Below are 144,179 nucleotides of genomic sequence, written 5' to 3' on the forward strand. Positions count from 1 at the left end.
TTTTCAAAAATAGAAGGCCTATGAGCTTGTAGATCTGCTATTTTTCAATAGCTAAAGCTTAACATAATGCTTGAAACACCAAAAGGGGTTCCCGCCCAGAATGGGTTAAAGTGGTTCCCAGGGAACCCGGGCCCTCCTCTCTGCATGCTTCCCAGAGATCTGTCATAAACAACAACCATGTTTACTGCATGGCCGAGGTTCAATAAGCTCCAAGAAACTACCGAAAGCAAGGAGGGCTGCATGGGGGGGAGAAAACATACCCCACCAAGGTCACACCTCTCTTCCTCTGCAGGCTGAACAGATCAGAAGTATATAGAGAGTGATTACTAAGGTATCTCACAGGCAGCAAGGCGGTGAGACAACACACACAGACACGTACAACTAAAGACACGTTGATTACCAGGAACCACATAATATCTAGTTATACGGAGCATTCCTGCCAACAAGCCAAGCGCATTCAGCATTCCATATAACCCGTTCAAACCGGGAAAGTCATTTTAGAGTTTAATGAAAATATATATAGGCCTATATTCTTTTAAAGCTAACATTTGTAACTCAAATCTGGGTGTGGGTCTGGGTGGTCCCTGGAACAACATATTTTGAGATGAGCGGCCGGTGGGCAAAATGCATAATTTTTGGAAGTCCTTGACATGAAAACGTTTGTTTGAGCATCACCGCATCACTAGCCTCGGAAACCCAGACGTTTTTATTTCCAGGGAGAAAAAAAAAGTCTGGGTCCGAGTCCACTTCAATTCGGCATAGAGCAGCGCAAACATCGCTCACTCTCTGCTGATTTCTGATCGTCTGCACCTTTGTTAAATTGACACACAAACGCACACATGTACACACACACACTCCTCTCTCTCTCTCTGTCGCTCTAGTAATTAGTCTCATGTCGCGCAGTTGCGCATAGTTTCTCCCGGCGGATCCTGCCGGGAGCTGCCTATGCCATAAAAAGCATAGGTGAGTTCCAGGCTACCGCATCACAGACATATAGAAAACGGTTCAGGATTTAGAAGACTTTTTTTTTTTTTTAACCTGCCTCTCTAGGTCTTAATGAGATAATGGAGGCATGTGGAAGCATTGATAAGATAACTGAGGGCATGAAGGACTGCCATCCATCCTCCTCCATGAATGAATGAATGAATGAATGAATGAATGGGTATTGTTGGCACCGGGCTGAGCCATTTTAATTGGCTGCTGTGCTGCACTCCTTTAGCTACAGCTGGAATTCCAGCCACTTCCGTGAGGAGGAAAAACCCTCCCATCGCCCATTAAGGTGCTGGAGAGAGCAGTGTTGTTTTTGGCAGCACATTTCTATTTTAGTTTTAGTCATAATATGGTCTCTTGAAACGTTTTCATTCAGTTTTAGTCACATTTTAGTCACCTGGAATGTTTTAGTGTTTAGTCTAGTTTTAGTCGACTAAATATCATAAGATTGTTGTCGACTACAGGTGATTTAGTTGACTAAAATGTATTTTGGCGGGCCTTGATGCCGTCATAATGGCTGATTTTACACTTGCTGGAAATAGCAGATCTACAAGCTCACAACGCGTCGCAGCGCAACCAAGTGTACAATGACTTATACTGGATCTCTTGTCCACTAGTCCCTTCCTAACATTTTTGTCTAGTTTGTATTTGTTGACAAAAATCGACAGTATATTTAGTCATAGTTTTAGTCTTAGTTTTCATTTAGTTTCCATTTAGTTTTCGTCGGTGAAAAAAGGTAGTCGACGAACATTTTTCGTCATAGTTTTAGTCAACGTTTTAGTCAACGTTTTAGGGGTTAGAGTGTCCACCCTGAAACTGGGAGGTCGGGGGTTCGATTTTTTACAGTTCATACCAAAGACTGTAAAAAATGGGACCCAATGCCTCCCTACTTGACACTCAGCATCAAAGGGTTGGATTGTGGGGGGTCAAATCAACTAATCAAATGATTCCCGAGCGCGGCGCGGCTGCAGCTCACCGCTCCTTGGCTGCGGCTCACCACTCCAAGAGATGGGAGAACACATTTCACTAACGGTAAAGTGTGTGACAAATCGTATACGACTTTGACCCTCCCATCGCCCATTAGGTGCTAGAGTGGTTCTCAACCTGTGGGCCAGGACCCACTGGTGGGCTGCATGCGAGGGTATATCGCAAGTGCCCCCCCCAGCATATGGATGCTGGGGTTTAAGTGGTTAAAGTCCTATAGTCGAAGTATAATAATTATTTTCAATCTGTCCTAATGATGGAAACATGCATAAGTACCTAAATGTAAGTACCTAAATACCTAAATGTACCTAAATATGTAAATGTTTAACATTTACATATTTTATTCACGATCAATATGACATATAAGGAGCTATAAAGTAACAATGTAATTCAGCTGTACCATGGTGTACAGTATAGAGCGTTGCAGTCCCGCCCCCTACCAGGGCCCAGGAAATTATTCCCTGTTCATTTTCCTCATAGACATTTCAAAAAGTATTTATTTAAAGAGTCGTACAAAGCCAACTCGAGTCGTGAGAAATCATGACAACAAACACAATTTTTCGGGCCGAACAAATAATTAGAAAGAAGAAGAAGAAAACTGCACTTTTTTCTTCTTTGTAATTATTTGTTTGGCCCGAAATGTTGTGTTTGTTGTCAAGATTTGTCACAACTCGAGTTGGCTTTGTCCGCGGTGTAAACGTCTTTAAATAAATACTTTTCGAAAAGCCTATATGGAGAAAATGAACGGGGAATTCACTGCGACGCTCTATATGATGAAGTTATTTACAGGGCCCACCCGAGCCAAAAAATGTTTGGGAACCACTTCTCTCCCCGAGAGAGGAGGAGAGACGATGCCAGTGGCTTGGAGCGCATCCCACTGATGACTGTAAGAGAGGAGGAGAGACGATGCCAGTGGCTTGGAGCGCGTCCCACTGATGACTGTAAGAGAGGAGGAGAGACGATGCCAGTGGCTTGGAGCGCGTCCCACTGATGACTGTAAGAGAGGAGGAGAGACGATGCCAGTGGCTTGGAGCGCGTCCCACTGATGACTGTAAGAGAGGAGGAGAGACGATGCCAGTGGCTTGGAGCGCGTCCCACTGATGACTGTAAGAGAGGAGGAGAGACGATGCCAGTGGCTTGGAGCGCGTCCCACTGATGACTGTAAGAGAGGAGGAGAGACGATGCCAGTGGCTTGGAGCGCGTCCCACTGATGACTGTAAGAGAGGAGGAGAGACGATGCCAGTGGCTTGGAGCGCGTCCCACTGATGACTGTAAGAGAGGAGGAGAGACGATGCCAGTGGCTTGGAGCGCGTCCCACTGATGACTGTAAGAGAGGAGGAGAGACGATGCCAGTGGCTTGGAGCGCGTCCCACTGATGACTGTAAGAGAGGAGGAGAGACGATGCCAGTGGCTTGGAGCGCGTCCCACTGATGACTGTAAGAGAGGAGGAGAGACGATGCCAGTGGCTTGGAGCGCGTCCCACTGATGACTGTAAGAGAGGAGGAGAGACGATGCCAGTGGCTTGGAGCGCGTCCCACTGATGACTGTAAGAGAGGAGGAGAGACGATGCCAGTGGCTTGGAGCGCGTCCCACTGATGACTGTAAGAGAGGAGGAGAGACGATGCCAGTGGCTTGGAGCGCGTCCCACTGATGACTGTAAGAGAGGAGGAGAGACGATGCCAGTGGCTTGGAGCGCGTCCCTCTGATGACTGTAAGAGAGGAGGAGAGACGATGCCAGTGGCTTGGAGCGCGTCCCACTGATGACTGTAAGAGAGGAGGAGAGACGATGCCAGTGGCTTGGAGCGCGTCCCACTGATGACTGTAAGAGAGGAGGAGAGACGATGCCAGTGGCTTGGAGCGCGTCCCACTGATGACTGTAAGAGAGGAGGAGAGACGATGCCAGTGGCTTGGAGCGCGTCCCACTGATGACTGTAAGAGAGGAGGAGAGACGATGCCAGTGGCTTGGAGCGCGTCCCTCTGATGACTGTAAGAGAGGAGGAGAGACGATGCCAGTGGCTTGGAGCGCGTCCCACTGATGACTGTAAGAGAGGAGGAGAGACGATGCCAGTGGCTTGGAGCGCGTCCCCCTGATGACTGTAAGAGAGGAGGAGAGACGATGCCAGTGGCTTGGAGCGCGTCCCACTGATGACTGTAAGAGAGGAGGAGAGACGATGCCAGTGGCTTGGAGCGCATCCCACTGATGACTGTAAGAGAGGAGGAGAGACGATGCCAGTGGCTTGGAGCGCATCCCACTGATGACTGTAAGAGAGGAGGAGAGACGATGCCAGTGGCTTGGAGCGCGTCCCACTGATGACTGTAAGAGAGGAGGAGAGACGATGCCAGTGGCTTGGAGCGCGTCCCACTGATGACTGTAAGGAGAAGTGTTCAATCAAAGGAATGTGATCTGTTTTGGAAAGAGAGAACGTGTTGAAAGCTTGGAATGATTACATACACACGATCACCATAACAGGTGTCATAACCCAGACTTGATGTGGTTAAGTGATGCATGGGCTCGAATGGCTTTTTAACTCATTCTGGACGGGGGAACCCCCTTTTGGTGTTTTATAAGCATTATTTTATACTTTAGCTATTGAAAAATAGCAGATCTACAAGCTCATAGCGCGGCACCGAGTGCCGCGCTATGAGCTTGTAGGTCTGCTATTTTTGAAAAATCGTGAAAATGTATACGTGGCTCAAATCTGGAATATATCCTTTCAGAGCGAACGTTTTTTTTTTAACTCAAATCTTTGCTTCTGGGAGATCCCTGGAACTACCTATTTTCAGATGGGGGTCCACAGCCAAATACAGATAATCCTGGGGAAAGAAATGAAAAAGGTTGAGCGCCACTGACATAGAAACATCAGAAAGCTGTCATGATAGAGAGACATTTTGTAGAATCGTCCTCAGGTCTAAATGAGTTAAAAGCAAGGTTATTTGCATTTGTTTAGAATAACGGCGTGGAACGTGCAAACAATGGGAACATTATTCCAGTGATGGATTTGTTTTGGCTCATACAGTGTTATACGGTTATGATTTCAATATTTTTCCTATCTTTGTGTAAACTGTGTTAACCGTACGAGCTTTCGGTTCTTGAGAAGTGAACGCAACATTTTTTTTGTATTATTATTGTGGTTTGGGTGTCCTCTAACAGGGATGGGTCGTATAAGTAAAGACAACACGTTCAAATTCCTTCACTCATTCTTCCGTTTATCCGTTCATTAACACATTTTGGGCGGGAACCCCTTTTGGTGTTAGCATTATGTTATGCTTTAGCTATTGAAAAATAGACCTACAAGCGCGCCACCGAGTGGCGCGCTACGAGCTTGTAGGTCTGCTATTTTTGAAAATCGAAGAACGACTGACATAGAAACATAGCTTTTTCAGAAAACTGTCAGGATGTAGAAGACATTTTTAGAATCTGATCTCAGGTCAGGATGGGTTAATTCACAGTCAATGTCACTCAAAGTGCAACGTGTAAACTCCATGACCGAGTATGGGAGACTTCAATTGTTTGTCACTCCAACTGTTCATTAAATGATTGCCTCTGGAATGCGGAATGCGACCAAAACAAATTTTGGGGCTGAATTACTCTTTGAGCCCTCTGGATGAAGGCACTGTAAAATGCAACGTTTGAGGTTTGCCCCCGTATCGTAATATTAATGAAAGACAAACGGATGCTTATCCAACAGAGACAAGAAGCGTTCCACTCCTCCTCACACAAAGCTGCGGACAGAGAGGGAGCACGCACGCACGCACGCACGCACGCACGCACGCACGCACGCACGCACGCACGCTATGGGGCTCCGTTAGTGCCACGTAAGCACACCCCGTGTCCTGTAATCGTGTAATTTTTTTTTGGTGTTGCACAGAACCGCATAGACGTGTAGTGTAGTTTCCCATTGACTCACAATGGGAACACGTGCACGCGCGCGTTCACGCGTAACAGTGCAACCACTGCATCTTGACCTACAGGGTAACACGTCTACGTGTAGATTCATGCGTCTGTAGCAAAGGCACACGTCAACGCACGCATGATTTATTTGGTCACGCGACTAGGCGAGGCGCGGAGAGATGAGTGGGTGCTGTGCCACCTTGGTGCGCGCTGCGTGGAACGCCTCACCTACCCGTGTGACATAACTGAGCTCTGTACAAAACGCGTCATGTGCCCCTTTGACATAACTGCAGCTCTGCACATAACGCATCGTGTGCCCTTGTGACGTAACTCTGCCCTGCACAGAACGCCTCATATGCACGTGTAAGTCTTAAAATAAAAAAATAAAAATATTTGTTTTAATTAATTCAGTTACCTCTCCTGATATGTGATTCAATTTATGAAGTGGCTTTCTGCAATTACGCACAGCAGGTGCATGCGCTGTCCCTCTCCAAGTCTCCATTCTTGAATCCTGTCCTTTGCAATCAATATTGCATTGATTGCAATAAAATTTAATTCCAAGTCATCAGTAACATATAGGCTGTATTAATTTCTGTCAAATAATCTTTTATTTCAAGGCAATTATAAACTGTACAGTATGATTCCAACATCGGGTCTGGTTGATCACCGCGCCATGCACTCTTCTCGTCTTTTTCCTGAGGTTCGAGGCGATTTTTATATTAGCTAATACTCAGTCAGATCATAACCAAAAATAAAAATAAAAAGAACGCCAGAATCCGTGAAATCTAAGCTTTGTATGTTTATCTGGCCCATGGCTGGATTCTTTCATTATTTCCTGATATGAATGAATTACGCAAGGAATTACGCAATCACGGCGCGGTCGGTGCCAAAAACTCGGCGGTCGTGGGTGTCTTCTAACACTTAGAGCTCTCTCAAATCAAATCAATTTGAAGTTCTTTGGAACCTTAGCTTTTGTTTCGTGTACAGCTCATCACTGTATATTCTATCAATATCCATTGATAAAAGCAAATAAGCAACAGCGGCTTTTAAGCAGAGTGCATGGTGCATGGCATCACCGTACGTGGCTTTGATCTGACACGAATTTGCTTCATTTAGCGTCATTGCAAATATATTATCATCAGTAACATGTAGGCCTAGCCCTAGGCTATAGTATTTTCTCTTAAATAATCTTCTATTTCAAGGCAATAAACAGCTGTACAGTATATGGTGTCAAATCAATGGTGCCGCTCTGGTTTTCCAACGGGTCCAATTGTGCCCATGTTTTCAAATGCCTTTATGCTCCCCAAATGCGCCAAGCTCCCTTCCAACAACAATAAACATATGCGTTTATGCCATAGAGGTATTACTTCTGTGTTACTGACTGCAGAGCGCAACAATTATGCTTCTCTCTCAAAAAGGAGAGGGGAAAAACAGGAAAAAAAAGTAGCGACACCACATCTCACCTGCTCGCCTAGATAACGAGTTCACACATTTTGATACAATTCAAAGTGTTATAGAATCTGTCTCCCATTGGTGTGTTTTTCATATGCGTTTTACAATGTTAATGTAATAGATAATAAGCTTTAATCTCATTTAGATTGACCTGGTTAAATACGGGGTTTAATTCATCCCAAGAGCAAATCATGGGAATAAATAGATGTCATTGTTATGCGTTATTATAGATTGGCTTCTATGGATGGGACAGGTTTTAATTTCGACGCCTGTAGTCATTATGAGTTTTATTATTGGATCAGCACTGCGCTTCTCAGACAATGGACAGACAATGAACTGCTGTGCAAGTCTAACCCTAGGCCGGTGTCCACCATGGAAACAGCCCTTGCAAAATGTTCATGTGTAGCCTATAGGCCTATTAGATGTTTAGTCCGTGGTCCGCTGCCGGCCTGCCACTTATCTGACACGCACTTGTGTCTCTCTCTCTCTCTCTCTCTCTCTCTCTCTCTCTCTCTCTCTAAGTGCCTATTCATTCAATGATGATTGATGGGTTGTGATGAAGTCATGGTTCCCCGAAAAATATAATACTATCATGTCTCTCTGTTTTTCTGTCTCGAGATAGACAGACAGACAGTCTGACAGCCTGCAGCTAGGGGGCGACAGAGAGACAGAGTCATACTGGGAGCCTGCAACTAGGGGGCGACAGGGAGACAGAGAGACAGAGTCATACTGGGAGGCTGCAGCTAGGGGGCGACAGAGAGACAGAGTCATACTGGGAGCCTGCAGCTAGGGGGCGACAGAGAGACAGAGTCATACTGGGAGGCTGCAGCTAGGGGGCGACAGAGAGACAGAGTCATACTGGGAGCCTGCAGCTAGGGGGCGACAGAGAGACAGAGTCATACTGGGAGCCTGCAGCTAGGGGGCGACAGAGAGACAGAGTCATACTGGGAGCCTGCAGCTAGGGGGCGACAGAGAGACAGAGTCATACTGGGAGCCTGCAGCTAGGGGGCGACAGAGAGACAGAGAGACAGAGTCATACTGGGAGCCTGCAGCTAGGGGGCGACAGAGAGACAGAGTCATACTGGGAGCCTGCAGCTAGGGGGCGACAGAGAGACAGAGTCATACTGGGAGCCTGCAGCTAGGGGGCGACAGAGAGACAGAGTCCTACTGGGAGCCTGCAGCTAGGGGGCGACAGAGAGACAGAGTCATACTGGGAGCCTGCAGCTAGGGGGCGACAGAGAGACAGAGTCATACTGGGAGCCTGCAGCTAGGGGGCGACAGAGAGACAGAGTCATACTGGGAGCCTGCAGCTAGGGGGCGACAGAGAGACAGAGTCATACTGGGAGCCTGCAGCTAGGGGGCGACAGAGAGACAGAGAGAGTCATACTGGGAGCCTGCAGCTAGGGGGCGACAGAGAGACAGAGTCATACTGGGAGCCTGCAGCTAGGGGGCGACAGAGAGACAGAGTCATACTGGGAGCCTGCAGCTAGGGGGCGACAGAGAGACAGAGTCATACTGGGAGCCTGCAGCTAGGGGGCGACAGAGAGACAGAGAGACAGAGTCATACTGGGAGGCTGCAGCTAGGGGGCGACAGAGAGACAGAGTCATACTGGGAGCCTGCAGCTAGGGGGCGACAGAGATATACGGTCATGGGTAACGGTCATGTTATGGTTCCCAGGATCAACGCGCACCTTGACCTCTTTCGATACACTTGGGACAACCATCCTTTATCTTCTGAGAGGAACAAGTCTCCTGAACAGCTGTGGATTTCAGGTCTTTTGATGCAACATGGATCCCTTCCACTTGAGGTAACTTTTCATGTCTCAAGACAATAAAGTTGTGTGTTTTGAAACTATAAGGACCATGTTTGTTGGAATTAGCACAAAAAGCAATTGCCAATCTTAATAAAGTATTGGCTATAACAAAAAAGACGTATTTTCAGATGTTGAGCAGTGTTGGCCTAACACCATCATACTGGGCCAGGTGTGCATGTTGGTATGCTTGGGTTGTTTTCAAAACAAGACAAAATAAAAATTCTAACATTTATAAACTGATATCGTTTCAGGATGCGGAAAATGAAGATTTCGGGACTGATGACGGACCAGGTGGTTCAACTGATACATTGGATCAAGTCACTGTCCCTGAACCGGAATTGACATTGAAGGCTGCCATAGAGGCAAGGCTGAGAGAGAATGTCGATCCAACTCAGCCAAGCTCATGTTTCGGATGCGACTTGTATGTAAAGGCAAAAATAGAAGTGCAGTCAATTATTGGACATTTGCATTAGTGTAAACAGGGAGAGGCAGGACATTCACTTTATTTTCTGCCCATTTTCAGATTACAAGTACAGACCGTTAGCGTTATCATTAGAACAGGCTCTATGCACAACACTCAAGTTCCCAGGCCCCACTTTTAAAACTAATTATCTCTAGCCAATCTCAGAGCAATCATCCCTCCAGCCTATGGGATGCAGTCTATTCTAATAAACCAACTTTTTCTTGTCATATAATGACAGTTGGCCATTGGCAGCCACATCTCTCCAACCCTTGATTCCAGTCAGGCCTGGCCGATCTATTTAAATGGCACAACCCGACCTCTATGGGGATAACAGGAAAACCTGAACATCACTGACTGATGAAGTTACACCATTGAAGTTGTAGTACAACCAGCCGAGTGTCCACTCCCTGTATCCCTTGTCTCAAATTAAAAGCCCTCCAGCGTTTGATACACGTTCCAGCTATGTTCTGACCTAGTATTTTGTTGCTGTCAGGCAGATATCTTTTATCTCCATATTTCAACTCTATAGTTGTTGTTTTTTCATTAATGAATACCCTACTTCGTCATACTACAACACTGTCACACAAAAGTAGCAAGAATAACCAAGCTCAAAGTGTCCAAATGTGACACGTTCTCAGCTTGTAGCTTGTATTAGTTTTGGACATAATCGTCTCTGTCGGATGGAATATGTCCAAAATTTTAACTTTTCAGGAAATAGCAAAAGCAGCAGATCTACAAGCTCAAAACGTGTCGCTTCGTGTCGCGTTTCGAGCTTGTGGATCTGCTGCTTTTGATGCAAGTAAGGACATTCATTTACGAAAAAACACAAAAAGTTAGAATATGGAGATAAGAGCAGGGCAGGAATCTGCATTTACACAAAGACCTGAGGCCCATTCTAATTTCTTATGACACAATGAAGGAGCCTCTGCGAGCTCAAATCTGTGAAGTCTTTCCTTTTTTTCTTTTTTAACGTATTGCAAGCTTTCGTTCGTAGACCTTCATCAGGCAGTGTATAACTTATCAAACTTTGTCATGTCAAGGACCCCCAAATTCCCCAACACACAGCTTTGACAAGCATGAGGAGAATAAAAAAAGAATGATTCTTGAATCTTGGCTAGCTTTGTCATATTTCTTGTATAAGCATAAAAGTATTTTGGGGAAGACTTTGGGTCTCTATGTACTTTTCTTTTGTACTCAATGGAATGAGCTAATTTTGTAGTTCTCAAACGCATTTGGTTATTCATATGGGTGGGTAAATTTCTTAATAACTATTACAGAGAAAAATAAACAAGCCAGATGCATTTTAGTAATTGTCAGTATGATTACAATGTCAGTCAATACCACATGTTTGTTGGTTCCTCCTAATATAAAATATACATTACATGACTGATTACATGCAGCACTGATTATGGTATGGGGTCCAGTCCTCCTGGGCATTGAACCAGTTACTAACTTTATGCCTAAGCACACAATTCTAATGTCCACATTTCAGTGGTTCTAGTCTAAATTCATGACTGGACTTTTATGTACTGGAAAGGTCAGAAACTTGGGTGTTTTTTGGCACTCTGTAGGTGTACAAATTGAAAATTGTTCCTGCATATGTTCTGGGTATGGAGATGTGCATACCCTCCATCAGGGGTGCCCAAAAGGTGGATCATCTACTAGTTGATCACCAAGGGTTTTCAGGTAGACTACATGACATGCCTCTAAAAAAAAAACATGATTGGAATAGAATATGGCACTTGACATCAAGAAGGGCCTGTCAGCTCCCTTCATGGCTTCTAAAATTTGCAAACCTCCAATGCAAGACTTTGTTCAAGATTTAGTAGCATTATAAAGAACCCCAACAGCCACCACTTCCTCACAGAACTTGTATTTACCTATTTACCCTTAGTCAAAAAACATACTGCCTAGTGTAAAAAACGTTTTATAATAGTGTTATAAAAGTGTTTTCAAATATTTTTGAGAAAGTATATCTCTAAAGCACTTAACTAAAGTACTTGGTAACAACACTTCTGAGTTGTAGTGTTTATATTTTTGCTTGGCCACAACGGCCTGGTTATAAAAGCATTTTAACAGAAAACTGAATGGCCTGGTCTGCACTCTACAAAATATGCTGTCGATGAATAGAGAGAATCTCTCTATTGGTGTCAACAAACATGTATTAAATGTACTAATAGTTCATGATATGGCTTAGAATGCTATGAAGTTAATCAACAGGTGATGTTGAAACGAGGCCAACAGTGCCACCTGCTGACATTTCCGAGCACAAATATTCAATTCATTGGTGAGACAGTGTAATGTTATTTTACAGGAATACAGCAATTAAGTTCTGGAATCGCATCTGCTCATAGGAATATGGAGAAATAAAGTAAATATAACACAACTGCTCTGGGATTTGATCTATAGGTTCAACATGAGTCTTTTAGTCAGCTAATTAAATATGCTATTTCTCAGGGTGTCAAAAATGACAAGAGTTGATCAAACGAGTTGAAAATAATTCATTCCCCTAATCAAATTACACAAAGGGAACTTTCAGACCGAAATTGAAATTAAGCAGATTCGTATAAAAATAATAACAATGAAACTGTCAAAAATCATTCCCTTACCCAGATTCGAATGTGTATACATGGTGAGCTAAGCAACTGTCAAGGTAAAGGAAATCCGTCTGTTTTTAAACAATTGATGTATTGACACTTTTTTGAATAAATAAATAAATAAATAAATAGAAAGGCAAAAGCAAAACTGCTTCTGCAGCCATGTAATTCTTCTCAAAGAGAAAGAGAATGCCCCTCCCCTCTTTGGGGAAATTCTGCAATGATATGCCATTGCATTTACACAGTTATCCAGCTAGATCTAACATATACTGTCTTGGATTGGTAGGCTATAAGAGAGACCAGTTATGTTGCAGCACTTGCAGGGGCTTTTTTGAGAGTTTTCCAACCCCAGAAAACAGCAGATCTACGGGGCCTCTCGTAGGCCCCTTTCCGCCGCGGACCCCCGCGGACCCCCACCTGGGCACCGCGAGACCCCCGGGAACGCGTCCGGGACGGCGGCCCGGTTCGAACGAGATTCCCCCCGTGCGAAACGGCCCGGGGACGGCCGAGATGCCCCGCGGACCCCCCGCGGACCCCCTCCTGGGCACGAGACCGACGGGAGCGTGTCGGGGACGGCGGCCCGGTTCGAACGAGATTCCCCCCATGCGAAACGGCCCAGGGACGGCCGAGATGCCCCGCGGACCCCCCGCGGACCCCCTCCTGGGCACGAGACCGACGGGAGCGCGTCCGGGACGGCGGCCCGGTTCGAACGAGATTCCCCCCGTGCAAAACGGCCCAGGGACGGCCGAGATGCCCCGCGGACCCCCCGCGGACCCCCTCCTGGGCACGAGACCGACGGGAGTGCGTCCGGGACGGCGGCCCGGTTCGAACGAGATTCCCCCCGTGTGAAACGGCCCGGGGACGGCCGAGATGCCCCGCGGACCCCCCGCGGACCCCCTCCTGGGCACGAGACCGACGGGAGCGCGTCGGGGACGGCGGCCCGGTTCGAACGAGATTCCCCCCGTGCGAAACGGCCCAGGGACGGCCGAGATGCCCCGCGGACCCCCCGCGGACCCCCTCCTGGGCACGAGACCGACGGGAGCGCGTCCGGGACGGCGGCCCGGTTCGAACGAGATTCCCCCCGTGCGAAACGGCCCGGGGACGGCCGAGATGCCCCGCGGACCCCCCGCGGACCCCCTCCTGGGCACGAGACCGACGGGAGCGCGTCGGGGACGGCGGCCCGGTTCGAACGAGATTCCCCCCGTGCGAAACGGCCCAGGGACGGCCGAGATGCCCCGCGGACCCCCCGCGGACCCCCTCCTGGGCACGAGACCGACGGGAGCGCGTCCGGGACGGCGGCCCGGTTCGAACGAGATTCCCCCCGTGCGAAACGGCCCAGGGACGGCCGAGATGCCCCGCGGACCCCCTCCTGGGCACGAGACCGACGGGAGCGCGTCCGGGACGGCGGCCCGGTTCGAACGAGATTCCCCCCGTGCGAAACGGCCCAGGGACGGCCGAGATGCCCCGCGGACCCCCCGCGGACCCCCTCCTGGGCACGAGACCGACGGGAGCGCGTCCGGGACGGCGGCCCGGTTCGAACGAGATTCCCCCCGTGCGAAACGGCCCAGGGACGGCCGAGATGCCCCGCGGACCCCCCGCGGACCCCCTCCGCGGACCCCCGGCGGACCCCCGGCCCTAGCTTACGCGTAAATGTACACGACGCGTTGCAGCGCGTAACGCGTGCTTACGTGTGAATGTACGTGACAGGTTGTAGCGCATGTAGCTTACGCGTAAATGTACACGACGCGTTGCAACGTAAGAAAAAATCATGTGGTCACAGGAGGCGTCATGCGCCCCTCGTGGCACTAACGGAGCCCCATACGCACGCACGCACGCACACACACACACACACACACACACACACACACACACACACACACACACACACACACACACACACACACACACACACACACACACACACACACACACACACACACACACACAGTCCACCAGAGAACAAGGTTGTAGGCATGCAGTGTTGCGGTCATTTCCCCTGGGATCTGTACACATGCCAACATAACAAGAAGTCCTTGGGGCACGCTTTCCCACACTCCCCGATGATGTTTCCCACACAGAAAAATCCTCTGTGTTAATTTTAACTCCAAGACCTATATACTGTAGTGTACAGTATAATGCAAGTGGAGCCAAATAATATATAGACCCTTAATTCGGTTCCATTTGCACGCTCTCCGAGTTACACATCGATATCGTCTCTGTCGGGAGGAAACCTCATGTGTCAAATTGGCTACTGTTACTTGTCAGATTCAAAAGCATCGAAGCACCACTGCTACTTTTGATGCCTTTACGTGATGCTGTGGCATGCTCTAGTAGGCATTAACCCATTTTGACCTGAGATCAGATTCTAAAAATGTCTTCTACATCCTGACTGATTTAAAAAAAATAGCAGACCTACAAGCTCATAGCGTGCCACCGAGTGGCGCGCTATGAGCTTGTAGATCTGCTATTTTTCAATAGCTAAAGCATAACATAATGCTAACACCAAAAGGGGTTCCCGCCCAAAATGGGTTAATTTATGAAAAAAAAAAAAAAACAGAACAAAAAGTAATAATATGCATGGAGTTAGGAGGTTTCTGCCCTACAGCAGTGGTTCCCAAAGTCCCTCAGGGGTCCTTGAGGGAGTTCCAGGGGGTCCCCAGCTAAATGATAGCTAGGAACCAAATGGATCCTTATGGGACCGTAACTCTGAGAGTGTACACACATGGAACCAAATGGACCCGTTATAGGTTCCATTTGGTTCCATTTGTACACTCTCAGTCTCAGAGTTAAATTAACTTTTATTTGACAATACACATTGGGGTCCCAGAGATAGAAATGCCATTAAATGGGGGACCGTAGCCTAATTCGTGTCAAACCTAGGGGTCCTTGAAATTTAACGGGTTGTGATTTTGTTTAAAGGAGCATTCCGTGATTTGGGTGATTTGGAAAAATACCCGGTCCACCCGGTAACAAGATGTGCACATGCACACGCTCTAGTGTGCAAGTACAACAGACCAACAGCATGTGCACCAAGGCCCGCCCCACTCGATCATGATTGGAGGAAGGCTCCTCTCATCCTGATTGGATGAAGGCTTTGCCACCCAAAGCCCAAACCGAAACTAGGGTTTTTTGACCCCAGGGGCTCACTGGGGACAGGGAGGAACTCCTTATATGGTCAGCACACTTTATAGTAGGGAGGATTATCCAAAAAATAAGAAAAAATAAGTGATATTATCCCTCCCTGGCATAATAATATCTCTTCAAATGGGGGTCCGTGGGGCCACTGCTATACAGCAACCGTCTGCCCTATGTGAAAATAAAAATCACACCGGTGTGAAGTGAGGGGCTCTCTTATCATCTTACGACATCAATTACAACATAATGTTTGTGTAGGCAACGGTTGCTAATGTTTGTTCTAGTCCTCGACACAAACATTGCATTTCTCTTTATTGTCTATGGTGTTTTCTTAAACAAGCATGGTTGAAAAACAAACATCAAAGCTGTATATAGGAGGGGCTGGCGTCCCTCAAAGAAGTTGCCTGTGATTGGTTAGCTGATTTTCTCGTTTACACATGACGTACATTTTGACCTAATTTCTCTGTTAATTATTGTCAATGGCAAAATCTTGAGACGTGTGGGGACCAAAGCTGTGTATAGAAGTGGCTAGCGCCCCTTAAAAATGTACAACAGGGTAAAGTGTTGATTTTGACAGCTAATTTTGATGTAGTTATAGTCAGTCTTTTGAATAAAGTAAACGCCATTGACAATGAAGAGCTAGGTTTAATGTTTGTCTTTAGTTCAATGTTTGTTTTAAAAACGTCATTGACAATGTAGGGAACATTTACGTCATCTTGTCCCTAACACAAACATTAAATGCCATTAACAAAGGGAATGTAATGTTTGTTTTGTCACCGGTTGTTTTACATCACCATTACATCACCTAATCAACATGAGTTAGACTTTAATATATTAGCGCCCCTCACTTCACACGGGTGTGATTATGTAACACATCACAGGCGTAGAGGCGAGGTGAATGTCTGGATTGTTTCTCCACAGCCACAGAACAGAAGTTTAAACGAAGGGAATTTGGGACAATCAGACGCTGGCCGACCTGCCGTGCCAGAGCGGTAAATACAACCAAACGCGGCTTCAGCCAAAGCCAAAATTGCCTTGTTTTGGGATCATTTGCTATAGTTACTTTCTAAACCCCAGAGGGTGTTATTGTGTGCTCATCTGGGGAGAAAAGAGAAAAAAAAGAAAGAGGGAGGCAGCCGTATACTTTGCACATAATATTGCCAGAGCTCCAATTTGAGCATTTTTGTCTTTTTTTTCAAATGGCGAACAAATGGCTCGTTTCTCGCAGTGTGATGGATGATCCTCAATTCATCATTTCTTTCGTGTTTGTTTTCACGGGCAAAAAACAAGAAAAAAAAAGAAAAGAAAGGCGCAGAACGAACAGATTCCAAGACAAATTCGGCCCCATTATTCTTTATCTTATTGCGGTGAATTTCTTTTTTATTTTACATTTCAAAATAATACGCCCAGAAAATAAAAAATGAAGGCAGGCAAGGCAACGAATCTGTCATGAACCGTGTGTGTGTGGACACGTTGTTGTTCATTACAGGAAAACAGGGGTACAGCAATGGAAACAATGGGGGGGTGCATGGACACAGGTGCTCCCGGCCTGGTGTCAATTTGTCAAACTCGGGCCTGAGGAGCAGCAAGCAGTAACCAAAGCTTCAGACTGTCAAGAGAGGTGTAGCACGCTTAGAAAGGAACCAGCTGGGACAGACAGGGTTCTGATTGCTGGAGGAAGGGGGATCCAGCTATATATGCACGTGACATCATCATCATCATACCCGGAAGTTATGTTGGAATGCCTATACTGTGTGGCTAAAAAATACTTTCTGCCCTTGACAGATCTGATTGACGGTCCATACATCCACACAGAAAAGTCCTATCTGAATGACAGCCCATACATCCACACAGAAAAGTCCTATCTGATTGACAGCCCATACATCCACACAGAAAAGTCCTATCTGATTGACAGCCCATACATCCACACAGAAAAGTCCTATCTGATTGACAGCCCATACATCCAAACAGAAAAGTCCTATCTGATTGACAGCCCATACATCCACACAGAAAAGTCCTATCTGATTGACAGCCCATACATCCAAACAGAAAAGTCCTATCTGATTGACAGCCCATATCCACACAGAAAAGTCCTATCTGATTGACAGCCCATACATCCACACAGAAAGGTCCTATCTGATTGACAGCCTATACATCCACACAGAAAAGTCCTATCTGATTGACAGCCCATACATCCAAGTCCTATCTGATTGACAGCCCATACATCCAAGTCCTATCTGATTGACAGCCCATATATCCAAACAGAAAAGTCCTATCTGATTGACAGCCCATATATCCAAACAGAAAAGTCCTATCTGATTGACAGCCCATATATCCAAACAGAAAAGTCCTATCTGATTGACAGCCCATACATCCAAACAAGAAAAGTCCTATCTGATTGACATAACAGCCCATACATCCAAACAGAAAAGTCCTATTTCACTTTATGCATGTGCATTTCCCTCTGAGAAATGTATGCCAAGAAAAATAAATTGACGCCAAAGTATATCACCGATATCCAGTGGAATGGATAGCTCATATAGTTTCTGTCCAAGACTGTTACTTTTCACTAGTCAAATGCAAAAGCATCAAAAGTAGCAGATGTGCAAGCTCGCAAACGTGTGGGGTGCTTGCAGATCTGCTGAGTTAAAAAAAACACACACACACACACACAAAAAAACACAAAAAGCTAGTATGGATTTAGGCCGTTTCTGCGCAACATAAAAAGCTTTTTTTTCTTCGAACACTTCAAACCAACCTTGCAGCTGCGTATAGGCATGATGGGCCATTGGAAAAAGCCCATGGCTGCTGCCTGCCTGCATGCATTCAGCAGCATGGAGGCAGCCAGCCAGGCCAGGCCAGGCCAGGCCAGCTCTAATGCACAGCCAGCCGTGTGTAATTCTTAGGGTTCCTAACGCGTTTCCATTTCACCTTAAATCAAATTAGCCCATATTATGTGCTATTTATAGGCTCCCTGCACTGTGTGAGCTCACACCACCTCCATCCACCTGGACACCAGACATGAAGTCTGAAGAACGCACGCACGCACGCACGCACGCACGCACGCACGCACGCACGCACACATGCACGCACACATGCACAGAAACGCACACACGCACAAACTACACAAACATATCCATCCATCCATCCATCCATCCATCCATCCATAAATGGTAAATGGTAAATGGTGCATTTATATAGCGCCTTTATCCAAGGCGCTTTACATAGATTGTGCATTACATTCACCCATTCACACACACATTCATACACCGATTGCAGCGGAAGCCATGCAAGGTACCAACCAGCACATCGGGAGCAATTTGGGGTTCAGTGTCTTGCCCAAGGACACTTCGACATGTAGACAGGAGGAGCCGGGATTCGAACCGCCGACCCATGGATCATTGGACGACCTGCTCTACCTCCTGAGCCACAGCCGCCCTCCATCCATCCATCCATCCATTCATCCATCCATCCATCCATCCATCCATCCATCCATCCATCCATCCATCCATCCATCCGTCCGTCCGTCCATCCATCCATCCATCCATCCATCCATCCATCCATCCATCCATTCATCCATCCATCCATCCATCCATCCGTCCGTCATCCATCAGCAATGTGTGGAGGTGTCCCTGAGAAAGAGACTATACTATAGGCTGCGGCAAGTCTGTGTGTGTATACACTAGAGTCACTCCCATCTCCCCCCTATACTCCCACAGACAGAAACGCCCCTGCAATGGATATGAATGTCAACACAAACAGTGGAACAAAACCGACATACAGCCAGAGGGATGTGTCTTTCTGCAAGAAAACAGCCCAGCATAATGATGATATAGTGACTGAACTGCTCCCCTCTCAGCCCTCCTCCTCTGTGGGTAGCAGGGACGGCTCCCCTCTCAGCCCTCCTCCTCTGTGGGTAGCAGGGACACTGAACTGCTCCCCTCTCAGCCCTCCTCCTCTGTGGGTAGCAGGGACGTGACTGAACTGCTCCCCTCTCAGCCCTCCTCCTCTGTGGGTAGCAGGGACGTGCACACATAGAAGGGGGATTTCGGCCCCTGCCCTTTTACCCGTCTGTAAAACAACTGCCCTTTCCAGACCACGAATGCAGCATTTACTACATGGTGAAAGATATGCAAATGCCCTCCTCTCCTTTCAAAGCCATACCGGAAGGCAGCATTCAGAAGATTTTTTTCCTGAACTTTTTCTCCTAGAACTTGAACGCAACATTTTGCATTGAACTAATGTGTTTCTAAATCCATGTCGTTACACTGCATCTGCATCTCCAGTAGATAAAGAGTGCTGGGGTTGCACCCCGAAAATAGCTGATCTACAAGCTTGTAGATCTGCTGTTTTGGACCAAAAGTGCCCATTTCAGCCCCTGCCTCTCTAACACTCTGAACGTGCCAGCACTCAGCTGGGTGAAGCTGGAAACTGAACTGAAGAGGTATTAAAAAAAAAAGGTTGTAGTTGAGAGATGACGTCCTGGCAGGTCAAGGGACAAGGAGGAACCTCCAGCCCAAATATGGAATCTTACATCGTGAATAAAACGCCACGAGACGTTGCATTCAGGCACACAGTCTTTTATTTTTTTGCTTATCGTTTTATTTTTTGTATTGGTCCCATGTGTCAGTGTTATTTATACTTTTTTTTAATTTCTTCATTTAATGTATTATTTGTTTGCTTGTTCAATCAAGCTGCTATTTGTAGTCATGGCTGCCAGTTCCAGGGACAAATTAGCCATTGGGCCAGGTGGGGCCGTGGCCCAGGGGCCCTTGGCTCTCAGGGGACCTTCAGGGAAATTGGACTGCACGGTAGTGGGTTTGACGCCCTGAAAAGGGCTCCTGGGGCCATTCATTGGCCATTGATTTTGTTAAATTTAGTTCAAAAAGACGATGAAAACACGGAAAAACACAAAGATGTTGTGCGCACGCGCCCTATGGGGGCCCTGCTGTTAATCCGTCCCTGGTCAGTTCCCACCTGATGTTGTGTGGGAGTCCAGACTGCTTCAGACCGTACTGAATAACTGCTAGCTTACATAACGTTTTCAGAGTAGGACTCAAGTCTAAGATGTACAGATGTGCAGGGGTGCGGTGTCCTCCAAAGACGATGCTACGATCTCCCACCACGCAACAGCGCATCATAGGACTCAGAGACGGGCCTTTCCCCTTGGGCTCAACCTTCTTCCAGGAGAAGGTCTCTGGACTGAATGTCCACACTTCATTGCATTTTCTGCCTATACCACCAAATATGTACAGCTCTCCATTGTAGGCAAAGGTAAAGGCATTGTAGGCAAAGGCTGAATGATGTAAGGCTGGATGATGCTGTGTAGAAGGTGTGTTCAGCCAGAGGTAGGTCTCTGTGTCAAACACTCTGACGGTGGTGTTGTAGTTCTGACTCCCGCTCCAGCCCCCAAATACAAACATCTTTGTCCCGATGATGGTGGCAGAGTGACATGCTGAAACCGGTGGTTCAATTCCTCTGGTGTTAATCAAAGACCAGACCATTGTGCTGGTGTCCAACTTGTAGCTGCCATTGGTCCGCTGGATGTATCCTCCATGGATAAACATGGCCTTCTCCAACACACAGGCTGAGTGGCCACTCCTCCCCAATGGGACGGTCCCAGAAACCTGTGGTTTCAACCATCTGTGGCTGTCAACATCAAATGCATGAAGAATGTTGCCCAACTTCTTTTTGCATGAAGTATATCCTCCCCAGACGTATACAGTATCTTCAATCAGCACAGCTGTGTAGCCGAACCTCCTGGAGGGACGTTCTCTCCCAGGGGACACTGGGGTCAACTTTGTCCAGATCAAAGTCACTGGGTTGAAGACGTGGACATCAATCTGCTTCCCCTTGCCTCCAAAGGTGTACACACATTGTCTCACTGCCACAGCACTCTGATTGGCTGTCTCTGGTCCTCTCAGACGCGCCGCCCAGCACAACATCACTCGCAAGATATAAAATAGCTCGACCAGTGCTGGTTATTTAGTTAGGACCCACTACAGTGGCGTTCGATACGAACTTAACCGAGATATGGAAACCCCCAATGCAAAGCTCTATAATTTGCTTGGCCAGATATTCTGTCCTATCCAACCGACTCAGGCCAAAGATATTAGAAGATATTCTGCCACCTTAAGCCTCTGATTGTAATCGTTTTATACTTTTAGTTATATGCGTGTCATAATGACAATGCTATCCAATCGCATATGACGATGACATACGTGTATATCCCTATATGGGGTTTCCATATTAATCTGATGTCAGCATTGGATATTTCCATTATCTTCACATATGGGCTATAAATTATCCTCATATGTGGAGATCCAAGTGACGGCCTTTTATCCCCATATATGGAGATCCATTTGAGAGCCTTCGCAACAGCCGACGAAGGCTACGATTGACCAAGGATACGATTGACCAATGAATCATATTGGTCAATCGTATCCTATTGGTCAAATCCTGCTGTGTGAATGCACGGAATATTCTGCGTCTTCACTTATATTGCTTTTAGACAAAGTTTCGGGTGGTTTGGTTTGACCAATCAGGGAAGCCGATGCCTGCTGACCTCCCAAATATGGTAAAGTGATCACCCAAAGAAACTAGGGCTGAACAATATGCATCCATGCTGTAAAGGTTTCCGCTTAGGCTGGTTAACGGTTTTAGGGGTGCCAGGTAGATCTGGTCTACCAGAGAAATATTATTTCTCCTTTTGTTTGAGTTCTTCCTCATCTGGGTTTAACCACACGTGTAACCGACACAAAGGACTTGCACATTAAAATGCAAACCCTTACACCAAGAAATAAACACAAACACTTGTCAACTCAGTTCAAGTTATTATATTGAAGGAATTCAACCATAAAGCAATTCACCACAGTTCATGAACAAACCAACAGTTAAATAAACAAAAGAAACAAAAGATGCATGTCAGGAACTGGGGTTACACACGTAACCTTCCACCGTCAATTCACACCAACACGTTTACCTTCCCAAGTTCATAGATAATAAGAATAAGAATAAGAATAAGAATAAGAATAAGAAAATGAATGTAGAACAGGGTACCACGGGTCCGTGCCCGGCGAGTATTCAAAGTGTTCAGATCGGCGCGACGCAATGTGAATGTCAATGTGTGAGTCAGTCTGTCCGAGCAGATCGGCTCTTTTCAAACAACAAAATAATAAACAAAACAGGCTTGAAATAATAAAGGGGGGAAATACCACTGCTCCGTTTGTGATAGATGACAGGGACAGAGACAGCTCAAGATGCGGGGATCGTTGTAGGTTTTCCTTTATTGTCGTCCGTTGAAGGGTTGTTTGTAGCTCTGCAGGTTTTATAAACGCCCGAGGCTACGCCACTTTATACGGACCAAAACGACACGGAACACTCTCGAATCGAGGGGCTAACTTCCTCGTTCAGTCCTCTCTCTCACACTGTCTCTCTGTCTGGCTCCACACTCGCACTCGCTCGCGCACCCGCGCACTCAACGGGGCATTTCAAAAGGCGGTTCCCAGGGGTGAGTGACAGGTGTCACAGTAGACGGCTCGGGGACCATTTTGGGCCGTCACATACCTCCCCCCCTGAAAAAAGTAAGGTCCTATCCTTACGTCCATTTACTTCCCATATCGTTTTGGGCTCCTTTTCCTCAACTGGTAACGACCAGTAGGGGCTTTAGTCTGAAGCAAACTTTCATCCTCATCCTCCTCTTCCTCTGTCGTCACAGGGTTCTCTGAGGGGACAGAAATTTTAGTTGGGGAGACTTCAGAGTCCGGAAAACCAAGGAAGGTCTCCTCGTCGCTTTCCTCCTCCAGGATATCCAGAATTTTACGGTGCTCCAGTTCCTCCATTTCCTCTGCCGAGGGGTAACAGGCCTTAAGGTGTGAGACATGGACAACACGCATGTCTTCACCCGTTTCTTCCTTAACCGCTCGATAGTTCAGAGGGCCCAGCTGCTCCACAATCCTATATGGACCTTTCCATTTTGGGGCTAGCTTGGCTGTAAAGGATTTTTCCTTCTTCGAATACGGGTGGGTCCTTAACCACACCCGATCCCGTACTTGGAACTGGACTTCCCGTCTCTTCTTGTCGTAGTTCCTCTTCTGCTTAACTCTGGCTTTTGTCAGATTCTCATTGACAAGAGCTTTCAAGTCATGAAGCTGAACTACCTGGTCGTAGCATGCAGAGTCTGGCGTAGCGTTCTGTGGTTGAAGAGCCTGGTCCAAGGGTCCACGGAGAGGACGGCTTAGGTTCAACTCTGCAGGCGTCACTCCAATAGACTCTTGCACGGCTGAGTTAAGAGCAAAGCGGAACTCATGAAGGTGCTGATCCCAGTGTTTGTGCTGGGTCCCTACGTAAGAGGCAATCATTGTCTTCAGAGTTCGATTCACTCTCTGTGAGATTTGTTTGCGGGTGATAAGCTGTGGTCAGCTTATGCTTTAAGTTCCACCGTTGGCAGGTCTCCTTGAAGAGGTCTGAGACAAACTGAGAACCTCTGTCTGAAAGGATGAAGTCTGGTACTCCCCAGCGCGTCAAGATCTCCCGTGTGAGAATGTTGGAAAAGGTCTTTGCAGTGGCCTGACGAAGACCAAAGAGCTCTACCCACTTGGAGTAGTAATCCACAAAGACAAGTAAGTACTCGTTTTGTTTGGAGCTCTTTGGGAATGGACCCATTATGTCCACTCCTAACATTTCCCACGGTTGGGAGACAATGGTTTGCTGCAACATCCCAGCAGTCTTTCGGCCTTCAGGCTTGTACACTTGGCAAACCGGGCAGTTTTTGGTGTGGGTCTTGACATCCAAGCTGAGGTTTGGCCAGTACAGTACTGCCTGAAGTCGTTTGTACGTTTTGAATCTGCCCAGATGACCTGCTATTGGGTGTTCATGGAAGTGTTGTAAGAGTGATAGACGGAAAGGTTGTGGAATGTATACTTGGTAGAGGGTTCTGTGGGGCAACTCCAAGATACGGTAGACTTTGTCCTCGATGATGGTCAACTTTGTGGTAGGGTTGATGACCTGTTCTCCCTCATCCAGAATGTTCTGGTAGATGACCTGTGTTTCAGGATCTTCCTGCTGGGCTTTCCAGATGGTCTCGTCTGAGAGAGGGAAGTCATCTGTAGGCGAGTCTCGATGGCTGGACAAGACTGTGGCACAAGTGGGTTTAGAATGGTCACCAGGATCTACCGGAGCTCTTGAGAGTGCATCCGGGACTGTGTTGTACTTCCCCTTCCTGTACTCCACTGCAAAGGTGAATTCTTGTAAGCGAAGTGCCCACCTGATAAGTCTGGTACTGGGGTTGTGCGTTTTGAACACCCACACAAGTGACGAATGGTCAGTGACGACAGTGAAGAACCTGCCTTCAAGATAGTATCGCCACTTTTCCAGAGCCCACACAACAGCAAGACATTCCTGCTCGGTGGTTGAATAGTTGCGTTCAGCTCTGTTCAGGGTTCTACTGGCGAATGCCAGCACTTCTTCAGTACCAAGTCCAGTCCGTTGAGCGAGTACTGCTCCCACACCGACATCGCTGGCATCGGTGTATAACACAAAGGGTAAATCAAAGTTTGGGTGTCCAAGTATTGGAGGGGTGACAAGGTGTTTCAGAGTGTCAAAGGCAGTCTGACACGCAGCCGTCCATTTAAACTTTGCCCCCTTCCGCTTCAAGGCATTCAGAGGATCGGCTATGTGCGAGAAGTTGGGTACATACCGGTGGTACCAGCCGGCCATGCCCAGAAATCTCTGTAGAGCCTTGAGGTTTGTTGGTACAGGCAAGTCCTGGACTGCGCTGACCTTTCCAGGATCCACCTCGATTCCTTGGGTTGACACAATGTGTCCAAGGAACTTCAGTGAAGTCTGGCAGAAATTGCTCTTTTTAATGTTGACAGTTAAGCCAGCTTCCCTCAGTTTGTTCAACACTTCCTGGAGGTCCTGGAAATGTTGTTCTCTGTCCAGGGAATAGATTATGATATCGTCAAGATATACAAAGCAGTTCTTCCCCTTCAGCTCACCCAATGCGGTCTCCATGAGTCTTTGGAAGGTGGCTGGCGCATTCTTCAGCCCAAATGGCATAACCTTGAAGCGGTAAAGGCCTTCCGCACAGACAAATGCAGTCATGTCACGGCTAGGTGGATCCATTTCAACCTGCCAATATCCACTGTTAAGGTCAAGGGTGGTGAAGATAACTGAACCAGACAAGGACTCCAAGATCTCGTTGATGGTAGGCAGAGGGTACGCATCGTTTTGGGTGACACTGTTCAACTTTCTGTAGTCCACGCAGTACCTGTAATCTCCTGTCTTCTTGGGGATAAGGACAACAGGAGAAGCCCAGGGAGACATGGACCGTTCAATGATGTCTTTGGCCAGCATATCCTGCAGAAGTTCATGTTGGATGCTGTACTTGGCTGGAGACAAACGATAGGGCTTTTGCTTGATGGGCACAGTTTTTTGTGTAAGATGTATTTTGTGCTTCAAGAGCCCAGTGCATCCCAGCAGTGATGTACATACATCAGAATTCCGGCGTAGCTGTGCCAGCAGTTTTAACTCTTCAGACTGTTCCAGTTGAGCTCTCTTTACTGCGAGTTCAAGTAGATCAACTGGGTTGTCCTGGGTGGGCAGAAAGGGAGGGACAGCAGAAAAGAATGCGACAGTAGGACGCCAATCCTGTAGCTTTGCCCCTTCTGACAAGAAAGAGTACTTCTTACCGGGGTTATGAGGGAACCAGTAAGAGTTATGGGTGACATTCATCTGGATACCACTGATGTACATGAAGTCAAGTCCCAACACAGCAGGGAAAGCAAGAGTTTCGGGAGGTATAATGACTGAAGGGATCGTGTAACACTGATCATGCAGTCGAAGCTCAACCTCACTCCATCCAAGTGGTTGCTTGGCTCCACCATCAGCCAGATACAAAGGACCTTCAACCCAAGGGTGAAGTTTCTGGTTTTTGGTCTTTACGTCAGTCCACAGCTGCTCATTGAGTAGAGTGTAGGATGACCCAGTGTCCAGTATGGCTTTTCCTGTCCACAGCCCTACAGCCAGAGGTAAGACCAGCTGACGTGGTATTGTTCGATGGGGAGGGACTATGGAAGGATAGACATAAGAGTTTTCTCTGGGTCTTTCTGGTTGGGTTAAAGCACCGAGTGTCGGTTGGTTTGTCTGTTGCTGAGAGTGAGGATTGGATGATTGGTTTTTATTTGAGGACCTGTTCCGGTTTTTGGGGTGGTCAGGCGGTAGCAGAGAGTAACAAGAGTCCGGCGAATGGCCCTTCTTATTACATCTCCAACAGAATAGTCCAACATTGGATGTGGACTCTGACTGCGAGGGTTGGCTTTGGTTGGTCTGGTTGGGTTGTTTGTTTGTCTGCTTGTTTGAGGGTCTGGTGCGCAGGTCGTATTGTTGTTGACATTCTCTGTCCTTTTCGAACTGCTGCCCCAGCCGAACAAGTGAGTCGACAGTAGTTGCTCTCTCTCTGAGCTGGCTAGCGAGAAGAGGGTTGATATTTTTGAGAATCAACTTGATGACCTCATCCTCCTGTATGTCTGGGTTCCAGCGTTTGCACAGCGAGTAGTAGCTGTAAGCAAAGTCCCTGATACTCTCCTTCTCGCCTTGAACACGGTTTCTGACTCTGTCGGCTAACTCATCCGTGTAGTCTTCAGACAAGAAAGCAGAAGAGAACTTGTTCTCAAAGTCAGCCCAAGAGTGCGTGTTCAAGCGTGCCACGTTCCACCAATCTCTAGCAGTTCCATCAAGCACATTGCGTAATGTGGCAAGCAATTCGTCATCTGCTAGAGGATTGAGAGCAAGGAAATCACGACACCTCTCAAGGTAAAGGAGTGGATCAGAGCTGTCATCCCAAGTTCATAGATAATAAGAATAAGAATAAGAATAAGAATAAGAATAAGAATAAGAAAATGAATGTAGAACAGGGTACCACGGGTCCGTGCCCGGCGAGTATTCAAAGTGTTCAGATCGGCGCGACGCAATGTGAATGTCAATGTGTGAGTCCGTCTGTCCGAGCAGATCGGCTCTTTTCAAACAACAAAATAATAAACAAAACAGGCTTGAAATAATAAAGGGGGGAAATACCACTGCTCCGTTTGTGATAGATGACAGGGACAGAGACAGCTCAAGATGCGGGGATCGTTGTAGGTTTTCTTTTATTGTCGTCCGTTGAAGGGTTGTTTGTAGCTCTGCAGGTTTTATAAACGCCCGAGGCTACGCCACTTTATATGGACCAAAACGACACAGAACACTCTCGAATCGAGGGGCTAACTTCCTCGTTCAGTCCTCTCTCTCACACTGTCTCTCTGTCTGGCTCCACACTCGCACTCGCTCGCGCACCCGTGCACTCAACGGGGCATTTCAAAAGGCGGTTCCCAGGGGTGAGTGACAGGTGTCACAGTAGACTGCTCGGGGACCATTTTGGGCCGTCACAATGCGATGTATTTTTATTTATTTATTTATATGACAATTAAGTCCAGTAATAATGTAATTTGACCTCAAACTAATTGCAAAAAAAAATCTGCTGATTTTGTATCTTCAATATAGCCTGAATAACAGAAAAAAGGTTGGTGGAAGGTGGAATTGTCTGAGGGGAAAGTTTAGAAAATGGCCTGTACAGTATGGCCACCATAGACATCCTATATAAGGGAAATATTTTCTAGATGTCCTTTTGATTTAAGTAGCATGTGACATGTCCAACTAGGTGGTTTTCATGATGCTGAATCCATTCCAAGCATTAGTTTTGCACAAAAAAACTCCTTGGCCTAATAACGGACATAGCTGTCATCACAAATGTGATGATGTCAGCACATTTGGGCAAGTGGATATGGCCAAATTTAGCCCAATGAGTGTTTTAATGCAAAACTAATGCCTGGAATGGATTCAGCATCATGAAAACCCCCTAGTTTGACTATACAATTAGTTTGAGGTTGATCCTGTATTTTCCATAGATTACCTGTAGTTCATATCCGTTTGAAGATATATATATTTTTCTCACACTCAACCAAATGCTGCAAATTTGGTCGGGGCTCTGTCCTCTCTCTCTCTCTCTCTCTCTCTCTCTCTCTCTCTCTCTCTCTCTCTCTCTCTCTGGACAGACTGGTATTTATTCTTGGCAGTGAATGAGTCAACAGTTACTTCTTGTTTTTGAGTGGTGTAAACCACTCCAACAACTGGCTTTGTAGCCGTGTTTGTTCGTATCAAAAAAACGAGCATGGTTGCTATGGTTAGCAACCAAAAAAACGAGCATGGTTGCTATGGTTAGTATGTGACGTCACTGACATCACACACATACATACGTAGTTGCACCACTCAGTTCACACGGGTGTTTTTTTTCTGGGGACCTCCTGGAACCCCCTCTTTGAGTACCGCTACACCACCACATTCCTCCGTGTCTCTCTCTATTCTTAAACAAACGTAGGTGCGAAGGTGGCCGAACGGATAGCGGCGCGGTCTAGATACCGGAAGGTTCCCAGTTCGAACCAGCCGTCCGACACGTTAAAATTACCACCGCTGAAATGCCCTTGAACAAGGCATCAACCACTACGATGAAATGTGTTCTATGAGCAGGGCCTGGCTGGAAACAAGTTCTTGAGCTTAGCCCAGATACCCTGGGTAAATATAGATTTCATTTCATTTCATTTCATTTCAGGTATAATCCCCCCCAAGTTTCGTTGAATGTGCAAAAACGTCAGAGGAAAACCGGGAGGAACGCGTGGCTGGCTGGCCGGTCGTGTCCTCTTTGTGTTGCCAGTTTAGGGATTAATCCATTCTGGGCGGGAACCCCTTTTGGTGTTTTAAGCATTATGTTATGCTTTGGCTATTTAAAAATAGCAGATATACAAGCTCATAGCGCGCTACAAGCTTGTAGGTCTGCTATTTTTGAAAAATCGTGAAAATGTGGCGCAAATCTTTGAATATATATTCTTTCAGAGCGAACGTTTTTAAGTCAAATCTTTGCTTCTGGGGAGGTCCCTGGAACGACTGACATATAGAAACATAGGGTTTTCCAGAAAACTGTCAGGCATTTGTAGAATCGAGCTCAGGTCTAAATGGGTTAATACATTTGTTTTGGTTGGTATTTGTGTTGCATTTCTTTCGGGACCACGTGTGACGTCCCACCTGGTTTCAGTTGGCGCTGCGCGTTGACTGACAGGGAGACGAGACAGGTGACGCAGAAGTGGTGGAATAAGGGCCTTTGCTGTTGACAGGCTAAACACAACTTCCAAAAAAACGCACGCTGTGTTTGTACAGTATCGTTTCACACGTCACACGTCAGTTTTGGAACGCTACAGAATTTAAGAAGAGCTATACAAAGATATAAAAAAAAATAGGCTACCACGTTGCAGTTGTATGTATGGCTCTGCCAAAGACAGTTGTCGTTCACATCAGTGTCTGCCCAGACTGATATTAAAGGGCCACTTCACCACTTTTCAACATATCTTCATATACAAAAAGGGCCTTTCTCGGCCCCACCCTTCTCCCATTGTTTATATTGTGTTTAGTTTCCAAGATGGCCGCAGCACCAGGAGGGGGTGGGGCGGAGGTGAGCGGGCGGGGTCGACATATGCCCTTACTGGGCTGCATTCAAGACACGTGCCTTGTGTCTGACACCTGACTTGTGTCTGAACACAGCTTTGATGGATGTGTGTCCCCCCCCCTCCCCCCATCAAACAAAATGTTTGGTCAAACCATATGGGCTTCCATTGGAAATGCATTGGAGGGGCCATTAAACACAGACATAAGACAAACGCAAGACAGGTGTCTTGAATTTGTGAATGCAGCCCAGTAAGGGCATATGTCGACCCCACCCGCTCAGCTCCGCCCCACCCCCTCCTGGTGCTGCGGCCATCTTGGAAACTAAACACAATATAAACAATGGGAGAAGGGTGGGGCCGAGAAAGGCCCTTATTGTTCCTCACTAATGATCCTGATAAAATAGCAAAAAAAAAGTCTACTCAGTCTGTGTCTCATAGGAGCGGCGGTGGCTCAGGGGTAGAGTTTCCAGATGGTAACCGCAAGGTCGCCGTTCGAACCCGGGCTCCCCCAGAGTTAGTGTCGAAAGTGTCCTTGAGCAAGACACTGAACCCCTAATTGCTCCTGATGTGCTGGTTGGTATCTTGCATGGTTTCCGCCGCCATCAGTGTATGAATGTGTGAATGTAATGCACATGTAATGCACAATCTATGTAAAGCGCCTTGGATAAAGGCGCTATATAAATGCACCATTTACCATTTATGGGCAGTTCAGAAACCCGTCCACCAGTTTAATCCAAACTAATAGAAACTGCAGGCTTGCAATTGCTGAAAAAAAACCCAGACGGAAAACACGTCTGTGCAAAACAGACGTGCAAAACAAATGCTTGGAATGGATTCAGAATCGTGAAAACGACATGTCACATGACTCGCATGCTACTTAAAGTGAAATTTGGGAAATTATATTATTATATTAATTATATATTCATTATATTGGTTGTTTATGGTGTGGTATACAGAAATGGCCGTAACTTTTATTCGCGATGTTTCGGGCAGAGCAGACCTCTCACCTCTGTGGACCTTAATGACCAAGTGAATAGAGGAGACACAAATAAAAAGTACGGCATGACATCACAGGTTAATCCTTATAACCGTTGAGCTTTTGGGCCTGTGGCTCCCCGGCTATTAAGAGAGCTGGATGTAGGAGGGACAAGGCAACTTTAAGACTTTGACGGGAACCCCTTTTGGTGTTTTATAAGCATTACGTTATACTTTAGCTGTTGAAAAATAGCAGATCTACAAGCTCGTAGCGCGGCACTCGGTGCCGCGCTACGAGCTTGTAGATCTGCTATTTTTTGAAAAGTCGTGAAAATGTGGTGCAAATCTTTGAATATATATTCTTTCAGAGCAAACCTTTTTAACTCAAATCTTTGCTTCTGGGGGCGGGGGGGTCCCTGGAACAACATATTTTCAGATGGATGTCGGCGGCCAATTACATAATTCTGGAGGTCCTTGACATGAAAATGTTTGAGAACGACTGACATAGAAACATTAGGTTTTCCAGAAAACTGTCAGGATATAGAAGGGAGGCATACTTTAATCCGACGGAGCATTAGTTCGACATGCGTCCGCATTTCAGACTAGCACCTGCTCCCGTGCTTGCGGTTATGGTTAGGTTAGGGTTTGACTGGTGGGTTGTCGTTTTTCGGACCAATGACTAGTCTAACTAAAGTACTGCACCCGATATATATAGAAGACATTTGTAGAATCGTCCTCAGGTCTAAATGGGTTAAGACAAATGTGACCAGGTCTAGTAAAATGGGTTTTTTTTCCTCCATATTAACACAGCTTGAATGTTGAAGAAGGTTTTCATTCCAACAGATTATTGATTTGGGCAAATTAAATGTATACATTTATAAGTCAAAGTAGGCTAGCCAGCTCTAGGTGTTGAAATGTTGTGAACATTCAAAGGGGATTTTCTCAGCTTTGGGTAAAACGGCACAATCATTTTAAAATGGTCATATCTCCTTCAAATATTTTCCAATTTTTTACAAAAAAATTACTCTGGTCGAGATGAGGGCCTATTTGCCAGACCCGGTCACAAATGCTTTTTCAGGTGGACTTGGTGGATTGGAATAAACCTACTTTTGTCTTCAGCATTTACCCATGCTGAATTATGCATCACTAGATGTAACAATTTCCAAAAAAAGATTACTTTGGCATGAACATTGAACACGACCCGAGCTTATATCCAGTCACAGGAGTATAGACTGTATCGCCTTTCACGACGAGGACATTTGCAGGCGCGCCACGCATACAAATCACTGCCATATATCATAAAATAACACGGCCGATAATAAATACATGGCACGAAAAACACGTACGACGTACATGAAGCACGGCGAGCGTCGGTCGAGCGCACAAATCACACGGAGACTGGAAAGTATAGTCTTACGCGGTTATGGCGGTAAAGAGATAGCTCTGCTTAAAAGTGCTGAGCGCAGCAGCAGCAGCAGCAGCAGCAGCAGCAGCAGCAGCAGCATAACATTAACCCATTTCGACCTGAGGACGATTCTACAAAATGTCTTTCTAAATCCTGACAGTTTTCTGAAATACCTATATGTATTATATATGTTTCTATGTCAGTGGTTCTCAAACTATTTCATGTCAAGGAACCCCAGAATGATCTGTATTTGGCCGCCGACCCCCATCTGAAAAATATGTTGTTCCAGGGACGCCCCCCCATGAAGCAAAGATTTGAGTTTAAAACGTTCGCTCTGAAAGAATATATATATTCAAAGATTTGCGCCACATTTTCAGTTTTTCAAAAAAAATAGCAGATCTACAAGCTAGCGGTGCCGCGCTACGAGCTTGTAGATCTGCTATTTTTCAATAGCTTAAAGTGTAACATAATGCTCAGAAACACCAAAAAGGGATTCCCGCCCAGAATGGTTTAAACATCAGCTTCCGTGACTCAGTCTAAAGAGTATAGCCGTGGCTCGGGCGCGTATTATTAATATTCATGAGCCTGTTGGCTGTTGGCGTCTGCATGGGGTTTTGTACCCTTTAGTTTTTTTTTAAGCATTCACACGCATTTTTTTTCGCCCCCTCTCCGTTATTGATGGTGCAGGGAGAGGGGGGAGAGAGAGAGAGAGAGAGAGAGAGAGAGAGAGATAGATATATATAGAGAGAGAGAGAGAGAGAGAGAGAGAGAGAGAGAGAATGGCCAGAGACGTTTTTCTTTAGGGGTCACTGTCGACAAATTAGTTTGTTGACGGGTCAGTGAGAGGGGTCAGCGACCCGCGGGAGAAGAGGTCAAGGGGGTCAAGTTTCTGCAAACACAAAAACAACACCCTCCCTGCATGTCATCTGCAGTCCAGAGGCCGTATAGCGCCACCTGGCTGCGAGTCAGAGGTATAGCGCATGGCTGGACAAGGAAAAAGGTGCCGCACACATGATCAGAGAGGCTACTATACGCAGGGATGTCAAACTCAAATACACAGTGGGCCAAAATAAAGAAATTGGTACAAGTCGAGGGCCGGACTGTGTTTCAACACACGGGCACCGCGGTCATGAGGAAGTCCCAGGCAAACAGCAAAAAAGTAAATGCATTTAAAACTGAAAATGCATTATTATTAAGCTCAGTTTCCTGTTCTATGATCCTCACCAAGCACTGCTTTCATAGTATGTGATATGTGCCAATGCACTCACAGTGCAAAGATAATTCATTCACGGGCCTGATTTGGCCCCCGGGCCTTGAGTTTGACATAATATGCAATAGTGGTTCTCAGTGGTGCATGGAGAAAGGTGCTTCATGTTTTACTTAAGTAAAAGTTTATATAATACTGCAATAGAGCACCGAAGTCTGACGTCACTTTCAGTAGAGGGCGCCAATACACAGGTCCATGTATTTTTTTAGTTACAATTTACAATTTACAATTTAGGCATTTAGCAGACGCTCTTAATCCAGAGCGACTTACATTAAGCAATAACAAAAGCATGGCATACATCACATATATAAAAAGTAATTATCATGAATCATGCCTAGACTAAGAACGTAACAGTGGAGTATCTATGTAAACTATACATACTATACTATATTAGTTGCATTGAGATCCCCATAGGGCGATTTTAGGTCGCTTCATATAAGAACTGTGTTTGAAAAATAAACCGACCACCCCGGCCTTTCTGTCAGGGGAGTACATTTCCACCTTCAGTCGACGCTTCATATCCATATGAGTGAAAAGGCCGGGGTGATCGGTTTATTTTTCAAACACAGTTCTTATATGAGGCGATCTAAAATCCCCCTATGGAGATTACAATGCAAATAAAAAGTAGACGAACCTGTGGATTGACGCCCTCTACTGACAGTGACGTCAGGACTTCGGTGCTCTATGTAGAAATACAAGTAAAAGTCCGGGATTCAAACTTTACTCGAGTAAAAGTACAAAAGTATTGGTGTCAAAAATGTACCCATTTAGACCTGAGGACGATTCTACAAATGTCCTCTAAATCCTGACAGTTTTCTGAAAAGCCTCTGTTTCTATGCCAGTGGTTCTCAAGTGGTTTCATGTCAAGGACCCCCAGAATTATATGTAATTGGCTGCAGACTCCCATCTGAAAATATGTTGTTCCAGGACCCTCTCCCCCCAGAAGCAAAGATTTGCGGTAAAACGTTTGCTCTGAAAGAATATATATTCAAAGATTTGCGCTACATTTTCATTATTTTTCAAAAATAGGTACCAAAAGTAGAAAGTAGCAGAATGTCCCATTTCACAAGTTTTCAAAAACTTCTATAAGCTCACAACAAGCTCACAATGTATCGCTATGGGACACATTGTGAGCTTGTAGCTCGGCTATTTTCAAATCGCCAAAATGTATCTGGGGTTGAAGTGGTTAATGTATGTTTTTGAATAAAAATTACTAGCAGCTACGTTTTCAAATAAATGTAGCTGAGTAAAAGTAAAATGTTTGCCTCCGAGATGTAAGTAAATGTACTTTACTTGAGTATTTCCAATTGCCAGTACACGTTACAATTGTACTTTAGTACAGTATTTTTTTGTTTTGTTGTGATAATCCTCCCTACTATAGAGTGTGCTGACCATAAGGAATTCCTCCCTGTCCCCAGTTAACCCCTGGGGTCAAAAATACTTCCGCCAATCATGATCGAGCGGGGGCCGGCCTTGGTGTGTGCGCTGTTGACCTGTCGCGTGTCCCCCCACTGTAGTGCGTGTATGTACACATCTTGTTACCGGGGCGGACCAGGGTTTTTTCCAAATCACCCAAATCACTGAATGCTCCAAATGTAAGTAAATGTACTTAACACCACTGTTATCTGAGGAGTGGCTCAGGATCGACGTTGTCGGGCCAGGCCAGGCCGCGCCTCGGGGTCCATGAAAAAATATATATATTGTATTTTATATTAATAATAAAAATAATAGTTCTGTTCTGTCTGTGTATTTATCTATTTTGAAGATGGTGCTGACATGGCGTTTTTTAGGCCAGTCGGGCCTAAAAATATATTCTAATTAGTCGGGCCTGATCAGTTAAGGCCAGGCCCTAATTTTCAGGCCTCGTTGAGAACTATATCCCATGCACGTTTCCTCCACCATCGGGGTGTGATTGATATTGTAACGCCGTGGAGAAAGGTGCTTTATAAATGCACCGTTTTGCCATTTAACATTTTTATGTCCAGTCTCCCAATAAGACAATGATTGATGAGTGAAGATAAACAAGGCCAAAAACAAGGCCAAAAAAAAAACCACACACTGGGCTGCTGCGTGTGAAGAGAGAGAGAGAGAGAGAGAGAGAGAGAGAGAGAGAGAGAGAGCTGCTGAAACCATACTCTGCAGCCCCACGCAGCGGGAGAGAGAGGAGATGTTTTCCATCGCTCCATTACCTTCCCATTGATGGAGGGGGGTTGATGTGTTAATCCTCCCTCCCATGCTGATAGATCCCTGTCTTTGGAGACACAAAACACTCTTGCACTGGCCCCGGCAAAATGTAATCAAGCAAGAATGGTACAACACCCGTCACCCCCGCCGCCGCCACCCGCCACCCACCACCCACCACCACCACCGCACAGCCTCTCCAAAGCCTTTGATCAACTAGTGCTTGGGTTTCACATATAAATGCTTGGATACCTTTCAGAAACACACGCTAAGCACACTAGGCTAGGCGGTGGATTTAGCGTCGCTTTAATGCCTGTTTTCAGAGCTCTCCTGTGCTATTTGAGCCAATGCCGCAATAGACCGGGCGGGCACGGGGGTTGAATTTATTATGCCCCACCACCATGCACGCCACACATGTAGATATATATACCAAAGGGGCAACAAGTTGCCTTATTCGTGTGTGGGATGAATCTTAAAAGGCGAGAGCTAGCCGCCAGTCGCCACCCGGGGTGTACGAACACGGTGGAAATGGCAATGAAACTGGAGGTGTTACATGAGGAGTATACCGCGTATAGCGAACCAGCTTTTGTTAAAAGTTGCATATAATGGGAATTACACGTCTGAAATGAAGTGACCCGCCAATGTCAAATGCAACAGGAATGGAATGGGAAGTCTGGGAACCCCCAGGGGTCGTTGAGGGGGTTCCAGTTGGACTCCAGCACAGCTAAATGATTGGTAGTTAGGATCAAAATGGATACTAAACTTTAGTAGAACTCCTGCACCCCCCAGTATTAGCCTTTAGTCCTTTAGTAACTAAAGGCTATAATACTGGGGGGTGCAGGAGTTCTGAGAAAAAGGTTCTGACCATTTACCACCCACCAGAAGTTCTGAATGACGTCAATTTGTAGTTCTATATCACCTCTCTTTCAAAGCTCTTCCCGAAGCACTCCCAAAGAAATGTTTGAATGTCCGAAGGAGTCATACTGGCCTTTAAATGGTGACTATAATGGAGGTCTATATACACTCTCAGAGAGAGTGTATATGCTCTGTATGTGTATATGAGAGTGTATACACTCTCAGAGAGAGTGTATATACAAACAGCTTGCTCGCTCAGGTCTAACGCCACGCGTCTATGTGACACGCACGCACACCATTTTGAACGAAGGCCGACAGTGATGTCTCTTTGCCCGCTGACTGTGTTTTTTCTGCGCTGGGCAGGTTGTGTGGGCACTCTGTCCATCGCATCACATCACGGAAAGGGCAACTGCGAATACCCACAAAAAGCTGGGTTGAAAACGCAGAGGTAAAGTCAAAGGAGTGACGTAACTTGGGGTCATCTTAAAATCGTTTCATATAAGCATTGTGGTCCAAAAATAAACAAGCTGTCTCTGCGTTATTGTCCGGGAGGTGTCTCTGTTTGCGACACGTCAGTCACTCATATATGATACAGTCTTTTTATAGCGAAAATGTAACTAATTCAGTAGCAGTAACAATTTAGCATTTTCTCTCAGTCAGTTGATTCTTCATATCCATATGAGTGAAGCGGCCGGGATGATCAAACACAGCTCTTACTGTATATGAGGCGATCTAAAATCCCCCTATGGGGATTACAATGCAAATAGGAAAGTACATGAACCCGTGAATTTGCGCCCTCTACCGATAGACGTCATACTTCGGTGCTCTATTCTATACTCCGTGGAACCGGATGGGTTCTACGTCGTACACTCTCAGAGTTAAAATAACGCTGAGGATATTACAGTGCAGATTAGGATCCCAGAGATTTAAAAAAAAAAGTGGGGTCCATGGTTTAATTGCGTAATATCAAAGTGGGGTTCCTTGAAATTAAAAATATAAAAGGCTGAGACTCTGTGAAAGAACTTCATATTTGGCACGACGGAACTGCCCGCCCAGCGGCCCAGCGCAGCTAAGCAGGTTGCCCAGAGTAACACTCCCCCAGACTGCTTAAAAATAATGTCAGCAGATGTTTAATTCTTCTCTGTGTCAGTGTGAGAACGGCACATCATTATTGTTCCATATGCATCTGCCATTCAAGGTTTGCTCCCCCCCCCCCCCCCCCCCCCCACCCCCTGGGCATGTGTTGCTGCAGATGTCATTGCTGAAACGCACAAGTTTCCAAGGTGCAATTTGGAAGGGCTCTTTCCAATAAAGTGGTGTGCAGCGCAGCTTTACGTGTCTGATGGAATGGAAACCTGTGAACGGTGGACTGTAATCAAATACATTTACTCGAGTAATGGATACTGTACGTAGGCCTACTTAAAGTGCATTCTTTGACTATCTGTGAGTATTATTTTGGATACTTTCATTTTTCTTTCACTATACGAGACAACTAGTGTACGTTTGACTCCACTACATTTCTAGGAAAGGAAAAGTTACATTATGTATGCCTAATTGACCAGTTATTCGACAAGCAACACGACGCAAGGTGCTGTGAGTTATTTATATATTTTTGTACTTTGTAATTATGTATTTGGACGCGTTTTGAGCTTGTATATAGGCCATTTATGCTACGACAGTGTGGTTCCAGTGTGGAACTATAGTGGCCCTCTGCATCGTCAAAGTTGCCCACCCCTGCTAAACATTTGTGGCTGGGGACCCCCGAAAATGTTTCGGCCATGTCCCGCGACATGGCCCCCTTCCCTAGCCTGGTTAATAAACCAGACCGAATCAGCCGTTGGCAAAAAAAAGTTGCCTACCAGCGGATTTCGGTCTGGCGAGGCTCAGTAGCACGCCTCTTTCCTACAATCGAGAACAGGTCGGACCAATCGGGACACGGTATGCAATATGGGCGGGCTTTGGTACAGTGACGTTCAATGCTTGAGACTTTTGACTGACAGTAGCTCTGACCAATTGCGTCAAAGAGAAAATGTTTGAACCCGCCCCCCGGGAAATGAAATCCAAGTGGAGCCAGCCCAGACTGATATACCGCGACAGTGTTGTGTGATATTAGTCTGGCTTATTAGCCAGGCTACCCCTTCCCACCACCAATACAAATTGGCCGCTACAATAACCTTAATAATAGAGAAAATACATTGTGAATAAATACTGAAACCAATCATTAAGGAAAGTTTATGCATGCACTATGTGTACTATGTAAACTCTAAATTTCTATTTTCCAGCCATTCAGTTTTAAAAAAAGAGTCTGTCTTTCTTTCAAATTTTTGAAAATAATTTGGGGACCCGCCAAAATAATTTCGAGACCCCCCCGAGGGATTGCGACCCCCAGGTTGAGAACCGACCCGGCCAGCTTTCACACCTATAGTCTGGAAACACTTGCTGCCGTTCAGATATCCTCCCTGTGTGTGCATCTATACGGTTCGCAGTAACGGCCATTCTGTCTGTGTATATGTGCGTGCACGCACCTGACGCGCGGGAGCACGTGTCGCTTGTGCGCTTGTCATGGGAAACGGCCGCTCCGCAGACAGGTGTACAAACACGCCGTCTGCCTTCATGTTGTTGACGTTGTCCCGACTGACTGCAGCCTGCGTCCGTGCTTATTTGCCAGGGGAAAGTGGCCTGAAACCTTAAAACCGCAAAAACAAAGCCTATTATGTACCTCAATGTGCCTCCCGTGTTCCCCGTCTCTCTCTCTCTCTTCCTCTCTCTCTCTCTCCCCCTCGACCACACATGACAGCTTAAAACGCCGCCGGCGACTCGTATACACTCCCGAAACGCTGAATGATTTATCCGTCGTTTCGCCTCGCCGTTGTTTGGTTCAAGCAATTCCTTTCAGAAAACCGCCGCGTATAGCAGCGCAATCTGCGCGTCAGTGCAAACCTGCGCCTCCCCCATTTCGCCGTCTGTCGACAGACGGCGACCACAATAACAGAGCACGCTTTGTTGATTTTTCCTCCCAGATTCTTTTTTTTTCGGAAAACAAGACTCTCCGATTCTTTGTTTTTGAGGGATTCCTTCCATATACAGTGCAGAGCACTGCGGCGGCCGTACTGGCCTCCTGGCCATGACAATCCTATACTTGTCACTCACTACATTATTTTCCGAGAGGCCGCAGCGAGCGAAGCACTGACAAAAACAAAGAAAAAGCAACACCCCGCCGCACGGGAGCACCCCACGCACCCCTTCGCTCTCCCCCCCATGAATCAAAGCGCAGAGCAGCGTAAAAGGTTAAAAGCTCCGGGGGCTTGCAGACACATTTTTCTGGGGTTGGGGCGGGTAATCGGATCAGGGCTTCCATTACTCCCCCTAGAAGAGCCGATCTTCCCTCGTTTCTGCCCGTTTAGCCTTCAAAGAGAAAGTTTGTGTGTCTGTGGCGGGCGGCTGGTCGGGAGGGGAGGTGGAAAGGGGGAGGGGGGGGGGTGATTGGAGGGATTTCAGAGGGAAAGTGCATTTTTTCGGTCACAAACTCAATTTCCTTGGTGAGCCAAAGAAGGCCGGGGCTTTGAAAACGCAGGGGCATATAAAGCCGTTTTAATTTGTCCCACATATCGTCCCCCACGAAAACCTCTCACTCTGGCGTGGAGGAGAGACAGAGTCCTGATTGAATCAACCTAAAGAGCCCATATCAGGGGGAACGACTCGCTTATAGCGGCTGCTCCTTGACCCCGCTTAACCGTAGAAAAACACCAGATTCTGCGTTGTGTCATGTTTCTCTGTCATGCTGTTCTTTATGTTGTGTGCGCGCTTGCTCCGCTCTCGGGGGGGAAACAGAATGGCGAAAAGGAAACGACAAATTGACCCTTCGGTTTTCAATCCATCACCACCGGCGGCTATTTTCTAACGAGTGAGTGAATATGACATGGGCAGCTCAAAGCTCTTAACTGCAGTGTTTTACAGATGGTCCACATTCCTTAATGCTGTACCATGAACTGAGCCTAAGACGCTTAGTGGGACACTTAAATCTTCATTGGAAGGGAGAGAGGGGGGAGGCTAAACGAAGATGGCTCCCCTGGAATACGAAACTCTGTGCTTTTGTGCCAAATAGGCCCATTTCTGCCGTGCCCTAATAAACTCGCTATAGCTACCGTGCAGTGGAAAACGGGGGCATGAAATGTACAATAACTCGCAATATAGACCTTGACATTACAAACTAGTCTACTTGACGTGAAGGGATATATTTCACTTTCAAACATGTTTGTGACGTCAAACTCCATTTGAAACCATGATGGATTAATTAAAAACACCCATCCTTGATTCTAGTCCGTGATCTCCCCTCGCCAAATTTAACTCACATAATTGACGCCGAGTCAACAATTCTCATGTGTGTGTATGTATGTATATATATGTATATATATATATATATATTAGGGGTGTAACGATATAGTAACTCGTAGTAAATCGATTTTAATTTCAAGAATCGTATATCGAAATGAAAACGGCAACATTGACTATGTATCTTTTTATGTATATTAAACAAAACAAAACAAAACAAAAATATATATAATATATATATATATATATATATATATATATATATATATATATATATATATATATTTTTTTTTTAAATATTTGTTTAACTTTCCTTAAGTTAACTACTTCTCTCTCAGTCATAGCTCTGCTGTATCTTAGCTATTTCCAGTCAGTAATCGGTGATAAAGTTATAGCTCAATTTTTCCCAGTAACACACAGAAGCAGGAGAGAGAGAGAGAGAGAGAGAGAGATAGAGAGAGAGTTAGCTGACCTCACCACCTCGCTCTATAGCGTTGGCCGTCGGGGTGAGGAGGAGGTCCCGTCGTGGCTGTGTCTCTGCGCCACCATTTGTCATGTTGTCAGAGGCCAGTGTGAGCTGCAACAGGAGGCTCTGGGCCACAGCAGCACTCTACAGTGGCAGAGAGAGAGAGAGAGAGAGAGAGAGACTGTTATAGGCTGGTTATAGTCAGACTTCCTCCATTGAAAGAAAGCTCGCCATTTGAAGAGATAATGCCAGGGACCCGCATAAGAGAAGATTTTTACGGCTCTAGCAGTGATTCTCAACCCGTTAAATTTCAAGCACCCCCAGTTTGACATGCATTAGTCTACGGACCTCCCATTTAATGGCATTTCTATCTCTGGGACCCCAATTTATATAGTGTACTTTGTGCGTGCGTACAGCCATGCACGCACGCAATGGTCGTCACTATTGTGACTACCTTTTTAAACAAGCCCCAATAACTATACACCTTACAAACACTAACAAAAAAAAGAACTTTTTGTCTTTAAAAATGAACACCCTGCTTGATCGTGGTAAGTGAGATAACTTGCTAACAAATATCATAGTGTCATAGTATCATCGTTCTAGTTGTTGTGTGGGGAATGGTAAATGGTGCATTTAAATAGTTATTTTTATCCAAAGCGCTTTACATATAGGTTGTGCATTTCATTCACCCATTCACACACACATTCACACACCGATGGTGGAGGAAACCATGCAAGGCACCAACCTGCACATCAGGAGCAATCTGGGGTGCAGCGTCTTGCTCAAGAACACTTCGACACTAATTCTGGGTCGAGCCTCAGGATCGTCCTTGGGAAATGGTTGTTTCATGATTCAAAATTAAAGGATCTACAGGCGCAAAACGCGCCACACTGCAACGTCAAAGACACCAAAAATCACTGTCACGGCACCTTGGCCTGGCCTGCAGGCCTATGCTGTCTATATGGGGTACTGCCCTGTGTTTATTTCTCCCACAGATCATGTGGGCGTCGGCCCACTTGAGACTCCTCATTAGGTGCATTAGGAGCACCTGGAACCTCTATAAAAGAGGGCTTGCCAGCCATTCTCTGTGTCCCTCTCCAGATGACAGCACCCTTCTGTTTGTTTCCCTTTGCTGTTTGATTTGCACACTACAACACACCTTCACCATACTAACCACACATCCACACTACAACACACCTTCACCATACTAACCACACATCCACACTACAACACACCTTCACCATACTAACCACACATCCACACTACAACACACCTTCACCATACTAACCACACATCCACACTACAACACACCTTCACCATACTAACCACACATCCACACTACAACACACCTTCACCATACTAACCACACATCCACACTACAACACACCTTCACCATACTAACCACACATCCACACTACAACACACCTTCACCATACTAACCACACATCCACACTACAACACACCTTCACCATACTAACCACACATCCACACTACAACACACCTTCACCATACTAACCACACATCCACACTACAACACACCTTCACCATACTAACCACACATCCACACTACAACACACCTTCACCATACTAACCACACATCCACACTACAACACACCTTCACCATACTAACCACACATCCACACTACAACACACCTTCACCATACTAACCACACATCCACACTACAACACACCTTCACCATACTAACCACACATCCACACTACAACACACCTTCACCATACTAACCACACATCCACACTACAACACACCTTCACCATACTAACCACACATCCACACTACAACACACCTTCACCATACTAACCACACATCCACACTACAACACACCTTCACCATACTAACCACACATCCACACTACAACACACCTTCACCATACTAACCACACATCCACACTACAACACACCTTCACCATACTAACCACACATCCACACTACAACACACCTTCACCATACTAACCACACATCCACACTACAACACACCTTCACCATACTAACCACACATCCACACTACAACACACCTTCACCATACTAACCACACATCCACACATCCACACACCTTCACCATACTAACCACACATCCACACTACAACACACCTTCACCATACTAACCACACATCCACACTACAACACACCTTCACCATACTAACCACACATCCACACTACAACACACCTTCACCATACTAACCACACATCCACACTACAACACACCTTCACCATACTAACCACACATCCACACCACAACACACCTTCACCATACTAACCACACATCCACACTACAACACACCTTCACCATACTAACCACACATCCACACTACAACACACCTTCACCATACTAACCACACATCCACACTACAACACACCTTCACCATACTAACCACACATCCACACTACAACACACCTTCACCATACTAACCACACATCCACACTACAACACACCTTCACCATACTAACCACACATCCACACTACAACACACCTTCACCATACTAACCACACATCCACACTACAACACACCTTCACCATACTAACCACACATCCACACTACAACACACCTTCACCATACTAACCACACATCCACACTACAACACACCTTCACCATACTAACCACACATCCACACTACAACACACCTTCACCATACTAACCACACATCCACACTACAACACACCTTCACCATACTAACCACACATCCACACTACAACACACCTTCACCATACTAACCACACATCCACACTACAACACACCTTCACCATACTAACCACACATCCACACTACAACACACCTTCACCATACTAACCACACATCCACACTACAACACACCTTCACCATACTAACCACACATCCACACATCCACACACCTTCACCATACTAACCACACATCCACACTACAACACACCTTCACCATACTAACCACACATCCACACTACAACACACCTTCACCATACTAACCACACATCCACACTACAACACACCTTCACCATACTAACCACACATCCACACTACAACACACCTTCACCATACTAACCACACATCCACACTACAACACACCTTCACCATACTAACCACACATCCACACTACAACACACCTTCACCATACTAACCACACATCCACACTACAACACACCTTCACCATACTAACCACACATCCACACTACAACACACCTTCACCATACTAACCACACATCCACACTACAACACACCTTCACCTTATTAACCACACATCCACACTGACACCACTAATCTTACTGACTTCCACATCTCATACATTCTGTAAGCATTCTTTAATCTTTATTATATTAGTTACCTTTTGTGAATAAATTGTTATTTTGAACACTGCTACTGTGTCCTTCTCAATTTGTCGTGGCCCAACGGGCCGTGTTATGACAGATTGGGGGCTCATGGCCACTTTAAGTAACTCGGGTTGGCTGTGACTCTGCACAAGTACAAGTAATTTCCTGTATTGTTTGAAGCCTACATTGGCAACTTTAGTCACAGCATTGTTGGGGAGGTGCATGGTAGTGTTTGAGTAACAATTTGTTTGAATTACAATTTGTTTTGAATCATTTGAGTAACAATTTGTTTTGAATGACAATTTGTTTTGAGTAATTTGAGGGACAATTTGTTTAACATTTGTTTTGGTTAACAATTTTGAGTAATTTATTTATCAGTTTGGTTAAATACAATTTATTTACATTTGGTTTTGTGCTGTCAATTAGTTGCCACTGATTGTGGTAATTAGGGCAGGTGTGGCAGGTGGGTCTAGACAGTCTGAGGGGAGGTGTTCCCCACCCACGTAGGTCAGCGGCGTTCCCCCATATGGGATTTGTTTGTTTGATTTTTCTTTGTGTTGTTTTTGGTTTGTTAGATGCTGTCCCACACAAGCTGGAATAGGGTGGTACCCCTGAGATGCCCAGTGTTGGCAGGGGAACTCGGGAGGCCCACTGAAGACTAGGGCAAGATATGGTAGTTTGGTTTTTGGTTAGGCAGTTTAGGTAGGGGGAGCACCTGTTCCACCTGTCCTAAATTGGCAGGGAGGGAACGTTTGTTCCGATTTGGAATTCTATTTTCTATAAAATAAAAATAAATCATTAAAAAAACAAAATACTACATGGTGTAAATGTCACATGTCTAGGTTTGCCTTGAAAAATGGCTACCGCTGAAGATTTCATTGAGACTCCATGTGAGGCAACGCTAGGTAGTTTTGGTAAGGACCAGCTGCTTAGAGTGGCAGATTACTACAAGATTGATATTCATGACGGAAGGCTAAAGGACACTAAAATAAAATCAATTTTCATAGCTAATTTGATAGACCTGGCGATCCTAGAGGAGTCCCCTGAGGTAGTGGCTAGTCAGCCTAACCTACCCACTAGTCAGCTTCTCACATTTGAGCAACAGAAAGAATTGATTATGCTGCAGACAGAGCAGCAGAGGCTGAAGTCCGAGTCAGAGGTACAGGTGGAAAGACTGCGGGTAGAGCAGTCTAGGATCGAGGTTGAGAAGACTAAACTTGAGTTAATCAGAGAAGGTAAACTGACAGCTGGGGACGTTGTTATGGCTAGTGGTAGGACATCGGCCTTGGGATCTCGAGACCAAGATTTTGATATTTCCAGTAATTTGCGCCTTGTGCCCAAATTTAGTGAAAACGACCCTGAAACTTTCTTCATGTTCGAACGAGTAGCCGAGGTGCGTAAATGGCCAGAGTCTGCCCGCACGTTAATGCTGCAATGCGTGTTAACAGGTAGGGCGCAGGAGGCCTATTCCTGTCTAAGCCCTGCGGACAGTCAGGAGTATTCCAAGGTGAAGTCGGCTGTGTTAAAAGCTTTCAAACTTGTTCCAGAAGTCTATCGCAAAGCTATCTATCGCAGGAAAGCTGAAACTGCCTCAGGGCAACGGGCCGGGTTATGACATCACTCAAACCACTGATCTCTAATGCGCTATGCCAAATGTAGTATCCTTGAAATAAAGAAATCACGAGTGCAGTACTTAGTTTAGACTGAGGAATTCAGACAATCACAGCTCCGATATCCACGGACCCGGACAGAAATCGATGTTATCAATATGTTCTACACTGCAGTGGCCTAATATGGACATCTGTGACATCTTACGACATGTGACGTCCTCCAGGAGAGGACGGAAGGTGAGATAGCACTCTGAGCTTTGAGTGCTATACCGGACGACTGTGTTTTTGTCAATACGAAGCAATTTAGATTGAATCTTCTGGACTGTGCATTCCTTTGTTTCCACACACACACACACACCCACGTGAGTGTCGATCATATAGAGCTGAAGTTGAAAGCCATTGATCAGAATCCATTCCATCGTACACAATGCTGCGCTGGACGTTTCATCAGGATGGACGATGGAAGGAGTTCCACAGGGCTGTCGCAGTGGAGCGCCAGCACCAGGTGTACTTCTTTGGAGGCCCGTCCATAGAGGCCAGAAACAAAAACAAAAAGTACCATATAAAGGTCCACGTCTTCAACACAGTGGCTTTACTCTGGGAGGAGTTACAAAGAAAATGTCCCCTTGTATTTCCATGCTGTGTATACAAGGTGTGTCGCTGTCCACCCGTGCTTCATGGATACACCGCTGTGCTGGTAGAACATGTCATCTACATCTGGGGAGGATACCATGATGGCAGACAGCTTTTTGCTTTTGATGTTGACAACCACGGTTGGTTGACTCACGAGGTTTCTGGGACTGTTCCGGAGGGCAGGTGGAGCCACTCTGCCTGCGCCTTGGGGAAGGTCATGTATGTCCATGGAGGATGGGACGAGATTAGATGGAATAATGACTTGTACAAGTTGAACACCGCCACGATGGTCTGGACTTTAATTAACGCCAGAGGAACTCCACCTACTCCTGCACACCTTCACTCTGCTACCATCATCGGGACAAAAATGTTTGTATTTTTGGGCCAGCGGGACGTCCACAACAACATCAGAGTGTTTGACACAGAGACGGACTGCTGGCTGAGCACGCCTTCTGCACGGCAATGTTCACAAGGTTCACAAGCTTTCCGACCTCATTCATCCTTTGCTTACAATGGACAGCTGTGCATAATAAGTTTGGGCCGTGGAAATTGGAAATTTCTGGTGAAATTCTGTCCAGAGACCTTCTCCTGGAGGTCCATGTATATGCCCAAGGGGAATGACCAGTCCTCAATGGCTATGAGCTGTTGTTGCATGGTCGGAGATCGTGTCATACTCTTTGGAGGAATCACACACCCATCTGCACATCTTGGACTTGAGTCCTACTCTTAAGACTTTATGCAAGCTAGCGGTTATGCAGTGCGGCCTGGAGCAGTCTGGACTGCCACACAACATCAGGTGGGAACTAGTAACCATGGCAAATTCCAAACGAAGGAACAAAAGAAAGAGAGAACTGATGCAAAGTATCAACAATCGCCCGTGACCGCTGGTGTAGCGTCCCGGGCACCTACTGTACGCTCAGTGTAGTGTTGCGGGTTCGAGTCCCGATCCTGAAGGCCTTTTTGCTGTGTGTCACTCCCTATCTCTCTCTCCATTTCCTGTCAGCCTACTGTACTGTCAATGAAGGCCAAATAAATCTTTTTTTTTTTTAAATAATAAAACCTGTGAGGGGCGCTCTTATCATCGCACATCATCATGCATCATCTCATTCTGGCCAATCACAGTTTGCGTCCTCCCCTATATTGACGTTTTTTTTAAGATATTTTTTGTGGCTTTCACCTTTATTTTATTTTGAAGGGTGCTAGCCCCTTCTATAAACAGCTTTTGTCCCCACACATCTCAAGATTTTCCATTGACAATGAAAGGGGAAAATGTCCACTGAATCTTGTCCTCGCCCGTCTTAATATTTGCCATTGGACAATGAACGGAGAAATTACGTCAGAATCCGCTAAATATTATTGTAAATTAAACATCAAAACGCCATTGACATTGAATGGAAAATGTACGTCATATGTAAACGAGCAAATCAGCCAACCAATCACAGTCGACACTCAACAGACATTCTGATTGGCCAGTATGATATGATGATGTATGATGATAAGAGCTGATAATTCTGCTAAATATGACGTAAATGAAACATCAAAACATCAAACACCATTGACATTGAAGGGAAAACGTACGTCATATGTAAACGAGAAAATCGGCTAACCAATCACATGTTGGTGGGAGCGCTTGACCAATAAGGGTCAAATGTCCGCTAACATAAATTGATGTACGATGACAAGAGCTTCCCTCATTTCACACGGGTGTGATTTTTATAGAAGGATGGTATACAGTAGGCTGACAAGAAATGGGGAGGGAGATGGGGGGGGAGTGACACGCAGCAAAGGCCGCCGGGATCAGGAGTCGAACCCGCAGCACACTGCCAGACTGGATTACCAGCCAAGGTGCCCAGACGGCTACGCATGCCACCCGGACCATCATTGTCAATGGCATTTAATGTTTGTGTAGAACAAAGTTTGAGCACAGTGCACACACATAAAAGCTGGACATGGGAGGGAATAGTGGCGCCCCTCAAAAAATGAACCATCAGGACCATTTATGAATAGAAAAAGTTAGCGGCCATATCCTTAACACTGTTAGCAATATAAATACAATGTAACAAGATCCTCAACACTTCTTTCGGAAGCTCTGAAAAAGATCGAGTTCATTAAGCGGATGTGACACTCCCCCGCTTCCACTTCATTTTCATCATACAGTTGTGCAATTCTATCCTAAATCAAATTCATGAAAGCATATAGCCTACAGGTACATACTTTAGTTCCGACATACCATTGGTCCGAACGACAACATACCTCAAACCCTAACCATAACCTCCCATGGAAGCAACGCATCCCTCACCAACCTTAATCCAGTCACCAACCTTAGCACATCCCTCATCAAGTTAAACGCATCCCTCACCAACCTTAATCCAGTCACCAACCTTAGCACATCCCTCACCAAGTTAAACGCATCCCTCACCAACCTTAATCCAGTCACCAACCTTAGCACATCCCTCACCAAGTTAAACGCATCCCTCACCAACCTTAATTCAGTCACCGACCTTAGCATATCCCTCACCAAGTTAAACGCATCCCTCACCAACCTTAATCCGGTCAGACCAATGGTATGTCGAACAAAAGTCTGCCCCCCGCTTGCTGCTAGCAGAAATGGAAATACAATTAAATGTAAAGATATTTTTAAATATATATATTTTTTTCGTGAACGGAAACGAACAACAGATGACTGCTTCCGTTGTGGGATTTCAGGAGGTGTATGTAGTTCCAGACTCTCCCAACTATAGGGTAGCCATGAGATGGATGCCATGAGAGGCCGACCCAAAGAGACACGGAGAAGATCTTTGGAGAAGGACACGAAAGAACGTGGATGGACCTGCATGGGGCCAAGGGCAGCTTTGGGCAGGAGACAGACAGCTGTGGGCAGCAGACAGACAGCTTTGGGCAGACAGACAGACAGACAGACAGCCAGCTTTGGGCAGCAGACAGACAGCTTTGGGCAGCATACAGACAGACAGACAGACAGCATTGGGCAACATAAAGACAGACAGACAGCTTTGGGCAGCATACAGACAGACAGACAGCTTTGGGCAGCAGATCGTACAGACAGACAGCTGTGGGCAGCATGAAGACAGACAGACAGCTGTGGGCAGAATGAAGACAGACAGACAGCTTTGGGCAGCAGATCGTACAGACAGACAGCTGTGGGCAGCATAAAGACAGACAGACAGCTGTGGGCAGCAGATCGTACAGACAGACAGCTGTGGGCAGCAGATCGTACAGACAGACAGCTGTGGGCAGCAGATCGTATAGACAGACAGCTGTGGGCAGCAGATCGTACAGACAGACAGCTGTGGGCAGCAGATCGTACAGACAGACAGCTGTGGGCAGCAGATCGTACAGACAGACAGCAATGGGCAGCATAAAGACACAGACAGCTTTGGGCACCAGATCGTACTGACAGACAGCTTTGGGCAGCATACAGACAGACAGACAGCTGTGGGCAGCAGATCGTACAAACAGACAGCTGTGGGCAGCAGATCGTACAGACAGACAGCTGTGGGCAGCAGATCGTACAGACAGACAGCTGTGGGCAGCAGATCGTACAGACAGACAGCTGTGGGCAGCAGACAGACAGCTGTGGGCAGCAGACAGTGCGATCGTAGTGGATATACATATTCTGTGACTACTTAAAAGCTGGCAGTGGGTGTTACATTTATGTATTTCATCTGGCAGAGAATGGGGGGAGGGGCAGACTAAACAAAGATGGCGCCCCTAAAACACGAAGCTCTGTGCTTGTGTGCCAACTGGGCCCATTTCTGCCACACCCTAACAGCAACTCGCTAAAAAATGGGGGGCATTAAATGTAGAGTAACACACAATATAGACCTTGACATTACAAACTATAGTCTACGTGACTTGACTTAAAGCGCAAATAACATGCATTTTAAAACTGCTTTTAATATTCAATATCATATTGTCTATGTCCCTCACCACTCTGATATAACCAGTCCTTGTCATTTCTTTCTGGACTTTTTTAGCTGTAGTACCACAATGTCCTGAGGTGGTGGGGATGCTGATATGCAGATTATTTAATATTTGAGTCATTATAATACTGATGCTAGATAAAACCAGGCTTGTTTCCATTCCATGTCAGCTTGGAAAATCAACAATGGTGGATTGTAAACAAAGTGGAAATGCATATTTGGAACTGAAGATTGAAGAAGAGGAGGAATTATACAAAGTAGGGTGACATTGATGACATCATGATGAGGACAAAATCAGATGAGCTGTTCCTGAGAGCAATTTCCATTAAAGCACCCATATGATATGAAAGCCTGATTGTTCAAAATTGGTTATTTGTGGGGATAGAAAACACATATGGGAGACCCAAAAACACAAAATAAATGAAAAAAGTTGAATTTCATGTTATATGTCGTTTAAGTTAACGACTTCTCTCTCAGTCGTAGCTCTGCTTCAGCTCTTATCATGGAAAATATTGAGAGGTGTGGGGACAAAAGCTGTATAGGCCCTCAAAAATCACACCTGTGTGAAGTGAGGGGCGCACTTATCATTATACATCATCATACATCATCTCATGAACAACTCAATTCATGCGATTGGTCAGCCGATTTGCTCGTCTACATACAGTATGACGTAAGTTTTCCCTTCATTGTCAATGCCTTTTAATGTTTGTGTTGCCACAGATTTATGTCATATTTGGCAGACATTTCACCAAATTTCTCCTTTCATTGTCAATGGCAAATATGAGACGTGTGTGGACATAAGCTGTATATAGGAGGAGCTAGCGCCCCTCAAAAAGGTCTGTAGCAAATCACAGCGCTGATATCCACGGGCCAGGAATTCAGCCAATCACAGTGCCGATATCCACGGGCCAGTAATTCAGCCAATCACAGCGCCGATATCCACGGGCCCGGACAAAAATGGATGTTATCAATATGTTCTGCACTGCAGTGGCCTAATATGGACATCTGTGACATCTTACGACATGTGACGTCCTCCATAGTATAAAAGGAAGGTGAGGTAGCACTCTTAGCTTTGAGTGCCCTTTCAAAATCAATCAACGGGCCCGGGACACCATGCCAATGAAGCTGTATTTGATAATACAAAGTAATGTAGCTCGAATCTCCCTGGACTGCATTCCGTTGTTTCCACACACACACACACGCACTCCCCTGAGTGTCGATCATACAGAGCTGAACTGAAAGCCATTGACCAGAATCCATTCCATCGTACAGAATGCTGCGCTGGACTCTTCATCAGGAAGGAGGCGGGAGGGCGCTCCACACTACCGTCGCAGTGGAGCGCCAGGACCGGGTGTACTGCTTCGGAGGAAAGCAGTACAAAATTAAAGTCTATGTCTTCAACACGGTGTCTTTATGCTGGGGGGAGTTGCGAAGAAAACGTCTCCCTGGGTTTCCATGCTGTGGATCCACGATGAGTCGCCGTGTGCTTCATGGATACACCGCTGTGCTGATAGGAGACGCCATCTACATCTGGGGCGGGTGGCCTGAAGGCAGACGGCTTCATACGTTCGACGTCGACACCCACCGTTGGTCGAAGAAAGAGGTTTCCGGGACTGTTCCGGAGGGCAGGTGGAACCACTCTGCCAGCGTCTTGGGGAAGGTCATGTATGTCCATGGAGGATGCGACCAGCTGACTGTACAGACTAATGACATGTACAAGTTGAACACCACCACGATGGTCTGGGCTTTAATCAACGCCAGAGGAACGCCACCTCCTCCTTCACACCATCACTCTGCCACCATTATCGGGACAAAGATCTTTGTATTCGGGTGCTGGGGGGACGATCGGGGCGTCTACAACGACATCAGAGGGTTTGACACAGAGACCGACCGCTGGCTGAGCACGCCTCCTGCACGGAATCGTCCACAAGATGTCTGGAGTCATTCAGCCTTTGCCTACAATGGGGAGCTGTACATAATAGGTCGTCACGGCCGTTTCCCGTTTCCTCAGAATTGTCTGAGGAAATTCTATCCAGAGGCCTTCTACTGGATGAAGGCAAGGCCCAAGGGGAATGGCCCGTCCTCAATGGCTATGAGCTGCTGTTGCATGGTGGGAGATCGTGTCATACTCTTTGGAGGAAACAAACCCGATGACTTGCACATCTTAGACTTGAGTCCTAGTCTTAAGACTTTATGCAAGCTAGCAGTTATCCAGTGCGGTCTGGAGCAGTCTGGACTCCCACACAACATCAGGTGGGAACTGGTAGCCATGACAACCAACGGCAACACACAATAACAACAGAGAACAAACCCCAGCCCAAGGAACAAAATAAAGAGAGAGAACTGATGCAAATAATCAACAATCGTCCCGGACCGCTGGTGTAGCGGACCGGGCACATACGCTCAGTGTCGCAGGTACAAGTCCTGATCCCGAAGGCAATTTTTTACTGCGTGTCACTCCCTATATCTATATCTATTTCCTTTCAGCCTACTGTACTGTCAATAAAGGCCAACAATTTAAATCTTTATAAAAAAAAAGAATCAAAAGTGAACAATTAGAGGGATTTATCACTATTGTTGTCCAAGACGTTCCCAGACATCTTTATAATTACATCCGTAAGAGGCCCAAGATGTCTGGAGATGTTTTTAGGTCCTTTTTAATGGTATAAAACAGGATAGCTAAAATATTGTTTTGGAATATTAACACTTCCAAAGAGAGGCCATGAGACACCAGACTTCACAGCGCGAGGTAGTAATGGAACATACTTTTAAGAGTAAAATCTTCCTCATCTGCTGCATGGGCACTCTAGTGCCTTTATTTAGAAACATTCCAGGGCATAAAAACGTAATAGTAACATTAGCGTGTCAACACTGTTAAAAATATCATACTATAATTAACCACAATATCTCACACCGGGTAAGGGCTAGTAAATACAATGTAACAAGATCCACAACACTTCATTCGGAAGCTCTGAAAATGATCAATCGATAAAGCAGATGGGACACCTCTCCCTCCCCACTTCAGCTGTACAGTCGCGCAATTGTATCCTAGATATAAATCAAAATCAACGCATAAACAGCTTACTGCTTAGCAGAAATGAAAATAAAATAAAATGTAAAGATATTTTAAAACCGTGGAGCTGACCTGTTCTGACATTCCATAATGTTGATCTGACCTCATCACGCCCTGTACACTCAAGACAAGCTCCACACCAAAGGTGTACTTTTCTGTGGATGTACATACATCCATTTCAACGTAATGAACAACTATGATAGTTTAATTGTGTCATAGTATCACAGTTTTTGTTTTTGTGTGAGGGCCATTGTCCTGGTCCTGACACGAGAAAATGCTAAATGGTAAATGTATATAGCGCTTTTATGCAAAACGCTTTACATACAGTAGGTTGTGCATTATATGAAACTGTTCACACACACACATTGTGCATTACATTCAAATGTTCACACACACATTCACACACAGATGACGGAGGAAAACATTTGTACAAATTGCATTCAGAAAATCCCTGTCCTACAATGATACTCTTTCAGGATTCAAATACAAAATCAGCAAAAGTAGCAGATCGACAAGCTCGGACCACATGGTCTCTAATGCACATAACATACATGGGAAACTGGCGGCCCGGGGGCCACATGCGGCCCTCACCTTCACTTAATGCGGTCCTCAGGTTAATATCAGAATACTGATATATTATTGATTTCAGCTGTTACAATTCCAAACATGACCCACTTGAATTACTTCAGTCTAGTATAGTATTAAAACGTTATTTTCTTTTCTTATGTCCAATGTATTTGTATTTAGTTAACATCAAGTTAACACAAGTTAACATCATCATATCATCATCATCATACTATAATCATATCATATCATATCATCATATTATATACTATAATCATATTATAATTAACTCAATGTCTGTCTGAATGTCTCAATGTGTGTCAGAAACGCTGTCATAGCTCCTCACTGCCTGCACCAATCGCTCCCACTTTTCAAACAGGCATTGACCATAATAATTATGGTGTTAACGAAGCCCTTTTTCCCATTTAACAAAGTATAATTGATAACGAATATTAATTCAAAAATAGCCGATCTACAAGCTCAAAACGTTTTGAACTTTTTGCTATGACAGTAATATGCAATGTGGCCCCTCTGGAGTGAGTGTGGAACTATAGTGGCCCTCTCCATCGTCAAAGTTGCCCACCCCTGGCATATAAAAATTGAAAAAACGTTTGAGAACGACTGCTGTTAACGGCCCTCCCGCCCCGACCTCAGCAGACCCCTGACTGGGACGGCTGTTGGTTCCCAGCAACCATCAACATCATCATCATCATCAACATCTTTGTCTGCATGTGTGGAACTTATTTTCCCACACCGTGCTGAATGGCATGACGTCATTGGTCTGTCTGCGGGCCCAGTGGAACACATTCATTCATTCATTCATTTGAAGTATATAGTATAACTGTGCAAACCACAAGGATCATAATCTAATCCAAACCACAAGGATCATAAGGTTGACAGACAAAGAGGTGGGCTGCGACGACGATGATGATGATGATGATGATGAGACACAGTAAACCGCCGGCGGCGTCCCGTAATATAATAGCCACAAAACGCTGTGGAACACCTACACATGTCTGCAACGTATAGACGCACACGTATCGGTACAAAAGCATGTATTGTACCGCACGCACGCACGCACGCACGCACGCACGCACGCACGCACGCACGGACACTTTCATTTCATACATACCACCTCTATACCACTGCCTCCACCACCGCAAAAACAAGCCATGAAATACAGCCTCCCGAGTCCCGACTGCGAGGCCCATGAATCATCACAGCGTGACGACATCAGTAAGGCTATAACCCGGACTCTGAGCCCACATCACCGTTCTCATCCTCTTCCCCTCCTCCGACCGCCCTCCAGAACCATCAGTAAGGCTATAACCCGGACTCTGAGCCCACATCACCGTTCTCCTCCTCTTCCCCTCCTCCGACCGCCCTCCAGAACCATCAGTAAGGCTATAACCTCTGAGCCCACGTCACCGTTCTCCTCCTCCTTCCCCTCCTCCGACCGCCCTCCAGAACCATCAGTAAGGCTATAACCCGGACTCTGAGCCCACATCACCGTTCTCATCCTCTTCCCCTCCTCCGACCGCCCTCCAGAACCATCAGTAAGGCTATAACCCGGACTCTGAGCCCACATCACCGTTCTCATCCTCTTCCCCTCCTCCGACCGCCCTCCAGAACCATCAGTAAGGCTATAACCCGGACTCTGAGCCCACATCACCGTTCTCATCCTCTTCCCCTCCTCCTCCGACCGCCCTCCAGAACCATCAGTAAGGCTATAACCCGGACTCTGAGCCCACATCACCGTTCTCATCCTCTTCCCCTCCTCCGACCGCCCTCCAGAACCATCAGTAAGGCTATAACCCGGACTCTGAGCCCACATCACCGTTCTCATCCTCTTCCCCTCCTCCGACCGCCCTCCAGAACCATCAGTAAGGCTATAACCCGGACTCTGAGCCCACGTCACCGTTCTCATCCTCTTCCCCTCCTCCGACCGCCCTCCAGAACCATCAGTAAGGCTATAACCCGGACTCTGAGCCCACATCACCGTTCTCATCCTCTTCCCCTCCTCCGACCGCCCTCCAGAACCATCAGTAAGGCTATAACCCGGACTCTGAGCCCACGTCACCGTTCTCATCCTCTTCCCCTCCTCCGACCGCCCTCCAGAACCATCAGTAAGGCTATAACCCGGACTCTGAGCCCACATCACCGTTCTCATCCTCTTCCCCTCCTCCGACCGCCCTCCAGAACCATCAGTAAGGCTATAACCCGGACTCTGAGCCCACGTCACCGTTCTCATCCTCTTCCCCTCCTCCGACCGCCCTCCAGAACCATCAGTAAGGCTATAACCCGGACTCTGAGCCCACGTCACCGTTCTCATCCTCTTCCCCTCCTCCGACCGCCCTCCAGAACCATCAGTAAGGCTATAACCCGGACTCTGAGCCCACATCACCGTTCTCATCCTCTTCCCCTCCTCCGACCGCCCTCCAGAACCAATACAGCCACTGCTGGTAGAGGACAGGAGTCTTCCCTCAGACGACTGACATGTGCCAAGTGAAGTCTTTGGACGTACAGTAAACTGTACGACTTTGTATGTAATCTGTGAAAAAGGCCAGCTCAATTACTCAATCACTGCCTCGAGTACTGAGCTGAGGTCAAGCTGACCTCCTCAATTGAACTTCGATGAATATTTAAAAACTGGAATTGATGATCGATGGAGCGGTTGAGACGAATAACAGTCCACACTAATTATCCATAATGTATGAATTATATAGATAAGGGTTCAGGACACATATAGGCCTTTCGAGGAGGGGTCAGAATAAATGATGGACTTAGACTGTTATTCGTCTCAACTGCTCAATTAATTACCGTAGCTGCCTTATTATATCTGCAGAATTGTGTTATTTCCTATAAACACACAAAAACAGCGCATCGCGGTTTGAACGAGACACACACACATACAGAGCCTGTTTGTGTGACAAAACTGGGGGAGGAGGGGGACTCACGTGCACCACGCCAGCAGGGGCCGGTGACACGTTCTGAGCTTGCAGATCGGCTATTTTCAAGACGCGGAAATATGCGCACGCACGCACGCACACACACACACACACGCACGCACATTTTAAAGCAAACATGTTTTAGTTTTTTTACTCAAAAGGTCCCTAGGCACAAAATAGTTTGAAGCCAAACACATTACATCATTTTGGGGGTCCTTGACGTGGGAAACAGTTTGAGAACCACTGACGTAGTGAGCACATCTGCTGCATGCAGGCCAGTGTTCATTGTTTTTGGCAGCAAATTTAGATTTTAGTTAATGTTAGTCTAGTTTTAGTCAACTAAATATCATCTAGTTTCAGTCGACTAAATGTACAGTTGATTTAGTCGACTAAAATGTATTTTGGGTGGGCCTTGATGCCGTCGTAATGACGAGCGCGACACGTTGTGAGCTTGTAGATCGGCTATTTTCAGCATGCAACCAAGTGTACAAAAGGCATGCCACGGTATGAGATTTTACAGTACGGTACGGTGCCGGTATTGAAAACCTATACCTCGGTATTCCACGGTATTTATATAAAAAAAAAAGAAGAAAAAAAGATTGCACCCCCCCCCCCCCCCCCCCCACCTATGTCTAGTAGTGACTACCCCCACCTCCTTATAAGCCCTTCTTTGTTCCCCAACCTGTAGGCCTACATATCTTATTTTTTTATTTTTACCTTTTATGATAATTTGAATTTTGTTATTTGTCATGTGACTTGTCATGATTATGAATTGATTACCCAGGACCGAATGGAAACAAGACTGCAAGGACTTTTTTCAGTGATCCCTTTGGACATGTGTTTGACTGTACCCTATACTGATTACATTTCTGCCAATAAAGTATTCAATCAATGAATCAATAGCTATTCCCCACTGTATTTCACTGTGCTATGGCTCCCCCTAATGTCCGTTTTGTACCCTGCACGCTGGAGCAGAGGTAGTCTGCGCATGCTCACAACTGCGTGCCTCTGTGTTGTTGACACTTGACAGTTCACACTTTTAGTTTAGTACATGTGGAAATATGGAATATACAATTGGATCTGGGTGTCTTTCAGCAACACTAACTCAAAGGTAGGAAGCAACTTTTCAATCTACTGCAGCTGTGTGGTGAAAATAAATGTTTTGCCTTAGTCTGGGAGTGGAGTTGCACTGCATGCGCGCAGCATGCGCCGCCCACCAACGCTGTATTAAAATACCGTAAGCTCGGAAATCTCACGGTATCAACACCGTGGCTGTTCCTGTCGCGGTATTACCGAAATTCGGTAAACCGCGGCATGCCTAGTGTACAATGACTTATACTGGATCTCTTGTCCACTAGTCCCTTAACATTTTAGTCTAGTTTTTATTTGTTGACGAAATCGTCAGTATATTTAGTCTTAGTTTTAGTCATCATAGCTTAGTTTCCATTTAGTTTTCGTCAGTGAAAAAAAAGGTAGTCGACAAACATTTTTCGTCAGTGTTAGTCAACGAAATCAACACTGATGCAGGCCGACCCTTATTCGCGCTCCTATAGTTACCAGACAGACTCTTGCTTTTCTGCCCCATTACCCCCCATTACCGGCCTCCTCCTCCAGCCGGGACAACAGGGAGCGCTGGGGACACTTGGAGGGGGGGGGGGCTTCTGGCGTATATACTGCTGGAGGGGGGTATAGTTTCTGTAGAGAGGGGTGTGAGGACCGGGAAGCAGACAAACATAACAACACCACCCCCCCCCCCCCCCCCCCCCCCCCCACCCCGCACGATGACGTATCGCCTCCCGAGGCAAATGCCACCGAGCGAGCGCCAGATTCATGCATCATGGGCTTCATTCTGCATGGTTTCAATGGCTGGACTTTATATAACGTCGATTCTCAAGAAGCAACCTGTGGGCCGTACCGATGTTATATGGCAAGTGGGCCAAGTAAGTGGGGGTTCAAGTAATTTAACCACCTAAGACGTGTCGGCAAGAAAATAGTAGCCTCGCGTATATACAGCCAGCCTTCAATCTGCCTTTGCAATGCATATTTCCCCCCCATAGGCAGATTGAGTCGGCATGGTGTCTCTCAATTGTGGCCGTATTTGACTGCCTTTCACTGTGGCTAAGAGTAAGCACTGCAGAAAGATCCTCTTTTTCTTATTCCTGTTTTTAGGGGGAGGGTAAAACGTGGTTAAACACTGGGGCCACAGATCCTTGGGATTGTAAAACCTCAATAAAGGAACAACTAATAAACATCTACAGTATTTCTAAGAAGCTCTCCGAGAAGAAGTGTCCTGCAAGAATGTGTAAACGTGCTGAAGTGATGTGGGTTGTACTTTTTCTCTTTGCCAGAGTTTCACTATAATATGTGTGGAGCATTCATGCCTGCAGCCGCTGCGTGGTGTATTAGCGGCTGCTGCCTAATGGCCCTGCACCTTCCCGTCTGTCTGCTACACAGAGACACCGCACGCACGCACGCACGCACGCACGCACGCACGCACGCACACACACACTATATACAGAGACACCTCAGCGGGTTTCTCTCTCTCTCCTCCTCCTCTGTCATCCCCGGCCAAACACAGGACACCGAAAGAAAGTAAAAAATATATATAAATCGGGGCGGGGATGACTTTTATTGGAATTCCGAAGCTCTGGATTCTTGGAAAGCTCTGAAGCTTCTGGAACACACACAAGGGTATGTTAACCTTAAAGCCTAGGAGGAAAACGGAGCAAGGTTTACGAGAAAGGAACATATAAGGGAATGTAGGCCTATAACCATGGGGTCATTTTGTCTTCTGCCAGCATGCAGCGAGCTCCGAATCAAAGTCCCACACCTCCCGTGTTCTTTGCCTGTTCGTTCCATCTCTCTCTGGGAGCGCAATACCTTTTCCTCTGCTCCTCGTTTCTTCTCCTCCGTCTGCAGATATATTTTGGATATCGGGGCAGAAAACCTCTTATAACTCCATATTCAAACTTTTTGTGGGTTTTTTTCTTCTTCGAAAATCAACGCCCTATACTTGATCACACCGTACTACAGCGTCACACTAAAGGTGGCCTTACACTAGCCGATAATCGGGCATTTGAAATCTGACAGCACCACACACTACAGGATAATCGGAGCGGGGCCGAGCAAATATCAAACATTCTTGATGTTGATCGGGCCGATCCCGATCGCGCGCGGGGGGTGCCCGATTGAGTCGGACACCCCCCGAGCGTCAAAAATGCCCGATTATCGGCTAGTGTAAGGCCACCTTAAAGCAGTGCTTCTGAACAGTGGTCCTTGAGGGGATTCCGGGGGGTCCCCAGCTAAATGATAAGAGAGTTGGTAACCAAATGGGCCCTTTATAGATATTTAACACTCTTGAGAGTGTAAAATGAAACCATGCAAATGGACCTGTACAGGTCCATCTGGTTTTAGTTTTGGGTCTGAGAGGCTATATGTCATCAAACGGTGTCCGTGGCTCAAATAATGGACCTTGATGTGAAAAGGGTTGAAAACCACTGCACTAAAGCATCAAAAGTAGCAGATCCGCGAGCTCAAAGCGTAGTGCGAAGCGCCACACTTGTAGATCTGCTGTTTTTGAATTTCAATCCTGAAAAGTAACAGTTTTGAACAGACAGAGACGATATGCAAAGCTCTTTTTCCCCCGCTAATAGATTTATTTGTTTATGTCAACCATCTGCTCATCCTTTTTTTTGCTCCATTCGAAAAGCATACTTATTTTTTTCTCCTGGCACACTTTGCTTTTCCAATCCCAATCCCTCCCCTCCCCCAATAGTTCCATAAACCACATAAGCATCTTAACAGCACACACTGTGTCATATAGGAACTCCCTTTCAGCATCAGAAGGAGCTAAAACGTTGGGATCTGCTAAACGGACACGGCTGCTACAGATCAATCACATGGCGACGAATGGCAGGCTGGCGTTCCAACACTTTGCAGCGAGGCCGATCAGGCATGGGCGAGAACCTCACAGTCAGCCAGAACCGAGACAGGGGGAGCTGGCATATTCATAATATGCCAGCGTAGCGTGGCTGATTTAAGCAGTCACACCTAGCCTGAGTCAACAGAGCTGTGGGTGTGACTGCACACACCTGTTGTGTGCACTGAATTAATATGCCGTTTATGCACATAAATCAGCCATCCCCACACGCAGGAGGACAATATATGTGCTCGTTTCTTCTCGCTTGTCTCTTTGTGTTGATCTATTCTGCAGCTACAGTATCATCTCTCAAGACCGTCGGCACCACTGCCATAAACATGTAGTGTTGTTGTTAGTAGGAATAAACACAGAAGCACCTGGGAGGAAGTGGACTATATAAGAAAGGGGAGGAGGGAGGCAAACCGAGTTCCTGTTTCTACACCAACAAAAAGGAGGTGTTGCGTGAATGGGCTCAGATTTGGTTTTACAAGACGTCAAATGTTTGACTGGAAGGGGTACACACACATACATAGACACATACAGACAAAGCTGGTTGTTGGAGTGGTTTGCACCACTCAAAAAAGGGTTTTACAAAAGTCGGCCTCCTGGTGGCGCTATAACAGGCCGTTCTGGAACATTTGGGGCATAGAGGTTCATCGTTGTCTAGGGAGTGTTTGTGCAAAGTTTGGCATCGCCCGGGTTAACGGTGCCGGAGAATAGCTGTTAACGGACGGACACACGGACACAGGGACAGAGTCCAAAATATACTCTCTCCCCATACCTTCGACCTGGTGGAGACAATAAGCAACTATACACTTTAGAAACAAGACCCCCCCAAAAAAATGCAACTACCAAAATAGAAAAACAAGCTCAAAGTAGCTTATAATACTAAGTAGACCTGGCAACACTGGTTTTCAGGATAATTTGACCCGTTCCCGTCAAGCTGTGGTGTCATGTCGCCCCCCTCCCACCCCCTCCCCCAATCTGTCACACATGTACACGTTGGATTATTTACACAGGAGGCACAAAACTGGAGCTGTCCGTCATCAGAGTCAGAACAAGTCAGCACAAAAAATAACACTGTTTCATGTCAAGTCGGGGGGCTTGTCAGTCTGTCTCTCCCCGGAAGCCCCCACTCCTCAGTGACCGGGCTAATGTGGGCCTCCCCCCTGTTAGTCTGTCCTCTCCCGTGTGTGTGTGTGTGTGTGTGTGTGTGTGTGTGTGTGTGTGTGTGTGTGTGTGTGTGTGTGTGTGTGTGTGTGCTTACGTATTACTTGGGCCAAATTAATTGAGTCTATGCGTGTGACATTTTTCGTGTGACATCATCGTAAACAGAAGTTGTGCTGGGAATGCCTCATGAGTGGCAAAGAAAACAAACATTTTGACATCCCATATTATGCTACATCGAAACAGAAAAGTCGTATCTGATTGTATTAAACGATGATAAACTCACCAACATTGCAGCTGTACGGAAAGCTTGAATTATCCTCATGCAAATCAAGTTTTTGATTACAAAAAAAATCATAAAAATCCACCGTAGACATTGTTATGAATGTGAGCTACATTCTGTCAAGAAATTCTGTGCAGATGATTCTTTGTCAGACAGAGTTTGGAAGCACTCCTTTTCAATAACGCAATGTCCTCATGCTGCCTCCTGTGACATTTAGAAACAGGTGGTAGAGAAGCAGGACCGTTGAGTGATTCCCAACAAGCGCTTCCAAACTCCAGTCCTCCATGCTGCTCAATGTGTTGCCACTCAGTCTAGACGAGGGGGGCGTGTCCTGTTGGAAATGTGTTCATAATGGTATAATTTGAGAAACCATCAATGCGAGTCCTCACAACATCAATGTAGGTTTTAATCCATTTAGACCTCAGAACAGGTTCTACAAATGTCATGCAAATACATACAACAGTTTTCTGAAATCAGTGGTTCTAAAAAAATGTCATGACCAAGAATGACAGACTGCAGACCCCCATCTGAAAATATGTTGTTTCAGGGACCCTCCCAGAAGCAAAGATTTGAGTTAAAAAACGTTTGCTCTGAAAGAATATATATTCAAAGATTTGCGCCACATTTTCACGATTTTTCAAAAATAGCAGATCTACAAGCTCGTAGCACGGCACGAGTGCCGCGCTACAAGCTTGTAGATCTAGACTAGATGGAGGACAGATATAGGGGAATAAACGGAAAGGAGGCACAGGAGAAACTGGTCACATACAGACAGGAAAACATGTTAATAATAATGGATTGCATTTTTATAGCACTTTTCTATGCACTAGTGCTTACTCAAAGTGCTTTACAATGGTCCATTCATTCATAAATTGGGAGGTGAAGCAGCGAACAGTCGACGCCAGCGTCCTCACTTCAGACATTCACACACCAATGGTGGCGAGCTCACACTGACTCATTGGAGGTGTGTGAGCACATTGGGGTTCAGTGTCTTGCCCAAGGACACTTCGACATGTGGACAGGAGGAGCCGGGATTCGAACCACCGACGCGCGGATCATTAGACGACCTGCTCTACCTCCTGAGCCACAGCGGCCCCGGCTGTTCCTCTCTGAACGCACGAGACCGCGATGGGACCTAATGGTATAAGTGTGCGTGTGCGACGTGCGTGTGCCTGTCCGTCCCCCCACAGTGACATCCTCCAACGCGCTGACCCCATCAGTATCGAGGCATCCATTCCCTAGCAGCACTGCTATAGGGATGCTAGGGTACTGTGGCAGGATATTATGTGCTTCCAGAATTCAGGACTTCACAGTCATCTACAGTGGCATCGTCGTGAGCAATGATGACCACTGCCAAACTCAACACATGCACAAGGAAGCTACGTCATCGTCGACAACGATGCACTGCCAGAAGAAGAAAGAAGCGTGCATGTGTGTGTGCGTGCGTGCGCGTGCACGTGTGTGTGTGTGTGTGCGTGTGTGTGTGGGAGGGAGAGAGATGGAGAAAGACAGACAGAAGCAGAGTTGGGTTCCAACTTGGTGCCACACTGCTAACTTCGCTCTATTGAGTGAAGTAGTGTCTTTTTTGGCCAACTGGTTTCATTCCCCCCACAACAAGGCTGATGTGTTGTTTGGCCCTGCACCACTTCCATTTCCTCATGGCTGAGCCCTCTGGTTCCACCGCCCATCAACACCACACTATAGCTCTCCCACAGACAATCTATCTGCTAAATTGGTAAAACATTAGAAACTAAAAGAGAGAGAAAGAATGAAAAACACGCGTTTCGCCCGTTTCAGTTTTTTTTTATTCACCCAGGCTCTTAATGTCAACTTCTAGAAATGGATTTGAAAGCATATAGGCCTCTGACTGAGTGGCCTTTTCTTTTTAGATTCTCGAGTTGTTCACGACAGTTGAAGAGTGACAGGCAATTTAACACTAACTATGCTAATGACGTGTATACACGTCTTTAGAATCAAAACCACGGGGTGCTTTGGACATGTACAGCTGTACACACGTCTTTAGGTATTTTTTATTGATATCAAACCATTTTGATAAAAATATATATATTTGTGGCCTTTGTGTGGTCCAAGCCTGGGGTTAGGGTGACTCTGCTTCAGTGGAACAGGGAAGGTATAGGCCGGGGTCCAAGCCTGGGGTTAGGGTGACTCTGCTTCAGTGAAACAGGGAAGGTATAGGCTGGGGTCCGAGACTCAGGGGGTTACAGGTCTCACCCTGGCACCCCCAACCCTAGCTAGGTCCCTTCTAGTTTCAGCAGAATGTGGAAGAAGTGCTTTCTGGGGCATGGATTGCAGTGGTGGAAAGTAACTAAGTACATTTACTCACTGTACTTAAATACAATTTTGAGATTACTCAACATGACTATGGCCTCACTCAGACCTTTAAAACATTGATGCATGCTTGTTGTATGAATGTTGTGAGTGTCATGGCCGCCCCAATGCATTTCCAATGGAAGTTACATGGTTTGTAGTCCACATTTTGGACTACAAGCTGTTGTATGGCTTTCGGCTGTGTTTCGACTGCGCCCCTCCCCCTCATACAACACAAATGTTGTGTCAAACCATGTGACTCCCATTGGAAATGCATTGGGGCAAGCTGTGTCACACCCTTTGTATACAACAAGCATACAGCAATCTGATGCGACCGTGTGAGTGAGGCCTAACATGTCCAGAGCTGGTATTAACTACTTTTACTTAAGTAAAAAATGTTCTTCTTGTTTGAGAGAGAGAGAGAGAAGAGAGAGAGAGAGAGAGAGAGAGAGAGAGAGAGAGAGAGAGAGAGAGAGAGAGAGAGAGAGACATTACTCTTCATTGATGTCGCATCCAGCATGCCAGCGGGCTTACGGTCGCAGCAACAATACAAAACAAAATGATGACGAATGCGTGCAAAATGGGAAAAGCGTTCTCTAACATGCAACACACCGCATGGCATGGCACGCATAGTCAGTCCAGCTGCTCGTGTTGCTTGTGTTTCATTCCAGGAAGCAGCATTTGGGATAAATTACATGTTTGCACTTTGCACTGCTGCAGCATTGCACTGCTCCCTCCCTCCCTATAACTGCTGCTGGAGCCAAATTAATCGCATTTCATCCTCATGGCTCTGCCTTGGGGGGGACTTTATACATTGTTCTTATCGTTTGCATGTCAGGAAAGATGGGGGGAACCCTTTTTTCTTAGAGAGAGAGAGAGAGAGAGAGAGAGAGAGAGAGAGAGAGAGAGAGAGAGAGAGAGAGAGAGAGAGAGAGAGAGAGAGAGAGAGAGAGAGAGAAACACAGCATACTTAATTATCTATGTGCTGTGTATGCAAACAAGCTAGTGCTTTGCAGTGGCCAATAGTCACTTTGAGTGGCAGCGTGCTTGACCTCCGCCATATTGGATCTCAAAATGTCAGCTCCGCCATACGATACACATGCCCCATGCAGCTGGCTGTCTACCTTTCTACAATATGTCTTTGGGGCCACCGCAAACAAGTCTTTCACATAATAGTTCCCCCATTCCCCCCCGCCACACACACACACACACACACACACCCACACACACACACACACACACACACACACACACACACACACACACACACACACACACACTAGCTGCACTAGTCATGTCACAGCACTGCCCGGCTTTGCTCAGTCATCTGCACTGAGCTACAATATTCAAAACGAGACGACGGTGCATATTCCTATCAATTAACAACAAAATGTCAGAGCCTCACTAAAAATACACTGAAAACAAAAAGAAAGTTAAGTCTCAAGGTCGATTTTGAGCTACCCGGGGCAGTGTATATTATAGGAAAGACTCGTTCGCGGGGCCTTCTGGCACCCACCCACCCACCGTGGGACGACGTACGGCGGGCTTTTAAGCAGACGCTCAGAGTTATATCAACGTCTCGCGGCGGTGTGTTGTGTCTCCATGTCCTGTCCGGGGCCGGCGTCCGTCCGTCCGTCCCAAGGGGCCAGTGAGGCTATTCAACGTTGAAGCACTGGGCCCTAGTGGTAGGAGGAGGGACTACAGGCGGACCCGTGGATTCATGACCGGGAAACCCCGTGCAGCTGGGCTTTAACATTGAGCGCTCGGTTGCACTTCCGCATTTGACCACCAAAATTTGGTGGTCAAATGCGGAAGTAGACGTTCTGAGACGGTACTTCCGGCAGTCTTCCGGGTGCTTCAAAACGCCACTGAGCAACTTCCACTGACATGAATAGCTGGGGGGGCGGAGCTTCGCGCCAGTTCAGTCTCTATCCTTTTATATACTCTATGGTCCATCCGTCCGTCCCCCCAGAGACTATTAAGGCTCAGCTGTCTCCCTTAAGGCCTGTTTTCGCTTCACCCTTTTCACTGTTGTCACAACATTTTCATGACATTGCCGCTTAAGCCTTTAATGGGCCCCCTCGTCCCAAGACTAAACACAAGGTCACACACACACACACACACACACACACACACACACACACACACACACACACACACACACACACACACACACACACACACACACACACACAGCACAGGGTGTTGGCCGGACAAAGAGTAGCCGAGAGAGAGAGAGAGAGAGAGAATTTTTAAAATGCAGTACGTAACTTTGTAATTTCTCTACCGTTTTGGAACCGGGCCGGCACCCTGGGTGCGTTCCTGTGGGTCTGGAACCCCCCCCCCCCCCCCCTTGGGAACCCCCACACGGAGTTGCACCACTCACTAAACACGGGTGTGATTTTTTACCTTGTCCTGCACATCGTATCCAAAAAGTGAAGGTGATGCTCACACAGATGTTTGCAATTTTAGCAGCATAGAAAATGTTAAGCGACACAATCATTTTTTTCCCCAGACAGCTCTACCGAGCAATCTTCGTTCCTACACTCACATGGTCAAGAAGTGTGGGTCATGACCGAAAGAATAAGGTCACGAATGCAAGAGGTCGAAATTAGTTTTCTTCGACGGGTGGCTGGCATCTCCCTTAGAGGTAGGGTGAGTAGTTCAGTCACGCGAGAGAGACTCGGAGTAGAGTCGCTGCTTCCTCGCCTGGAAAGGAACCAGCTTAGGTGGTTCGGGCATCTGGTTAGGATGCCTCTCGGGCGTCTCCCTAGGGAGGTCCTCGAGGCACGTCCCACTGGGAGGAGCCACCCGGGGCAGACCAAGGCGCAGTTGGAGGAAACACATCGACTCACTTGCCTTGGAACGTCTCGGGATCCCCCAGGAGGAAGTCATTAATGTTGCCCTGGAGAGGGAAGTCTGGAGCACTCTGGTGGAGCTGTTGCCCCCGTGACCCGACTACGGATAAGCGGTCGAAGTTCCAGACTATCTCACACTTCTTCGTTGTGTTTTTAAACTCTGCCGACACCCAACGACAAAGAACCTCATCTCGGAGCTACGTATAGAGCTATATTATAGTGGAGGGAGAGGTTCCGATCGGAGCTGGCCTCTACCTGCCTCTCTGAGTCGCAGAAGAAAGGGCAAAAGCGACCACAGTGACTTTAGTGCGAGTTATGGCAGAGACAGGCAGAACCCCCCCAAAAAAAAAAATCACAAATGTGCCGGTCTCCGATATACGAGCACAACATCGACTTGTTTCGGCACATGCCTGCAGCACGTGGCCAACTATAAATCAGGCATACTTGACTGATGGTATAACCCAGTTTAAAGAAAAGATATGGCATAACAAAATATGGCATTTACAAAGCCAAAAAAACCCACCCTAATCCTTATTAGTCAACAGTGATTATTATTATTGAAGAAATATGGGATATGAATCTAATACTAATCACTCTCGTCTTTCAGATCTTCCTAAATAAGATGAATGGAACGACCGCTACACAGACACTCGTTCCAGATGCGTGCGTGCGTGCACTCCTCCCAAGATCGAGTGGCTTTGATAAATACCCATATGTCTAACACGCGGCTCATGTATAGCCTGCCTCCGCTGTCTTGTCGTCTGTGGTGCAGGGAATTCAGCCCGGCGGCCCTCCAAAACGACTACTCAATGTATTTCGTCGGGTCTCTCTGAAAGCCTAGAGGTATCATTCTGGACTGCCGGAGGGGCTGCGCTTGCTGTCGCCAACCCGGCAGCCGCCGTCGTGCTGAGTTCAGCAGCCGCTGAGACAGACGGAGAGACCTGGTTAAGATCAGCGAACGAATGAACGAACGCACGCACGACTCTGGGGTGTGATTCAGTGTTGATTTTGTCAGCAAATTTTGATTTTGGTTTTAATCAAGCCTCTTGAATAGGTACATTTAGTTGTAGTCACCTGGGAGATTTTAGTCGAATAAAATGTATTTGGGCGGGCCCTGAATGCCGTCGTAATGACTGATTTTACACTTGCTGAAAATAGCAGATCTACAAGCTCACCATGCGTCACACTGCTATTTTCAGCATGCAACAAAGTGTAAAATGACAGGATCTCTTGTCCACTAGTCCCTTCCTAACATTTTTATTTATTGACGAAATTGTCAATATATATAGTCTCAGTTTTAGTCATCATAGCTTAGTTTTCATTTAGTTTCCACAGAGTCATCGTTAGTGGAAAAAGGTAGTCGACGAACATTTTTTGTCATAGTATTAGTCGACAAAATCAACACTGGTGTGATTGCTGCGTGTGTGTGATGCGTGTCTGTTTGCTAGGTTTTTCACCAGTGGTGGTAAAGGTATACTCAAATGTTTTACTTATCAATACTGCAAGGAGGTATAGGGCCCACACACCATTCTTTAGGCAAAGTAATTATTTCATTGAAGAGAAGACTTAGGCCTGACTCACACGGTCGCAACAGATTGATGTATGCTTGTTGTATGAGATGTATAGCTGATGCAAGCTCACAATGCATTTCCAATGGGAGTCACATGGTTTGACACAACATTTGTGTTGTATGAGGGGGAGGGGGGCAGTCGAAACACAGCCGAAAGCCATACAACAGCTTGTAGTCCAAAATGTTGTATCAAACACCATGTGACTTCCATTGGAAATGCATTGGGGCGGCCATGACACTTCATACAACAAGCATGCATCAATGTTTTAAAGGTGTGAGTCGCCCCCTAGCAATACATTCTCTGTTACAAGTAGTTCGGAAAGTTCGGAAATACGAAATGTACTTGAGTAAAAGTGCAAAACTATTGTGTAAAAAAGACTTCTGAAAATAGCAGATCTACAGCTTGTAGATCGGCTATTTTCAAATGTAGGTCTGAAGTGGGTAATGTATGTTCTGTAATAGTTTTCAAATAATTGTAGTGGAGTAAATGTACAATATTTGCCTCTGAGCTGTATAGTGGAGTAGAAGGAAAAGTACTGAAATGTGCAAATACTACAGTAAAGTAAAAATAATACCTCAAACTTGTACTTTAGTAGCCTACAGTACTTGAGTAAATGCAGTTACTTTACATCACAGTGCACGCCTCTGGATGTGATACACCGCGTGGACGTGTGTGTGTGTGCGCGCGCGCGTGCGTGTGTGTCTGTTTGCTTGGTTTTTCCACCCACCAAGTCCTAATGGAATGATTGATGGCTGTGAAGGGCCTCAGCGTTTTTGGGGCCATCATGAGGGCTTGTATCACACAGACAGCAGCCGCCCGCAATCCGTGCAGCGCTCTGAGTCTGATTAACTTGTTTACGCAGACAAGACAGAGAGAAGCGGGACTTTACGGACGTGGGCGGACGGGGAGAGAGTCAGACTGACAGAGAGAGAGAGACAGACGGAGAACGGCTGTGGCTGTATTAAGAACAATAACAACAAACTAAACTGTGCCATCACTCCTACTCTGTGGATGATGAGTTTATAGGAGAGCAGCTCTGTTTTGTATACGACCAAATGCAAAGAGTTTCTGAATCTCCTTGACATGTTGTTCTAGTTATTTTTAATATCTCTGCTGTCTGGAAGAAACCACCCAACTCCCAAAATGTTCATTTTTCAGGAAATGGAAAAAACAAGAAAGAAAAAAATCCAGCTCAAGTGGAGTTAGGAGGTTTTTGTCAAAGTGCTATACAAGTTTTTATATTTTCCATTGGTTCAATATTGTTTTAACCAACACACATGCACGTTACCGGTCCCCCCGTAGGGGTTCGTAGATTGGTGTTAGGAACCTCGACTAGGAATTTATTTACAGATCTGAGGGTGCGGGTGGCGATTTTGTTTTGGAGGGTTGATTAGTTTCTGTAGGTAGGGAGGAGTGTGTCCGTTTATGCAGTTGTGAGAGTGTTTTTTTTGTTACTTAGGACACACGGTTGTATTAATTTAATTTGTCATATTTGTATTACTTCTATTTTCCTCCTTTATCGTAGGCACACTTTTATGTTGTCGTCGTTGTTGTTATTGTTGGTTGTCATGGCTGCCAGTTCCCACCTGATGTTGTGTGGGAGTTCAGACTGATCAAGACAGTACTGAATATATGTTAGCTTGCACAACGTCTTAAGAGAAGGACTCAAGTCCAAAATGTACATCTCATCAGCAGGATTGCACACTCCATGTAATCCTCCAAAGAGGATGATCCGATTTCCCACCATGCAACAGCACATATTATACATTGGACAGGGTCCCTTCCCCTTGGGCTCAAGCTTCTTCCAGGAGAAGGTCTCTGGACTGAATCTCCACAGATCAGTGAGGTCCTGCCTATTATTATCGAAGCGACCAAATATGTACAGCTCTCCATTGTAGGTGAATGCTGCATGACAACAGCGTTCTTTTGGACGAAGCTGTGCAGAAGGTGTGCTCAGCCAGAGGTTGGTGTCTGTGTCAAACACTTTGATGGTGTTGCTGTGGTCCCTCTGGCCCCCCCTGCCCCCCCTCCCAAATACAAACATCCTTGTCCCGATGATGGTGGTAGAGTTTCGTAAAGAAACAAGTGGTTGAGTTCCTTGGGTGTCGATTAAAGACCAGACCATCGTGCTGGTGTCCAACTTGTACATGTCATCACTGCTTGTCACAAAGTTGCCATCTCCATAGATAAACATGGCCTTCCTCAAGACACAGGTTGAGTGGCCACTCCTCCCCTGTGGAACAGTCCCAGAAACCCTGGGTTTGAACCACCTGTGGGCGTCGACATCAAATGCATAAAGCACACTGTAGTACTTCCCTTTCCAGGTGCCTCCCCAGATGAAGACTGTATCTTCTATTAGGGCGGCTGAATGACCCCAGCGACGGGATGGAACCTGCTCAAGGCGGTGTTCTCCTCCCCCAGGGGTCACTGCAGGGGTCAACTTCCTCCAGCATAAAGACACTGTGTTTAAGATGTGAACATCAATGGGATCACCGTTTCCTCCAAAGCAGTACAGCTCGTCCTGCAGCACCACAGCTGCTTGCGTCCCTTTCCTACCCCTTTCAGATGGACGGTCCAGCGCATCATTCTATCGTCAGAATTATTGTAGTGACCACTTATCCGTTGTTGAAACTCTTTTCTCCTTTAGTGTGAGCCACTTCTTGGGCAGACTGAACATGCTAAAGACGCTTGCTTTGTTTGAATAAAATAATAGAATGATTCCAGGTTGGTTCAGGTGTTAAATTAAAGTTGTTTATTTCTTCCTTTACAGGGATGCAAAAACGGGAAAACTTAAACTTGTAGGATAAAACAAATAAAGTAACACAAAATCCTTCACACCAAACAGGCAAGGTCAAAAGACTGTCTGCTTGCCAGTCTGTCACGCCCCTATTGTGACATAGAGTTCCTTATAAGGTATCCTGCAGTGGGCAGAGAGCAGACTTCATTAGTTGACACATCACCACCACCAGAGGGCCAATAAATATTTAATATAATTGAATATAAGGATTTGGCTCCTACATAACCGGCCCCTAATTGTATTTTGAAGCAACAAAAACAATTACAATATACACTGTATCTTAAAGGAGCCTGTAAACATTCCATTAACTTGGTGTGGTGTGGTACTCATCATAGGTTGGCGAAGTCATCATGCCATCATCATTCATCAGTAGTAGCAAGGGCATCAGTCCTCACATTCTAGCAGCAGGCAGATCTTGGTTATGGGCCTTTCTAGGACATTGGTCTTTGTTTTGACCTTTACAGCTCGCACCAATCCTGTAGAATCTGCCATAACTTCCAGCACTCTTCCCAAAATCCAGGAGCCACGTGGAGCGCAGGGGTCCACAACCATGACCACATCTCCAGTTGTGAAGCTTCTCCTCCGTTTGCACCATTTCTGCCTTTCCTGCATGAGGGGCAGGTATTCCAGGCACCAGCGCTTCCAGAATAAATCTGACATGTACTGCACCTGTTTCCATCGGCGTCTCACATACAGGTCGTTCCTGTCAAAGACTCCAGGTGGCAGAATGGGCTTGGTGTTCAAGAGTAAGATGTGGTTTGGGGTAAGAGGCTCTAGGTCTTGTGGGTCATTAGACACAGTAGTGATTGGGCGGCTGTTTAAGATGGCCTCCACTTCGCATAACAGAGTCTGTAGTCCCTCGTCGTCTAGAGTCTGCTGTTTCAAAACAGAATGGAGCACTTGCCTCACAGACTTTATAAGTCGCTCCCATACTCCTCCATGGTGGGATGCTCCTGGGGGATTGAAACTCCACTGTATGCCCTTTTGGAGCAAAGCTCCTTGGATCCTTTGCTGGTTCAGTGTAGCGAGGGCTTCTTTTAATTCTCTTTGAGCCCCAACAAAATTAGTACCATTATCAGATCTTATATGTTTCACTTGTCCTCTTCTACAAATGAAACGTCTCAAGGCATTGAGGCATGAGTCTGTGTCGAGGGAGTTGGCCACCTCAATATGCACAGCTCTGCTGGTCATGCAAGTGAATATCACTCCATACCTCTTCAAGATGGTTCGTCCTCTTTTAATTTCAATAGGGCCAAAATAATCCACGCCAACATTGGAAAATGGAGGCATGTCTGGCTCAAGCCTTTCCTGTGGCAAATCAGCCATTTTTTGCTCTCCAATTTTGGCCCTTTGCCGTCTGCATACAACACATTCACCTATTATTTTTCTTGCTGCAGAGTTGGCCTTGATTATCCAATATCTTTTCCTTAGTTCAGAGAGAATGTGGTTTCTTCCTCCATGTCCAGTTTTGTCATGCATGTGCCTGAGAATGAGTGTGGATATGTGAGAATGTTTGGGAAGTATGACAGGGAATTTACTCTCTTCTGGCATAGCTGCCCTACTCAGACGTCCTCCCACTCTGAGCACACCATCCTTGAACACTGGGTCAAGCCTGTAGATGCTACTTGTCTTCTTGACACCAGATGTCCTCATTTGCAAGGTTTTTATTTCTTCTGGAAAGTACTGCTTTTGTGTACGACAGATAATTGCATTTTCTGCCTTCTCCATATCTTCCAGAGTGACTGTCTGTCCACCCAATGTGGTTTTGACATCCGTCATTTTCTGGTCCATCACTTTCCTAGTGCTTCGAGTGCAGTGAAGTGAAGCACTTGCAGTGGAATGAAATTCCTTTTTCCTGTGAACCAGTAGTTTCAAAGTTTCTTTGAGTTTCAATATCCATGCTACTGCAACTTTCAGCTTTCTCCAGCTGGAAAAGTATGTGAGAAATGTATCAGTTGGATTTCCATTGTCCTTTACAATGATTGTACTCACAGCAGGATTTCTCTTGACCTCTGGGTCATCAAAGGAGTTCGAAAACAGTTCTGAGGGAAACTGTGGCCAATCGTCTTCAGACTTCCAGAGTATGTCTGGGCCGTGAATCCAACTGCGATTCTCCATGAATTTGTCTGCCTTTTGTCCCCTGGTGGCAACATCAGCAGGGTTCACCTTTGTGTTGACATATCTCCACTGGGTCATTTTTGTGGCATCTCTAATGGCAGCAACTCTGTTAGCCACAAATGTGTGGAATCGTGTGTGTTGATTTGCAATATATTTTAGTACTGATTGGCTATCAGTCCAAAACATTGAGCTTTCAAGCTGCAGCTGCAACTCTATTCTGAGAACTTTATCCACTTTAGTGGCCAGCACTGCAGCAGCCAGCTCCATCCTGGGGATTGTCATCCGTTTGAGGGGTGCAACTCTTGCCTTCCCCATCATAAATGAGACATGAATTGTGTTTGTGTCATTCTTCAGTCTCAAATAGCTCACTGTACCGTAGCCTTGTTCACTTGCGTCTGCAAAATGGTGAAGCTGTGCTTGTATGGGTTCACCAAAGTCCTTTGGTTTGAGGCATCTTCTGACCTTGAAGTTGGTGATTTTCTGCAGATCTAATTTCCATTTAACCCAACGCTCAGAGAATATCTGCGGTACGTCCTCATCCCAGCCTAGGTTTAAGCTGCATAGCTCTTGTACTAGCAGTTTGGAAGTCAGAGTGAAAGGCGCAAGAAACCCTAAAGGGTCATAAATGGAGCTAACAACAGACAGGATCCCTCTCCGTGTGTGTGGCTGTGGCTTGGTGGTGACATTAAATGTGAAATTGTCATCCTCCACACACCACTGCACGCCAAGTGCTCTTTCAGTTGGGAGTTTATCTCTGTCCAAGTTGAGCTCTTTGACCTCTTTAGCTCTATCGACTTCCGGGACTGAGGAAAGTACTCTGCGGCTGTTTGTTATCCATTTAGAGAAGTGGAAACCTCCCCTGTGACATGCAGTTGTCACCTCTTTGATGAGAAGTATTGCTTCATCCTCTGTGGCTACCGATTTCAAACAATCATCTACATATACGTTGTTTAGAATGGTGTCAATCACTTCAGGTCTGAAACGATCCCTGTTATCCTCAGCCGTCCTTTTGAGCGCATAGTTTGCGCAGCTGGGTGATGAGACCGCACCGAAGAGATGCACCACCATACGGTATTCCTGAGGGTCAACACCTATATCACCCCCTGGCCACCACAGGAATCTCAGAAAATCAACATGCTCATTTGCCACTTTTACCTGATGGAACATTGCCTGAATGTCTCCCATTATGGCTATAGGCTCCTGCCGGAACCTGGTGAGCACTCCTATGAGGGGTTTAATTAAGTCAGGGCCTTGGAGTAGCTCTGAGTTGAGCGAGGTGCCTTTGTATGATGCTGCACAGTCAAAAACCACTCTGAGCTTTCCTTTTTTGGGGTGGTACACCCCGTGGTGAGGTATGTACCAAATGCTCCCATCCTTTTGCTCCAGCTGCCCCTGTGGCACTGCCTCAGCATAGCCTTGTTCAATGACATCACTTAGGAAGCGAGTGTACTCCTCATGGAATGATGCATTTTTCAAGAACTTCCTTTTTAAGCTCAAAAGTCTTTGTTCTGCAACCTGCCGATTGTTTGGCAGTGCAACATCATGGCTCCTGAATGGTAGTTTGAAACTGTAATGTCCATCCACCATCGTGGTTGAATCTTCAACAATTTTCAAAAACTGTTTGTCCTCTATTGACATTTCCTTTTTGTCTTCATAGGATTTTTCCACAAAGTCAGTGTTGTATTGTGTGATCAACAGGTCATGAAGGTCAACTACTGAAATCTTGTTGACAGAGACTGTATTGTTGGCCTTTGAACCTCCTCCTCTTAGTGGACCATTGACCACCCATCCTAGCAGTGTCCTTACTGCATACGGGCCTTCTCCTTGGCTGTTAATGACCTGTTGTGGTTCCATCACTTTAGGTGCATTTGTGCCGATCAGCAAGCCAATGTCCGCATCTATGGTGGGAAGTTTGATGTGTTTGAGGTATGGCCACTTGGATATATCTGACTGGTTGGGAATGTTGTGTTTTGTAACAGGCATGGCTTTCTGGGTGTAGACTTCTGGGAGGGCTGTAAAGGTGTTGCCATGAAGCTCACTCACCTCCAAACCTGTTACTATATGACTACTGACAGTCTTTTCTTGACCCATGGTACGGAGAAGGATGTTGGTTCTTTTTCCTCTAATGTTCAGCCGATGCATGAGACTGTTTGTGCAAAATGAGGCTGAACTGCCAGGGTCAAGAAATGCATAGGTTTGTATTATTTGATTTCCTTTGTTAGATTTCACTTTAACAGGCACAATAGATAGCACACACTCCTCTTCACCGGCCCCAATATGACCACATGCTTTGGGAGATGCACTCGCCTGTGCGGTTTCATTTTCAGACATTTCAGTTGTGTCTGTCCACTTTCTCTTTCCTATATGGAGCACAGTTGGATGGTTAAATTTGCACTCTTTACATGACAAGCGTTTAAAACACTGATTATTCATGTGTCCTTGTACAAGGCATCCAAAACATATTCCCCTTTCCTTCAGAAAGGTGATTTTGTCTCTGTGCAGTTTCCTCTTGAATGTTTGACATTCATCCATTGTATGGGTACCTGAACAAAACAGACAGAAACGTTTATTTGCCGCTTGAGAGCTGTGCTGTGACTGGGGTGAGTGGGAATTGTGGTCGATATTGCTTATGCTGGTGGCGAAGCTGCTGCCAGTGGATTTGGGCTTTTTGTATGTGTTTTGTTTCTGAGCTTTTGGGGCAGTTGGGTCTTGAATATTGCCAAATACAGGGTCTGTGAGGATCTTCACCTGATATTCAAGAAACCTGACCAGGTCACAAAATCTGACTTTGCTGTTACGCTTTTCCTGTAGCTCACAGACTTCAGATCTCCATCTTTCTCTGACTTTATATGGCAACTTGGTGACCAGAGCTTTTAAATTGGACGACAAGTCCAGTTCCTCCATATATGTGATTTCCTCCATTGCATTGCAGCATCCTCTTAAATATAAAGCAAATGCCTCCAAAGCTCTAGGATCCTCAGGCTTAATAGAAGACCATGACAGGGCCTTTTCTATATATGCATTAGCGATTTTGAATTCATTGCCATAATGCCCTTGGAGGAGCTCTTTAGCTCTATGATACCCCTTCTCTGGTTCCATGTACAGGCATGTTCTGATAAGTTCCCTTGACTGCCCCCTTGTGTACTGTTCCAAATAGTACAACCTGTCTCTGCCAGAGGCTGTTTTGGCTTCAATAAAATACTCAAAAGCTCTCATAAATGATCTATATTCAACTGGATCACCTTCAAATACCTTGATGTCTTTTTGAGGCAAAGAGGAATTATGATTCCGTTTTACAAGAGAGGCAGTTATTTCATTTTGTTTTTGCAAAATACTGTACAGAGTTGCATCATGCACTGGGGGTTGTGGCTTGGGCATTTTAGTGTCATCTTTGAATAGTGATGCATGTGATTGGGTTCTGTCCTGCATGGAATATAGTGGTTTCTCAGGCTGCATGCCACCATATTGTTTTTGAATATAATATTCTGATGATTTAGGTGGCTTTCCCTGTGGATATGAGTTGGGAAATAAACGAAATTGTGATTCTTTTGGGCGCACACTTTGTGTATGTGTAGTGCTCTTATGCACCGTTTCCTTTTTTGTGTCATCCTTTTCCTTTTCAGGTATCATGTGTATGTCGCCGTCTTTGTCACAATATTCATTCATTCCATCAGTTGTTGGTGGAGGTGCGCTTTGAGTTTGAGCGCTTTGAGCATGACTTTCCACAATAGTAAGAGCATTTATTTTAGCAGTGGCTGCATCCAAGTCAGCCTGCACATCAAGGGTTTCCTTTCTTTTTCTTATTTGCTCCATTTGTTTATTGAGGTTCTCCTCTTCCTCCTCCAACACATGTTTGTCTTTTAATGCCTTTAATTTCGCAATTGCTGCAGCCTTGTCGGCTTCTGCGTGTATGCGAGCAGAAGAGACACTGGAGTGCGCGCTGCCTTTAGACCTGCTTGACGCACCAGTATTTGAGCTGTGCTTGGATCTCCAGGCACCTGACGCACTGTCACCAAGAGCAATATCTTGATCATCATGTCTGGTTGTCAGGCCAGACCTCCATTTCATAACATCATCAATAAATTCATTTATGCTGCTCATTTTTGTTTGAAACCAGTTCTCACTTTCATTAATTTCCTCGGACCCCTTTAGCAGTGCTTGATAAGACACGTGCGCATCATTAAAATCATCCAACAGTGATTTGTACTTGTGCACGTTGTCATCCAATTCCTCTGTAACCATATTGTCTTTCATCAACTCCTTTATAATGTTCATTCTCCGCGTCAGTGGGGAGAGTTTGTATTTGCGCGATGAGCGCATTTTTGCAATGTGTTCTCCGTCCATTTGAGAAACTTCAGGTTCATTGGGAATGCTCACGGTGAGCATTGACACCGCAACATTGTGTTCAGTTCCATCCGTTCCTTTGTTTGATCCATTTTCAACTTCATCCATGTTGTCAAGTTGTATGAACACAAAGGCAGGGCAATACACACGCTCTTTATGTTTTCAAGCCATTGCAATTCAGAGGGGCGGCGTTTAGCGCACTTTTTAATGCAGTTGAAGAATAATGAAGTTAAATAAATTAATGTCGGTCAATGCGCACCAAATGTCATTTTTTTGCGCTCCTAAATGAACTTCAAGTCCTCCTTTATCCAATTCCTTCACAGTTTCCAGTGTCAACTTATATTTTCTTCGTTATGATTTGTTTTAAAAGTTGCATTATTTACCGCCGCACCACCATCTTGTCCTTTGTTGTCCTTTGTTGTCTCAGCCCCCGCTGTCCTCCGTTCAAACAGTTGCTCATCTTCAGCAATCCTTTCCTTTTTCCTCGAAAACTCCAAAGCGAGTCTTTTGACTATTGTAGTGACCACTTATCCGTTGTTGAAACTCTTTTCTCCTTTAGTGTGAGCCACTTCTTGGGCAGACTGAACATGCTAAAGACGCTTGCTTTGTTTGAATAAAATAATAGAATGATTCCAGGTTGGTTCAGGTGTTAAATTAAAGTTGTTTATTTCTTCCTTTACAGGGATGCAAAAACGGGAAAACTTAAACTTGTAGGATAAAACAAATAAAGTAACACAAAATCCTTCACACCAAACAGGCAAGGTCAAAAGACTGTCTGCTTGCCAGTCTGTCACGCCCCTATTGTGACATAGAGTTCCTTATAAGGTATCCTGCAGTGGGCAGAGAGCAGACTTCATTAGTTGACACATCACCACCACCAGAGGGCCAATAAATATTTAATATAATTGAATATAAGGATTTGGCTCCTACAATTATTTTCAAGGCCTCAGAATGCAGGACTGTCTCTCTGTCCCGGAATGCAGTTCTGTCACCGCACGCTACCTCTTATATCGCGGTACAAAGGTCACGTGAAGCCAACGGCCAATCTGTGAAGCCAACCTGTTGCGTCGGCCAATCAGGGAAGCCGAAAGACCTGTTGATGTCATTGGTCTAAAAGCACTGCAGGTTCTCAACGTGGGGGAGTCTGTACCTCTGAGAGAGAGAGTGCTTGTTCCGGCAGTGCCATCTCCCGCCACTCAGCCCGACACTCTAACCCTAACCATAACCGCAAGCACGACACAACGCATGTCGGACCAAATGCACTGCCGCGGAAACGAGCGGCAGTCGAGTGTCATAATCCCCCCCCAGTTACCCCGGCAGCTGCCGCCCCTTCTCCCGGCAGCGCCGCGGCCGTTAACCGGCAATTACAGCGGCTGCCGAACGGAGCGACAGTACAGCGGAACGGAGCTGTCATAATCCATCCACCTACTCCGGCAGCTGCGGCCCCTCCCCCCCGGCCCCCGGCAGCGTTGCGTCTGATTGCAGCTGCCGGAGAATGCACTCTTTCTGGTACCTCTGAGACTCCTTTTCCGCTGGCGTCTCTGCCTTAGATGTTAAAAGTGCGTTGTCGGCACAAAGTTTACCATGGACGGACAGCAATGTTTTTATCTTCTGATTTTTATCTTTCTGTCGTTTTTAGAGGGCAATGGCAACACATTCTCACTCCAATGGTGAGGTTCTCCCCCCACTCCTAATTCTCAACGAATCTCTATGATTCAAAATTCCCTATAATCAGTAACATGTAGCCTCAGCCTGTCATCAACAGCAGAAAGCAAGATGGGGGACACTACTCTGGTTACTGTAGACATGGCGCATGTCACCAGACGCGTAACTAGATGTCAGTGGGCCCCGACGCAGGCTGATCAGTGAGTGCCCCAGACAGCACCCCCACCCCCCCGCGCGCGCGATTGCCGGTGAACGTGTTTTTGGCTTATAAACAGCGCAGCGGGGCACTGTGGCGGTACCTGTCGCGATTGTAATCAGAGCAACAGCTGCAGCCTGTAAAAACAAGCCCAAACTGCGTGTTGGTTTATAAACAGCGGGGCACTGTACATTTGTAGTTGTGATTTGTGAACTTCCCTGGCTGTCGGAACTCGAGACTGGGAAAGCCCACTGCCTACTCGCCACAGACACTTCTGACTTCCTTCACGTTATTATTGGGAGGCGGGGCACGTGTGTGCCTATGATGTGTGTATGTCTGTGTGCTAGCAGCAGCCACACCACCAGGCTCCGCCAAACTGTGTTCAACTCGACTGTTATTGCGTCTCTGTATGTGTTTACGGGTGGGCGGCCTTGTTCCCCCCTTGCCTCTGGGCCCCCACACAGTCGCGTTGTCTGCGTCGCGCTAGTAATGGCCCTGCATGTCACCTTTTAACTATCAGGCACTCTAGTAATGCATGTAGAAACAAACATTGATGTATGTGTTTGGTGTCTGTGGCATATTATTGTTTTAAATATGAAGTAGCCCCGTTTGGACCGCTGAACTGCTCGGGGTGTGTGTGTGTGTGTGTGTGTGTCTGTGTTGGGGGGGGGGGGGGGGGACACCAAAACAAATATGGAATAACTCAAATGCCTGCCTAAAGTAACCCGCCTCCACTGACAGCCAGACTGCCTCTTCTCAACCCCATTCTCCTCACTACATCAGAAAGTAAAGCTTAAGATGGGGGACACCGCTTCCTCTCCGGTCGAGCTAAACGTGGGGCTTATTGATTCATATTATGCCAAGGCCGACAACACCAACTTCCTGCCCGATGTCGGCATCGATGAGTCCCTGACCAGGTATTCCCACGGCAACTCGGACCGCGTCCTTCAGCAGCACTTACAGAATAACCTGGCCTTGGCCGACCTAACGCTTAAAGTCCCGGGCTACTTAAAGGACGTGGGACAGGCCCTGGCTCCCAGCATCACCAAGGTAGGGTCGCGGCCGATATGGCGATAACCGTCATAGGCGATATACAATGTCTCCACTATAGGGGTGTAACGATATAGTAACTGCAACGACAAATCGATTTTAATTTCAAGAATCGAAAGTATATCGAAATGAAAACGGCAACATTGACTTTGTGTCGTATCGTGTGGTTTTGCAATGCAAATGATCTGTATCGAATCGTTTTGCAATGCAAATAATCGCTTGTATATCAATATTATGTTTTTGTGCGTGGTATTTAGCAATTTTAAGTAGAAAAAAGAAAAAGAGGAGGTATAATTACTTAGTTGAGTATAATGTATATCTATTTTCCAGAGAATCACTGTTTACTAATTTATATCCAAATTCATACATTTTCCCTTAAAAAAACAGCACTATTGGCCTGGGCCGTGGCTCAGCGGTCCAGGCACCTTGGCTGGTGATCCAGTCTGGCAGTGTGCCGCGGATTCGACTCCCGATCCCGACGGCCTTTACTGCATGTCACTCCCCCATCTCTCTCCCCCATTTCCTGTCAGCCTACTGTCTGTCCCTCCATAAAAAATAATAAAATAAAGGCGAAAGCCACAAAAGAAAACAGCACTATCGACATGTTTCACAAAGATTTAATAAATAGTTACTGTATCGATTTCAAATCATTGAATCGTATCGTATCATGTGGCCATAATGAACCAATATGGTCCATGTATCATATCGTCAACCATGTATCGTGATACGTATCGTATCGCTGTTAAAATGTACCGTTACACCACTACTCCACTATACAGTATCCCTTTTCAGAGATATCGTATATGTATCGTGATACACAGTGAATGCACGTTATATGATTTGCAGTTCTTCATTCATACTCGTAGAGCGACGGTTTCGTTAGCCAAAATGAATACGTATTTTGGTCCAAATGGTCTCTTACTCCTTTTTCTTTTAGTTTTTTGTCTTGTACAGGTGGTTGTACTGTTAACACATTCCTCGCCATTGGCGTATATCTACACAATGTATACGGTTATATGGAGAGAAAAGTTGAGAGTCAGGATTTGGAGATTTACGCACATAGTGTGACATGCTGACAATGAAAGAAACATGTTCCACTTCCACTCACAATTTAGGTGGCGTTTAAAATGCGGTACTTATTCCTTCATTAAAAAATATGATTGGCACCTCATAAGTGTAAATATATATATAGCCTACAATTGAAACCGGCTACTGCAGTGATTTTATCCTGCATTCAATGCGTTTCTGCGTTTGGGTGTGGACTCAGATATCTCTGTCGTATGGGCAGGGATTCTTTCTAGAACGGAGGACGAAAATATCCGTTTTGCAAAAGATCCAGAGTAGTGTGGCCTGGGCCTTAAGACTGGACACTTTGCAACAATTGTTTGCAAAGTGTCCAGTCTTATAGGGAGCAGGTTGATTGGCAAAGTGTTCACAGGTTGGCTGATGAGGGAGTTGGACACAGGTGTGGAAATGGGACTGCAGTGTGGTGGAAATGAATGCGGGAGCTAGTGGCCAGGGTGGAGAGATGGTCTGTGGACTGGAGTGACAGACCATGACAGACATAATATTAATACAATAATACATGCCCACGGTGTTGGGAGCCTTGCCATATGGAAAGATATAATATTAATACAATAGACTGTATTCCTGTTTCCTGCGTTCTACTCAAGTGTGAGATGTATGCCTTGATTCCTGTGTTCTACTTCAGTGTAAGATTTTGCCTCATTTCCTTATTAAAACAGTTCTACTGCTTATTACGTGTTACCCACATTTTAATCAAATATTCTACGCTGCCGAGATTGTTTTATTACCTTTAGATCATACGCTGAAGTATTTGGGCTTTTGATCCGTGAAAATCCGGCGAAAAAAGGTTCCTCCGTTTGTTATGTACGATCGCACCACCCGCCATCTTGGTACGCCACAAGACCGGTGCACAAGACCCTCCTTCATGAGGCGTTGTACCCCGTTCACTTGCATTGGCCTCAATTTCCCAGAAGCCCTAGCAGCCCAGCGCATGGGTTGATTTCCGCTTTCGTCATCATAACATGAAGGTCTCTCCACCAGCTCCGCGGCAAAGACGGAGTTTCTTTTTAATTATTAAAATACGGCGATTTAAACACATAAAACAAATGTCGGGTATATCGTATTAAGCAGGGCCTATAGTTTGATGAAACAATGTAAAGCCCTGTGTGACTCTGCATATTGGGTTGAAATCTCTCTGCATCCTGACAATATCTTCCCATATGGCAATTAAGGCTCCCAACGCTGTGGGCATGTCGGCCGTGGTCATCTCCATCTTCCTGGACGTTCTGTTGGCCAAACGCCAGACAGACACGCCAGATGACGTGCCCGCCATGCTGCAGCGCGTCTTCAACGAGGAGAAGTCCAACGCCATCCGCGTCACCATGAAGACGTACCTGAAGCAACACCGCATCCACAGAGACGACACGGACGAGCTCATGAGCGTAGGTCAGCGGACTAGTGTCGGTTTAGCTTTATGGTTACAGCCTTTTGAACACGACGTGATTTAGCTTTATAGTTACAGCCTTTTGAACACGATGCGATTTAGCTTTATAGTTACAGTCTTTTGAACACGATGCGATTTAGCTTTATAGTTACAGTCTTTTGAACACGATGCGATTTAGCTTTAGTCATATTTTAGTCAACTGAAATGTTTTAGTGTTTAACACATTAAGAGTGACAATACTTAATGTTGCCAACTGCAGTGGACATTAGAACACTAAACATATGTTTTGTTACACCATCACTAAACACGGGTATATTTTACCCAATGTAAAATATTCCATAAAAAACAAAGCAAGTACAAAGCAACACATGGCAACTTGAGGTACTTTAAAATGTCATCATGACTTTTCAAGTATATAGGGGGCAACTTCCGCCCAAACAAATGATAGTCTTTTCAGCGTAGGTCTTGCCCAGGGTGGGGTGTATGGGATTTTTTCTCTATCACACTATCACTAAACACGGGTGAAATTCACCCCGAACACCTGCCTGTAGAAAAAAACCAGGGATGTGGGCAGGGAAACAAACCTACCTTCTATGATGTCACTGAGCATATCATATCATGGACCCACCCACCTCAGACATCAGCAACATTATGACAATTATACAAAAATATAATCGTCCGGGTGAAAATCACCAGTGTTCAGTGTTCTAGGGTTACATAATTAAATGTTTAAAGGTATATTCAGTGATTTCACTTAATTCAAATATCACTTATTTTGTCTTATTTTTTGGATAAACCTCCCTACTATAAAGGGTGCTGACCATATAAGGAGTTCCTCCCTGTCCCCAGTGAGCCCCTGGGGTCAAAAAACCCTAGTTTCGGTTTGGGCTTTGGGTGGCAAAGCCTTCATCCAATCAGGATGAGAGGGGCCTTCATCCAATCAGGATCGAGTGGGGCGGGCCTTGGTGTTGGTCTGTTGTACTTCCCCCACTGTAGAGCGTGCATGTGCACATCTTGTTACCGGGGCGGACCGTTTTTTTTCCTCCAAATCACTGAATGCTCCTTTAAATAGAGCAAACTCTACTATCTGAAACCTAACGTTTTCTTATCCTTATAGCAAAACAAGCCAAGGATAAGCTGGCCGAACAGCTGACCGACCTGAAGTTGGTCATGGACACTCACATGGCCAGCCACCACCTGAGACACTGGGTCAACGGAGCAGCCTTCCATGTGTTGCTGCTGGCGCACATCGCAAACATGAGGCACGCCAAGTGCACAGAGTGTCCTGGGTGCGGCGTCTGCTCGGACAAATACCAGGCAAGGTTATTAGTTAACTAGAACCGGTGTTGATTTTGACGGGTGCAGTACGTTGTTCAGACTAGTCATTGGTTTTTCAAACGACAACCCACCTCAAACCCCAACCTAACCATAACCGCAAGCCAGTACTTAGTTTAGACAGTACTTGGTTTAGACTAGTCATTGGTTAGACCAGTCATTAGTCCTACAACTACAACCTATATCAAACCCTTCCAGAAACCTAACCTCCCACGGGGCAGCACACCTAAACCTAACCTTAACCCATGTCTAACCAATGACTAGTCTAAACTAAGTATGCACCCCACCCTAACCTCCCACGGGGCAGCACACCTAAACCTAACCTTAACCCATGTCTAACCAATGACTAGTTCTATAGAAGATGAACAGCTGTCTAAAAACTCGGAAATGACGTAAAACACAGCTTCTTCTGTCCGCGGCTGTCCGCTAAAGTCTGCCCATGCTGTGTGTGTGTGTGTGTGTGTGTGTGTGTGTGTGTGTGTGTGTGTGTGTGTGTGTGTGTGTGTGTGTGTGTCAGACTGCCACAACAGCTTTGTTTGCTTCCCGCGTTTACGCGGCTTACTTGTCTAAACTAAGTATGAACCCCCCCCCAAGCACGGGAGCAGGTGCTAGTCTGACATGCGGACGCATGTCGGACATGTGGACGAATGTCGGACTAATGCTCCGTCGGAATTACATGCGGTCCCCGATTTTGACAGTACATTTAGATTTTAGTCACCTGGAATGTTTTAGTGTTAGTCTAATTTTAGTCGATTAAATACAGTAACACAAGATTTTAGTCGCCAAAATCTACAGTTGATTTAGTCGACTAAAACGTATTTTGGCGGACCATGATGCCGTCGTAATGACTGAATTTACACTTGTTGAATATAGCCGATCTACAGGGGTGCATACTTAGTTTAGACTAGTCATTGGTTAGACATGGGTTAAGGTTAGGTTTAGGTGTGCTGCCCCGTGGGAGGTTAGGTTTAGTTTAGGGTGACGGTTTGAGATAGGTTGTACGTTGTAGTTGTAGGACTAATGACTGGTCTAACCAATGACTAGTCTAAACCAAAAACTGTCTAAACTAAGTACTGCACCCGATCTACAAGCTCACAACGCGTCGCTCTGCGACACGTTGTGAGCTTGTAGATCTGCTATTTTCAGCACGCACCCAAGTGTAAAGTGAAAAAAGGTAGTTGACGAACATTTTTCGTCATGGTTTTAGTCAACGAAATCAACACTGACTGTATTGTGTGTTTACAAAACTAACTGAAACTAACTGAAACAATAGACAAAATGCACCATCCTCAATCCTGCCGCCTGACTTATTTGTGCAGGATAGAAAAGGATAGAAAACTAAACTAAAACAAATAAAAACGAGCAAACCCGCTATGTAATTAATTAAGTAAGTAAGTGAGTGAGTAAGTAAGTAAGTAAGTAAGTAAGTAAGTAAGTAAGTAAGTAAGTAAGTAGTAAAAACCAGTACTAAACCAGAATAAAAAATCTAAAACTATTATGACCTTCTTGCCACCAGCGGACCGCCGCCAGGGCCATCAACGTGTACGAGGAGGAGCTCTACGCGCTGCTGTACAAGTACAAGGAATACAAGCTGGCCAACACCAAGCTGACCAACATGAAGGTACATTCATTGTACAAGTACAAGCAGTACAGGCTGGCCCACCACCTCATTGGTGCCCCTGAGGAGGACAGAATTTGTTCATTGTGTGAATTGGAAGAAATCGGGATATATATTTTTTTGATTACTGTCCACTAAGACAGTATTTATTATTTCGTAAGTGTTAACTTTTTTCTGGTTAGGCCTACAGTACCTTTATACTGAAACATAAAGTTTTCCATAATTGTCTATGTTTGTTTTAGCAGGTTTCGTATGCAAGGCTGAATGCAAAAATGGCAGCATGTTCCGTTTGCTTGAAACAATTGTATAGTACAATAATAATGCAACATCTATCTATCTATCTATCTATCTATCTATCTATCTATCTATCTATCTATCTATCTATCTATCTATCTATCTATCTATCTATCTAGGAGTGGCAGTGCCAGGGCTTCGGCTGCAGGAGCGTCTACTCTAGGACCTGCGAGCTGCACGACAGCGAGCTGCAGAAGACCATGTACGTGGGCTGCCCAGAGGAGCGCACAGAGGAGGCGTACAGCCTGCACCGCGAGGCGTACGTGGAGCGCCTGTTCGCCGCGCCCGGCCAGATCGCGGGGCTGAAGACGTACTTCGACGACGTCAAGGCCAGCCTGGGCGCGCTCGTCACGCGCCACGGGGTGTTCCGCGTGCCCGAGTGCGGAGAGGTCCAGAGGACATACCCCACCGTTAGGTGTCCTTAGAGACGTTTTTCACTGGTGGGGGGATAAAAGTACTCAAATGCTTTACTTATAAAGGACCATGCACTTCACCCGTTTTATTCCTTTATTCCTTATTCGCATCCCCATTAGCTTGTGGTCGCTAGTCTTCCTGCATGGGGTCCACTTTTGCAACCAGATCTTATTTGAATGATCTTTAGGACACTAAGGGCAGTATTATGCGTGTCTTAAGTACCAGGTCTTATTACTTAACTTAAGACCTGGAGGCGTGATCAATGCCATTTGGCTATTCTGGCCAAAAAGCATTGACCACGCCTCCAGGTCTTAAGTTAAGTCATAAAATCTGGTACTTAAGACACGCAAAATACAGCCCTATGGGTTGTATTTTGCGTGTCTTAAGTACCAGGTCTTATTACAAAATGCAGAATTTATTTCCCCAGCAGTGGACAAGTCCACTGACACCAGTGATAATGGTCAGTTGGTGGTGTTTGTGAGGTATTATGATGATAACAGTGATAATGGTCAGTTGGTGGTGTTTGTGAGGTATTATAATGATACCAGTGATAATGGTCAGTTGGTGGTGTTTGTGAGGCATTATGATGATACCAGTGACAATGGTCAGTTGGTGGTGTTTGTGAGGTATTATGACGAGGGTATGAGTCAAAGGGGGAGTTAATTGAGTATTAATTTAGTGTTTGAGTGGTGCAACCACTCCTATAGACAGCTATGTGTGTGTCCCTCCCTATGTCCGAGAACGAAAATAGCGTTTTTTTCAGTATATTATATAAGTATGTTGTAGTTGCAGATATCGTGATATATCGTTGATGAAATTTCATACAATATATCGATATATCGCAAGTATCGCAATATATCGAATATCGTGATATTATTGTTATCGAGGGCCTAATATCGTGATATCGTATCGCAAGGTACCCATATCGTCCCACCCCTAATGACTAGAGATAGTGTGTAACGATTTGCGGGATTTTTGGACAGAATCTGGACGAGTAATATCAAAAAATGTGTTTTTCAAAAGTCGGCCTTCTGGTGGTGCTATAACAGGCCGTTCTGGAATATTTGCGGCAGAGGTTCATCGTTGGCATCCAGGGAGTGTGTGTGCAAAATTTGGCATCGACCGGGTTAACGGTGCCGGAGATTAGCTGGTAACAGACGGACGGACGGACACTCACACATACGGACACACTGGTGGAGACAATAAACTAAATGAGGCAATATCTTGAGTCTCATATGACACCGGTGCAGAAGGAGGAGAAGTCATGTTGCATTTTTAAAACTAAAAGCCAGTGAATTGTGTCCGAGTGAAAACACATGCCACTGTGATCTTTGGACCATCAGGCACTCTTAAGTAATCGATGACACTGATGCAAAAACAAACATCTAACTAAACAAAACAAATCTAACTTATAGAAATTAGGTCAGACTCAAGCCTAGAACAACAAAGTATTACTTGATTGATTGATTGATTGAATACTTTAGTAGTCCAAAATGTAAACTGTTGCGTGGTACAGACAGACATTGTTTCCATTGTGGTGCTATGTATTCAATTTATCAACTTGCCACAAAAGTAAATTATAAACCCGGGCTTATATTACTGTCTGGCAAAGTGTCTCTCATTTGAACTTCACGTCCAGTTACTTTCCACCCTCCTTTTCTGACACCCCTGGAAATGTCATTTCTGCGACCTCGACGTGAGCAGTGAAAGGAAGAGGGGGCCGAGTGTGATCTCTGGCTGTGGGCGACCTCAGTCGACCTCAGGCTCCACTAACAACACGCTGGAGGTGTCTGTGAGCTTTGCCCTTCAGACTAGTGGTATAAAGTATCTAAGTACATTGACTCAAAGTACTACATAGCAGTACTGCTATACATTTACTTAAGTAAAACATTTAAGTACTGTTGAAGTGGTTGTTATAATAGTCAAAATGTATAACGTAACCAAGTAACTACGGGTGTAATGATACATTTTAACAGCGATACGATACATGGTTGACGATACGATACATGGACGATATTCGTTTATTATGGCGATACGATCCGATACGATTCAGTGATTTGAAATCGATACAGTAACTATTTAAAATACATTGACAACTAAGTAATTCAACCGCTCTTTTTCTTTTTTCTTCTAAAAATTGCTAAATACCACGCACAAAAATGTAGTATTAATACAATCGATTATCTGCATAGAAAAACTATTCGATACCGATTATTTGAATTGCAAAACGATACGATAAGATACATAGTCAATGTTGCTGTTTTCATTTCGATATACTTCGATTCTTGAAATTAAAATCGATTTTTCGATGCAGTTACTATATCGTTACGCCCCTACAAGTAAACCCAGTAATCAAATAATTGAGTGAAACATAATATTTGCCTCTGATATCTATGTAGTGGTGTAGAAGTAAAAGTACAAAAAAATGCCTCAAAATGTACTTTCCCGTCAGATACATTGTCTTCGACCCATGAGAGCCTGCTGCTCTCGCTCCCCTCCACTCCGCAGTCCGCAGGCCCACCAAATGGCCCGCTGTGCAGTGTTTGGCGGCACATTTTGATTTAGTTTTAGTCACATTTTAAGATTTTAGTCGACTAAATCTACAGTTGATTTAGTCGACTAAAATGTATTTTGTCGGGCCTTGTTGCCTTCGTAATGGCTGATTTTACACTTGCTGAAAATAGCCAATCTAAAAGCTCACAAAGACCTATTTTCAGCATGCAAGTGTAAAATGACTTATACTGGATCTCTTGTCCACTAGTCCCCTCCTAAAATTTTAGTCTAGTTTGTATTTGTCGACAAAATTGTCACTATATTTAGTCTTAGTTTTACTCATCGTAGCTTAGATTTAATTTAGTTTCCATGTAGTTTTCGTCAGTGAAAAAGGGTAGTCGACGGACATTTTTCGTCATAGTTTTAGTCGACGATAACAACACTGCCGCCGTGAATCTGCCAGTCACATTTTGTTTTATCAGTGTCTGTTACGTTATAACCTCCTTCCTTTCCTCCCCTGTCTTCACACAGAGAGAGAGAGAGGGGGAGAATGATAATAAACCTCAAGTGAGTGAGTGTACTGTACGTTCAGATCTCAGGTTTGCAAGCCAAAAGCGGTCAAACGTATGAAAACGAGACGGGAGTTTATAGTGATGACGCTTGCCTGTTTCTCTGCGAGCTGCACATGTAGATATAACAATGTGGTCATCTTGCCTGTTTCTCTGCGAGCTGCACATGTAGATATAACAATGTGGTCATCTTGAGGAAGACAGACCTCCCTGTCTCTGGCCAAACTGTATCGTCAATGTCGGACAGAAATTATAACCTCTTATCTCGGTAACCGGAATACTCTCGCCCCAAAACACACTCGCCCCCATTTTGTCTGACCTTTTTTGACTATTTTGAATCCCCCCCCCGGTTAGGAATAAGGTTAGGTTTAGGCATAGGTTTACTGAGGTTACGTTTAGGAATAAGGTTAGGTTTAGGTATAGTTTTACTGAGGTTATGTTTAGAAATAAGGTTAGGTTTAGGACATAGTTTTACTGAGGTTAAGTTTAGGAATAAGGTTAGGTTTAGGACATAGTTTTACTGAGGTTAAGTTTAGGAATAAGGTTAGGTTTAGGACATAGTTCTACTGAGGTTAAAGTTCAGGAATACGGTTAGGTTTAGGACATAGTTCTACTGAGGTTAAGTTTAGGCATTTAAGGTTAGGTTTAGAGTTCTACTGTGGTTAAAGTTCATGAATAAGGTTAGGTTTAGGACATAGTTCTACTGAGGTTAAAGTTCAGGAATACGGTTAGGTTTAGGACATAGTTTTACTGAGGTTACGTTTTGGTATAATCTGCTGAAGAAATCATCTCCTACAGTGTGATGCTGTAGTATATGATATGAAGTTAGGGTGTTTGTTTAAAAACTAAAAGAAGAAATACAAAGTTTAATATTGGAGACAGAAGGTGTAATTCTGCCCCACAGCAACGATAAGAAATACCTCACAGCACCTGTTCCGAAGGGGGGGGGGGGGATCCCTTGGGGGGGGGGGGGGGGGGGATCCCTGCAATGTGCATATTCATACCTGTTAACACAGCCCCCCTCCCCCCCAACCACAAGTAGCCCACTTATCAGTACGAATTCTCTCTCTCTCTCTCTCTCTCTCTCTCTCTCTCTCTCTCTCGGCAGCAGCAGATGTTGCGCTGGCCTGTTCACGCAGACATGCTTGATCCGAGATGATTGGCCGTAATTATGGGCTGTAAGGCGATAGCGCAGGGGAATAGGGGGCCCATTGAGATGTCAGCCGTGCCAGAGTCGGTGTGCTCGTGTGTGTGTGCGTGTGTGCGCGCGCGCGCGTGTGTGTGTGTGTGTGTGTGTGTGTGTGTGTGTGTGTGTGTGTGTGTGCGCGCGTGCTCATGCACTGTCACAAGTAGGCCTACACTCAATAGAGTAGTAGTGGATGAGGGGGGGGTAAAAAGGGTGCAAGTGATGCTTATAATGGGAGCACCTGGCGAGCGGTGGGCTTCCCTCTAACAGTGAGGGGCTTGTCAGCCAGCGTTGCCAAGACTGCTTATTGTAAGCGACTGTTTTTCACTTATATTGGTATAGTGTACTTGCATGCTGCGGGTTTCTGGGTGCCTTTGTAGTTACGAATTATAGTTGCTTGTCCTCTTCCACCTAAATACAGTACATACTAAGGCTATTTGAAAATAGATGATCTACGTTTTTTTTTAATTGTGGTAAAACCGGTCGCTTCTTTCGGGTTTGTTTCCGTAGTCCTGCGGCCACTTGTTTCTCTAGAAAAATGTGGCAACACAAGACGAGGAGGAGGAGGGTGAGGGGGGTGAAGACGTATAGCTGGGGGCTACGTACGGTGGGGGGGCTGGGGGGGAGGGGGGGGGAGATGCTCACGACTTTGCACAGCTGAAATAAATGACGAAGGAATGTGTGTGAACCGTACACGTTCACACCCACATGCACATCTACCTATAGGCTCAAAGCGCACACGCACGACGCACACACACACACACACACACACACACACACACACACACACACACACACACACACACACACACACACAAACTGAACTGAACGAGCAGGGTGCACGGGGTTCATTCAGTCAGTGACAGGAACTGACAGTAGCATGGTGTGGTCCACCTCACCTCACCCCAGATTAGTAGAAACCCTGCCCATGGGTTCATTAGAACGCAACACTTATCTTGTCATGTTTATGTGTGTGTGTGTGTGTGTGTGTGTGTGTGTGTGTGTGTGTGTGTGTGTGTGTGTGTGTGTGTGTGTGTGTGTGTGTGTGTGTGTGTGTGTGTGTGTGTGTGTGTTTGTGCGCGTGCATATACTTGCGGGCGTGCGTGCATGTGTACGTCAGCGCGCGCGCGTGTGTGTGTCCTCAACACACATCCAGTCTGAAAACACATTGCACCCTCCAGTCAAAATGTCTTCATGGAGGCTATTCACCTAACAATGAAATTATAAGACGAGAAACGAACATGCATGGTGCATGTCTGTGCGATCCAGTGTGTGCATGTGCGCGAGCGGAGGCACACATTGCAAAACCTGTAGTGACTTAGAGAGTGTAACAATGGACCCGTAAGGATTTAACTGTCGTTGTAAGATGTGTGCCTCATGCCCGTGCGTGCGTGCGTGCGTGCGTGCGTGCGTGCGTGCGTATATTTTAAGTTTTTCTCATATACTGTCATGTAAAATGTTTTCATATTATATAATGTGTATGTAATTTATTTTATGTGTGGACCCCAGGAAGAGTAGCTGCTGCTAAGGTAGTAGCTAATGGGGATCCAAATAAACAATAAACAAGCAGTAGAATGTGAGAAATACAATAGATAGAGCAGGATTTCTATTCATATTAGGATACATTTGAAGTGGGGAGGAGGCTTCACTTCCGCTTTGTATTTTACTCATGATCAGAGCTTCCGTTGCTCCAGACACCCTAACCCTATAACCTCCCACGGGGCAGCACACCTAAACCTAACCTTAATCCTCTCCCAACCCTTAAGGCACCCCTCACCAACCTTAATCCGGTCGTTTTAACGCACCCCTCACCAACCTTAATCCGGTCGTTTTAACACACCCCTCACCAACCTTAATCCGGTCGTTTTAACGCACCCCTCACCAACCTTAATCCGGTCGTTTTACCGCACCCCTCACCAACATTAATCCGGCCGTTTTAACGCACCCCTCACCAACCTTAATACGGTCGTTTTAACGCACCCCTCACCAACCTTAATCCGGTCGTTTTAACGCACCCCCCACCAACCTTAATCCGGTCGTTTTAACGCACCCCTCACCAACCTTAATCCGGTCGTTTTAACGCACCCCTCACCAACCTTAATCCGGTCGTTTTAACGCACCCCTCACCAACCTTAATCCGGTCGTTTTAACGCACCCCTCACCAACCTTAATCCGGTCGTTTTAACGCACCCCTCACCAACCTTAATCCGGTCGTTTTAACGCACCCCTCACCAACCATAATCCGGTCGTTTTAACGCACCCCTCACCAACCTTAATCCGGTCGTTTTAACGCACCCCTCACCAACCTTAATCCAGTTGTTTTAACGCTCCCCTCACCAACCTTAATCCAGTCGGACCAATGCTATGTCTAACCAATGCTATGTCTAACGAAAGTATGCCTCCCGCTCCGGACAGTATGACGAAAGCATTTGAAAATTGCGAGAGGCAACAGTCTGGCACCGCGACACTATGACAGGTATATAGTAGCACAAACACGTGTATGCTGTGCACATATGCATGCATGCAGTAACTTGCGGGCAACGGGTCCACAGCCCACTTGCATGGCGTGCATTCGGAGCGCATGCAGAGAGAACACAGTACACGTGCCAGCCATGCTTGGGTGGCCTCCTACATCACGAGAGCACAGCGACATTACGTACGCAGGCGTGCAGGGCCAGGCACACCAAGTACAGGACATTAAGACGCCAGAGACCAACGAGGAGAAGAAGAAGAAGAAGAAGAGAGGGAGGCACCGTCCTAATTGTCTAGTGCAGCGTGTAATGACAAGCTTTACCCCGCATCAATCTTTCATTATTAACAGCTATATCTGTCCGGGGCGCGGCGGGCACACACGCACGCACGGCTGGCACGCACGGCGGGCACGCACGAACACACACGCACGCAAGGCGGGCATGCACACATGCATGGTGGCACGCTCACGTGGCACTCGGCTGAACAGGAGATAGAGAGAGACAGAGATTAAGAAAGTGAGGGAGACAGACTACACGATGCTTACTAGTGGTTCTCAAACTTTTTTTCATTTTTATTTCAAGGATTCCACCAAAACTCTTAGAGTTAGACACCGGTAAGGGTCCATTTTGGAACCCCCTCTAGAAGGGGACCCTCGTGATGGACCCCACTTTGAGTACCACTGGACTAGATCACAGACACCCATAAACTCTGAGAGTGTACAAATGGAACTTAACCCATTTTGGGCGGGAACCCCTTTTGGTGTTTTAAACATTATGTTGTAATTTAGCTATTGAAAAATAGCAGATCTACAAGCTCATAGCGTGCCACCGAGTGGCGCGCTAAAAGCTTGTAGGTCTGCTATTTTTGAAAAATCGTGAAAATATTTATTTCAGAAAACTGGAGGATTTAGAAGATTTTTTTTTAAATTTCGACATCAGGACTAAATGGAACTTAATGGACCCTATACGGTTCCATTTGTGTAAACTCTCAGAGTTACAGACCCATAAGGGTCCACTTGGTGGGGTTGGATCGGCCACTGCACGCTCCGTAAGCCCCACTACCAGCATCACGAGACGAGCCCTTAGCTGGAACCCGCAGGGCACAAGAAAGAGATGGAGGCCGAAGAACACCTGGCGCATGCAGGCCAGGGGCCTTGAGACTGACATCAAGCAGTGTGGACTGACAGGGAATTGGAAACGGCTGGAAAAGAAGGCCCACGATAAGAGGACTCTGGCGGACTGTAGTTAACGGCCTGTGCTCCATGAAAAGGAGCGATAGGCACAAGTAAGTAAGTAAGTCATCATCATCATCATCACCATCATTCGAGTGTCCTCGAGATCTGCGACACAAGCTGCTTCCACTGGTCTCTGTTGCTCATTGCGCCCCACCAAGTTCGTTCACAGTCCCTACTCAGAACAGGTCTTGTTCCTCTTGATGGCAGGCCATAGAGTACAATATTGGCTTGATGGTCGTCCTAGATCATTTTACGTTTTACTTACTATAAACTGGGATGACCAGATCTTATGCATGTCATTGCAGGCTGACCAGGCCATACCCTTCCTAGTTTGAAAGTCCTTTTGGGAAGAAGATATATAAGTAAGTAGCCTTGCCGAGCCATGAGGCCCATAGGGCAGGAGACTATCTCCTGTTTCTGCAGCGTGAGGCAGCTTGATGTACAAGTACACCCCCTGGACATGACGCTAGTATGTCGCAGGGACTTACCCCCAATCCAACCCTTGATGCCGAGTGTCAAGCAGGGAGGCACTGGGTCCCATTTTTAGAGTCTTTGGTATGACCCGGCCAGGGATCGAACCCCGACCTCCCAGTCTCAGGGCGGACACTCTAACCACAAGGCCACTGAGCTGGTATGAAGAAGATATATATATGAACTCAAATACTTGTAGTAGAGGAGTGTTGTTAAGTGTTAGGGGGGGGGGATACATTTTAATCTCAGAGTTAAATGAACCCGTCAGACTTTAGCGCATAAGAAGATGGATAGTGTGTTTAGATAATTTATTGTGGAGAGATGTGTTCTTAATGCAACGCTAACCCCTCAGGCCACACAGACTACTGTTGCTAGGCATTAACCCATTTTGGGCGGGAACCAATAGTGTTTTAAACATTATGTTATAATTTAGCTATTGAAAAATAGCAGATCTACAAGCTCATAGCGCGGCACCGAGTGGCGCGCTATGAGCTTGTATGTCTGCTATTTTTTTTAAACCGTGAAATGTGGCGCAAATCTTTGAATATATATATTCTTTCAGAGCGAATGTTTTTAACTCAAATCTTTGCTTCTGGGGAAGTCCCTGGAACAACATATTTTCAGATGGGGGTTGGCGGCCAATTACATATAATTCCGGGGGTCCTTGACATGAAAATGTTTGAGAACCACTGACATAGAAAATTGTCATGATTTAAGAAGACATTCTTTTTAAATTTCGACGTCAGGTCGAAATGGGTTAAAGGAACTCCTAATGCATGTCACCCCGCTCAACGATGTGGTGTCACAGGGGAGTGACGGTTCCCAGCCAATCAAGTGAATAATTCACTTGTATGTGGCATGTGTTTGATCAAAGCCTCGTCACCTAACATCCACTCTCGTTGCAACTCCCAGATAATCAGTGTTGGAAAAAAGAAGTACTCACATGATTTACTTAAGTAAAGTATCAGTGCCTTCGCCTCCCTCATAGCGAGGTGCCACATTCTGCTTCACTGGAAAAATCCTAGCCCCCCTGCCACGACATCCTGGCTAAAAGACCTGTCTTCCTTTATTCACCTAGAAAAAAATACATTCTCAACTAGAGGCTCATTGAATAACTTCTCTAGAACCTGGGTCCCTTTTCTTTTATATATTAATTATTGAACTGCAATTGATTAATAACCTTCTCTCTTCTTTCTTTCCTTTTATATGGTGATTTCTTTCCTACACGTTTCTTTCCTAATTTTTATTCTCCCCTCAGGGCTAGTGGGTGGGTGGGTGGGTATGCGTAAATGTTTTGTTGTCAGGTTGTTTTTTTTTGTACTATGTTCCCTTGTATGTCTTGTATTATAAAATGGAAAAAACCCAATAAAACATTATAAAAAAAAGTATCAATACTGCAATATGGAAATGATCTGTAGTAAAAGTCCAGAATTCAACATTTATGTGACTAAAAGTACCCAAAGTATACTCATTGTGCAGGATGTCCGATTTAAAGTTTTCAAATGGATGTAATCTTTTGAAAATAGCAGATCTACAAGCATACAATGTGTCGCATCGTGATGCATTGTGGGCTTGTAGATCGGCAACATATTTTCAGATGGGGGTCGGTGGCCAAATACATACAATTCTGGGGCTCTTTGACATGAAACCACTGACATAGAAACATAGGTTCTGTCCAGACATTTTGTAGAATCTGGTTTCAGGTCTAAATGGGTTAAGTGCAGTACTTAAGTAAAGTAAATGTACTTCATTACTTTCCTCTACTGCATATGACAATCTTTGGCCTTGCCTGTCTGACTCTGCTTCTCCCCTCAACGTGTGCACTGCATGCGTTTCAGTTCAGGCCAGTGTTTCACTGCCCCCTATCTGTCCAAACGATAACAGCAACGCACCCCGGTCCAAGCACATGCACCAAAACAAGAAACTGTTGACTCTGGACAAATATGATAGATGAGAGAGGTATAGAGGAGACGAGTCGCGGAGAAACTTTTAATTAGAAACCCATCACCGCCAATCTGTATGTATTGCAAGGCTGCACGCCATTCATCAGCCATTAAGGGTGGATCAGTGAAACATTGAAAGTGCCATGAATGGTTTTGGAAATGAGCGCCGGGGACTGGGCGTTGTGCCAAGGGGGGGTGGGGGGGTGGGTGGAGGAGAGACGAGTGCCCGAGTGGGTCCTCGATAGAGAGGCTGGAGTACAGGCACAAAGGCAAGGCAGGAGACGAGACGTTTCTGCACTGTATTATCCCATTGTGTAACTCTGAGATTGAACCAAAATGGTTCCATTTGGCACATTCTCAGAGTTAAGCTAACAAGGACAGAGAGTCGTACAGAGCACGCAAGCAGTGCATGGTTCTCAAACCTTTTCATGTCAAGGAGCCCCAAATTGACACTGATCAGACTGTGGACCCCCGTTTGAAAATATATGCCAGGGACACCCCGCCATGACAGAAGATTTCCACGGCTCTGATTCTCAACCATTTTAATTTCAAGGACGCCCAGTTTGACCTGCATTAGGCCTCAGACCCCCCCATGTAATGGAATTTCCATCTCTGGGACCCCAATTGATATTGTAAAAACAGTGTTAATTTAAGTTTGTATAGGGTCCATTTGGTTCCATTTGTACAGACCCATAAGAGTCCATTTGATTCCCAACTATCCATCATTTAGCTGGGAACCCTCTGGAACTCCCTCAAGGACCCTTGGGGGTCCCCCGACAGTCGGACCCTACTTTGAGAACCACTGGCACAGAGGCAGAAATAGTTAAAGTGAGATCCAGAGACAGAAACCAGAGACCAAAAAAACTGATCCTTTTTACAATGTATTCATTTAGGAGATGCTAAGCTATGCAGTGTGCCAAATCAGAGTGAAATAATAATGGCCTGATCCCTATAGAGCATCACAGTCCTGCCCCCTTTCATGACGACGCCAGGCCCAGGAAATGAATCCCAATGCATTTTCCCCATAGACATTTACATTTCAAAAAGTATTTATTTAAAGACCTTTTAAGCGTCGTACGAAGCCAACTCAAGTCGTGACAAATCATGACAACAAACACAATATTTTGGACCAAACAAAAAAAAAGAAAAACAACAAAAGAAGTGTTGTAACCGGGGGTATAAGTGGAAGAAGTACTTTTAATTACTGAAGTAAAAGTACCATGATGTCGTTGCTGTCGGGCAGAAACCGCTTATCGTATCTTCTTTTTTGGTAAATGAATGCCGCTATACTTGATCACACTGCAGCGTCTACTTTTACTACTACTTTATACTATTTTGGAATTTGGATCCTGAAAAGTTACAGTTTTATGAGGTTTCCACCATAAATGTACAATGTTAAAAGTAAAAAGTCCTGTATTAAAAATTTCACTTTTTCACGTTTTACTAGAATATATATATTTGGATACAAACTTTCCAAAGTAAAAGTGCCCACATTCTTTTTTAAACAAATTCATAATCTTTCAAAAATAGCCAATTTACAGGTAAGACACAGGTCGTGATTGGTTAATGATTTGTAATAATCTAAATCTGAATGCAGTAAAGGCACAACAATTGCCACCGATATGTAATAGAGCTGAAGTATAAAGTATAAAAATTATATAAAAAAGAAAAATGGAAATACTGCAAGTAAAGTAAAAGCACCTTGAAATTGTACGTGAAAGTATAACACTTAAGCTAAAGGAACTTATACTTCACTCCACTGGTAAAATTCAGGCCCGTCTCCTTCCCAGCGTTTTGGGATGGCCTTTGATTGCCCCCACCGCCCTCCCGCAACTGCTCTATATGAGTTGGGTGCTACCGACGGGGGGGGGGGGGGGGGGGGGGGACAGGGCGGTAACCCGACACCCATGTTGTTATTGAAGTGATGCAACGAGGGGGCTGATGGCCGGGCTCATCGCGGTGGGCACAGATCCAGTGTCCGCGGGCCGCAGCGCGGCGGGGTCCGCCCCGTCTCCCCTGGGCCTTTCTAAAAGACAGGGGCAGGTGTGTGACCGATCCAGAGGGGTTAAGGGGACAGTCTGAGAAGACGAAACCCCGGGCCAGGGATGACAGACTCTTGGCTGGACTTGGGGACCGATTAGGGGGGGGGGGGGGCTGGTTGTGTTGGCAGCCGTTCTTCTCCTGTCACCGTCAAACCTCCGCCCCTGATCCCCCTCCCCTCCAAATGCACACAAGCCTCGACCTGTTTGATACCCATATAGTGCCTCCTCTGGCTTTTATTTTCTCTCCGATTTTTGACCACTTAAACCATATTATATGCTTTGCTGACAGGGGGTCTCCCGGGGGTTCTAACATTCTCGTACGTTTTCGCTGCACACCCATCTGCACCGTCCCGCGCATGCATTTTCAGAGCATGTTCAAAAGGTTCATATAGGTTTAGCAGTTGTAGTTCGCCACCGTCCACTTATTCCACTGGCCCAGCGCACAGTCCGAAGAAAGAGAAAAGTATGAGACAAAATAAAAAACACACAAAGGACAAAATCAAGAAGACTAGACTCGGACAACAAGAACACTGCACACTGTCAGTTAGACACGACAGGAGGGAGTAGAAACTAAGCACGCGTGCAAGTCATTTTATGCTGCTGTTTTTATTTTCAATGTTACTACACTGTATGCCTTTTGTAATCTCGGCATCATTGAAATGAAAGGTTGGATGAATGAATAAATGGATGAGTGTTATCAAACCTTCTTCCGGGGACAACCACTTTTATTCTGTTTTTGTTTGCTTCCTAGCAAGCAAGGAGAAGGGAAGGATTGGTAGTTGTGAGTGTCACAGGGCCGGCCCAATCTGGGAACCCATTTGGTTATTATTTTGCCTTTGGGGGGCACTACCTCCTTTTTTGAATATAAGTTTGGCTCCTTCCCTTATTTCTTAGTCCACTTCCTCCCGGGATCATCTGTGTTTATTCCTACTAACAACAACACTACATGTTTCGGGCAGTGCGGTGCTGACAGTGTCTGCTGTTGGCGGAATCTTGTCTTGAGAGATTAGGGCCGGCCCTAACAGGAGTCACTCTGAAAGGGGGGTGGGTTGATGGGAGTGGGGCGAGGTGGGGCAGAGTCACAGGCCATATGGGCGATGATGAGCCACAATGTGGGGAACACACAGTCCCTTAAGTCTCCGCTCCTCGGCCACAAGTGGCCATCGTTGTCATCGCCTCGTTTCCATTTCATTTCATCTCTCGGCGCCACCGGCCCCGCCCCCGCGCGCCACTGTGGGGGCAATATCTGTGGCATCGAGTTACACAGGAGGAGAGAGAGAGAGGGGCCCGGCTGTGCCTCTTTTATTATTTTCATGGGAACCCAAAGGACAGCGTATAGCTATGGTGCCGTGTGTGCATGTGCACTGTGCACCGCACAGCACCACACCGCACCACAGCACACCGGGGGCTGAGAGGAGATTTATTATGAACGCTGCCGGGGGCAGAAACCCCTTATCTCCATGTTCATACTAACCTTTTGTGTTTTTTGACTACTTTTGACTCTTTTTTGACGTCACCCAAAAAGAAGCACATTCACAAGCTCTCAAAGCTTGTCGATCTGCGACTTTTGATGCTTTTGAATTTGAATCCCGAGAAGCGGTGGTGTAAAGTACCTATAGTACATTTACTGAAGTACTGATGTACAATTTGTACTTCTACTCCAGAGGCAAATATTGTACTTTTCCTCCACTACAATTATTTGAAAACTTTCGTTTTCAAGACTAGCTAATTTGTAGATTTTTATTATTATTACAAAACATACATTGCCCACTTCAGCCCTATATATTTCGGCCATTTGAAAAATAGCTATTTTTTAAATATATATATTTGTTATACATTTTATACATTCTCAAACATTTTATACATTCTCAAACTTGTGAAATGGGACATTCTGCATAAGTATGAGTAAGTCTCTTAAGTATATTTTGATATACTTTTGTACTTTCACTCAAGAACACTTGAGTTGATTACTGGACTTTTACTTGTAACACTTGTTACTTGTTTCCAGAGTAATCTAGTAAGAGAGTGGTGACACGCTTTGATCTCGCCGCAAAGCGGGTGCCTATGGGCGATAGTTCCAAACATTGCTCCTATGGCTGGAACTATTCCATTGAGATATAATGAGCACTTCCGCATTCCATTGTTACAATGAGAGTCAACGGGAGTGTCATTACTCTCTTTTATAGGCTACTACTCTGCTTGTTTCTACATTGCATGTATTGATACTTAGTGGTAAAACATGTGAGTATAGGCTATACTTCATCACTGACCCTACTTGGTCACACTATACAGCATCACACAAAGGCATCAAAATAACTTCTGCTGCTGTAATCCTGAAAAGTGAAACCGTTTTGGGACATGTGAGGTTTCCACCCGGACAGAGACGATCATGAATGCATGTGTAATATTGTGTTCCTCTAGCACCGAGGGACATTTAGCGCCTATCTGCGAATAGCATCGGAGGCTTTCAGCAACAGACAGGGTCATTATTATCGGGGAGTGGGGTTTTTATGTGCTGTCATATCGCGTCCGCGGCAGCTGGGATCTCGATGGGAGATGAGCAGATGAGGGTGCAATGTTCGTCTTACAAAGTATCAAGCCCCCCGAAGAAAGAAAAAAAGAAAGACAATTCTTCACACTTGCTCTGCCGCCATTGTTACTTGAGGTCTTTATTGTGTAAGTCAATGTCTATGACGCCCAAGTTATGTATTTTTGGTCACGGACCACAACTCTGAAAAGGTTTTGTGTGAGAACTAGTGACAGATAGTTAGATTAAATAGTTAGTTAAAACATAGCCTACATTAACTCTTTCAAGGCTCTGGGTGACAAAGCCAGACACTAGAGGGCGCTTGTCGCCACCATCGGAATGATACTCATTTGCATACTATACAGGCAGGAACAGGAAGTGGGGGGGAAAAAGTGTTATCGTTTTCAGAAAAAGGGATTTGTCTCTGGCTTTTTTCCCCAGACTGTGTTTTTGGTCATTTTTATCCATGGCCCCTGACTCATGAACCAATAATTGTGGTTGATTTTATTTTTTATTACATTTTTCAGGTGAAAGGAAAGATGTTCCTCTGCCTCTCACATGTAGCTTTGTTTACATCCTGGATGTAAACAAAAAAAAAAGAAAAATGCTGAAAACGATTGAATTAAATCATGACACATGACCCTGACACAAAGGGTTAGGAGTCCAGGGTCTGTGGTACTCTCGAGTCCATAGGAAGGCTGTCCCAAAGGTGCGGTGCCGCCGAACAGAAGGCCCGGTCCCCCCGTGGTTCGTAGATTGGTGTTAGGAACCTCGAGTCGGAATTTATTTGCAGATCTGAGGGTGCGGGTGGCGGTTTTGTTTGGGAGGGTTGATTAGTTTCTGTAGGTAGGGAGGATCGTGTCCGTTTATGCAGTTGCAGTTGTGAGTGTGTGTTTTGGTTACTTCGTAGGACACGCTGTTGTATTAATTTGTCATATTTGTATTATTTCCATTTTCCTTCTTTATCGTAGGCACACTTTTATGTTGTCGTCGTCGTTGTTGGTTGTCATGGCTGCCAGTTCCCACCTGATGTTGTGTGGGAGTTCAGACTGTTTCAGACCGTACTGAGTAACTGCTAGCTTACATAATGTCTTAAGAGTAGGACTCAAGTCCAGGATGTACAGATCATCAGTGGGTGTGAAGGCATTGGGTTCGTTTCCTCCAAAGAGGATGATACGATCTCCCATCATGCAACAGCACATATTATACATTGGACATGGGCCTTTACCCTTGGCCTCAACCTTCTTCCAGGAGAGGGTCTCTGGACTGAATTTCCACAGATCATTGAAGTTCTGATTGTCGTTGCTACCTCCAAATATGTACAGCTCTCTGTTGTAGGCTAAGGCTGAATGACCCACGCGTTCTTCCGGAAGGACCTGTGCAGAAGGTGTGCTCAGCCAGTCGTTGGTCTCCATGTCAAACACTCCGATGTTGTAGCACTGACCACTGCTCCAGCCCCCAAATACAAACATCTTTGTCCTGATGATGGTGGCAGAGTGCCCTTCTGAAGCAGGTGGCAGAGTCCCTCTGGTGTCAATTAAAGTCCAGAACATTGTGCTGGTGTCCAACTTGTACATATCATTAGTGTATCCAGTCATCTGGGTGCATCCTCCATGGATAAACATGACCTTCCCCAAGACACAGGCTGAGTGGCTCCACCTCGCCTCTGGAACAGTCCCAGAAACCCTGGGTTTGAACCATCTGTGGGCGTCGACATCAAATGCATAAAGCACATTGTAGTATTCCCCTCTCCAGAAGCCTCCCCAGATGAAGACTGTAACTTCTACCAGCACAGCTGTGTGGCCAGAGCGATGGGATGGAACGTCAAGGTGACGTTCTCCTCTCCCAGAGGTCACTGGGGTGAACTTCCTCCAGCATAAAGACACTGTGTTGAAGACATGAACATCAATGTGATCACTGTCTTCTACAAAGCAGTACAGCTCGTACTGCAGCACCACAGCTGCACGGCTGTAAACCTTTACTCCTCCTTTCAGATGGATGGTTACAGATTTAATGTTTGTTTTTAGTTCAATGTTTGTTTTAAAAACGCCAGTAACAATAAAGAGATTGTAATGTTTGTTTTAAAAACGCCAGTAACAATAAAGAGAATGTAATGTTTGTTTTGTCACCGTTTGTTTTACATCATCATTACATCATCATAGCGACTGTGGCTCAAGAGGTAGAGCAGGTTGTCCAATGATCCCTGGGTCGGCGGTTCGAATCCCGGCTCCTCCTGTCTACATGTCGAAGTGTCCTTGGGCAAGACACTGAACCCCAAATTGCTCCCGATGTGCTGGTTGGTACCTTGCATGGCTTCCGCCGCAATCGGTGTATGAATGTGTGTGTGAATGGGTGAATGTAATGCACAATCTATGTAAAGCGCCTTGGATAAAGGCGCTATATAAATGCACCATTTGCCATTTGCCATAGCAACATGAGTTAGAATTCCCTCCTCGATGTCCGAGTCGAGTCTAGAGTCCCACAAACGGGACTCTAGACTCGACTCGGACCCGCCCCTTAAAGACTCCAGACTCGACTTGGACTCAAGCTCAATGACTCTCACTCACTAGTGCAGTATTGACGAGTCATTAACGTATTTTTGGACCCACATTAATGAATGAAATGCCCCCCAAAAAAATCCAATCCCATTCCTTTCCCTTCCCGCAGCGCAATTGCACAAATCAACCTCACGTGTGGAGCTCAGCTGATGTCATACCCACAGTGGCGAGGAGAGCACAAACTGATGCACGGTGGAGCTTTCATCATAACATTTGAATATAAAAATGGCGAATGTAAACAAATGTGTTTGGCTCCGCATCAGCTATCCAACGTCATTTAACGTTTCTGAACCATCGGGTGTTTGTGTTTCGTGTGCGCTGCGGCTGCTGACCTCGTTAAACACTACGTAATTAATGTTCACTGCATTAACGTCAAGTTCCATATTGCCCACCATGCCCACGTACATTGGTTGCAAAAATGCTTAGTTGTAGCTTATATCGTATGCTCCGTTGCGCGTCACGCATCATTGGTTATGTGCCCAAAAGAGCAGATCTGCAAGCTGTCAACACGCCATGAAACAAGGTTTTTTTGGGGGGGTGGCCGAGGCACGTTTCACAATGGAATAAGCCATGCATGGGTTTCAGAGGCTGATTGATGTAAACCGTGAACTTACAGTTTTAGATATTTAATAGCCTATGTTGTCACGTGTCACAACAATATAGCTGTAGTTCTGTTTTGGACCTCTGCACGAATAAGATGGATAATGCAAAAAGGTTCACTTTTAGGCCATTCACAACTGTCCTGGAAATGGAACCATGAGAAGGTTGGAACTTTAAGCCAACGTGAGTATACGTTGTGCCTTTCCTCCTGAAACTGGATGTGGTTGAGCGTCCTTGTTATGCACAGCAGTACGCAATTTATTTTATTATTTGATAGACACGTGGAGCCTAAATGAATGTATGTATGAAAGTGTATGTACGAAATGCATTTTTCATTTCGGGTTGGGTGTGTAGATCATCACAACTGTATTTCAGTTTAGGCTATGTCATATAAATAATAAAATTAATAAAACCCGGAGGATCTCTTTTTTCTTTTTTTTATGAGACTCCAGACTCGACTCATACGTGCACAGACATTTAGAGGGGCAGGTGCTCAAGTGAAAAAAGGGCACATTGTGCAGCGCGTGGAACCGGCCGGTTGCCTTAATAGTGTGAGATTTATAGATTTAAGGATTATTTAGATATCTAAATAATATATTAGAAGCTTTTTTATCAAGAATTGATCAATGTCACCATGGTTAAAAAAAAAAAAAAAGTTATTATTTTGTTTTCTTTCAAAGGGCACATTGCCAAAAGGGCAGGGGGTGCTCTAGCACCCCCTTGTGTCTATTTGTGCACGCCACTGCTCATACTCGTGGCTAAAGACTCGAGACTCGACTTGTACTTAACCCCCAAAGACTCTAGACTCGATTCGGACTTAACCCCAGAGACTCCAGACTCTACTCGGACTCGGGGTTCGAGACTCGTGGGCATCTCTGCTGCCAGTTCCCACCTGATGTTGTGTGGAAGTTCTGACTGATCCAGACCGTACTGAATAAATGCTAGCTTGCATAACGTTTTAAGAGTAGGACTCAAGTCTAAGATGTACAGGTCATCAGCAGGGTTGCTGATTCCTTTGTATCCTCCAAAGAGGATGATCCGATCTCCCATCTTGCAACAGCACATATTATACATTGGACAGGGTTGTTTCCCCTTGGGCTCAACCTTCTTCCAGGAGAAGGTCTTTGGACTGAATTTCCACAGATCATTGAGGTCCTGGATATTATTATCGTAGCCGCCAAATATGTACAGCTCTCCATTGTAGGTGAATGCTGAATGACAACAGCGTTCTTCTGGAAGATGCTGTGCAGAAGGTGTGTTCATCCAGTGGTTGGTCTCTGTGTCAAACACACTGATGTTGCTGCAGTAGAGTCGCCCAAATACAAACATCTTTGTCCCGATAATGGTGGCTGAGGGCATTTCTGAAGCTCCACTGGTGTCAATTAAAGTCCAGAACATTGTGCTGGTGTCCAACTTGTACATGTCATTAGTGCATCTAGTCATCTGGGTGCATCCTCCATGGATAAATATGACCTTCCCCAAGACACAGGCTGAGTGGCTAAACCTCGCCTCTGGAACCGTCCCAGAAACCCTGGGTTTGAACCATCTGTGGGCATCCACATCAAATGCATAAAGCACATTGTAGTATTCCCCTATCCAGAAGCCTCCCCAGATGAAGACTGTAACTTCTACCAGCACAGCTGTGTGGCCAGAGCGACGGGATGGAACCTCAAGGCAATGTTTTCCTCTCCCAGAGGTCACTTGGGTCAACTTCCTCCAGCATAAAGACACTGTGTTTAAGACATGAACATCAATGTGATCACTGTCTTCTACAAAGCAGTACAGCTCGTCCTGCAGCACCACAGCTGCCTGGCGGTGAACCTTTACTCCTCCTTTCAGTTGGATGGTCCAGCGCATCATTCTATTATCAGAATTATCTTGCTTCTCTGTCCCACGCAGTTCTGTCTCTCTGTCCCAGAATGCAGTTCTGTCACCACACGCTACCTCTTATATCGCTACAGCGCTACAAACGTCACATGAAGCCTACGGCCAATCCGTGAAACCGGCGTGTTGCGTCGGCCAATCAGGGAAGCCGAAGGACTTGATGGCATTGGTCTGAAAGCACTGGTTCTCAACGTGGGGGAGTCTGTACCTCTGAGACCCCTTTTCCACCAGGACCCCCCCTGTGTGTTAACACTTGCATGGCGGCACCCAACTACCATGCAAACAAACTTCAGGGCCCAGGTGGCTGGCGTAGCTGTCTGGGCACCTGTGCTCGTAATCCAGCTTTACAGCGTGTTGTGGGTTCGAGTCCCGATCCCGACGACCTTTTCTGTGTGTCACCCCCCCATCTCTCTCCCCATTTCATGTCTGATTACTGTTCATCTGTCAATAAGAGAGAGAGGGAGAGAGAGCTGGAAGTGCTGCGCGAAGTACAACAATCACACCCATGTGAAATGACAATTTGCGCCCTCACTTTTCCGTCTTCACTTTTCTTCCCTCACTTTTATTGTCAATATGTATACTTTGCTCAGCCAAAGGGGTGCTCGCTATGGGGTGTTTTCTCATGTCAATAAAGTGCTTGGTATTGAGTGGTCTTACATTAACCTATAACTTGACTTACATTCCCTACTTAACTTGAGTTACATTCCCGTAGACTATAGGGTCCCGACGCTGACTCAAAAATGGCCGATTACTACTTCCGGTTCACGGGGGGGCAAATCACGTTGTCTTTGTAGCCTTTTTCGTGCATTTGTTGGCACTGGCTCCAGACTCCAGGCACTGCACGGCAGCATGTAATCGCTTACCTTGACTTACATTCCTGTAGTTTACTTGGACGTCTTTTCAGTGGACATTGACGGGCTCAGCTTTGGAAATAGAACAGATAGCCTACACTACAGTGTATATTCTTCGAGTGCACCGACTCTAGTTTAGTTTCCATTTTTTTATGCAGTTGTGAGTGATGGTGAGTGTAGCAGATGAACTCATCAAAGGCACCGCTAGCTCACTTCATACAAGTGTGATATGTTGGTTACTTCTTAGGACACGCTGTTGTATTAATTGGTCATATCTTTGAGGGGCACTAGCCCCTCCTATACACAGGTTTAATGTTTGTCTTTGGTTCAATGTTTGTTTTGTAAATGCATTGACAATGAAGGGAAAAGTTACGTCATAATGTGTCATTTACGTCATAGCCTATTGTCTCTTTATATGTTAATGGCGTTTAATCTTTGTGTTTGCACCGTTTGTTTTACATCACCATTACATCACCTAATCAACATTAGTTAGACTTTAATATATTAGCACCCCTCACTTCACACAGGTGTGATTTTTGAGGAGCAATAGCCCCTGCTATGTCCAGCTTTTGGTGTGTGTTGTGGGGACTGAACAACACCAAGACACTCGGGTGGATACAGAATATCGCCAATGCGGCTATTTATTGTTGACAGACCCGTGGGTATGGGCTTGATAACGGCCAGAACACAAATGCACAATTTAAACAGAAATGTCACTCATTGTGGGAGCTCCAGGCTTTCCTGTTCTTTCCCTACAGGTGGTGCTGGCCGGCTCTGTCCCTACAAGAGGCTCACGGTGAATGTCCGTCTGTCACACTGTCTGTTTACTCCTGGCCGTGCTCCACTGACGGTTACTTCTTTCTCCGTCTAAATCCAGCCAGGAGAGGTTTATATAGTCCGATCTATCGTCGGGAGTGGGTTACCTATATGTGGAAGAGAGACGTGGTTATTAGCGATTGCTTCATACATCAATGCTGTGAGCCAGTCGTGTGTGTGTGTGAGAGGAGTCGCTTACCGCCAGAGCATGGCCCGACCTGTTCGCTCAGAGAGTCAGAGAGGAAATGAGGGCAGAGACAGCCTCGTCTACACCTTATCACTCTGTCTAGACACACAGGTGGCCTTGATGAGTAGGCATGAACTTGGGACAGAATGTAGGCGGGTACGTAGCGAGCGTCTACCAGCTGGCCGAGTGGTGGGCGTGGTCTTCTTGGCTGCTCTCTGCCTCTCTCCCACTGGCTCTCTCGGGGCACATGCTTACCTGGCGGCCTGTTGCCTAGCGACATGCCACAGTGTGCACAAACTTTGTCCTACACAAACATTAAATCCCATTGACAACAAATGGACAATTCGAGTGTTCATGTAAACACAAACATTGCTTAACACAAACATTGAAGACGGAGGTGAGGACGCAAATTCTGATTGGCCGGAATGAGATGATGTATGATGATGTAAGATGATAAGAGTGCCCCTCACTTCACACGGGTGTGATTTTTATTTTACTTCTTTATCGAAGGCATGCTTTTATATTGTTGTTGTCGTCTTAGTTGTTGTTGATGTTGGTTGTCATGGCTGCCAGTCAGAGATGGCGACTCGAGTTAAAAGACTCCTTACTCGAGTCGCCACAAATGGGACTCTAGACTCGAGTCGATTCTGACCCGCCCCTTAACCCTTAGAAGATGAAAGACGCCAATTGGCGTCTTCATCAGAATTCCGTAAATGATCAATGACGCCAATTGGCGTCTTCACAGTTTTTGATGAATCTAAACATATTAATATGCTCCGAAGCGCTGTTTAAATTCCTGAGCTTATATTCCAACTACATTACCCAGAAAACCCGTGTCACGTGACACACGTGTACGTGTTGCCATTGGAAGCTGGTCCCACCCCCTGTAAACAGTGGGGGCAGAGGGAGTCTTCATAGTTTTCATTGTTTTGCCTGTTTGCCGTCTCGCCCGAGCGATTTTCTAGCAGAAAAAGTTGAAAGCAGTACTATTTATTTGAGCGAGTTTTGTGGTAGTAGTATTGATCCATACGCGTCCCAGTCGCCTTCTCCAGGCGGAGTAGCCCTGGTCCAGTGCTTACAGCGAGACTCGCTGCTCCCTCCCTCCTTTTTTCATTGTCTCCCCATCGTCGTCCGATGAGCTATACCGGGAAACCATTGAAGAAGACGATCAACCCGGAATGTTTTGAGGTAATCTTATTGTAGAAAATGCCCTTCTATAGTGATCAGAAATCATAAGATGATCGCTACAAATAGATGCTTGGATAATTACTACTACTAGTCAGATCATGACGCCAGAATGACTCACCACGATGGCCCCCAGCCATTAGCCAGCACCGAAGGTGCTGGCTAATGGTGTTGGTCGGTGCATTGGTGCTGGCTAAGGGCTGGAGGGGGGGGGTTGGTGTCGATCGGTTGGTTGGTGCAGTACAAATGTATCGTAGCAGGCATGCACGCATGGCAGTACAAGTATTTTATATTGTAGCGTGCCTTATAGGCGATCTGATCTTTAGAGTAATGTTCGCTCCTTTTATTTACTGTCTACAAAGACGGAGAACAAACATGCATCGTTTACTGAAGCAACGCGTGGTTATGATGACGTTGCTACAAGGATCGGAGGGGGGACGGGGAGTGAAGCTAACAGTAGCGTATTATATAAGATCTGTATGACGTTTCATTGACGTCTGAGCTTGCATGATAATTGCATTCATTGTATATTGTATACAATCATGATTGTACATTGTTTAGTGTGTCTCCGTGTGATGATGATGATGACGATGATGTCAGATAGCCTACGTCCCCCCCCCCCCCCAACTGGCTATTGGCCGGGCTGACTACAGCTAAATGTTTATTTTTATATATTTAGAACTGGCATCGGAGGAGGAGGATGATGATGATGATGATGATGATGATGAAGACGAAGAGTCAAGACTGCGATGGAGTTCTCCGACACTGAACCGGATGCATTCATTCATTTCAGTTGTTGTTTTTTTTTTAAATTATCCTACACACACACACACCGTCAAGAACAACTGGAATGCAGTGGTTTGGGGACACTGGGGAGTTTGGGGACAACTGTTTTGTATGTAGGCCTATTTATTTTCTGTAATATTTATTATAATTGTATTATGTTAGTAGTCATAAAAAATAAAAGACAAGCTTTTACAATGAGTTAGACCTGTCATGGCTATTTTGTTCACTAGTCTGAGGTTTATGGTTTGACTAAGCGAGTTTCAACTGTGATTTACTCTGTAACGGTAGATGGTAAGAACCCAATTTTTTTGTTATAATACAGTATACATTCAAGTCTATATTTTGATACATATCATGGGCACAAAGTCATATCAAAACAATGTCCTTGGATGAGTTTTTTATCAAAACTGTTTCTTCACAACAGGTTTTTGAGATACATGCATGAATAGACACGGTACTGGTAAGACTATGTAAACATGGTATATATCAAAATGTGCGTTAGAATGTCTAATTTTACCCCAAAAAAGAATTGAGTTTATATGATGTTCCATTTCAGAGCTAGGGGGACTTTTAGCTGGATAGGTCAGATTGATCATGACTGACCATGCTATTTATAGATGGCAAAATATCTACAGTGGTACATGTGAGAAACTTTTTATTTCATTTTAATTGAACTAGACAACTCACCCTTTAAAATGAGATATTGCATGGCTATGTACGCCCAGCAGAAAAAAAGTTATTTAGAAAATAAAACTTCAACCGGTCATAACTTTTTTTGTTGTCCTAGAAACACTACCCAGTGTAAATGCAGGCTCTTTTAAATGGCTTCCAACACCACAACTAAACATTTTATCAACTCAGTTCATTTTTTTCCTGGAAGCAGACAAGCCAAGCTTTCTCTGAAGGTCTTTCGTTGTCACACATTCACAACAGAGAATTTTCAATAAATCATTCAAAAACGCCATTCTGCCATAGAGAAGTCTAAAAACTATATAGAAATCCATGAAACTCTCAAAGAGTTAAAGACTCCAGACTCGACTTGGACTCGAGCTCAAAGACTCAATCACTAGTATTTTTGGACCCACGTTAATGAATGAAATGCCCCCCCCAAAAAAATTTCAATCCCATTCCTTTCCCTTCCCGCAGCGCAATTGTGCAAATGAACCTCAGGTGTGCGGAGCTCATCTGATTTCATAGTTCATACCCACAGTGGCGAGGCGAGCACAAACTGATGCACGGTGGAGCTTTCATCATAACATTTAAATATTAAAACGGCGAAAGTTAACAAATGTGTTTGGGTCCGCATCAGCTATCCAACGTCATTTAACGTTTCTGAACCATCGGGTGTTTGTGTTTCGTGTGCGCTGCGGCTGCTGACCTCGTTAAACACTACGTAATTAATGTTCACTGCATTAACGTCAAGTTCCATATTGCCCACCATGCCCACGTACATTGGTTGCAAAAATGCTTAGTTGTAGCTTATACCGTATGCTCCGTTGCGCGTCACGCATCATTGGTTATTTGCCCAAAAGTGCAGATCTTCAAGCTGTCAACACGCCATGAAACGAGGTGTCGACAGCTTGTGTGTCATTTTTTTTTGGGGGGGTGGCCGAGGCACGTTTCGCAATGGAACAAGCCATGCATGGGTTTCAGATGTTGATTGATTGATTGTTGATTGATGTAAACCATGCACTTACAGTTTTAGATATTTAATAGCCTATGTTGTCACTTGTCACGACAATATAGCTGTAGTTCTGTTTTGGACCTCTGCACGAATAAGATGGATAATGCAAAAGGTTCACTTTTAGGCCATTCACAACTGTCCTGGAAATGGAACCATGAGAAGGTTGGAACTTTAATCCAACGTGAGTATACGTTGTGCCTTTCCTCCTGAAACTGGCTGTGGTTGAGCGTCCTTGTTATGCACAGCAGTACGCAATTGATTTGATTATTTGATAGACGCAAGGAGCCTACATTAATATATGTATGAAAGTGTATGTACGAAATGCATTTTTAATTTCGGGTTGGCTGTGTAGATCATCACAACTGGATTTCAGTATAGGCTATGTCGTATAAATAATTAAATGAATTAAAACCGGAGGATTTCTTTTTTATTTTTGTTAATGAGACTCCAGACTCGACTCATACTCGTGGCTAAAGACTTGAGACTCGACTTGTACTTAACCCCCAAAGACTCTAGACTCGATTCGGACTTAACCCCAGAGACTGAGTCCAGACTCTATTTGGACTCGGGCTCCGAGACTCGTGGGCATCTCTGCTGCCAGTTCCCACCTGATGTTGTGTGGAAGTTCTGACTGATCCAGACCGTACTGAATAAATGCTAGCTTGCATAACGTCTTAAGAGTAGGACTCAAGTCTAAGATGTACAGCTCATCAGCAGGGTTGCAGGGACCTTTGTATCTTCCAAAGAGGATGATCCGATCTCCCATCTTACAACAGCACATATTATACATTGGACAGGGTCCTTCCCCCTTGGGCTCAACCTTCTTCCATGAGAAGGTCTTTGGACTGAATTTCCACAGATCATTGAGGTCCTGGATAGTATCGTAGCCACCACATATGTACAGCTCTCCATTGTAGGTGAATGCTGAATGACAACGGCGTTCTTTTGGAAGATGCTGTGCAGAAGTTGTGTTCACCCAGAGGTTGGTCTCTGTGTCAAACAGTCTGATGTTGTAGTACTGACCCCTGCTCTGGCCCCCAAATACAAACATCTTTGTCCCGATGATGGTGGCTGAGTGCCCTTGTGAAGCAGGTGGCGGAGTTCCTCTGGTGTCAATTAAAGTCCAGACCATTGTGCTGGTGTCCAACTTGTACATATCATTAGTGCATTCAGTCATCTGGGTGATGCCTCCATGGATAAACATGACCTTCCCCAAGACACAGGCTGAATGGTACCTCCTTGCCTCTGGAACAGTCCCAGAAACCCTGCATTTGAACCATCTGTGGGTGTCCACATCAAATGCATAAAGCACATTGTAGTATTCCCCTCTCCAGTAGCCTCCCCAGAGGAAGACTGTAGCTTCTAACAGCACAGCTGTGTAGCCAGAGCGACGGGATGGAATCTCAAGGTGATGTTTTCCTCTCCCAGAGGTCACTGGGGCCAACTTCCTCCAGCATAAAGACACTGTGTTTAAGACATGAACATCAATGTGATCACTGTCGTCTACAAAGCAGTACAGCTCGTCCTGCAGCACCACAGCTGCACGGAGCCATCTCTCTGCTCCTCCTTTCAGGTGGACGGTCCAGTGCATCATTCTATTGTCAGAATTATCTTGCTTCTCCGTCCCAGAATGCAGTTTTGTCTCTCTGTCCCAGAATGAAGTTCTGTCTCTCTGTCCCAGAATGCAGTTCTGTCTCCGCACACTACCTTTTATATCGCTGCAGCGCTACAAACGTCACATGAAGCCAACGGCTAATCCGTGAAGCCGGCGTGTTGCGTCGGCCAATCAGGGAATCCGAAGGACTTGATGTCATTGGTCTAAAAGCACTGGTTCTCAACGTGGGGGAGTCTGTACCTCTGAAACCCCTTTTGGTCTCAGAGGTACAGGTTTAGGTTTGAGGTCAGATGTAGATTTGCTGGCCAGCTCCATATATGCAGATCTAGGTGATGAACGAACCAACGGTAAATGATATGGCCATAGATTGACATTCCCATATATGGATCTGATTACTGTTCATCTGTCAAAGGCAAAAAATCCCCCAAAATATCCGTTAAAAAATAAAAGAAAAAGTGCCCTTCTGGGCACAGGTCTCCACCAGGAGGATAGGATTGTGTGTGATGTTTGGCAAAATGTTTAGGAGTAATATAAACATGTTTGTGTTTGTGTGTGTGTGTGTGTGTGTGTGTGTGTGTGTGTGTGTGTGTGTATGTGTGTGTGTGTGTGACGCGACTTGGCCTGTTGTAGCGCCACCATGAGGCTGATTTGAAAACTGTCAAGTGGCATTTCTTCCTCAGCCTAGTAGTGGGAATAGGCATGCACAGTTTCACCACAATCGGACGCTGCGTTGCGGAGTTGTGGCAATTTGTACAAAACGGTTACAAAACGGGCTACTCCTGAAAACTTTAGAAGCCAATCGTAGGCAATCAGGATGGATAATTATGAGAAATCAAACAAATCACATGATCACATGACTATGGAGAGCATGTGTACCGATTTGCGTGAAATTTGGATAAAATCTGAAGGAGTAATATTAGAAAATGTATTTTACATATGTCGGCCTCCTGGTGGCGCTATAAAGAGCAGATGTGAAAAATTCCAGGCAAAGGTTTTTCCTTGGCCTCTAGGGAGTGTGCATATATGGTTTTACACAGATCGGTGCAGTTATAGGTAAACACAAATCGGCCAGTTATAGCGCCACCATGAGGCTGAGTTGAAAATATTCAAGTGGCATTTCTTCCTCGACCTAGTGGGAATGTGCGTGCAAAATTTCACGGAAATCACACCATGTGTTCATGATTTGCAGCATTTTGTTTGAAACGGAGCACTCCTGCGAACTTTGGAAGCCAATCTTAGCCAATCAGGATGGAGTCTGAAAAATCTGAAAGACCCGTTTCGTTGAATGGCTCTAGAGAGACTGTGTACCAATTTGCGTAATGTTTGGACAAAATCTGTAGGTGTACTGTCAAAACATTTGTTTTGCACAAAGCGGCCTCCTGGTGGCGCTATAACAGGCCAATGTGAAAACTTTGGGGCAGAGGTTCAGCTCTGGCATTCAGGGAGTGTGTGTGCAGAGTATGGCTGCGATCAAGCCAACGGTGCCAGAGATTAGCTGTTCACAGACGGACGGACGGACGGACACACGGACGGACGGACACACGGACGGACGGACACACGGACGGAGTGCAAAACATACTCTCTCCCCATGCCTTCGGCCTGGTGGAGACAATAATATCACACCTGTGTGAAGTAAGTGGTGCAACTCCATGTGCGCGTCCCCGGGGGGTCCTTGAAACTTCCAGACCCACAGGAACACGCCCAGGGGATCGGGCGTCCAAAACGGTTGAGAAATGACAATTACCGTGTGGGGGTCCCTCTACTGTACTGTACTGTCACTATACTGTAGTGTCACACCCGAAATCATCATATATACAGTGTGTGTGTGTGTGTGTGTGTGTGTGTGTGTGTGTGTGTGTGTGTGTGTGTGTGTGTGTGTGTGTGTGTGTGTGTGTGTGTGTGTGACGCTGTGCAACAGTGACACTTGCTTGGTTGTGAAAACCAACCAAACGCTATTTTCATGCTCGGACAGACCCAGCCAGCCAGCCACCCACCCACGGACACACAAAGCTCCTTAACACAATCCGTCCGTAGGACGTGGCCACATGCATGCATTGGACGTGTGTAGACGTCCTAGAGCACCCTCAATGATACCAGGCGAGAGAAGAATATTCTGATTTTTTTTCCTTGTTTTTGTACTGTATCCACTGTATCATACATCATCTCATTCTGGCCAATCACAATTTGCGCCCAAAAAATCCAATCCCCAAAAAAAAAAATCCAATCCCATTCCTTTCCCTTCCCGCAAATGATAAATGAACCTCAGGTGTGCGGAGCTCCGCTGATTTCATAGTTCATACCCACAGTGGCGAGGCGAGCACAAACTGATGCACGGTGGAGCTTTCATCATAACATTTGAATATTAAAATGGCGAAAGTAAACAAATGTGTTTGGCTCCGCATCAGCTATCCAACGTCATTTAACGTTTCTGAACCATCGGGTGTTTGTGTTTCGTGTGCGCGGCTGCTGACCTCGTTAAACACTACGTAATTAATGTTCACTGCATTAACGTCAAGTTCCCTGCATTAACGTCAAGTTATTGCCCACCATGCCCACGTACATTGGTTGCAAAAATGCTTAGCTGTAGCTTATACCGTATGCTCCGTATGATCATTGGTTATGTGCCCAAAAGAGCAGATCTTCAAGCTGTCAACACGCCATGAAACGAGGTGTCGAAGGCTGATTGATGTAAACCGTGAACTTACAGTTTTAGATATTTAATAGCCTATGTTGTCACGTGTCACGACAATATAGCTGTAGTTCTGTTTTGGACCATTGCACGAATAAGATGGATAATGCAAAAAGGTTCACTTTTAGGCCATTCACAACTGTCCTGGAAATGGAACCATTAGAAGGTTGGAACTTTAAGCCAACGTGAGTATACGTTGTGCCTTTCCTCCTGAAACTGGCTGTGGTTGAGAGTCCTTGTTATGCTCAGCAGTACACAATTGATTTGATTATTTGATAGACGCAAGGAGCCTACAATAATGTATGTATGAAAGTGTACTGTATTTCAGTATAGGCTATGTCGTATAAATAATTTAATTAATTCAAACCAGAGGATTTATTTTTTCTTTTTTGTAATGAGACTCCAGACTCGCCTCATACTTGTGGCTAAAGACTCGAGACTCGACTTGTACTTAACCCCCAAAGACTCTAGACTCGATTCGGACTTAACCCCAGAGACTCCAGACTCTACTCGGACTCGAGCTCCGAGACTCGTGGGCATCTCTGCTGCCAGTTCCCACCTGATGTTGTGTGGAAGTTCTGACTGATCCAGACCGTCCTGAATAAATGCTAGCTTGCATAACGTCTTAAGAGTAGGACTCAAGTCTAAGATGTACAGGTCATCAGCAGGGTTGCAGTCTCCTTTGTATCCTCCAAAGAGGATGATCCGATCTATCATCTTGCAACAGCACATATTATACATTGGACAGGGTTGTTTCCCCTTGGGCTCAACCTTCTTCCAGGAGAAGGTCTTTGGACTGAATTTCCACAGATCATTGAGGTCCTGGATATTATTATCGTAGCCACCAAATATGTACAGCTCTCCATTGTAGGTGAATGCTGAATGACAACAGCGTTCTTCTGGAAGATGCTGTGCAGAAGGTGTGTTCACCCAGAGGTTGGTCTCTGTGTCAAACACTCTGATGTTGTTGTAGTACTGACTCCACCACTGGCCCCCAAATACAAACATCTTTGTCCCGATGATGGTGGAAGAGTGCACTTCTGAAGCAGGTGGCGGAGTTCCTCTGGTGTTAATTAAAGTCCAGACCATTGTGCTGGTGTCCAACTTGTACATGTCATTAGTGCATCCAGTCATCTTGGTGAATCCTCCATGGATAAACATGACCTTCCCCAAGACACAGGCTGAGTGGTCCCTCCTTGCCTCTGGAACAGTCCCAGAAACCCTGGGTTTGAACCATCTGTGGGTGTCCACATCAAATGCATAAAGCATATTGTAGTAGCCTCCCCAGAGGAAGACTGTAACTTCTACCAGCACAGCTGTGTGGCCAGGGCGACAGGATGGAACCTTAAGGCAACGTTTTCCTCTCCCAGAGGTCACTGGGGTCAACTTCCTCCAGCATAAAGACACTGTGTTTAAGACATGAACATCAATGTGATCACTGTCTTCTACAAAGCAGTACAGCTCGTCCTGCAGCACCACAGCTGCCTGGCGGTAAACCTTTACTCCTCCTTTCAGATGGACGGTCCAGCGCATCATTCTATTATCAGAATTATCTTGCTTCTCTGTCCCACGCAGTTCTGTCTCTCTGTCCCAGAATGCAGTTCTGTCACCGCACACTACCTTTTATATCGCTGCAGCGCTACAAATGTCACATGAAGCCAACGGCCAATCCGTGAAACCGGCGTGTTGCGTCGGCCAATCAGGGAAGCCGAAGGACTTGATGTCATTGGCCTAAAAGCACTGGTTCTCAACGTGGGGGAGTCTGTACCTCTGAAACCCCTTTTCCACCAGGACCCCCCCTGTGTGTTAACACTTGCATGACGGCACGCAACTACCACGCAAAACAAACTTCAGGGCCCGGTGGCTGGCGTAGCTGTCTGGGCACCTGTGCTCGTAATTCAGCTTTAAAGCGTGTTGTGGGTTCGAGTCCCTATCGCGACGACATTTTCTGTGTGCCACCCCCCCCCATCTCTCTCCCCATTTCATGTCTGATTACTGTTCCTCTGTCAATGAGAGAGAGAGCTGGAAGTGCTGCGCAAAGTACAACAATCACACCCATGAGAAATGACAATTTTCGCCATCACTTTTCCGTCTTCACTTTTCTGCCCTCACTTTTATTGTCAATATGTATACTTTGCTCAGCCAATGGGGTGCTCTCTATGGGGTGATTAGCCAATTATAAGCCAATGTTTGTGTTTACACAAACATTGGCTAGCGCCCCTCAACAATGTGCAAACACATCAGCAAGATTTGTGAGCTTCATGGTGTGTATTCCTGCACCAGCCGCATCGAGTGATCTCGGTACATAGAAAGTGATTTATTGGACATTCTGACTTTCAATTGTACATACATTTTGTTTTGATTGTAGGCTATTGTCCCACATTTTGCTTTTGCAATGTATGTTTTCTCATGCCAATAAAGTGCTTTGAATTGAGTGGTCTTACATTAACCTTTAACTTGACTTACATTCCCTACTTAACTTGACTTACATTCCCGTAGACAAGGGTCCCGACGCTGACTTAAAAATGGCCGATTACTACTTCCGATTCACGCCTACCTTAACTTACATTCCTGTAGTTAACTTGGACGTCTTTTCGGTGGACACCGACAGGCTCAGCTCTGGAAATAGAACAGATATCCTACACTACAGTGTATATTCTTCGAGTGCAACGACTCTTGTTTAGTTTCCATTTTTGTATGCAGTTGTGAGTGATGGTGAGTGTAGCAGATCAACTCATCAAAGGCACCGCTCACTTCACACAAGTGTGATATTTTGGTTACTTCTTAGGACACGCTGTTGTATTATTGTCTCCACCAGGCCGAAGGCATGGGGAGAGAGTATGTTTTGCACTCCGTCCGTCCCTGTGTCCGTCCCTGTGTCCGTCCATCCGTCTGTCTGTGAACAGCTAATCTCCGGCACCGTTAACTCGGTCGATTCCAAATTTTGCACACACACTCCCTGGATGCCAACGATGAACCTCTGCCTCAAAATTTCCAGAACGGCCTGTTATAGCGCCACCAGGAGGCCGCTTTGTGCAAAACAAGTTTTTGGACAGTACACCTACAGATTTTGTCCAAACATCACGCAAATTGGTACACAGTCTCTCTAGAGCCATTCAACGAAAGATGTCTTTCAGATTTCTCAGACTCCATCCTGATTGGCTAAGATTGGCTTCCAAAGTTCGCAGGAGTGCTCAGTTTCAAACAAAATGCTGCAAATCATGAACACATCGTTTGATTTCCGTGAAATTGCGCACGCACATTCCCACTAGGCCGAGGAAGAAATGCCACGTGAACATTTTCAACTCAGCCTCATGGTGGTGCTATAACTGGCCGAAAAGTGTTTTTACCTCCAACTGCACGGATTTGTGGATAACTTTGTATGCCAACTCCCTAGAGGCCAAGGAAAAACCTTTTCCTGGAATTTTTCACATCTGCTATTTATAGCGCCACCAGGAGGCCGACATATGTAAAACACATTTTCTAATATTACTCCTTCAGAGGTTATCCAAATTTCACGCAAATCGGTACACATGCTCTCCATAGTCATGTGATCAAGACGGGTTTGTTTGATTTCTCATAATCCACCTTCATTGCCTACGATTGGCTTCTAAACTTTTCAGGAGTAGCCCGCTTTGTACAAATCGCCACAACTACTCAACGCAGCGTCCGATTGCGGTGAAACTGTGCATGCATATTCCCACTAGGCTGAGGAAGAAATGCCACTTGACAGTTTTCAAATCAGCCTCATGGTGGCGCTACAACAGGCCAAGCCGTGTCTCACACACACACACACACACACACACACACACACACACACACACACACACACGATTATATTACTCCTAAACATTTTGCCAAACATCACACACACTCCTATCCTCCTGGTGGAGACCTGTGCCCAGAAGGGCACTTTTTCTAGTTTGGTCATATTTTTGAGGGGCACTAGCCCCTCCTATACACAGGTTTAATGTTTGTCTTTAGTTCAATGTTTGTTTTGTAAATGCATTGACAATATAAGGGAAAATGTACGTCATAATGTGTCATGTTGGCACCGTTTGTTTTACATCACCTAATCAACATGAGTTAGACTTTAATATATTAGCGCCCCTCACTTCACACAGGTGTGATTTTTGAGGGGCAATAGCCCCTGCTATGTCCAGCTTTTGGTGTGTGTGCACAAACTTTGTCCTACACAAACATTAAATCCCATTGACAACAAATGGACAATTTTGAGTGTTCATGTAAACACAAACATTGCTTAACACAAACATTGAAGACGCAAATTCTGATTGGCCGGAATGAGATGATATGTACGATGATAAGATTGCCCCTCACTTCACACAGGTGTGATTTTTGAGGGGTGCTAGCCCGTCCTATATACAATGTTTGTTTTTAGTTCAATGTTTGTTTTAAAAACGCCAGTAACAATAAAGAGAATGTAATATTTGTTTTGTCACCGTTTGTTTTACATCATCGTTACATCACCTAATCATAGCAACATGAGTTAGAATTCCCTCCTCGATGTTGTAAGATGATAGGAGCGCCCCTCACTTCACACGGTGTGATTTTTATTTTACCTCTTTATCTTTTGTTGGTTGTCATGGCTGCCAGTCAGAGATGGCGACTCGAGTTAAAATACTCCTTACTTGAGTCGCCACAAATGGGACTCTAGACTCGACTCGGATCCGTCCCTTAAAGACTCCAGACTCGACTTGGCCTCGAGCTCAATGACTCTCAGGGGCAATTCACACTATGGTCCCGGGTTCGGACTCGGGACCACTTGGCTGATTTTGTGGTAGTGTGAATGATGCGTACCATTCCCGGGAGCGGATCGCCCAAACGTCCCCGAGACCGCATGAGGGGCGGGTCTCTACTCTCATTCCAATGTGAATGCATGCGTACCTGAATAAGGAAGTGGACTGTTTTTTTTAAGAACGAGACATCATCTCTAGTCGACGAGCCAGGCGTCACCAAAAAACCCGAAACAGACGCTGTAAGACGCGGAACACCAGCGCTAAAATGTTCACCCACTAAGAAGAGGTGGAGACAGGGACCGTGTTCTGCTTCAAAGAGAGGCTTAACACTGAGTTCCCTAAAAAAGGAATGAATGAACTTCAATGAAGAGCATTTTTCTTGTAATTGAACAGTTTGGATTGTGGTACTAAATATACATTTGTAAAATATGAAATACTTTTTAATACTGAATGTGAAACTTATTACGTTGTATGAACTGTGAGTATATTGATTGCACTAATGAGACCCAGCTGTGATCTGTCACTTGGTTTGGCTATATATACCGGTATGTCATCTTTGTGAGACATATTACTACTCGTTTGCAACGCTGCACTGAGCCTGCCTTTCTTCTTCAGCTTCAGGTAGTAGGCCTATTCGACTGCTGCAGTGCTGTGTTTGTTTGTCATTTTCGTCTGACTTACGCCAGACTTACGCAATTATACGACACTCATTAGAAACTTTATTTGAGCCTTTTTCCATCTCTTATTAGTAAGTTTTCATTCGTTTCAACCATGGCGAGAGGAACGCTCTGGACTAATGAAGAAATCTCCTGTTTGTTGGAAATTTGGGCCAACCAAAACATCCAAACACAGTTAGACAATACACACAAAAATTCAGAAATCTTTGGAGTGATCAGTGAGTATTTGTCTGCGCGAGGGTTTAACAGAACAACAGAACAATGCCGTGTAAAAGTGAAGAGGATCAAAACACAGTATCATAAAGTAAAGGATGCGATGCGTGTTCCGCTGGATATGGTAATCAGCGTTTGGTTTCTATTAATAAATATGCACTGTACAACTTGCCAATAGTGTTCAGTTACCACTAAGGTATAAGAGAAGTGAAATGGGATAGTGCTTGCCATAAAACAGAGCAAGCACCAGGCTTCCTCTCTACAAAATGCCTCAGACACAGTGGGGGTGCTGATAAGGGGTGAACCGCCAGCAGTTGTGTAAACAAGAGTTCCTCAACCACTTCTCCCTCCAGCATGCTTCTCCCATGCCAGACATGGCTAGCACATGTCAGTGGGGAAATACTTCCTGGTCTTTCAACCAATAGAAAGGCGGTTACAATGTGCTCAGCAGCCAATGATGCCAAGCTGGTACGGAACCGCCTACAGGGCGGTCTCCACCAAACAGAGGTTTTATAAACCCTGCGAGGACTCTAGTAGCTCAGATTCTAGTGGAACCAACTAAGATGAATCCAGCCTCGTGCCAAACGTACGATGAACAACACAGCTCACATAGACCAATGGTAATTATTGATACATAATGCAAACTATTAATAATCAATGAATAATGTGTTATCCATGTGTTGTAACCTGCCTGTAATTGACGAATGCTATGTATATTTCTGTCTCATTTATGCAGGTTATCTAACTAACTAAACGTACCTAACCTAAACTGGGTTAACAACGAACTACTAACCCTAAAACCAACCCTAGATAAATAGTTCATGTGTTTAAATGTATGTTTGTTAAACGACAATAAAAGTATAAAAGACACTTGAGTTATATTATTTAGACAGTTTGAGTAAAGACATTACTCTTTGTGCAGTTGTGACCCTTTCAGTAGGGATAGCTATGAACCACGATGCTATCAACTTAGCAAATTAAATCGTAGATAGCTAAAATCTGAACAATGCGTAAGTCTGGCAGCTCAACAGACGAAAAGGACAAACTCCCGTGGTTCGATGATGTAGACGGCATCCTTGGCCACAAGCCAGCAAGTGACCCAGACTTTCTGGAGTCACATCCCATCACACAACCCCCGCTAACTCCGTCAACACAGTCGTCATCATCGTCTTCATCAGCAGCAGCAGCATCTCCACCTCCCAACCCCGCGTCCGATGAGGGCAGTAGAGAACCGTTTAGTCTGGCAGCAAGCGGTATAGTAGTATTTCACATTATCGTCAATGTTGTCATTACAAGTGAGATACTTGTGTGCAGATCTTGTGGTGAAATGTGTGTCAAATGCATCTAAACTACTGTCACAAGCATTTGCCCGTATCCATAATAAATGTATGGTTTTATAATTTGGCTTCTTTATATGGTTTAGTTTATGTTACCATGTATTACTAATGTAACAATTTAAATTAATGACTAAAATACATAGGTCTATATGAATAATGAAAATAAAATCTAAATAAAACTAAAGCTGTCAAATGTAGAGTAAAAATAACTCTCATTTAGCCTATGGTGGATTAGAACTATAAATTACTTTACACCACGGGCTGAAAGAGAATCATTCATCCAAGACTCCTACACAATTTCTGGTTGCCTGTCAATTGCTGACAATATTTTTGATCAATAGTTTGTTAATTTTGTGCATGTAGCCTACTTGATACCATCAAATGCTATTTCAGTTGAAAGGTCTAATATTTTTGCCTTTTCATACTTTTATTCTGACCGGCACTTCAGATGAGACACGCAGTGACAAGTCGACACCAGCTGGTCTCAACAAAAGGAAGAGGAAAGCCAAAAGTGATTTGAGCAGCCTGATGACAAACTTCATAGATATGCAGCAGAGTCAGCATTCAGAGTTTATGCAGGCAGAGCAGGTTCGTCAGCAACAGGAGAACAACAGTCTTGATGCTTGGATGAAGACACAGATGGAGGTATGCAAAGGCTATATAGACGGATGCCAGGTCATTGTTGACGTGGCATCATATGTGTATAGTTTCAATGTACAGACTATTGATTTTGTTTTTGAATATTGGAAATTATGACAGATTTCTGGTTTATGATCCTATACTATTCCTATGCATTTGTGTTGTCCATACTGTAAATCGCTCTGGATTAAGAGCGTCTGCTAAATCCCTAAATTTTAGGTAGAGGAACGTCGGTTACAGGCACAGAGGCAGTCAAACGGCACATTCCTGCAGATGATGGGCAGCCTGTTTGACAGGATGACGCCTTCATCCCAGCAGCATACCTCCTCACAGCAACCTCCATTGTACCATCATGAGAGATCTTCCCTGCACTACACTACCCCACCAGCCTTCAGGGATGCAGAGCTCCATCCTGTTCACTACCCCACCAGAGCTCCATCCTGTTCATAACACCCAGGCTGCGTTCAAATTCATTCCCTATGCCCCATATAGTGCACTACTTTGGGGTTCCGCCATTTTGTTATAGTGTCCGAATATGTAGTGAGCATTTTTGCACCCTAATGTAGTGGACTGAAGTATCCCACAATGCACCGGGAATTGTAGGGACCATCCAATGGTCACTACAAAAACACAGCGAAGCAAATCTGCCCCATAATGCATTGCGCAAGCTCGCTCTTGAGCGCACATGCACGCGTTTGCGCGCACGTGTGCTGCTTCTGCATGCATGCGCTTATTGCGCTCCAACTCAGAAGAGGCAGAAGTTGAACCAGCGAAAGAAATCCACACAAATGTACTTTTAAACTTACGTTTCCCCTCTCTTTTCTTCCCTGGCGGATCTCGAAGCTACAGATCTCGAGACAAATGATCTGTGCATTTATTTGCAATTGTTTTGTTTTATTTATTTATAATAAAACAATTCATTTGCAATAGTATTACTAATCTGATTCATTGTATCACCCAGGCCCAGCGCATGACGTTAGGAGAGGAATGAGTTGCTTGCTGTAGAAGGCCTTATATTTTAATAGTTTTTGGATTAAGGTTGGTGAGGTTGTAAAGCTATGTGCTAAAGTCCAATATATATTTTGTACATGCATGTGAGACACATTAATTGTGTCTCCGAACATATGTTTTATTAATATTAATTAATTCCTGCCATTAAAAAATATATGTTATCTAACATTATTTAATTGAATTGCACTAAATACATTAAAACTTCATTATGTAGGCAGTAATTTATTGGACTGCTGTTTCTGTTAACGTCCGTATTGTGAGCAGAGCTTGTAGATCGGCTACTTTTGGTAATTCTTTACCAAAAGTACCCGATCTACAAGCTCACAACACGGACGTCGCGTTGCTTATAGATCGGCTATTTTTGTCGTCGTCCCCCCCCAGGATTGGCGGGGGTTCATAATCATGCTGCTGATATTTTCATATTGTCAAGGTGGTGCACTGTTTTCATATTGCTGGATAATGGATATAATATTAATTTATTGATAATAATCATAGGCCTATGTTATTTTAAAAGAATAACCTTTTTATCATCATTTCAGCAGCAGCGTTTTGACTGTCAGTTGATTCTTCATATCCAAATGAGTGAAACGGCCGGGATGATTTGTTTATTTTTCATACAGTTCTTTATGAGGCGATCTGAACCCTATGGGGGATTACAATGCAAATAAAAAGTACATGAACCCGCGGACCTATAGCGCCCTCTACCGATATTGACGTCAGAGTCGGTGCTCCCCATACAGGGAGTATTGTCCGAATTAATCACTATTTGAGTCCACTGAGTCTGGGTCCCCGTATGGGGAGTAGGGAGTAGGGAACAACCCTAGCAATTCGAACACAGCCCCAGTCTGCTTACCATCCTGCTGCTCCCTCCATGTCTTCTGCTTACAATACACGCAATACCGGTAATGCACAGAATGCTGCAGCTGCTCAGTCAAATTACACACAGGATGAAAGCCCATCTCCAACCTATACCCACCTGTAGCATGATGTTGGATACATTTGAGTTTAGTTTATGGAAGAATATTATTTATTATATTATATAAGTTCTGGGACCAATGCTGCCCTTTTGAGGGGCAATATTTATATAGTGAAATGCCATTGACAATGAATGATGTACGATGATAAGAGCGCCCATCACTTCAAATGGGTGTGATTTTTCTTTTGTATATAATTTGGATATTTAATACTGTCTGAACTGTGATTATTTTATTATAATCAGAAATGTAAACGGCATATAAAGAAGCTACACATTTCCAGTACAACACATTTTGATGCTGGAGAATGTATTTTTTGTGACAGTTTTAATATGTTTTATTTATTGAAGATGGCCGTTTGGAAACCTAAATAAAAGCATTTTGTTGGTTCTAAAACAATTATGTTTTCTGTACAATTGTATTGGTGTCAAATCACAAGAGCAGTGATTTTCACCTCTTCATTTCAAGGCCCATTATTTCTTCTGCATTTGAGCCACGGACCACCATTTGATGATATTTTGCCTTGCAGACCTAAAATGTAACAATTGTGTTGTCGTTGGATTTTATTTTGTCCACAATTCCATGCTATAGGTATGAGATGACAGGCAAGAGCAAAATGACACTTCTTCTACATTTTCTAACACTTCTCTTGAGAGAGTAAAGTTTAATTTATCTCACAGTTCTTTAAACGGCAAAAATAATCAAGTGAAGAAAAAAAAGGAATGTCCACACATGATAAACTGCTGATAAATAAGGATTTATTTTAATGGTAACAAAGGAAAGTTTCGCCCATGTAGGGTTCAGGAATAAAAATAATTTGACAGGGCATCTCTGATGCTGTTGGCCTGTGTGTTTTCCTGAAGGGGATATAATTCGTCTTCCTCATTGTCTGCAGAATCTGCAGCACTAGCCTCCAAATCCTCCTGCTCAAAATATGGCTCGTTGTGTACTTCACAGAAATTGTGCAGTATACAGCAGGCTGTGATGGTGGCGTTTAGGTTGTCGATCTTGCAATCATACCTGTAGAATGACCAAACAGAGGGAATACTTGGTAACACTTGCAGATACGGTTCATGAAGTAATGATTAACTCATGATTAACTAATACATTAGTTAAGCATTATTTCATCACAATTCATCATGAATTAATGATGAATTAATGATGACTTCATCATGAATTAACTGTAGTTAGTTAATCATGATTCATGGCATTCATGATTTCATTTATAGATCAGATTTTTTCGCCCAAATCTATGCCCACGATGAGTGCTCAAAGGCGGGTAGGTTTAGTCAGCAGACTGTCTCTCTGGAGGTCCTTCCTGGTTGTCCCCAAGGGTATTTTTTCTCAATTATATGCCCACGATGAGTGCTCAAAGGTGGGTAGGGGTCCCTGGTGTTTTATGGATCATTTTTGGACCCATTTTGCCCAAATCTATACCCAGGATGAGTGCTCATAGACGGGTAGGGTTAGTGAGCAGACTCGGTCTCTCTGGAGGTAATTTTTCTCAATTCTATGCCCACGATGAGTGCTCAAAAGTGGGTAGGGGTCTGTCCGAAGCTCTCCCTGCATGGTGCTTTATGGATAATTTTTGGACTCCCCCATGTTGCCCAAATCTATACCCAGGATGAGTGCTCATAGACGGGTAGGGTTAGTGAGCAGACTCGGTCTCTCTCTGGAGGTAATTTTTCTCAATTCTATGCCCACGATGAGTGCTCAAAGGTGGGTAGGGGTCCCTGGTGTTTTATGGATCATTTTTGGACTCACCCATTTTGCCCAAATCTATACCCAGGATGAGTGCTCATAGACGGGTAGGGTTAGTGAGCAGACTCGGTCTCTCTCTGGAGGTAATTTTTCTCAATTCTATGCCCACGATGAGTGCTCAAAGGTGGGTAGGGGTCCCTGGTGTTTTATGGATCATTTTTGGACTCACCCATTTTGCCCAAATCTATACCCAGGATGAGTGCTCATAGACGGGTAGGGTTAGTGAGCAGACTCGGTCTCTCTGGAGGTAATTTTTCTCAATTCTATGCCCACGATGAGTGCTCAAAGGTGGGTAGGGGTCCCTGGTGTTTTATGGATCATTTTTGGACTCACCCATTTTTCCTCAATTCTATGCCCACGATGAGTGCTCAAAGGTGGGTAGGTCTCCCTTGTAGAGGTCTCCCTTGTAGTTTATGGGTAACTTCTGGACATTATAATCATGAACTACCAATACATTTTACTTACTTACTAGAGAGTTGCACTCTATTAATGATTAACTATCATTAGTTAATAGTTAGTTAATTGATATTTGCACCCCAAAGTAAAGTGGCAACATCATCATCATGAACTACCATTACATTGTACTTACTTACTAGAGAGGTGGACTCTATTAATGATTAACTATCATTAGTTAATAGTTAGTTAATTGATATTTGCACCCCAAAGTAAAGTGGCAACATTCTCATCATGAATTATCTGTAGTTAGCAGTTAGTAATGGTTATTTGCACCCCAAAGTAAAGTGGCAACATTCTCATCATGAATTATCTGTAGTTAACAGTTAGTAATGGTTATTTGCACCCCAAAGTAAAGTGGCAACATTCTCATCATGAATTATCTGTAGTTAACAGTTAGTAATGGTTATTTGCACCCCAAAGTAAAGTGGCAACATTCTCATCATGAATTATCTGTAGTTAACAGTTAGTAATGGTTATTTGCACCCCAAAGTAAAGTGGCAACATTCTCATCATGAATTATCATTAGTTAATAGTTAGTTAATTGACATTTGCACCCCAAAGTAAAGTGGCAACATTTTCATCATGAACTCATGATTAACTAATCATGAACTGGATATTTGGACACAAAGTCACGTCGATATAAATAGTGAATGCAAAACAATACAAACAATACAATACAATCTGAATCCAAAATTACAAGCCACCTTCAATATTACCATTTTTTATTTAGCCCCCCCCCCACACATAAATAATAAATAAAATAAAACACATAACATATATAAACAAAAAGAAAGAGAACACAAAATACCAAAAAACCAATAAGATAGAATTGCACACAATACACAATAAGACAATACCAAACCAATAAGATAGAATTGTACACAATACACAATACAAAAAGGCAACAAAACAAAATCAATGAAGGGAGGGGGCAGAGTGTCCTCTGCCCCCTCCCTTCCCTCCCTCCCGCCCGCTCCCTCCCTCACGCCGACACAGCCACCCAGGCCAGCAGCGGGTGAGCCAGATCCAGCCCTGGCGCAGATGCCATGGACTGGCACCCACACATCTGGCCCACCCGCTGCCCACCCGACCAGCTGTGAATTATCACTTTTACAAGCCTTCAACATAGGCCAACTTTAGTGCCAGATGTGTGGGTGCCAGTCCATGGCATTTGCGCCAGGGCTGGATCACCCGCTGCTGGCCCGGCAATTAATTGTCAGTGATGTGAAAAGCACTGTAGTTGAAGAAATGCAGTTGAGCCAGGTATTTGTGTTTAAAAAAAATTGTCATATTGGATAAGCACTGATTTTGTTAGGCACTGATATTGAAGGCCTTGTAAAAGTGATAATTCACAGCTGGTCGGGCGGGTGAGCCAGATCCAGCCCTGGCGCAGATGCCATGGACTGGCACCCACATATCTGGCCCACCCGCTGCCCACCCGACCAGCTGTGAATTGTCTCTTTTACAAGGCCTTCAACATAGGCCAACATCAGCGCTTATCCAATATGATTTCACATAATTAAAATAAAAAAGATACCTGGCTCAACTGCATGTCTTCAACTACAGTGCTTTTCACATCACTGACAATTAATTGCCACTCGGGCCAGCAGCGGGTGAGCCAGATCCAGCCCTGGCGCAGATGCCATGGACTGGCACCCACATATCTGGCCCACCCGCTGCCCACCCGACCAGCTGTGAATTGTCTCTTTTACAAGGCCTTCAACATAGGCCAACATCAGCGCTTATCCAATATGATTTCACATAATTAAAATAAAAAAGATACCTGGCTCAACTGCATGTCTTCAACTACAGTGCTTTTCACATCACTGACAATTAATTGCCACTCGGGCCAGCAGCGGGTGAGCCAGATCCAGCCCTGGCGCAGATGCCATGGACTGGCACCCACATATCTGGCCCACCCGCTGCCCACCCGACCAGCTGTGAATTGTGTCTTTTACAAGGCCTTCAACATAGGCCAACATCAGCGCTTATCCAATATGATTTCACATAATTAAAATAAAAAAGATACCTGGCTCAACTGCATGTCTTCAACTACAGTGCTTTTCACATCACTGACAATTAATTGCCACTCGGGCCAGCAGCGGGTGAGCCAGATCCAGCCCTGGCGCAGATGCCATGGACTGGCACCCACATATCTGGCCCACCCGCTGCCCACCCGACCAGCTGTGAATTGTCTCTTTTACAAGGCCTTCAACATAGGCCAACATCAGCGCTTATCCAATATGATTTCACATAATTAAAATAAAAAAGATACCTGGCTCAACTGCATGTCTTCAACTACAGTGCTTTTCACATCACTGACAATTAATTGCCACTCGGGCCAGCAGCGGGTGAGCCAGATCCAGCCCTGGCGCAGATGCCATGGACTGGCACCCACATATCTGGCCCACCCGCTGCGAATTATCACTTTTACAAGACCTTCAATATCAGTGCCTAACAAAATCAGTGCTTATCCAATATGACAATTTTTTAAAACAAAAATACCTGGCTCAACTGCATGTCTTCAACTACAGTGTTTTTCAAATCACTGACAATTAATTGCCACTCGGGCTAGCAGCGGGTGAGCCAGATCCAGCCCTGGCGCAGATGCCATGGACTGGCACCCACATATCTGGCCCACCCGCTGCCCACCCGACCAGCTGTGAATTATCACTTTTACAAGGCCTTCAATATCAGTACAACAATGTTCTGAAGCTGGTTAAGAAAGGACTTTCCAAGACCGAAGCTTACGTCAGGGTGAATGTTGACCGTAATACCATTGTGAATCAGGCACCTATTGCAGAACTTCAAAAGGTGAACCCTGATACATACGAGACTTTAAGAAGAGCATTCCAAAAATCTAATGGTAAACTCTCTGAATTTGCTCAACAATGCTACACTTTCTGTCTTGCCGAACCACAGCTCAGCAATATAGAGGATCTAAAAAAAACGAAGAGTCTACTTTCTATATACAGGAAGAAGTAATTGTTTTTATTGTATTGTTATTCAAAATGTGTGCTGCACACTGGCAGTAAGACAATTGTTTAAAACAAAGTAATCTTTATTTATTCCCAGATCGGTACATATTTAGAAAATAATAGTAATTGTCAATGTGAAAAGCACTGTAGTTGACAGTTGAGCCTGGTATTTTTGTTTTAAAAATTATGTGAAATCATATTGGATAAGCACTGAGACACCTCTGGTCGGCCTTGTTGATTGCCTATATATTGTTTTATTAACAGGTGATTTTGTTTTAAGTTTGTGTCACCATATTGGAAAATCACTGTTGCTGAACAAACCATGTGCCATAACTTTTGTTTAAAAAAAAAAAAGAAAATTAACAAGAAATGTAGTTTTAGTTTGAGACAAATACTTGAGTTGCTGAATCACTGTTTAGAAGAATTATAAAAGAGTGAAAATAAACTAAAATAATGTTTTAATTAAAGGAAAAAATGAAATGTTTTGTGTGACGATTATTGTAGTTTCCCCACTGAACCAGCACAGTATAAGATAAGTTATAAAAACGGAAACTGGAAAGCCAGAGGAAGAAGACGAAGGTTCGAGTACGCCGGTACACAGAGACTATGCGAGAGAGGAGGAGGAAGATCAAAAATGTTACAATAATACTTTTAGAGTTAAAGACGCGAGGTGCAAACCACCACTTTAGCCAACTACATTTCTACTGGGACAACACAATAGAAGGCGTAGAACCTGGACCGGCTATAGAGATCAAGTCTGAATACAAATACGAAACGACTTTACTAGAAGCACGTGGGCGAGTTAGCGACACAAGTGAAGACTCCGACTGCACAATGCCTTCTGGCCGGCAACGAAGGCCTCCAAAGCGGCTCTGTCAATCAGAAGGTAATTTAATTGTAACTAGATGTGACAATTAAGATTGTACTGCACATGTGTGCTTCTGTTCTTTCTCTTATAGATGATGCAGTACCCACACTGAAAAAAACTGCAGCTGGGAATCAGAAGAATCCAGAAGACATGTCATTGCTAGTTGTCCCATTGAATTTGTGATTTAGTGGGCGATTTAGCGACACAAGTGACGACTCCGACTGCACAATTTCCTTCTGGCCGAAGACTATGGAAACAAAGGCCAAAAAGCGGTTCCAGAACCAATCTGACAAAAAAGGCCTTAAACAAACAGAGTGTGCTTATTGACCTGCCCTCTGTATTAGAAAGAAATATCCACCAAGTGATAATTAAGTCACAATGAATAAAACTTGATAATCGTCATACAAAACCATTTCTTTGTACAGTACTGAAATATCTGCATAATTATTTATGTTTGTACTGAATAGAAAATCTCCCGAAAAGCAAAATATTAAACTTGCAATCTTGAACAATCTATTATCTTGCATTGTAACTTGTCTCCGCCCATGTTTTTTTTTTAATTCTAGCACACTGCAGTGCCAATCAAACTGGGAAATTGATCTGGAAACTTCTCTTAACTGCTGGAATAGTCTGTGCATAACTGTAGTCCTAGGTTGATCTGTAGATAGAAAAAAATTAAAAATAAATAAAAAAAGACTAGTGGAGGGAAGGAGTCGTCTTAATCCTCCATTCTAGTTTAACTCACACTAAAACTAGCCACTGCCCATTGTCCTTTTAATTGACGGCTCTATGCTTGTGTTTGTTAGTGTTATTCATTAAATTAAGTAATGGATTGCAGCTTGAACATTATTGTGTGCTGCACTGTCACGGTCAACAAAGGTCCTACTGTGGTTAACAGTTATCATTTTAACATCACTGGCTTGACCACTAAATGGTCATTCAAATAAATTACAGAGAATATCCTTGTTAGAACAGCTTTGACCAACCTGATGTCTAACACTCATAATGATTGATTTAATTTTTATTTTCTTGGCTTAATCCAGATGCTCCCAACATGGAGATGTTCCTGAACAAAACCAAAGCCACTATTGCGCTTCAAGAGCAACAGATCAAACACTTAACGGCAACGGTGACATCACTCAAAGAAGACAAAGTCTTCTTGTGTGAACAGCTACAGAGTGGTAAATCATTTCATTAATTTTTTTGAAATGTATTGAATTCAATGTCAGCTACAAATGGTTAACAAGAAATTACTCTTGATGTATACCAGTTTTTTATGTCTACAGTGGGCTTCAACTAATACAAATGTATTACTTTCAGCTCTTGCAGTGAGACCCGTCAATGAGCCTACATCTTCTGTAGCAGCAGGGAAGACCGAAAAGAAACCTCCAGCGACTTACACTCTGTCTAGCTCAGTGTCTTTGCCGTCTGACTCCTCGTCATCAGAGTCTTTTTGCGTGAACAGCTAGAGTGGTAAATCATTGCATTCTTTTTTTAATATATTGATTTCAATGTCAGCTACAAACCTGGACCAGCTATAGAAACAGTCATCTACATTGATTTTTAGATTTGTTTTCCCATAGCTTTGTTTAATTGACTCAACAGCAGATCTTAAATAAAATAAAACATGTCTCCGCCCATGTTTTTTTTTATTCTAGCATACTGCAGTGCCAATCAAACTGAAAAGAAACTGGGAAATTGATCGGGAAACTTCTCTTAACTGCTGGAGTTAAATGCTGCAAATGCTGCAATTTAAAAAATGGCAAAATATAACTCCTAACGTCGTTGAAGTGGGACTCATAAAATGTCCCTGCTGGGACTAATCTAAAAGACCCTGCATCCCGGGACTCATTACATTTTTTTTTTCTTCATCTTCTCGTCAAGAGCTGGAGTAGCCTATGTGCATAACTGTAGTCCTAGGTTGATCTGTAGATAAAAAAAAGAAAAAAAAGACTAGTGGAGGGAAGGAGTCGTCTTAATCCTCCATTCTAGTTTAACTCACACTAAAACTAGCCACTGCCCATTGTCCTTTTAATTGACGGCTCTATGCTTGTGTTTGTTAGTGTTATTCATTAAATTAAGTAATGGATTGCAGCTTGAACATTATTGTGTGCTGCACTGTCAACAAAGCTGTGCACCTACATAAGCTCTCCATTGATCGCTGACTATTGATGATCCTGGACGTACATGCCTGGTGATGATTGATAGTAGATGCCGCACGTTGAACGTTTCTTCACCAGTCTAAGAACTCGCAGACATCACTCATCCCATTTTTTAGTAGGCTACATATAGTCAGCAGCAGATTTGAACCAAAAAAAAACATGTCTCCGCCCACGTCTTTCCTGTTCAAATATACTGCAGTCCCAATCAAACAAAGGGGAACTGAAAATAAACTGGAAAATTGATCGGGCAACTTGGACTACAGTTATGCACATAGGCTACTCCAGCTCTTGACGAGAAGATGAAGAAAAAAAATAAATGTAATGAGTCCCGGGATGCAGGGTCTTTTAGATTAGTCCCAGCAGGGACATTTTATGAGTCCCACTTCAACGACGTTAGGAGTTATATTTTGCCATTTTTCAAATTGCAGCATTTAACTCCCATTCAATTTTTCATTTCAGTATGCATTGTAGTTGAATTTATAATGTATACATTTGTGGTTGGATTTATCTACTCCCTGAGTCAATGACACATATGGTTGCATTTGGTTAGTACTGTTTTAAACATCTTTTTTGAGGACAATGAAAGTACTCATTAATTTTTGTTTTCGTTACAGAAACCATCACAGAGACTCTAGTCGAGAGTTCACTGGCGGAACACAGTCGAAAACGCCAAAGTAGTGTAAAGGGTATGTTAATCAAACAAAGGGGAACTGAAAATAAACTGGACTACAGTTATGCACATATAGGCTACTCCAGCTTTTGACGAGAAGATGAAAAAGAAAAAAAAAAAAAAAAAAAGGACTAGTGGAGGGAAGGAGTCATCCTAATCCTCCATTCTAGTTTAGCTCATGCTAAAACTAGCCACTGCCCATTGCTTTTCTTTTGTTAGTTTTTTTATTCAGTAGATTATATGGTTTGAAGCTTTACCATTTTTTAGGCCCCTCTCTATTTGTGTTTCTTTCCTGATTTAAGTTTACAGTTTTGGCGGATATCCTTCAGTAAACGCCCCAAGGGACCATACTTGTGCCTTCTGCCTAGCCAATGTGTCCATTCTATGAAGGCCAAATGCTCCTTTAACAGACGCACATTTCTGTTTCCTCTCTGTCGCCACAAATGACTTTTGTAGACACCCCATGCTCTTTCGATATTTTGTGTATGTGCTCCACTGTCCGGGTCAACAAAGTTCCTACTGTGGTTAACAGTGTAATGGTTGTACCCTGCAGCAGAAAGTGCACCTACATAAGCTCTCCATTGATCGCTGAGTATTGATGATCCTGGACGTACATGCCTAGTGATGATTGGTAGTAGATGCCGCCTTGAACGTTTCTTCACCAGTCTAAGAACTGGCAGACGTCTCTCCCTTTTCATGCCCAGCATCCCGAACACCCATTTGCGTCTCCTCCATGTACTGCCAAATCGCCCTCGTCCGTACTGTTTACAATTTAAACAATAAGAGCATGTCAAAACATAATACAGGCACTAATTCTGTACATTGTCACCAGTCACTTACTGCTCATCAATAAAAATGACCAGTTTAATGGGTATTTCCGTTCACTTCTATAATTTGAAGAGAGCTGTGCCTGTCGGCCACCGGCCTACTTGGGAATGATGCAAATTGGGAACCCAATACCTGATCTGTGTCCCTTTTGGAGATCTCTGTATTTAGTACAGGAAATCTAAGGAAAATACAGGATTAACCTCTAACTAATTGCAAAAAAAACGAACTCAGCTGATTTTGCATCTTCAATATATCCTGAAAAAAGGTTGCCTGGAATTGTTTGAGGGGAAAGTGTTGAAAATGGCCGGTACAGTATGGCCACCATAGACATCCTATTATAAGGCAATATATTCTAAATTTCCTTATGCTTTAAGTAGCATGTAACATATCAAACTAGGGGGTTTTCATGATGCTATGCATGATTGGGATAAATTTGGCCATAGCAACTTGCCCAAATGTGCTGACATCATCACATTTTGGCAAGTTGCTATGGCCAAATTTAGCCCAATGAGTGTTTTTATGCAAAACTAATGCTTGGAATGGATTCAGCATCATCAAAACCCCCTAGTTTGATATGTCACATGCTACTTAAAGGACATTTTGAAAATATTGCCTTATAATAGGATGTCAATGGTGGCCATACTGTACAGGCCATTTTCAACACTTCCCCTCAGACAATTCCAGGCAACTTTTTTTTTTGTTATTCAGGATATATTGAAGATGCAAAATCGGTTGAGTTTGTTTTTTTTGCAATTAGTTAGAGGTCAAATTACATTATTACTGGACTAATTTCTCTGTCTGCTAGCCTGACTGGGTCCAAAGAGTGCAAAATCACTGAAAAGTAGACTGGTTAAGTAATCAAATTGCAGGTGTGGGTTTGCCATGGCAATCAATTGGCTGAGGGCAGAGTCTGGAAATTGCACAGGTGAGGGGACTTGGGCTCATTAGGTCCACTGGCAGAGCCTGAAAAGAGCCTTTTGTGGTGTTTATAATTTTGCAAAGCCCCGAAAACAATATCGATGTAGTGGCCAGTCTGACAATTACCTTCCTTTTGTGGCAGAAGTTGCTTTCATCGATCATTACAAACTCATGACGACCACCAAGTTGTTGTCCTGTCTTCATTCTGTCTCTCATCATAGCACGAATGCAGACAGTGCGCAGTTTGGAGTTCATGGCTGTGAGGGTGCGTGAACTGGATGCAATCCTGTCTTCCATCATGTCGACTTGTCTCAGCCTCAGCCCCTGGGCAAACCTGCACGTCTCACACACACACACACACACACACACACACACACACACACACACACACACACACACACACACACACACACACACACACACACACACACACACAACTTGATTATTAGTCAACATCAAACTTTAAAGTTGTTATTTATCAGCCCATTATTGTACTTAGAGTATGGCAAATGCCAAATGCATTCAACTGTACCAAATTTATCCAAAATTGAATGGAATTGAATTAAAAAACAGACAAATATAAAAAAAAATGTAGTCACTGTACCTGTACATGAACTTCAACCATGACTTTAAGGGTTGTCTTGATCCTTGAAAAAATGACCCAGATCTGATCGACTGGTGTGTTTTATGTCCTCTGCGTCTGCAAGCCCTAAAAAAGAGACTCACATTTAGTATTTTGTTTGGGTTACATTATTGGTTGCATAAATGATTAAGTCATTAATTAATGTAATTAATTATGCATTCAAAATTACTTAAAGGGATAGTTCAGATTTTTTTAATTTAAGTTTTATGAAATACTTGCCATTAATATAGTGGTTGCAACTGTATTAATTGATTGCCCGAGTCCCATGGTGGGAGTTCTGCTCTGGTTTTGGTGAAATATCAAGTAGTTCCGGTCATTTTGTGGGGGGCACTGGGGGCCACGCAGTAAAAGTAAATTAATCCACAAAACTAACGTAATTTGTATTGTTGACCTATTTCTAAAATATTAGTGCAACTTCCGTTCTTTTTTTACCCCTCTATCACACAGAACTATGTTTTTTGTGTCCATATCACTACGCCCAAAGAATAGTTCCATGTGATAGAGGGGTCAAAGTTGAACGAAAGTCGCGCTAATATTTCAGAAATAGGTCAACAATACAAATTACGTTCGTTTTGTGGATTCATTTACTTTTACTGCGTGGCCCCAGTGCCCCCCACAAAATGACCGGAACTACTTAATATTGACCAAAACCAGAGCAGAACTCCCACCACAGGACTCGGGCAATCAATTAATACAGTTGCAACCACTATATTAATGGCAAGTATTTCATACAACTTAAGTTAAAAAAATCTGAACTATCCCTTTAACCACGTTAACGTTTCATTACATAATAACTATTGGAACTAAACTCATGACTTTGCCAATAGCATGAATGAAGGATTATTAATTAATTGAGCATGTAGGTCATGTATAAAATACATGATCTCAGATCTACAAGCTCAATTCATTAATACTCCTTCACCAACCATTACATTTTGGGATGAAGTGGTTAATTTAAGTATTGCATTATTGATCTATTGTTTCAAAATAAATAAATAAGATTTTAAATAATTACACTGCAATAATTGCATTACATTATTGCCCCTGCCTATGCATTACATTCAGAGCGGATTAGCTTCAGGCAACAATTACCCCAGGTCCTTAAACAAAAGTCATAAACTTTAAATAAATCAAATCGTATATCTAAGTCATCTGAAACATAAACCTTGCTACTGCTACTAAGGACGCAGCCAAAAATGGACAAATACAAAGCTCTTTTGATTAGAATTCTTATCTGGTATAATCTTCGAACGTAAACACGTTGTGACTCAATGGGCGCGGCCATTTTGATTTTCTGTTCATCATAGCGTTGTTCGAGCAGTTAGTTTATAGCATGGCTAAGCTACATAATCCCCCTCCCCCCTCTTTGTCTGCCTACCTTGTTTCTAGTTTAACCTTTTAACTTTTTAAACTAGTTTATTTGTTCTATTTGTCCGTTTTTATTATTTCTGTAAAGCGACTTTGGGCACCTTGAAAAGCGCTATATAAAATGTATGTATTATTATTATAGCTTAGCATGGACTTTAGCTTACCGACCATACCTACAATAATCAATATAAAACTTTTTTTTACATTGTTAAAAACAAGAACGAGGGGAAGGGGAAACAATTGCGCTGGTTGGCTTACCATTGTTCTCCGTCAATGCCTTTTTTTGCCTGTAGTTTCATTCTCTTTTTGCAAATGTTGCAACATGCTTTTTTTTTCAATAGTTTTTGCTTCCTAAGCCAGTTCACGATGTCTTTAATTTGGTTTTCAGTATTCCATAGTGAAAAGAACTTGCGTTCAAATTTTGAAGAATATGGCCGGGAGGGCATTGTATTGGCGACTGGCGAGCTCTTTGAGGCGAGGGAGGAAGAGGAAGAAGAAGCGGAAGTACTTTTCAAGACTGTGAACCTTAGCTGTGAACTCGGAAGTTATTGACATGAAGGTTTTGGCCCTTCAAAATAAGGGTTGACCGTGTGACAATTAATCAATATGCTTGATTAACAATATATTGACAATATATATATATATATATATATATATATATAGGCTATATACTGTATGTACTATAATATGTTGCAACACATATATAGTATATATATATATATATATAGTATATATATATATATATATATATATATATATATATATATAATATATGACATACTTCTGAGTCAAATGCAGAATAAATAATACAAAAAGGGTTGAAAACCACTGGTGTAATAAATTACCAAATCATTCATGATTATAGACATAGACATATTATTCATAATGACAAATGCATGACATTTGTATTTATTATTATTATATGGCAATATTTTTATTTTATTTTATTATTGTTTTGGGATTGTTTTTGGAGGAGGTTTTGGCTTATTTCTTATTTTAGCAATACCCCGATGGGCATTGGACATACTTCCGTTGCTGGAGGCCCGGAAACGGAAACTGGAAAGCCAAAAGAAGAAGAAGAAGAAGATAACTCCGGTACACCGTGAATATGAGAGAGAGGAGGAGGAAGATCAAAAATGTTACAATAATACTTTTAGAGTTAAAGACGCGAGGTGCAAACCACCACTTTAGCCAACTACATTTCTACTGGGACAACACAATAGAAGGCGTAGACCCTGGACCGGCTATAGAGATCAAGTCTGAATACAAATACGAAACGACTTTGCTAGAATCACGTGGACGAGTTAGCGACACAAGTGAAGACTCCGACTGCACAATGCCTTCTGGCCGGCAACGAAGGCCTCCAAAGCGGCTCTGTCAATCAGAAGGTAATTTAATTGTCATCAAATGCATGATATCACTTGTACCGTGATCTTTGTCAATGTGAATATGTAGATCCTGATTCCGTCACAACACTTAATTTGGTTAAACATAGCAAGCAACCTTAGCTAATGCTAGCTGTAGCTATTAACAAGCCACGCAGCTTCGTCATCATCATCATCATCATCAATCACCAGCGGCTGCAATCTTCTTGCTACAGTTTCTGGTAGATTTTATGGTAGCTGGTGATCTGCTCAAACAAATACTTTTAACTCGCTGTCATTTTGACATATTTATTATTTACAAACTGTTTGGTTTAGTACCAGCGTGGCTTTGATTCAGGATACTTTGAGTAGCAGAGCTAACAAGATGGCCGACATGTGGTGCGGTGTGTGTAACCAACTACATGTCCAACCACATCAACTTATGTAGTTAATAGCTCAAATCATTACTGAAATGTAACTAGATGTGACAATTAAGATTGCACTGCACATGTGTGCTTCTGTTCTTTCTCTTATAGATGATGCAGTACCCACACTGAAAAAAACTGCAGCTGGGAATCAGAAGAATCCAGAAGGCATGTCATTGCTATTTGTCCCATTGAATTTGTGATTTCGTTTTTCCATAAAAATAATGTTATATTTGTGTTTCTCTTCATAGAACAAGATGAGAGTGATGTGGTGTTGGCCCATGAAGGCAAGTCAATCTCCTTAACGCACAGGTGTTCCTGTTAATTGTTAATTGTTAAATGTCCCAGCAGGGACAAATTGCAGCATTTCACTCCCATTCCATTTTTCATTTCAGTATGCATTGTAGTTGAATTTATAATTTATACATTTGTGGTTGGATTTATCTACTCCCTGAGTCAATGACACATAGGTTGCATTTGGTTAGTACTGTTTTTAAAATCTTTTTTGAGGACAATGAAAGTACTCATTCATTTTTGTTTTCGTTACAGAAACCATCACAGAGACTCTAGTCGAGAGTTCACTGGCGGAACACAGCCGAAAACGCCAAAGTAGTGTAAAGGGTATGTTTTGCAAGCTATCAAAATGGAATCAAATAAATTGAGACTTGCAATATGATTTGCTCAAACATTGTTGCTGTTTTGAAATAGTTCCCCAAGAACACTGCTTTTATGCCCTACTGAACCATCATCCTAATTCCAAACAAATCGTCTCTAAAATTTCTCACTGTTTTCTAAATTATCCATTCCGTCAACAAACCATATCAAGTCTGCCTGGGAGAATGGCATTGGTGTAGATTTGTCTAATGACATCTGGAGCGAGGGGTTGAGGAGAATCCACTGAATTAATGCGTGATTGCAACTTGCCCTGTTTAAAATAATGCACAGATTACATTACTCCAAGGTCAAAATGTATCCAACTGTCTGACATATGCAACATATCCTAAGGCACGTTGGGTAACACGTTTTGGTCGTGCCCAAAGAGTTCTATTTTGGCATACGATTTTTGCATGGTACATAGTTAACCATTTAGATCTTTGGTAAATCAGTATGCATTGTATTCAGTTTGGGATGTGTCCTGGTTGAATTTATAATTTATTTAAAATTTGTGGTTGGATTTATTTACTCCCTGAGTCAATGACACAGGGTGCATTTTGTTTTTAAAAATCTTTTTTGAGGGCAATGACGTACTCATTAATTTGTGTTTTCATTACAGAAACGGTTAAAGTCCAGAGTTCATTGGCGGAACACAGCCGAAAACACAGGAGTGTAACAAGTAGTGTAAAGGGTATGTTTTGCAAGCTGTTGACTGAATTCATCAAAATGTCGTAGAATTGGACCCTAAAACTGTCTGCTAAAACAGCTAACTCCACCATCTCTCCCCCTGTCATGCTGCATGACTTATTTAAAGTCTAGCTTTAAATAAAAATAGGCTATTCCTGTTATTGCCATGACCTATATGTGTTGTGGTGCAAACCTAAAATTAATGAAATCGCAAGCTATTTGTATATCCGTTTGTATTTGTGTACAGTATGCTTTTTTGTATTGTCTGTTTACGGGTCCCTCTTGAAAATGAGATGCTGCATCTCAAGGGGCTGTCCCTTCAATAAATATCTGAAATCTGAAATATATATTAACAAAATGTGTCACTTTGACTGTTTCTCAAGCAGATGTCCGGTTCGAGACGCCTGGAGTCACCTTCGGTAATTCACCATGCAGCAGAATTCACTCATGAAATACAAAACATTGTGTGTTGTTCATAGGACCAGCATATTCTAATTACTATCTCAATCACAGGGCCAATCACAGACCCACATGTCAGCTCATCAGAACCAGAGGCAGTGCAGACGAGCAGCATCCGAGGTGTGTTGATTTACTGACGATCCATAAAGTAAAAAAGTATTTGACAAAATACTCTTTTTTTAAGTAGAGGAAACTGTCATTTTAAAATCACATCATTTTAGATGTTTTGGGTGGCAATTAAAAAAAGAGAACCTGATAATGTAATATCGATATCTTTAAACAAAACTAGAATATTAGATATGAGTCTTTAACATGCATGCCATGTGACCAACCTTTTCTTATTTGCCTTCCAGTCTGCTCTTCCTCGGATGGAGATGGTCCTGTTTTAAGGCCAGTCAAGAAAAGGCCCGCCACTTCCAAGGCCAGAAAACGTAAGGTTTATTTTTGGTTTTATTTTTTTCTTCAGATGTCAACTGGCCCCGTAAAAAAAGTCTCAGTTCCCCCCTCCCCCTTTTCAAAATACTGTACCTTTTTACTTTCTTTATATGATGATTTCTTGTTTTTTCATAGAAGTGTATATTTGTATGTCTTCAAATGTTCAGATGAATTGAAAACGGTGGACCCCGTTGTAAACAAGTCATAGGCCCTTTCTCAATTCTATTTTTAAACCCTACCCCTCATCCCTTGCCCCTTCCCCTTACATAA

This window comes from Electrona antarctica (assembly GCF_951216825.1).
Source record: "Electrona antarctica genome assembly, contig: scaffold_46, whole genome shotgun sequence".
Lineage (NCBI taxonomy): Eukaryota > Metazoa > Chordata > Actinopteri > Myctophiformes > Myctophidae > Electrona > Electrona antarctica.